This window comes from Halichoerus grypus, chromosome 15 (genome assembly GCF_964656455.1).
Source record: "Halichoerus grypus chromosome 15, mHalGry1.hap1.1, whole genome shotgun sequence".
In the NCBI taxonomy this organism is placed as follows: domain Eukaryota; kingdom Metazoa; phylum Chordata; class Mammalia; order Carnivora; family Phocidae; genus Halichoerus; species Halichoerus grypus.
Window position 1 is genome coordinate 10,001 of NC_135726.1, and position 117,334 is coordinate 127,334.

Below are 117,334 nucleotides of genomic sequence, written 5' to 3' on the forward strand. Positions count from 1 at the left end.
AAAACCAAGAGCAGCTACTGTGGGTCAGGCACAGTTGGGCACAGGGGAGACCCAGTAGCTAATGAAAATATACATATATTACTATATGCCACCGTTTTAACTCATTTGAACCTCATGATGTCCCAGAAGTGGGAATTTTTCCCATTTTACAGGTGAGGAAAATGAGGCACAAGGATGAAGTAGCTTGCCCAAAGATCTTCCAAGTGTGTGAGACCTAGGATTTAAGCTCAGGTTCTTAACCACCACTCTGGGCTTTCACTCTGAAACACATCTCGTTTTCCCCTTAGCAGAACCTTCTCTCCACCCTTGTTTCCCCCCAGGCATAGCACCTGTGTTTTCTTTTCTTTTGTTTTAAAGATTTTATTTATTTAGGAGAGACAGCATGCTTGGCAGAGGGAGAGGGAGAGGGAGAGGGAGAGGGAGAAGCAAGCTCCCTGCTCAGTAGGGAGCCCAGGTAGGGCTCCATCCCAGAACCCTGGGATCATGACCTGAGCCGAAGGCAGCCACTTAACTGGCTAAGCCACCCAGGCGCCCCTGTTTCCTTTTGTTTTAAATGCACTTTTCTCTTTTATTTCCAGCTGCCTCCCAGCCCCACCCACAGACTGACCTTCCAGGCCAGGCAGAAGGCAACGGTGAACCACAGGCCAGAAACAGCACAGCATGAAGAAGACAGCCAAGCCGAGGTGGTCAGGTGGTCATGGGGGTAGTGATGTGGGAAACAAAAGCAAAAGAAATGTAGCTTAAATTAAATCTCCTTACAGCTTGCGGCCCACAGATGGATACTTGAAACATGCGGAGCGTGACCTTCCTCAAGGAACTCACGGCCACTTTAGTGCCTTAATGTTTATGTTTTACTGAAGACTAGAAGTAACCTTGTCTTGCCAGCAGCTGGCCCCTGAAGGTCCTAAGAGCCTCGCTTCCAGATTCCTTGGAGACTTGTGCTATCCCTCACCCCTACTAATTAGAAAGTATGATCAGTCACTCCTCACAATCCCAGTACAGCTCTTTCTGCCCACAGGTCCTGTTCTGGGAGCAGGGAAGAGGTGACGGTGTACGCAGGGAGAGACAGGAGGCCCCTGACTCCCCTGACTAGGCTCTGAAACTATTCCTGGCAGGTGGAGATGCTGAGACAGAGCAGAACAAGTGATAGGGGGACAAACCAAGATGGCACAAGAGTCTCAAGGCCACAAGCTTCCTGGTCAGTTCTCAATAAAAGACTGCCACTAGAAGCCCTCATTAGCAACCCACTCAGGACCCCTCTCACTCTAGAGAGCTTTTTTCTTTCCTTTCTGTTCTCACCTTCACTTAATAAGCTTTCACTTTGCTTCACCCTTTTGTGTTAGGAAGATTCATTCTTGGACTCCGTGAGACAAGACCCCTGAAACCCTGTAACTGTAGGAGGGAGGAGAGAAGGCTGCCCCCATCCCAGTCTGAGTTGCTGTCACTGGATGGTGCATCCTCAAGGTCAGGGGGCCCTGGCTCCCCCAGGCCAGTGCTCACAGAGGGAAGAGATAGTGATAGGGACTGCCAAACCCTCAGACACTGTGAAAACACTGTCTCTCAAAAGGGAGGCCCCAACTCGGGCCCACCAGGCTTCTGGACGTGGGGCCCACAGGCCACACCCACCAGCAGAGGCTGTTGGAGCTCTGGAAGACTGGGGCTGTCCGTGGCTGAGGAGAGGATCCTGGAACGGTTTCTGTCCATGGCCATAGGTCGGGACCTCCTGGGCCCCTGTACTGACAACCACCCTCCCCCCGCGACAGACCCTGGAGCCCCGGAAGCCTGCAGGTGATGGAACTCCGTGAGCTCCGCGCTCCCCCGGACCCGGGCCTAGGGACTGGGGGTCGGAGCCCTCCACTGGGCTCCCCCTAGAAGACACATAAAATTAACCATCCCAGGGCCTACTTCTAGATTTTATATTAAATTATATTGATAAGACTATATACTTACTTGCCAAACCGAACAGCTTTAACATTAACTTTATAAGAAATGTTAATATCTGACAGGCTAGCCTACCCACAATTATTTTCAAGGTTCCTTGCTATTCAAGTTATTTTTACACTTTTTTTTTTTAATATTTTATTTATTTGACAGACAGAGACACAGCGAGAGAGGGAACATAAGCAGGAGGAGGGGGACAGGGAGAAGCGGGCTTCCCGCTGAGCGGGGAGCCCGATGCGGGGCTCGATCCCAGGACCCCGGGATCATGACCTGAGCCGAGGGCAGACGCTTAACGACTGAGCCACCCAGGCGCCCCTACACATAATCTTTTTAACCAGCTTGAAAAATTCCACAAGTTAAATTGTTATTTTTATTGGAATACATTAACATCTGGAGACCCGATGTATTTATAACACTGAGTATTTCTATTGGAGAGCACATTATGCCTTTCCATGTGCTTCTTTTCTTTCTGTCACTATCCTTTTGAATTTTTCTTATTTGTTGCCAAGTCTTAGTTTGGGAAGTTTTTTTTTGAAGGTGTCGTAGTTTTGTTTTAGTTTTGCTATTTAATGGGTCCTTTTACTCCACTGTATCTTATCCAACAGGAAGAGACCACCTTGCAAGTGCATCCTACTTTACCAACTTCTTTACTATCCCAGCAGGAGGAAGGATGGTTTCCTAGCAACAGCCTGGCCAATGAGAGACAGTCATAGCTCAGCCAATGAGAAGTCAGGACACTTCAACTTCCTTTACTCCGGTGAACATTTTGTTTTTAATGGCCTTCCCAAATCTCCCTTCTCCTCTCTAAAAGAGTAGCCCTCTCCTTTGTTCCGAGGACTAGCCTGTGTTTTTGCCGTGGTTTGCTAGTCCTGGATTGCAATTCTCTGCTATTCCAGGATAAAGCCATTTCTGCTGGTAAGATAACTAGCAGCTTTCTTTTTAAGGTTAACGGTGAGCACTTGAAGAGCGAGATGTTGTCTTTTTAAAATCTCATGTTCTTTGAGCAGTGAAGCCAACAACAGGGACCACATAGATGCTCCTGCACAAGATCGACCAGCAACTCTGCGCCGACCCAAACATCTGCCACTACACAAATGGTCTCACAATTTCTAGAAGCTCCCCACTCTCTTACTGTTCGCTCTACTCCCAAACTCCCACCCAGCACTATTCTCGTGGGAACTTGAGAGGTCTGTGGGCCCTTTAAAGGTCTGATCGGCCACTCCCTTCATGACGCCAGGGGGAGCAGTCCACTTAGCTGGGCAACTTTGCCTGGAATCTGGTGGTCCTTCCACGGTAAGAATTCTGGAGTTAGGAGGCCTACTTTAAGTACCAGGAAATCATGTTATGTTTTTGTGATCAAAACTTAGTAAGGGCCAGAAACACTATTCCCATTTTATCTGCTGAAAGCCAGTAGGTCTTAAACTGGCCCACTTCTGTGGACCCACTGTCCTTACATTTGGTGCATTTTTATGCAAAATACTTGTATTTTTTTTTCAGGTTTTTTTTTCTTCGATTTTATTTATGTCTTCTTACTTCTGATAACTTTTTTTTTTTTAATATGGAACACTTCACAAATTTGCATGTCATCCTTGAGCAGGAGCCATGGTAATCTTCTCTGTATCGTTCCACTTAAGTATATGTGCTGCCGAAGCCAGGGCTACTTCCGATGACTTTTAGACCTACATTATTTAAATATGCTTTTTACTCACAAATGCCACTTCTACTTTTAGTTTAAGAATTCTCTGAGTGGGAAAAAGGGGCGCCTGGGTGGCTCAGTCGTTAAGCGCCTGCCTTCGGCTCAGGTCATGATAACAGGGTCCTGGGATCGAGCCCCGCATCGGGCTTCCTGCTCAGTGGGAAGCCTACTTCTCCCTCTCCCACTCCCCCTGCTTGTGTTCCCTCTCTCGCTGTGTCTCTCTCTATCAAATAAATAAATAAAATCTTTAAAAAAAAAAAAAAAAGAATTCTCTGAGTGGGAGCACCTGAGTGCTCAATTAGTTAAGCATCTGTCTTTCGATTTCAGCTCAGGTCATGATCTGAGGGTCTTGAGATTGAGCCCTGCGTGGAGCCCCACATTGAGCCCTGATCCAGGCTCCTCACAGGGCATGGAGCCTGCTTAAGATTCTCTCTCTCTCTCCCTCACCACCGCCCCCCCCCCACCCCGCTTGTGCTCTCTCTCTCTCTCTCTCTCTCTCTCAAAAAAAAGAAAAAGAATTCTCCGAGTGCTTTTCTAATATACTTATTATTCCATTTGTTGGGTTTAAACCTTTGAGCCGTATAGACTTTATTTGGTGTCTATACATTGTCTCATCACACATTACTGAATTACATAGTTGTCCCCTGAATGTAATGCGATGTTCGTTGTGTACTAAATGCTCATATATAGCTATTGCTAAAGGTGGATTTTACAAGGAAGGGCACAGGTGGCCTAGGAGACCCTTCCAGAGCCTGAAAGTCTGTCAGGACACAGGACGGCCAGGTCCATCCTAAAGACCAGACCTGCCGTCAGCTCAATGCGCTGTGCTCAGCCTGGGATGCAGGACACTCTGCTCGGTCTCCTGCCGTGCGCAGCCTTCACCAACGTGTGGGTACGGAAAAGAATCAATGAAAACTGCCATACTACGCCTGCGTGCTGGGGCTTCTTGACAGACATGCACTGGACTCAGAGCAGCCAATCCCCGCGGGGTGGGGCGGGACCGCCCACGGGGGTGGAGTTCTGCCAATGACTGACACACACAGCTGGCCCTACGCTCCGCCCCATTAGACCCTTTCTGACCGCCAATTGGAGGGAACAGTTTCATTGCAGCGCTGATTGGTGGCTTCTGCCTGACAGGGCAGTACAAGCCGGTGTCTCGCGCGCTGAGGCGTCTCACTTCGCACCGGGCGGGAAGCGCGCAGGGGCTCCGCGAGGGCGCCAGACCAGGGTGGGCAGTGAGGGAGGCCGGGGAGACTGACGGGAACACGGAGGCCTTTGCCGTGCCCTGTGAAAACCTTCTAAACCCTGACTCTGAAACCTTCAAATCCCACCCGGGAGACCCTAGATCCCCTCACCCTGGCTGGCTCCAAATCCCCTCAGCCTCAAGGGACACCAAGTCTCGCCTCCTTAAGGGAACCCGATTCCGCTGCCTTGGTGGGACCTCACATCTCGGCGTGAGACCCCAGAGCACCTCAGCTGCAGAAACCTCAAATCCCTTCACCCAGAGAAACACTAAATCCCTTAATACTTAGACCCCAAAATATCCTGAGTAACACAAATTGCCCTCAGCCTGAGGCACCCCCAAAACCCTCAGCCTGAGACACCCAAAACGTAGCACCCGCAGAGAACAAATTTCCCCAGCCTCAGAGACCCTAAATACCCTCAGCCTGTGAACTCTCAAATCCCTTCAGCTTCACAGACCCCAGGTAACCTCCAAGTCAGAAAACCTAAAACCCATTAATGAGAGACTCCAAATCTTAGAATGAGAGACCTCAAATTCCCTCAGTCTCGAAGATCCCAAATCCTCTCAACCTAAGCATTCTAAATCTCTCCAGCCTGAAAGACCCCAAATCTTGTCCTGAGAGACTGCCAATACCATCAGCCTGAGGAACCCCAAATGTCCTCTGCCTGATGCCCCAAATACCCTTGACATGAGAAACCCCAACCCCCTCACCCTGAGTGAGACCAAATCCCCTCACCCTGAGATCTCTCTGTCCCTTAGAGATCGAGCCTGTTTATACCAGATTTTTCCAGAATCCCCAGGGGGACATCCCAAGAAACCCTTCTTTGAGAAATAATCACTTCCTGTCCCTGGAACAGAGCTGTGATAGTCTGTCCCCAGTCCCGGCATTCAGGGACCCCCAGGTCTCCTTGGTGCTCTTCTGGCCTTGCACCTCAGGACTCCCATCAAACACCCACAGCCACATCCTTCAAGGAGCCTGTGCGACCTTTTCCTCAGATGGGCCAAACTGCAGTGGAATAAAAGAAACAAAATCTAGCTGTTAGGATGGTCTGTCACTGCCAGTAGGGATTCTTCCATCCCACCAATACCCCCAAACCTTCCCTGCATCTTTTAATCCTCTCTGGGGTCCCCACATCTTCTTGTTCTGGACACCCCGCCCAAATGGAGAAGACAGACGTGGCTCTGGGCAGTGGTCTGGGCTGTCACCCTCTCTCAGCACCTTCTTCTTCCACAGGCCTTGGGGCAGAGAGACTCATGGGGCCATTGCCAGCCTCAGAGTCAGAGCAAGGCCTGCCGGGAGGTCCCAGCACCATGAGCCTCAACAGGTCCCCAGAGGAGACCCCTGAGAGAGACTCAGGGAGAACAGGATGGAAGCCCACGGTGAGAGGTGTGGGAGAAGCTGGGCTCCAAGCATGTCTGTAGGAAGGATGAGGAGGGGGCCTGGTGACAAGGCGCTGGTCCCTGGAGGACCACGGACTCCTGGCCTACATTCTCTGCGTATGGACACAGGAGGGGGGCACTTGCTCCTTTACAGGATGGGGCTTGGGGGGAGGGGCACAGGACAGTACCATCAGCAATTGCTCTCTGTCAGGAGAGAGCTAGTAAAACGCTCAGTGTTTGTTCAGTTAATCGGGACACCATCAGGAAGGAGAGAAGCTCTTTACCCTTGCTTCACAGAGAGCACTCTGAGGAATGGGGGAATGCACTACATTTAAGGTGGAGGAGAAGGCCCAGCTCGAAATCCCAACTTGTATTAGTAAGTCACTGATGGAATCTCTTATTTTCTCTAGGCCAGAGATGCTTTCAAAGACATTTCCATATACTTCTCCAAGGAAGAATGGACAGAGATGGGAGACTGGGAGAAAATCCGATATAGGAATGTGAAAAGGAACTATGAAGCGCTGATTACGATAGGTAACCAGAAGTGCTGGGTGCTGACAAGACTGGAAAACATGAAACAGGCCTTCAGTCCCTGTATTAGTTTGCCTCTTGGGTGGCTCTGTCTGCTCACAGTTCCCTTCTGTGTGAAGACAAATCTGGAGCAAAATTTTGTTCTTTCCTATCAGTGTAGGGCTCGTACTGGCAATGCAGAGCTCACCTCTCGCCTTGCTTTAGACTCTACCAGCTCATCCAATTGAGTCACACTGACTGGGTGGTGCTGTCCATTGCCACTGTGCTTTGTTCCTCCTTCTAGCTCTTCCCTTTTAGGACAAGAATTTTGCTTCTTTCCAGGTCTCAGAGCCCCTCGACCAGCTTTCATGTGTCACCGCAGGCAGGCCATCAAACCCCAAGTAGATGACACTGAGGATTCTGATGAAGAATGGACACCAAGGCAGCAAGGTGAGGGGCCAGGAAGATTTTGAGGTTTCCTCCTGAAACCCAAGGTTTAGGTCTCAGCTGCATCTCAGGAGTTAACAAAGGAAACTATTTCCTCAACAACATAAATGCAAGATACAAAACAGCATGGGGTGCCTGGGTGGCTCAGTCGTTAAGCGTCTGCCTTCGGCTCAGGTCATGATCCCAGGGTCCTGGGATCGAGCCCCGCATCGGGCTCCCTGCTCCGCGGGAAGCCTGCTTCTCCCTCCCCCACTCCCCCTGCTTGTGTTCCCTCTCTCACTGTGTCTCTCTCTGTCAAATAAATAAATAAAATCTTTAAAAATAAATAAATAAATAAAGGACACTCCTTTTAAAAAAAAAAAAAGATGCAAAACAGCATATCATATAGTAAGAGGCTATTCATATAAAGATTTTAAATGTGGACAATAATTATATTATTTATAAATACATTAATAGTGTATAATCGGTGGTAAATGTATAAAAACAAAAGAAATGCCAAATTCAGAATAGTTATCATAAGAGAAAAAGGAAAGGGTGGCAGGTGGCTTTGCTGTGTCTTGCCTAGTTTTCTCTAAGATTTCATTTATTTGAGAGAGAGAGCATGAGAGAGAGCCCGGGTTGGGGGGAGGGGCAGAGGGAGAGGGAGAAGCAGACTCCTCACTGAGCAGGGAACCCGAAACAGGCCAATCCCAGGACCCCGGGATCATGACCTGAGCTGAAAGCAGACGCTTAACCGATTGAGCCACCCAGGCGCCCTACTTTTCTGTTTGTTTGTATTTTTGTTTTTGAATTTTAAAATAGAAATTAAAAGATGTAAAGATAAAAAGAAAAAGATATAAAGATATATAGTAATGTTGAGATAAGGCTGAATGGTGGTGGATATATAGGTTTTCCGGTATGATTCTCCACACCTTTCTATATATTTAAAATTTATCATTTTTTGAAAAAGACTCTTTTCCCTAAACATTATTAGCTAATGAAAGGACGGTTAAAGAAACCTTAATTAGACTGTAAGTCCACCAAAGTGCTAATCTCAGTTATTCTTATTATTCAGTTATTGGATTAAATGTCTTAGAAGAGAATAGGATGAACATATTTAAAGATACATAATTGTTTATGTTTAACCACACACATCTTTTTACCCTAAAATGAACCAGATTCTTTGTCTTAATTCTGGAAGAGCGTTTGAGATAACTATTTTATCTCCCTGATCTTTCCCACATATAACTTACCAGAGCAGCATCAGGCAAATGACATCAGATGCAATCATTACAAAAGAGAACTGAGAAACATTTCCTCTTCTGCCATTCAGACAAGAGAATTTAGAGGAAGAGTCGATCTCCCTAAACTGGAGAAAGCAACTTGGATTAGGTCTATGATTCCATCTATGGATTTCTGATTCCTTAGGCTCTTTTTTTAAATATTTTTTAAATATTTATTTATTTATTTGAGAGAGAGCGAGCATGAGTGGGGGAATGGGCAGAGGGAGAGAAGCAGACTCCCCGCTGATCACGGAGCCCAACACAGGGCTCCACACGAGGCTCGAAATCATGATCTGAGCTGAAACCAAGAGTTGGCTGCTTAACTGACTGAGCCACCCAGGTACCCCAGATTCCTTAGGCTCTTAAAACTAGTGTAAGGGATCTGAAAACACAATGCCTGGTTGTTCACAAAGGTTTTGACATGAAAAGAAAGTCTTCATAGGGAACATATACCCCATGGTTTACCATATATCTACACAGCTTTATCTGGACTCAGCTAAAACCCCTACCCCACTCAATGTTTTCATTTTGGTTACAAAACATAATAACAACATAAATTTACTCTCTTAACGATATTTAAGTATATAACACAGTATTGTTAACTATGTGCACATTCTTGAACAACAGATTTTTAGATCTTTTTCATCTTGCATCACTGAAACTCTATACCCATTGAGCAACAATTCCCCATTTCCTCCCCTCCCCGCCACAGGCCCTGGAAACAACCTGTCTATTCTCCATATCCATGAAGTAGATACCTCATATAAGTGGAATCATGCACTCATGTGATGTTTATCTCAATTAGCATAATATCCTCAAAGTCCATCCATGTTGTAAAATATCACAAGATATCCTTCATTTTTAAGGCTGAATAATATTCCATTGTGTCCATATATGATATTTTCCTTATCCATTTATTTGTCAATAGACATTTAGGTTGCTTCTATCTCTTAGCTATTATGAATAATGCTGCAATGACCATGAGTGTTACCTTCTTGGGTAATTAATCCCATCATGAGGACCACATTCTCATGACCTTGTCTAATTCTGATTACCTTCCAAAGGCCCCATCTCCAAATACCATCACATTGGAAGTTAGGGTTTCACATAGGGATATTTTGGAGAGACATGATTCATTCCATAGCACCCAATTGTTAATAGGGTTACTTGATTTTTTACTATTGAGTTATAGCAGTTCTTTATATATTCTGGATATTAACCTCTTATCACAGATGTATGTTTTACAAGTATTTTTTTCCCTTGCCTAGGTTTGCCTTTTTACTCTGTTGATTGTGTCCTTTGCTGCACAGAAGTTTTTAATTTAGTATGGTTTCATTTGTCTATTTTCTGCTTTTGTTGCCTGTGCTTTTGGTCATAAACAAGAAATTGTTTATTCATACTATTCCAATGTCATGAGGCTTTTCCCCTTGTTTTCTTCTAAGTTTTATAGTTTCAGGTCATACATTTAGGTCTACGGTCCATTCTGAGTTGATTTTTGTATAAGATGTAATATAAAGGTCCATCTTCATTCTTTTTAAGTTTTCATTTTAATTACAGTTAGTTAACATACAGTGTTATTATATTAGTTCCAGGTGTACAATAGAGTAATTTAACACTTCCACACAACAACGTGCACTCATCACAACAAGTGCACTCCTTAATCCCCATCACCTATTTAGCTCATCCCCCCACCCACCTCCCCTCTGGTAACCATCAGTGTGTTCTCCTCTATAGTTAAGAATTTGTTTCTTGGAGGGCGCCTGGGTGGCTCAATTGGTTAAGCGACTGCCTTCGGCTCAGGTCATGATCCTGGAGTCCCTGGATCGAGTCCCGCATCGGGCTCCCTGCTCGGCAGGGAGTCTGCTTCTCCCTCTGACCCTCCCCCCTCTCATGTACTCGCTCTCTCTCATTCTCTCTCTCTCAAATAAATAAATAAAATCTTTAAAAAAAAAAAAAAAGAATTTGTTTCTTGGTTTGCTTCTCTCTTTTTTTCCCCTTTGCTCATTTGTTTTGTTTCTTTTTTTTTTTTTTTTTTTTACAGATTTTATTTATTTGACAGAGAGAGACACAGCAAGAGAGGGGACACAAGCAGGGGGAGTGGGAGAGGGAGAAGCAGGCTTCCCACGGAGCAGGGAGCCCGATGTGGGACTCGATCCCAGGGCCCTGGGACCGTGACCTGAGCCGAAGGCAGACGCTTAACGACTGAGCCACCCAGGCGCCCCATTTGTTTTGTTTCTTAAATTCCACGCATCAGTGAAATCATGTGGTATCTATCCTTCTCTGACTGACTTATGTCACGTAGCATAATACTCTCTAGCTCCATCCATGTTGTTATAAATGGTATGATTTCATTCTTTTTTATGGCTAATAGTCATGTATATATTATATAGAGATATAGGTATAGATATATTTATATATATATAACATCTTCTTTATCCATCCATCAGTTGATGGACACTTGGACTGTTTCCATAGTTTGGCTATTATAGATATTGCCTGTATAAACATTGGGGTGCATGTATCCCTTTGAATTAGTATTTTTGTATTCTTTGGGTAATATCTAGTAGTGCAATTGCTGGATCATAGGGTAGTTCTATTTTTAACTTTTCAAGGAAACTCCATACTGTTTTCTGGAATGGCTGCACCAGTTTGCATTTCCACCAACGGTGCAAGAGGGTTCCCCTTTCTCCACTTCCTCACCTTGCGTTATTGATTTTAGTCACTGTGACAGGTGTGAGGTGATATCTCATTGTAGTTTTTATTTGTATTTCCCTGATGATCAGTGATGTTGAGCATCTTTACATGTGTCTGTTGGCCATCTGTATGTCTTTTTTGGAAAAATGTCTATTCATGTCTTCTGCCCATTTTTTAATTGGATTATTCATTTTGGAGGTGTTGAGTTTTATGAATTCTTTATATATTTTGGATACTGGCCCTTTATCAGATATGTCATTTGCAACTATCTTTTCTGTAGGCTGCCTTTTAATTTTGTTGATTGCTTCCTTCACTGTGCAGAAGGTTTTCATTTCAATGAAGTGCCAACAGTTTATTTTTGCTTTTGTTTCCCTTGCCTCAGGAGACATATCTAGAAAGAAGTTGCTGTGGCCAATGTCAAAGAGGTTACTGCCTGTGCTCTCCTCCAGGATTTTTATGGTGTTAGGTCTCACATTTAGGTCTTTAATCCATTTTGAATTTATTTTTGTGTTTGGTGTAAGGAAGTGGTCCAGTTTCATTCTTTTGCGTGTTGCTGTCCAGTTTTCCCAACACCATTTGTTGAAGAGATTATCGTTTTCCCATTGGATATTCTTTCTGGCTTTGTTGAAGATTAATTGATCATATAGTTGTGGATTCATTTCTGGGTTTTCTGTCTGTTCCATTGATCTATGTGTCTGTGTTTATGCCATTACCATACTGTTTTAATCACTAGAGCTTTGTAATAGAACTTGAAGTCCAGAATTGTGATGCCTCCAGCTTTGCTTTTCTTTTTTAAGGCATCTTCATTCTTTTGCATGTGGCTATTCTATTTTCCCAGCACCATTTGTTGAAAGGATTGTCCTTTCCCCATTCTGTAGTCTTGGCATCCTTTATGAAGATTATTAAACCATATGGGCTTTCTAGTCTGTTCCACAGATTATATGTCTGTCTTTATGCCAATAATATGTTGTTTTGATTACTGTAGCCTTGTAATATGTTTTGAAATCAGAAAGTGTGAGGCCTCCAGCTTTGTTCTTCTTTCTCAAGATTGTTTTGGTTCTTTGGGGTCCTCTGAAATTTCATATTAACTTTAGGATGACTTTTTCTATTTTTGCAAAAAAAAAAATACCACTTGGGTTTTGATACGAATTGCATTGAATCTGTATATTGCTTTGTAGTGTAGACATTTTAACCATATTAAGACTCCTAATCCATGAACATGTGGTATGTTTCCATTTACTTGTGTCTTTTTTTTTTTTAAAGATTTTATTTATTTATTTGACAGAGAGAGAGAACACAAGTAGGCAGAGTGGCAGGCAGAGAGAGAGGGAGATGTAGGCTCCCCGCCGAGCAGAGAGCCCGACGTGGGGCTCAATCCCAGGACCCTGGGACCGTGACCCGAGCCAAAGGCAGACGCTTAACTGACTGAGCCACCCAGGCGCCCCTACTTGTGTCTTCTTTAAATTCTTTCAGCAATGTTTTGTAGTTTTCAGTCTATGAATGTTACACCTCCTTGGTAAAGTTTGCTCCTAATTATTTCGTTCCTTTTGGTGCTATTATAAATAGGACTGTTTTCTTAATTTCCTTTTTGGATATTCCAAAATAATTTCTTAATTTCCAATTTGGATTATTGTTAGTACAATACAAATGCAGCTAACTTTTTTATTAAGTTCAATTAGCCAACATCATTAGTTTTTGATGTAGTGTTCAATGATTCATTAGTTGTGTATAACACCCAGTGCTCCATGCAATACACGCCCTCCTTAATACCCATCATCTGGTTACCACATCCCCCCACCCCTTACTAATTTTTTTAAAGATTTTATTTATTTATTTATTTGAGAGAGAGAGCACACATGCACAAGTTGGGAGGGAGTGGCAGATGGAGATAGAAAGGCAGAGAATCTTAAGCAGACTCCATGCTGAGCACAGAGCCCAACGCAGGGCTTGATCTCATGACTCCAAGATCACAACAGGAGCCGAAACCAAGAGTCAGACACTCAACTGACTGAGCCACCCAGGCACCCTAAATGCAACTGATTTTTTAGTGTTAATTTTGTACCCTTCAACTTTGCTGAATTCATTTGTTAGTTCTCACAGGCTTTTTTGTGGAATCTTTAGGATTTTCCACATATGAGATCATGTCATCTGTGAACAAACATAATTTTACTTCTTTCTTTCCAAATTAGATACCCATTATTTTTTTTTCTAATGCCCTAGCTGGGACTTCCAGTACTATGTTGAATAGAAGTAGTGAGAGTGGGCATCCTTGCCTTGTTCTTGATCTTAGAGGAAAAGCTTTCAGTTTTTAACTGCAGAGTGTGATGTGGGAAATAGACTTTTTTATTATGGTGAGGTAATTTCTTTCTATTCTCAGTTTGTTGAGTATTTTTGCCATAGAAGTTCATGGCGTATGTTTTAATATGTGTAATGATAACTTATGAACATAGGATGAAGCATAAATGAGGTTTTGTCTATTTTTTTTTAACATTTTAGGTCAATTAGTTCATGCCACCAGTAGCAGCATAGGCTTTGATGATAACTTCAGAAACCATTTTCCAATCACCCTTTGATTATCCATGTACTTATCACTCCCTGGTTAAGAACTCTGTGTCTCTAGTGAGAGCCTCTGGAGTTTGGAAATATTTACCAACCAAAACACTGATTTCTTATCACTTTATAGTCAGACCTTCTTGGGTGGCATTCAGAATGGACCAGAATAAACACCAGAAGGTGAGTATTTCCCAAAACCTGTTGACAAGAAAATCTTTCTCATGGATTTAAACACAGGTAAGAGTAGGAGCTGATGCCTTCCTTTCCTGATCTCTTTAGCACAATATCCAATACCATCATCACTTTAATAGCTATTAAGAACAGCAACAGTATGGGCGCCTGGGTGGCTCAGTTGGTTAAGCAACTGCCTTCGGCTCAGGTCATGATCCTGGAGTCCCAGGATCGAGTCCCGCATCGGGCTCCCTGCTCGGCAGGGAGTCTGCTTCTCCCTCTGACCCTCCTCCCTCTCATGCTCTCTGTCTCTCATTCTCTCTCTCTCAAATAAATAAATAAAATCTTTAAAAAAAAAAAAAAAGAACAGCAACAATATTAGCTACCACTTGTTTTATTTTCACTGTACTTCAGACTTTATTTTAAGCATTTACATGAATAAACTTACTTAAACCTTACAACAACCCTATGAGGTGGGTAATATAAATATCACCATTTATAGCTGAGGAAATTGAGACAAAGACATGTTTGATTATATACCTGAGATCACAGTACCATTGGTAGTGCAATCTAATCCCAAGCTCCTTCTCCAAACCACTTACAAACTCATTAAAACTTTCAGAGTTTTATAAAATTTACATCATTCCTTTGATGATTCCAACCTCGGTTCTTTTCTATTATGCTCAAGTGAGAGATGAGCTAAGACCCTCTAAATAAGAGAAGCTTACAAATATACTAGCAATTTATACACTGGATGATCCCAGATGAAGGAGATAGGCTCCCCACCCTGAGAGTCTCCCATTCTAATAAGAGGAAGCATCTCCCAGCCCTGAGTAGTTTCAGGTTTGATGATTGAGAAACAACTAATAAAATGACTTTAAGATTTCATATAGGTTACATAATATTCATTAGAAACTCCAGATAGGTATCTGGAACTGATTTAAAATGTTCATACTTGTAGGAGGAAGCAACAACTCCTTCCTCTTGAGCTCTCATTAGGCAACTCTCATTTTGTTCAAAATCATTTGTGTAGACTGTCTCTGCACTGCAGGCTCTTTCTTCTCAGAAGTCCCAGGCCCAGCTTAAGGCACCAGAGGGCCCCTCAATGTTTTCTGCATGAGTAATTCCACATTTACAGATTAAATCAGAAGTAAGAAGGTCAAGGAATGCTAAAAATAATATCTGTGATTTAGATTTTGAACATGGGGACAATTGAGAGGGTAAATTGATAACGGGACTGTAATCTCATATTCATACTATATCAAATAGCTCACCAAACAATTTGATGATCATTATGATATTTTCTGTTCTCTATAACATTAAGAATTAGTACATAGACCAATTTATGGATCAGGAAACTGAAGAGAGCTAGTTGCGGTACAACCTAATTCAAACAAAATTGACAGGAACCAGCTAATCTAATTCCAAATATTCTTTCTTGGATATGGCAAATGGCAAATTTAGCATCCTTTTTGTGTGTGTGTGTGTGTGTGTGTTTAGATATATTTCTGCCAACCCTTTCTTTGCTTTCTTCCCCCTCTCTCCACTCTGTCACCTCATTTTCCAGATGTGTGCTGTCCCCTCCATTTGCCTACATTTCCTCCTCCATCAAATGTCCACTAGTTTATAGAAGATCCCCTCTTTTCCTCTACGAGCCCTCATCACCTTCTTTCACAGACCTTACTGATTCCCAAGTAATCGCCCTCCTTCACTCTCACTTTTATGGAGAAATTTGAGAAATTTAAAGCCATGGGTTCTAGTCTTGAATTCAATACCCACATATGCCCTTTCTTTTCCCTCTAGTATTCAGACTCCCCAGGTATTCCCAAGGGTTGTTGAAGTATTAACTAAAGTTATGCATGTGAAAACACATCATAAGCCTTAAAGGACTAAAGAAATGCATGTTGTCTTTTAATATATGACTCTCACATTGAAGGGAATACCCAGAGCGCCATTAAGTAATGAATCTAGTTTGAAGGAATTACCAGAAACAGCAAAGTTGCTGAACACAAGTGGCTCAGAGCAGGGCCAGAAACCAGTGTCCCCTCCTGGAGAAGCAAGTACCTCTGGACATCACTCCCTACAAAAATTGGGTAAGAAAAAATAATATGGGGACTTTTAGTCCCTCTAATTCCTCCAGAAAGGAGGAATGATGAATACAATGTAGGTATGTGGGACGGACTTTGGCTAGGCCTGGGTTTAAGCTAGACTAACCTGAGACCTGTAGTTAGCATTGAGGCCTTGGACAAATCTTAGAAATTCTCTGAGCTCCTAAATGCTAATCTGAAAAATGAAGATAAGGATGCATGGGTCATATATTGTTTGAAAGCATTAAATTAAACATAAAATAATTGACCCATGCAAGTTGTCCAATAAATCCCTCGGTGATAATAAAGACCATACTTTCTTGGTGTTGAATGCCCAGGCCCTTGATTGTTCAATGCCTGACATATCATGTGCCTTCAACAAATATTTTCTGAATGAAGAAATATATGAATGAACCATTTTCTAAGAGGAAAGATTGCAAAGATTAACCTGATAATGGGAAGAAACTAAAATTGAATTAGCCATCTATAGTCAGTATGGAGTCTTACTCTCTGAATAGTTTGGGGACGGCAGAGAACAGAGTATATAGAAGGACAGGTAATAATTTATCGGAGGAGATTTCACATTTTCTGACAAAACAGGGACTAACACTCCAGACCCGACCAACCTCACTCACATACTCTTTTCCAACTCAGAACTCAGGAGAAAGGACGTTGAAGTAAAGATGTATAGTCTACGAGAAAGAAAGAGCCTTGCATACCAAGAGGTCAACGAGCCCCAGGATGATGACTACCTCTGTAAGTGACCATCTTGGCCCACTCTCAAAGGAACTTGTTCTCTCCTGGTACAGTAACTTTGTCTTGTCTTTGGGTCCCCAAATCATCCCCTTCCTCTAGTGACTGGGAGTACAGGGTAGAGGCTAAATGATGTGAGTGTTGGGCTCTTTCTGAAACTACTTAAGTCCAGGAACATGCACTAACCCTTTCCTAATCCCTGTTGCTCTCACCTCCAGACTGTGAGAAGTGTCAGAACTTCTTCATCGACAGCTGTGCTGTTCATGGGCCCCCTACTTTTGTAAAGGACAGTGCAGTGGATAGGGGGCAACCCAACCGCTCAGCCCTCACTCTGCCCCCTGGTCTGAGAATCAGACCATCAAGCATCCCTCAGGCTGGGCTTGGAGTATGGAACGAAGCATCTGATCTGCCATTGGGTCTACACTTTGGCCCGTATGAGGGCCAAATCACAGAAGATGAAGAGGCAGCCAACAGCGGATACTCCTGGTTGGTGAGAATCATCTACTTCTTCCCCCATCTTCTGGCTTCCCACATCCCTCCTGTGGATTGGTAGGACATCACCTTCTACGTGGATGGGGATAACATGGTTAGCTGTGTGTACTGAGTGGACTTTGCATGAACCTGCAGCTCCTACTTAAAGATCAGAGGGTAAGAGGGAGCACAGTGATACAGAAACAAACAGGAGGCTCCCCCCTTGCGGGACCCCTGCTCTGCGTTGACGAAGTGACTCAGATGTATAGATGATGACTAAGGAGCACATCATGTGGTCACATTGGGGATTGATTCCATGCATGCTGAAAGAGCATTGACTGCAAGAGAGTAAAATAATCCCTCTATTACCTCCCCACCAAAACAAAACAAAACAAAAAGTCTTTAATTTCTCTTTCTCAAACTCAGATCACCAAAGGGAGAAACTGCTATGAGTATGTGGATGGAAAGGATAACTCTTGGGCCAACTGGATGAGGTAAGGCCAACAGGGTTCTGGGTTCTGAAGAGGACATTCATCTCTCACAAACCCATGCTCCTTTCCTTCTTGTCATGCCTCCCTCAATGGTCTCCCTCAATCCTCGGTTCCTCTTTTTTCTCCTTACAATGCTCTTTCATTTCAAGAGATGGTTTTGGAAAAAAGGAGCTGAGAACATAGTATATGTCCTCAAAATATGCTAGATAAAATTTGGACACTGAAAAAAACCCTGAGGAGCCTAGACTCATGAGGAACACTGGATTCACACTTTAATTTATCTAATCAATATTCATAAGCACTTACTATGTTCCATAGTGGAGTTCATTACTTAAACATATTATACAACCCATGTCCTATTGAAGACATATTGCAGGTAGACAGTAGACAATTGATTATAGGAACATTTAACTATAATTTCCCTATTTTTCAAGAGGTATACAGTGTAGGGGTAACCTAAAACAAGGGATCTTTAATCCATGAGGGCAGCAGCTCTTCCTAGCCTCAGTTCTAGTAGAACTGGTTCGGAAGCCTGTGTAGAAATGGGCTGCAGTATGGCCACCGGCCTCTGTGCTTCATGATCCAGCCCCTTTCCTTGAGGGGCTCACATGTTCCCAGGGGATGAATTATGTGAGTAAAATATTGTTTTTCTGTGTTATTGTGCAAAGACAGAGCTCCGAGGTTCTGTGGGAACTTTGGGGAGGCATGCTTCAGATACAGTGTGGGGAGACTGGAGAAAGACCTCTCAAAGGAAGATAGATTTGGGCTGAGTATGGAATGATGTGTAGTGATCTAGAAGCAGAGTCCATGATCAAACACCAAGTTCTATGGTATCAAGCACCAAGTTCTATGGTATAAACTTAATTTAAAGTTTAGAGAAACTAGATGTCACTGGGTTTTGTGACCAATCAAGGTGGCGGTGAGTCTGGAATTAGGATTTGGAAAATGGTTAAGCAGGCAAGGGAGAAAGCCTTCTAGGCAGGCTAAGGGCAGTAAGCAGAACTTGGAGATGGGAATTCATATGATATCGTGATGGAGGCTTGAGTATGAACTGAGCGTTCCTGAGGAGGAGTGGGTGAGTGGGCAGCATCACAGCATGGAGGCCTTCAGCATCAGGGGTGGATCTGACAGGTAGTGGGAACTTATCTCCTGTGGTTCTCTTTCCCAGGTACGTGAACTGTGCCAGGGATGACGAGGAGCAGAACCTGGTGGCCTTTCAATATCATAGGCAGATCTTCTACCGAACCTGCCGGGTCATCAGGCCAGGCTGCGAATTGCTGGTCTGGTATGGGGACGAGTACGGCCAGGAGCTGGGCATCAAGTGGGGAAGCAAGTGGAAGAGCGAGCTCACGGCAGGGAAAGGTGGGCACCACTGCTCTTCAAAACAGAAAGGAAAGGAAGAATTCTCCTTGGCAGTTTCCACAGTCCAGCTCTTTTTTTTTTTTTTTTTTTTGTTAAGATTTTATTTATTTATTTGACAGAGAGAGACACAGCGAGAGAGGGAACACAAGCAGGGGGAGCGGGAGAGGGAGAAGCAGGCTTCCCGCTGAGCAGGGAGCCCGATGCGGGGCTCAATCCCAGGACCCTGGGATCATGACTTGAGCCAAAGGCAGATGCTTAACGACTGAGCCACCCAGGCGCCCCTCACAGTCCAGCTCTTAAGTAGAGTAAAATCCTGTCTAAAGTCAGTACAATTGCAATTCAGAAGTTTCAGAAATAAGGATTCATTTCAAATGCATTGGACTCTTGGGAACAATTTTTAAATTTTTAATTTTTGTTCTGATTTCTTAAATACTTCATGCACAAAATATATAATAGAATATACTGATAAAAAAATTAGAGGCAAAAAACAAGTTTTCAATCACCTACCAGCCTCTCACCAAGGCAGTTTCTTCTGCCCTTTTAGCTCTTTCTTCTTAATTTGCTCAATATTTCTAGGTGATATGTGTATGTTGGTGTGTATTCACTCATAATTCAGTTAGCTGTCATGTGAGTTCCTACTCTGTGCCAGACAGGCTTCCAGGAACTAGAGGTACAGACTGAACAAGATTTTCAGAATCACTGCTCTTCAGCAGCTGATGACTGAATGAATGAGGGAAACACACACATACATATGAATGCGTGTGCGTAACATCACACAGCAATTAGTGCTTTGAAAGTAAAACTAGTCCTCAGAAAGTGTCTGGGGACCAATGTGAGGGAAGGGTGGGGTGCAACAGAGCTTGGACAAGGAAGGACTCTCTCAGGAGATAAGATTTGAGATGAGCAAACACCTGTGAGCAAAGGATTCCAGGCAGAGGGGACCCGCGAGGACAGTTGCCCCGAGGCACAAGAGAGGTGGGGTGTGAGTGGTGTGTGGCTGAGAACCCACTCGGATGGAGGAAGCATAGAGTGTAAGAATGGAAGTCAGACAGATATGTAGACGCCCTAGGGCCTGTGGTCCACGCTGACACCCTGGGGGTTTTCCTGACCGAGATGGAACAACTGGGCAGTTTTCAACTGGAGAGTGACATGTTCTCTGTTTTAAGATGATGCTTTGGTTAATTTTGGAGAAAGACTGCAGTGGGGAATCCCCTCCAAGATTACATCATCTCTAAGTGAAAGAAGGCAGCAGATTGGCAGAAGATGGATGGCAACTGGGGGTGTGATATGTATCCTCATAATTGGTTGGGAAAATATTTTGCAACAGGACTTCCTATTGTATTGGAAATGGGCTAAGACTGAATGATATAAATACAGTATGAAGGGCATATGTTTATGTTATGATTTGTGGAAAACTAAAAGAGAAGCAATTTATAACCTAGTTAGGGCAGCAGGAACCAGAGCTCTTTAGTCCAGGAGACCTGCGCCCCTGTGTCGTCCAATCTAGGTCCCACTTTCTAATAGAGATCCAGACACATATTGGTCCTCAGTTAAATATGTCTTTTTAAACGGGGAGACTCAGGCTCATGTTTACTCACATATTCCATCTAAGTCATCAAGAGAGTTGTAGCCTCTCAAAGGAAGGAAATCACTAAAGACACTGTCACAGAGTCATACGACTTAGAAGGCACTTGTATGTGGGGAAAGGTCACTGTCCTTCCATCCGTATAAGGAGGGGAGCTGCCTCAGATGCCACTTGAAGTTACCTAGTCTGGGCGATACATAGAAAAGGCCCTTGATACGGGCTTTCTGGATTTATGAGGGAGACGTAGTGAGTAAAAATGGAATGGAAAAGTGAAGGAACACTCGGCGGGAGACAGAGTTTGCACTGTCAAAACAATAAAAATGAGTACTGGGGCGGCCTCACCAGGAGACAATGCATACAACACAGGCAGTTGTGTCAACAACTACCTGACCAAAAATTTCCTCTTTCAGCAGAACCAAAGCCAGAGATACATCCATGTCCTTCCTGCTCTCTGGCCTTCTCCAGTCAGAAATTCCTCAGCCAACATTTGGAACGCAATCATCCTTCTCAGATCTTCCCACAAATATCTGCAAGAGAATATTTCCAACCAGAGGATCCCTGCCCAGGCGATCAGAATCAGCAGCGGCAGCAATATTCGGATCCGCAGAGCTGGAGTGACAAAGCTAAAGGCCAAGAGGTCAAAGAAAGTTTCAAACCTTTGCTTAAAAGTGTAAGGCAGAGAAGAATTTCAAGGGCCTTTTCCACCCCATCCAAAGGACAAACGGGGAGTTCTGCAGTGTGTGAGGGAATGGTGGAGGAAGAGCCCAGCACAGGCCAGAAATTGAATCCAGAGGAGACAGGAAAATTATTCATGGGGGTAGGAATGTCAAGAATTATAAGAGTCAAATATAGAGGCTGTGGGCAAGGCTTCAATGATAGGTCACATCTCAGCAGACACCAGAGAACACACAAAGAGGAGAAGCCCTCTGTTTGCAAGGACTTGAGGAGAGAGTTCGGTCATAAGTCAGTCCTTATTACACACCAGAGGACACACACAGGGGAGAAGCCCTATGTTTGCAGGGAGTGTGGGCGAGGCTTTACACAGAGGTCAGATCTCATCACACACCAGAGGACACACACAGGGGAGAAGCCCTACGTTTGCAGGGAGTGTGGGCGAGGCTTTACACAGAGATCATATCTCATCACACACCAGAGGACACACACAGGGGAGAAGCCCTACGTTTGCAGGGAGTGTGGGCGAGGCTTTACACAGAGATCATGTCTCATCAGACACCAGAGGACACACACAGGGGAGAAGCCCTACGTTTGCAGGGAGTGTGGGCGAGGCTTTACACAGAGGTCAGATCTCATCACACACCAGAGGACACACACAGGGGAGAAGCCCTACGTTTGCAGGGAGTGTGGGCGAGGCTTTACACAGAGATCATGTCTCATCAGACACCAGAGGACACACACAGGGGAGAAGCCCTACGTTTGCAGGGAGTGTGGGCGAGGCTTTACACAGAGATCATGTCTCATCACACACCAGAGGACACACACAGGGGAGAAGCCCTACGTTTGCAGGGAGTGTGGGCGAGGCTTTACACGGAGATCATATCTCATCAGACACCAGAGGACACACACAGGGGAGAAGCCCTACGTTTGCAGGGAGTGTGGGCGAGGCTTTACATGGAGATCATGTCTCATCAGACACCAGAGGACACACACAGAGGCTTTACCAATAAATTGCATCTCCACTACCAGAGAACAAATGTAGCCACCACACACTCCAGACCCCAGCTCTGAGGGAGGTTCAGAGGTAGCCTACTGAGCCCTTACACTCCCCAAGAATATAATGAGAGCACATATAACTGGTTAAAGAAATTCTCTACTTTCAGGACAAGAGATGAAGTATATAAACAGGGGAAGGTTCCTTAAGTGCTCTGGGGATGTCAAGAGCAATCTCCTCCATGGTTTTTTGGCCTCCTGTTCTAATAAATTTTGTGTTCATATGAATCTGAAGTCCATATCATGCACCTCATTCCCCCCCTTATCACTGAAAGCAGAAGGGTCCGGGAGGGCCAGAGAACTCCTACTCTTGGTCCAGGTCTCCACAGGAAAACTGAACCCCTGGAAAGGTGTAAGTCAGGAGTGAATCTAGTTAGAGCACTGAAGAATCAATTTCTGGGCCAGGGAGAGAAATCTAGGATTTGACACAGACTCATCCGGGAAGGGAATTCTTTGGTCTCTTGGGAAGTGTGGTGTTTTCCCCTAATAGACCCCTACCCTCTCCTGCCACCCTCCTCCTCTAGCTTCTGCTGGCTCCTCTCCAGTTTCCCTCCCACATCTGCAGCCCCAGAGGTGAACACCAGGGGCGGACATGTGCGTGTGCCCATCTGTGTGCCTGGCTCTGTCTGGGGCAGATCCTCTCTCTCTCTCTCTCTCCTTGCTTTCCCATCAGGGTTGGCATCTCATGGTGCACAGCATATGGAATCCATATCAGACTGCAGTGGGTTCGATTCTCAGCTCTCCTCTCACCAGTTGTGTGACACAGGGCAAGATCCTCAACCTCTGTGTGCCCGTTTTATCATCCGGAGAATGGGAATGATAACTCCAGCCTTTGGTTGGATGTTCGAAGTTGAATAAGCACAAGCATAACCTGGCACAAAGATGCTGAGAACATCTTTGTTGTTCTCGCACAACTTTCAATGGCCATGTCTTCAAGGGCCTTAGTGCTGCACAAGGGAGGACAGACAGAGGGTAGGGGCCAGGGAGCCAGATTCAGAGACTGGTCAGGCACCACGGCTTTCTCTGCACAGACTCAGCTACCCTGGGAAGGAGGTGTGAGGTCTGGGGTGCAAAGTGGGGGGTCCATCTCCCTTCCCACTGAGCCTGGGCAGCTCAGAACCTCTCAACACAGGCAGGCAGTACTGACAATAACCTGTGAAACAAGACCCTCATCCGTCCCTTGCTGAGAACAGACTCTGGGCTCAGCATCTGTAGGAAATGGATGCACCATAAGGGAGTCTCTGAGCCCCCTCACTGCCCCATCCACACACGGTGTTCACGAAGCCCAAGCTCAGCAGTTTCTGCAGCACACTTTCCTCATGCCTGGGCCTCTGGCGGTTTAATGCATTCGTGCATAAATGCAAACCCTATGGTTTAATGCACAGCTGCGGCAATCTTGAAATTCATAATTATTTTATCTTTAAACTTATGGATGGTAAGTGAAGTCTGAAGGGACAATGGAGCAGAGTGGATATGCACAGCATCAGCCATTGCTGGCTATACCCATTCACATATAAGGTCTACAGTGCCCCAGGGGCACAGAATTCCCACGGACACAGCAGGTAGGAGGTAGCAGGACTGGAAGTGAACACAAAGTAAGTATGTTGCATCCACTACTGGGCAAGTGAGGGTGCTGACAGCTTTTCTTACAACCAGAACTCACTTCCAATGCAGAGAGGAGGCAATGGTGGTTCTAGGAAGCACAACAAACGAGGGCCACTATCACTTCGCTCCTGCAGGAGTTACCTCCCTGCTTCTGAGGGAAGCAGATCTCATTCTAGTTCCTGCTAGAATGGCTTCGTGGAGGCTGAATTCCAAACCCCAACCCCTCCAGGAGATACCAAAAGGAGTGTGGGCCATGTGGGGGGGCACCAAACCCCATGACCTGGAACAGTGACCCTTCTGTCCCTCCCCCCGTGCCAGGCTTGTGAAGAGTCTCTACATAAACTATGTGGATTTCAATTAATTAATATTCATTACTATTGTCTCTAGTCCTGTATGCTTTTGTAAAGGAAGGGGCATATTGGGGTCTTTCTTTCCTTGTGGGAAGAGAAGAGGGGATGATTCTCTTCCCTATACAGCATAATGCTGAAAAATCCCCCGAACCCTCAAGGTTCTGGGACTTCAGCATGAGCTGTTGCAGAAGGGGCAGAGTGGGGGTAATGCTGCCAAGGAAATCACACGGAAATACAGTGGGAGGAGAGCCCACACACTGCCAGGTGATGCCCTCCTCCACGTCCCCCCAGACTGACCCGGAACTCCCCCTGGGAGGCTGACCAATTCAAGATGAGGAGAGGTCTGTCTGTTCCTTCTTCCTCCCCTTCGGTAACAAGCCCCACTCCCAGGGTGGCCACCAGCCTCCAAGAGTACCCTGCCCCCAAATCCACCTCCTATTACCCACCCCCTGCTGCAGTCCCACCTTCACAGAACAGGGCCGACCTGCGCTGCGAAAATGGCAGTGTAGGGTGCCCACCGTGACTTCAGCCTTGCCCTCACTCTCTCACATGGTCTCAGGTCACCGCGTGCAAGGGAGCAGGTGCCGATACCCCTTCTCAAGCATCAGCTGCTAGCAGCCATTATCCTCATTTTGAAGAGGAGGCTCAGAGGAATGCCTGACGCTGGCTGGATTCCGAGTCTCTGTGCCCTGGTAGACAGCTGAGAAGCCCTTGCCTGAGGCCACTGTCCTATTCCTGGGACACCTGGCTGGCCTCTGCACCTGCTGGCTTCCCAGCACCTCCCCCGACACCATGATAGCCATGGGCGGGCAGGTCGAAGTCCTTGGGCCACAGGACATCAGCCGCTGGGACAACAGGGCAGGGTGGCCCGTGGCCCCACCACACACCCTCTGCAACTGCAGCAACCAGCCCAGCTATGGCCAGCCCCACCTGCTTTCTGCTCTGCTGGTCTGCCACCCAGGTAAGGACACCGCCGGCTTGCTCGGGGACCTAGCTGGGCAGGTAAGGCTGTCACTCACCAGGACGGTCAACAGAGAACCCAGAACAGAAGAGCACCCTCCACAGCCAGGGTGGGGATAAGCCGAACCAGGGCCCGAGTGGCACATGAAGCTCAACTTGTCTGAAACGTAGTAAATGTGTCTTTGACCCCCGGACTCTGCCTTGCCTGGCCGCAGGTCTGGCCCCGGTCCTAGGAGCCCAGCCAGAATCTGAACCAGCCTCTGAGAACTATCCTTAGGACAGAGTGTCACGCACAGATGCTGTCTTTAAAAACTAAACTGCTTGGGGTACCTGGTGGCTCAGTCAGTTAAGCGTCCAACTCTTGATCTCAGCTCAGGTCTTGATCTCAGGGTTGGGAGTTTAAGCCCCACATTGGGCTCTGTACTGGGTGTGAAGCCCACTTTAAAAATATATATATATAGGGACTCCTGGGTGGCTCAGTCGGTTAACGATCCCAGGGTCCTGGGATCGAGCCCCGCATTGGGCTCCCTGCTCAGCAGAGAACCTGCTTGCTTCTCCCTTTCCCTCTGCCTGCCACTCTGCCTACTTGTGCTATCTCTCTGTCAAATAAAGAAATTTAAAAAAAATCTTTAAAATAAATAAATAAATAAATAAAATATATATATATATCTCAAACTGCTCAAAATTTACTAACGACAGATTTTTAAAATACTTTTTTTAATTTAAGTGGCTGCTAATCTCATAACCCAGAGAAAAATCCTATAACATTCTGATACATGCACTTTAATATCTTACTTCAGAACCTCTCATACTTAACAGCAACAACTTTATTGGGGTTTTTTTCTGATAATATGCAGTTGTTATGTTTCTAAAAATTAGGAAAATACAGAAAATAAAAAGCACCCAGTACCATAACTCCGTTATTCAGAGGGAACGTCAATTAACACAGCATGTTAGAGCTTTCTGTTCATCACACACAAACAAGTGTGCACATTTGGGCACCTGCACATTTCCCTTTTACATACACTACAGAGCCCCTTACTCCCTCACCTGTCTCTTTCCCTTTACAAAGTATCTTGAACACCTTTCTTGCAGTTTTCACTGTTACATCATGACCAGGATTGGACTGTGCTTGAACCAACCCCCTGATACTGGACATGAAAGGTGGTTCCAGAAAGAGTTTGTAGACCAGATTTGGGCCTAGTTTTGGTATAGATTAAAACATGCAGTGCATTCAGCGCTCAAGAAAGTTCTCCGATCTCCAGGATTTAGGGAGAAGAGGTTCATTCCACCTCACCCCTCCCTTGATGTCACAGAGCATCCCCTCTCAGCCTTCCCCTGCAGAGGAAGGTGATGGGAAACCCTGGAGGCCATGGTGGAAGCGGAGGCCTTTGTTTTCTGGGGGGCAGAGGAGAACAGGACAGTGCTGACACCCAGGCTGGATCACAGGCATTGTCCCAAAGCCTGTCCCCTGTGCTCTTAACCTACTTCCCATTGATTTTGCAGCTCTTTGCTCAGGCAATGCCTTTCAGTAATGAGGCTCCCAAGACACCTCAGAAGCTGGGGTTGGTGTTGGGAGATCCGCATGGCAACAAGACCCTCCAGCAGGTCAGTGTGGCGCTTACAAGAGCTGGCTTCATTGAACAGTTAGGCCTGTGCTATGGTCCCTCACCTCCTGTCCTTTTAGGGTACTCCCTCTGGATACCAGATGGAGGTGCTGACGTTCCCTCATGCCCACTTCGGTCCCAGGAGGCAAAAGAGAGACTGGGTTATCCCTCCCATCTCCATCCCAGAGAATGAAAGAGGCCCATATCCAAAAATGGTGGCTCAGGTATTGCAAAGGGAGGATTCTGGTTTCGTTCTAGGGTTCCCTACGGAGAGGGACTGATACTCGACTGGGGTCCTTCTTGGCTGTTCTGCTTCTGTGTTGTCTTCAGGTCAAATCTAACAAGGACAAGGAAATCCGGGTTTTCTATAGCATCACCGGCAAGGGCGCTGACGAACCTCCTCGTGGTGTGTTTATCATGGACAGAGAAACTGGATGGCTAAAGGTGACAGTGCCCCTGGACAGAGAGCAGGAGTCCCGCTATGTTGTGAGTGTCTCCTACGAGGCTTCAGGGTTGGGGAGCTGGCGGCAAGCCAGCCATCTCATTTTCTAAATATTTCAGACAGCCAGTGGATTTCTGCAGTTACTCATGAAACCATTTGTGAGCACCTGTTATGTTCCAGGTGCCGCGCGCGCACATGAGAGTGAGGAGGGTGGAGGCAGGCAGAGCTGAAGAATGAGCTCTGCAGTTGTGGACAAGTTCCACGACTCACTGACGCGAGGATCCGTGAGAGGCAAGCTTCTGAGCTCAGGGCCAGAGCAGTACTGGAGGGAGGCCCAGGCTGTTGTTACAGTTTCTACCACCCCTGTTAGCTCCAGAGACACACAATGGAGAGTCCAGCTCTGGAGGGGAGAAACCCAGGGCCCGCGCAGCAAACACCAAGGTGCAGCAGGGGGACAGAAAGCGGCAAGAGAGGGCTGAGCAGAGGGAAGCAGCGGGTTGTGTGACTCTAGGTTGGAACATTCTAGACAGTCTCCAAATGTTCAGAGTGTAGGATCCAGAGCCACACAAGCTATGGTGAGACCCCAGCTCTGACACTTTACTTTGTAGCCCTGGGTGTGGTAGTGACCCCCTCGGCCTCCCTTTGCTTTTGGGTTACTGTATGTGAAGCACTTTGAACAAGTTCTCAATGCATGTTAGCTGAGCACCCTTTAAACACAGCTCTCTGGGCTGTTTTGTCCAGAACACTCTCCACCACACCCCGTGGAGGGAAACAGAGGCCCAAATAAAGCCTCAGTCTGCTCTCTTCCCGAGGACATGTGCCCGCTTTCAGAGTCAAAGCGAGTTCCCAGGCAGGCCCACCTTCCACCCCTGGGAAGGGAGAACGGGCACACGCTGCAGAAATCAAACCCTGAGTCCCCGTGGTTCCACCCGGCTGCACGGGAAGCCCAGCTGAGGCACTTCCCTTGGAAAAGGGAGAGGATGGGTCGGATGACGGCTAGCACTCTGCCCTGAGCATCACATGAGGAAAACCTGAGCAGACACAGTGCAACCCTTAGTGACATCCCCAAGGTTGGAGTGAGTGCTGCTTTCTCCGACTCCCAAGCACTGAAATGTTAAGATGAAGGTGCAGGGGGGGCTCTCACTGCAACGGGCCTTTTGTGGGACAGGTGCCCACGGGCTCGGTGGCCCCACATGCCTATGCTGCACCTGCATTGCTTTTCAGCTTCTCCTTCATGCTGTGTCTTCAAATGGGAACGCTGTGGAGGACCCGATGGAGACAGTGATCACAGTGACAGACAGAAATGACAACAGGCCCGAATTCACCCAGGCGGTCTTTGAGGGGTCTGTGATGGAAAGAGCCCACCCAGGTTAATTAGAACAATGGAGGGTTTTAGTGACACATGGCAGTAATATCAGGGAAAATATAAAGAATCTGGGAAACTGAAGTATAAACAGCAGAGATCTTATTATGAATCCACACCCTGGGTTCCAGTGCACAAAAGGGTTCCACTTCGAGATTAGAAGGGACAGATCAAGGACTGCAAAGATTTTGGGGGGGTGGGTTCAAGCAACAGAGACTCTCTCAGGCTTGCTCAAGAGAGTTGGGACTGGGGAGGGCTACACATGGAGAGGATCCTACAAAGAGGGGCCAACAAGGGCCATAAAGCAAGGAGGTCCTTCGGGCCCAAGCAAGTGCAGGGGTCACCGGGTCTGCCACTGTCCAGGTGACGCCCGCTGGCTGCCTCACTTCTGTCTCTAGGTCCTGTCTGCATTTGCTGGTGTCTGCTTCCCTCTAATTGGTGCCTGGACAGATCCTCCTCCACCATGTGGCCATTCTCATTTTATAGCTTCCTCTACACCCCTTTTCTGTGTCAGCTTGCGTTTCTCCCCAATGAATGCCCTACATATTTCCCAATTCGTGGTCCGGCAAACAAGAACCTGACTGATTATTCTTGATCCAAGGGACACTCTGGTTTCAACTGGCTCTTACTTACTGATTGAGGAGTTATCAGACCTCCGGACATGACTGTACAATGATCGTAGGCAGCGCCGACAGGCCCACGTGCCCACGGCTTCCAACCCGACATTTTGGGAATGGATGTTGAGGTCCTCATTCTCTGGGACTGAAGATAAATGAAACCAAAAGTCACAGAGTATTTCATGTGAAAGGACCTTGTGATGGATGCTTTCTTCTCCCTCCTGGCCCACCACTAGCAGCCACTAATGCTTTCTTCCTCTTTTTCTCTTTCTTTTCTATCTTCGTGCTGCCTTTGGCCCTACGACAAACCACGGCTCACCAACCAGCACCAGCCGTCCCCTGATCACCCACGTGAGCTACACATGTGTTTCGGGTTATCTCAGTAGACCAAATTCCAGAGGCTTGGTTCAAGCAACCAGGGAGCACGGCCCCCACCCACCTCTGCCCACCCCCTCACACGTCTCTCCATCTGGCTTGTGGGCTTGGCTCCAGCTCCGGATGTGAGGCCAGTGTCCAGACAGGAAGTACTCCCCTGACAATGGCAGGGGAGGGAGAAGGACAGAGAGGCCTGAGAACAGGAGAACACCTGGAAAGATGAGATATGAAACAGGCACCTCACCTTCCCCTTGAGCACCTGATAGAATCTCAGCACGCTGAAGCCCCATGTTAATGAGGGACAAGGATCCCACAGTGACAGCCATGTCAGAAGATGCCCGAAAGAGAAAAAAAGGGAGAGAGAGAGGCAAACCAAGAAACAGATTCTTCACTCCAGAGAACACCCTGATGGTCACCAGAGGGGAGGGAGGTGGGGGGTGGAGGAAACAGGTGAGGGGGATGAAGCAGAGCACCTGTCCTGATGAGCACCAGCTGAGGTATGGAAGTGATGAATCACTATACTGTACACCTGAAACTAGTACTACACTGTATGTTAACCAACTGGAATTTAAATAAAGACTTAAAAAATGAAATAAAAAATGTTCAAAAGATGCCCTGGGGTACCTGGCTGGCTCAGTTGGTGGAGAAAAGCGACTCTCAACCTCGGGGTCGTAAGGCTGAGCCCCACATTGGGTGTAGAGATTACTTAAATAAATAAATCATTAAAAACAAAAATAAATGCAAAAAATTTTAACGATTAAAGATTTAAAGAAAAAGTAAACAAATCACCTGGAATTTATTATAATAATTTGGTGAATTATTTGAACTAGAACTTATATCCCTTGATAAGAAGTTTTATTACCTGTATAGTGAAGAAACTAAAAAAGGAACACATTTAGTTTTGGATTTCTATCTTAATTTGTATTGCCCTGCCGGTTCTTAGCTGCTGAGATTATCAACTCTTCTCCCCTGTATCCTTGCAGGAACATCCGTGATGCAAATCACAGCAACGGACGCGGATGACCATGAGAACACCTACCATGCAGACATTGCTTACACCATCCTCAGCCAGGACCCCTCAGTACCTCACTCCAACATGTTCACCATCAACGGGAACACGGGAGTCATCTCTGTGCTCGCTTCTGGGCTGGACCCACAGGTCAGGGGGCAGCAGGGGCCTCCCGGTGGTGCAGTTAAATGGACATTCGTCCCAGCTGGTAGGGCATGGGCAGCAGGTAGTCGGAACAAACACCAGCCCATCAATCAGAACAGGTTCCCAACCAGTCAGAACCGAGTCCTGACCAATTAGAACATGAACCAAGCAATCAGAAGAGGCATTTATCAGGGACACCTGGGTGGCTGAGTCAGTTGAGCGTCTGCCTTCAGCTCAGATCGTGATCTCAGGGTCCTGGGATGGAGTCCCACATCGGACTCCTTGCTCAGCGGGGAGCCTGCTTCTCCCTCTCCCCCTGCTCATGCTCTCTCTCTCTCTATCTCTCTGTCTTAAATGAATAAATAAAATCTTTGGGGGAAAAAAGGAAAAGAAAAGGCATTTGCCCGCTGGTGCAGGCTGGCTGACTTTGAGCCCTGGGCGTAGTAAGCCCTAAGGTATCACTGGGGTAAATTGCAAGACTCCTCCCGTAACTAGCAAAATGAAATGACTCTGTTTCCCACAAATTAGACCACATTCTCTGGTGAAAATAGAAAATACTAGCTTCACGCCCCCCATAAGCATTGTACCCATAAATGAAGGGGTCCCCCCAGTCCAGGAAACTTTCCCCCTCAGTCAGCTTTGGGAGGGGATGGTCTCATTTATGCATAGTTTGCCTCTTTGAGTGGTGAGCCAAGGTGAAAGCGGAGGTATCAGTCTCTCCTTGAGTGCTCCTGGAAGCTGGTCCTTTCCTGGAGGGGAGGGCCCTCCGGGTCTGCTGCCCCTGGCATCCCATATTTACTCTCTGGGTGCCATTGGGTAGACCCAACCCTGCGTCTCGCATCCCCAGTGCTGACTGCCACATGCCTGTCTGCAGAGCGCTCCTGCGTACACCCTGACAGTCCAGGCTGCCGACCTCCAAGGTGAAGGCTTACGGTCCACAGCAAGAGCCGTGATCACAGTCGCCCAGAGCAACCCCAACCCTCCCGTCTTCAGCCCCACTGGGGTGAGTCCTGGCAAAGCCGGTGGATGTCTCGTGACCCGTGTGAGCAGCAGTGTCATGATGCAGACCGCAGCCTGGCGGCGATTTAGAACCCTCTGGACATCTTTGGGTCACACCGTCCCCGGGGCAGGGGCAGCCCTCTCGGCCGGCGGTGACTTGGATGGGCAGATGAACGTGGAAGGCAGAGCCCATGATACAGGCAAGATGTGGTTGTCCTGAGGCCAGGAAAAGGGCTCCCTCTCTGGCCGGGAGCCCTCTGGATCCCACTGGGTGGGAATGAAGAGCCCCTGGGCCCAGATGGCAGGAACCGACTCGGGGATTCTTCAGGGACATGGGGTACAGCGCACTTGGATGAGTAAAGGACAGAGGGAAGTGATCGTAAAGAAACACGTAGGGGTTTAGGGTGCAGCTGAGCCTTGCGAGGGCTGGGAAGCAGGATCTGGAAACCCCTAGGAACCCAGGCCACCTTGTCTGTCTGTCCCTCTCCCTCACTCTCTCTGCCCCACCTTTCTGCCTGTGCTCAGTGCTCCCTCTGCACTCTGCAGCCAGACTCCATCTCCCCCTGCATATTTGCATACTCAGTACGTCCCTTCCCCCACGGGACATTTACTTAGCACCACCTTGTGGCCAAGCCCTGTTCCAGGCAGGGAACGGCAGAGGGTCACAGGGCCGTATCCCCTACGACTGAAACGGAGAGGCGGTCATGGACATTCCCCCACCATCCAAACAGTTCTGAGCAGTAAAGCCAGCATCGCTCCCGTGGCCACAGGGGCTGGAGTCAGGGTGTCCCCTGAGCCTGGCAGGTGCTTCAGCAGGAGCTCCCCTAACAGTCACACGGGCCAGGCTTTCGACAGAGACACTTGCTGCCTGTAGAGACTGAGTGGGAAGGGACCTGACAGGGAGGGGCAGGGGACAGGCTGGAGAAGCCACTCCAGGCCCGACTTCTTGCTCGGCTCCTGGGCCTGCAGGGGTGACGGCCACGGACCCTGGCTGCAACCCAGGAACAGAGCCCGGGGCGGCTACACTGGGCCCCAGGGACACACCCTCCCCAGCTGGTACCCACCTGGGACCCGAGCTGCTGGAGTCTGGGCGACGTGGTGTCAACTTTCCAGCCCCTCTGCTACAGGGTGAAAACAGACACCGAGCTGTTGGAGTCCCCATCGCCTACACGCACGTCCAGAGCACTGAGCAGGGCCTTTGCAGGTGCCCGGCTCGGCCGACAGACACTGCCTTAAGAGGAGACCCTCCACTGTGGCCCCTCTTGCTTAAGAACAGTGGGTTTTGAGGCTGGCCCAGGCTGTGTGTTTCCTGAGTCCCCACAGAGGATACCAGGAACGAGGGCCTCTGTCTTTCTCTTGCAGTATGTGGGCCAGGTGTTTGAGAACAAGGTGGATGCCGAGATAGTGAGGCTGAAGGTGCAGGATGCAGACCCCCCCGGCTCCCCTGCATGGAAGGCAGTGTTCTCCATCCTAAATGACAGAGCAGGCCTCTTCACTGTCACCACAGACCCTGAGGCCAATGACGGCCTTTTGAAAACAGCCAAGGTGGGTGTGAGCTCTGAGGAGACGGCCGCCGTGACCCGCTAGTTCTGGGGCCAGGCGGGAGCAGACAGCACACTCTTCGCCGGGAGCACAGCTGCCCAGTGAGGGCTGCCGGCTGGATGGTGGTCCTCTCTGGTCCTCGTGTCACAATGGCCACATCATCACCCTGGACCTCAGAAGTGCTGCCTCATTAGCTGTTTTCTCCCAGAAAAAAGACTAACCTGGGAGGTTTCCATAGAGCTAAACTGGGACCTGTGTCTTCATTTGGGTTCCCCCCAAAGTGGGAGGGACGCTGGGGGTGCTGAGGAGGGATGGGTGGGACAGGAAGCAGGAGAGAAAAGGGGTCCCAAGAAGAGAGGGGCTCGGGCCCCTGGGTCCGTCGGAGCAATGCCTTGGCATCGTCTTGTCTGAGCCACGCGTCTGCCTTCACTTGTGCCTGAAGCTGCCGCTTTACAACCCTGGAGGCAGGAAGCCCAGTCCCCAGAGCCACAGCGGTCTCAGGGCAGGCCGAGGGGCCTGGAGACATCTGCTCCCCCTTTCCCCGGACAAACCGAAGATGAACTATCAGAGAGAGAGGAACGAGAACACAGGGAGGAAAGGAGCCATGGGGGAAGAGGAACCTTAGGGACCTTAGGGACCTCTGCTGGGCTGAGGATTTTTTCTCAGGAGGCTGGGGAGGGCGTAGGCACTTACTGCTGTTTATTCCAAAAGTGGTCTTTTGGCCCCAGAATACTGGGACACTTAGAATAAACATGGAGAAGGCCAAAGGCCTCATCTAGACAAGCCTGGGGGACAGAAGGGCTAAAATTCAAGAATTCCGCCAAGGGCATATCCCAGGACGTTTACCTACCAACCTGCATCTAACCTGAGAAGGTGCCGGGGGGCGAGTTGACCCCTGCGAGTAACCACACACCTTGCTGGGGCCAAGGCCTACATCAGAGGGGTCCAGTTCCAGCTGACCCCTGTCCCAGCCATCTGGGGACACTTTCAGATAATTCTGCTCAGGGCCCACCACTGCCTCACAAGTCTGAGGATAATAAAACAGCGAACACACCATCTCAGTAAGTGCCACAGGCGGTTTATGTCCCAACACTCAGTTTTCACACCAACTCCAGCAGGGAAGTGCTGCAATTATGGACATTCGATGGTGGGTAAACTGAGGCACAGAGAAGCGAGGTCACCTGCTTGGGCTGCACTGCAAATGGCAGAGCCAGGATCTTAACCAGAGTCCACCTCCTCACTGCTAGGCTCAGTGTGAGGTATCTGAGAGCTAGCGCAGCGTGGAGCACTCTCAACCACGGCCACTCCTGCCCTGCCGTCCCAAGCCGTGACCTTCCCTCGGGACAGGCAGACAGCCACAGGCTAGGGCCTGCACCCTCTTGCAGGCCAGCCAAAGTGGCCTACTGCGCCAAGTCCCCTGACCGCCTTCTGTGTTCCTCAGGGTTTGGATTTTGAGACCACACAGCGATACACCCTCTACGTGACAGTGGTGAAGGCAGTGCCCTTGGCGTCTCTCCCCACATCCACGGCCACCGTCACCGTGGATGTGCTGGACGTGAATGAGGCCCCTGTCTTTGTACCCCCGATGAAGATGGTGGAAGTGGCCAAGGATGTTGGTGTGGGCCAGGAAATCACATCATACAGGGCCCAGGACCCAGACAGCCTCCAGTGTCAGAAAATCAGGTGGGACTGGAGGCGTGCCTTGGTCTCAAGGCACCCAGGGCTGAAATTCAGCCACATATCTGGAGAACTAGCCGGAGGAGAGACTTAAATTTGTCAGCACCTGGTTGCTCACTATGCCCTAGGAGGGCGGTTGGGGGACACATGGTCCCAGCCGTCTAAGAATGAGGGTTTATCCCTTTCAGGTACCAGATATGGCGTGATCCAAGCCATCGGCTGGACATCAACTCAGAAACAGGAGTCATTTCCACTCGAGCCAGTCTGCACGGGGACGACATGAAGGACCACACATTTTCAGCTGTTGTCATAGCTACGGACGATGGTAAGGGTTTGAAAGTTTCATCACTGGGCCACGTCCCTCCACTGATGCAAAGCTCTGAAACATGTTATGCTCCATGTTGTGGCTAAGCTGCGTGTACGTGATCTCAACGTATCTTCACCAGAAACTGATGAGGAGGAACTGTATTATCTTACCCATTTTATCCATGAAAACGCAGGCTTGCAGAGACGAAACGATCTAAGCTGCATCCTGGGGGTGAGTAAAGGCTTGAGTGAGGCTGTCCAGGCTTCCAAGCAGAACCTCTCAGGGAGTCCAGCAAGGCGACTGGGGCCACACACCATCAGCACTGGGAGGAGAGTAGCGGGACTGCCCCCAGACACCCTAAGGGACGAAGTACACACATACAGTGCCGTGCCACATGCCCACACCTTGTACAAATACCCACGTGCATGCCCGCAGGTGATGCTCACATTCACACAGAGCACACAAGCTGACATATGCACACACACTCGGTCATACACATTCACGTGCATTGTCACACTCACACACATACTCTCAGAACACCCTGCTCAGGTGACTTTACCCGGGACCACCAGCACCTGGCAGACCGTACCCATAAATCATGATGCTGGACCCAGGCCTGAGGACCCAGTGAGTACTCAGGGCTCTGTGGAGAAGCTGTGTTTGGAGTTAGATTGGAGATAAACAGTAAGATGAAGCAGACTCTTTTCAGGCTGGCTCAGTGAGCCAATGAGAGATAGGACCGTGGGGAGGGGTGCCGGAGGGACAGCTGACCACAGGAGACGGCATTTAAGTTGGAGGAAATGTGGCAGCTCACCAGTTTGTAGGGTCTTATCTCTTCCGTCTCATTCTTTCCTTAGGGCAACCTCCTGCCACGGGCACCGGGACCCTTCTCCTCACTTTCTCCGACACAGACTGCCCAGCAGTAGGCTCACAGTGCCTTTCCACCTGCCAGAGGGGACCAGAGCCCCCAGCTGTAAGTATGGGTCACCGGGATCTTTCACCAAAAGACTGTGCACGGACTTGATATGTTACAGCTCACACTGTTAATGTTTTTATCATTTTTAAGTGTTTTCGTATTTTATTATAACTTTGACTCCAAAGATGGGCCATTTAAATATTTATTGTGATAGCGTTCTGGTAGATATAAGGGTCTTGAAGAAGAAGCACCTTATTCTAATTTGCCTATAGGTGCCAAAAGAAACCTGCTCATTAGCGAAGTTTCCAGAGTATGCAATGTCCCAGTGATAATCCTGGTTTCCAGAGTGGGCTGAGTGCCCGGAGACCAGGCATGGGCTGAGGGTCTCAAGCCTCCTGGGAAAGGGGCAGGGACCCTAAGCACAGCAGTTCTGTCTGGGTGGATGCAGGATGGGGAAGTAGGCCCCAGAGAGGCCCTGGAAGGAACTGTGACAACTCCCTGCTCTCCCACCCTCTCTCCCGACCACTAAGTTCTCTCCTGGGCTAAAGAGTGTCCAGTCTCTAGAAAGGGACTTACAGGGCAAGAGCTAACCCCATCCACAAGTGCTCATCCCAGAGATGGTCACTGGTGTAAGTTTTCTGTGTCTCATACTAGAAAATATCCTAATACAGAGCCTCTCTGTGCCTCCTCTATAAAATGGGGATAATACCACCGACATCATGAAGCTGTCGTGAGGATTAAATGAACGAATCTTTTTAATGTAGTGGAGGCTGTATACACACTCGAGCCAACGACAGATGCTTCCACCTTGCCACACCCTTTTATGCCTCGCCACCAGTCACCACCCCGGAGACTGTTCATTTTGCACACAAATGGGCCTCATTCTTTTTAAGGGACTGCAGAACATGCTGGTCCGTAACAGGGCTTGTTTATTTAATTGTCCCCAGTGGAGACAGTCTGGTTGTTTCTTGACTATTGTACCCATGGGTGTTTGCAAAAACAGGTGTGAGCATCTGTTTGGGGTTATCTCCTATAGACATAATCTCGCCCAAACGTCATGTGTGTTTAAATCTCCAATAGGTGTAACCAGCACTCTCCCACCCTTTGCTAGGAGGGTCTCCTTCCCTGCCTCGGAGGGGTCCGATGCCTACCCTACACAGTCGGCGCTCACTCTCCAGTAATTAGAAAATGCACTTTGACAGGAAGAAAACAGCTCCCATATCCAGAGCAACACAGCAGTCGACCAACTGGTCGTGTAGACCTTTCCAGATTTTAAATATAATAGGGTGCCCTTATCTTTACTTACCTTGCATAAAATGTTATATATATAATTTTAATACTCAGCTGTCCCTTTTCTCCCTACCGCGCAGCCCAGGCCCGAACCCGTCAGTGTACAGAGCCTGCTTAGGGGTGGGGGCCGGGGAGGGGGGCAGCGCCACCAGAGCGACAGCTCAGAGAGCTTCTCAACCTCGGGAGTCCTTACTGCCCTGATTTTACAGAAGAGGAAACTGAGGCACCACCACGTGGTCTCTCGGGGCAGTCAGTAGCCCCCTCTGAGGGGCTTCCATCAAAATCCTTACTGCCCCGGCGACGGGGAAAAACAAACAAAAAACAAAACGTAGTTCTGGGACTCCTGGAGCGGTGTCCGGCTCACGCGCGTCCCCGACCTCCCGGCCCTGCGCCCGCGGCCCCGACCCGCCTGGACCCCAGCCCGTCCAGCCCCGCCCGGAGCCCGACCGACCCCCGGAACGGACCCAGCCCCGCCCCGGACCCGCCCCCGCCCCACACCCCACCTCCCGCAGGTGCCCTCAACTCCACTTCCGGTCCTGGGCGGAGCCTCCGCGGCCCCCGCAGGTCTGTGCGCCCCTGTCGCCCCCCACCCCCAGCCCTGCAGCGAAGCCCCTGGGACACCCCAGGTGGACCCTGAGTGGAGCCGCCCTCCCCGCCAGAGGGACGCGCCCCCCAACCTGGGTCTGGTCGGACACATGGCTCTTGGGCCCTGGGAGGGGCCAGGGTCCGGGCAAGGGCGGGCTCGGGGAGGTGCCTGCACCCCGGGACCAGCTCCCGTTCTGGGGGAGACTGATGCGGGCCGCTCCGAGACTGCGGGCGCTCCAGCGACACCTGGGCTCCTCGGAGGTAGGGGGCAGGCCCCGAGCTGGTTCCGGCTCGTCAGCAGGGCCAGGGCTAAGGTCCCAGGTGACCCCTGAGCCAGGGGACAGAGGGCTGGACTCCGGGAGAACGAGCACCCCGGGTCTGGCCACCCGCAGCCGGCACGGAGTGGCTGGAGGGGGGGGCCTCTGCGCGGAGATGCCCTTCAGTGTCCGGACGGAGGGGAGGGGGCCCGGTAGGAGTTGGTGTGGCGGAGTGGGGGGCTGGCCGGCATTGTTTATCAACCGTCTCTCAGTGTGTTAACCCCACAGCCTCCGCGGCTGACTCAGCAGCTCCTAGCCACCCCGCCCCCCAGGGTCCAGCTCTAGGGCCAATGTGGACACGAGGCTGGGCCCCACGTGCTCATTCTGTCCCTCTCTTGGGGCGCAGGGCAGAGGCATGGAGCCGACCAGCAGCCCGCTGACCACACACGTGCTGGACACTGCCTCGGGGCTTCCGGCCCAGGGCCTCTGCCTCTGTCTGTCTAGGCTTGAGGACCATGGCCGGCAGTGGACGGAGCTGAGGAAAAGGTAGGCTTGAGGTCTGGGCGGGAGGTGAGTCCAGACCACCTCTCCCCAGACAGGGGGCAAGGAGAAGAACGCAGCCAGCCAGTGAGTGCTGACGGCTGTGGTGTGGTCCCCTCAGCCTCACACCCCCAGTGCCTCTCCCTGAGGGCAGGGCTGGCTAAGGCTAAGGTGTAACCCAAGGGCCTCAGGGTCACCGTGATTAACAGGTAACCTTGTGCCAGGCAGCTGAGCACATTACTTCTCTTCTTATTCTCACTACAGCCTGTGGGCAGGCCCCATAATTTCCCCTTTTATAGATGGGGAGACTGAGACAGCAAGAGGTAAGTAAAAGCTGGGATCCCAAGCCTCGCCTGGCGGCTGGGCCCCTCAGCAGGACCGGGGCCCTGGCCCCAGGTTCAGGCGCCGCCTGGTAGCTGCCCTGTGAGCCTCTCCAAGGAGGCAGGCTCCCTCTGGTGGTGGGAGTGGGCGGCTGGGCCCCAAAGGTTCAGGGCCCGAGGGCATGGAGCTCATCCCCCGCCCTTCACCGAGGCTGGGGGTCCAGGTCCCATCTGAGTGGCCTGCTCTGGTCCTAAAAGAATCCATGGAGTCCCCTGGAGGGTCACATAGACCCATTCCCAACCCCCCATAAACTGTGGGTACAGGACAGAAACTTGAATCACAGCTGGTGGGAACGATGCCAGGGCTCTCCAGGGGTGACGGGGGGGGCGCATAAATCGGTGAGCAGAGCGACAGGCCCTCCATTTGGACACTCCGTGCAGGGCCAACTGGCCACCATGCAGATGGGGGTGTGGGTTCAGTTACTGGCTAGAAAGCCACACACAATGTAGTAAATGAAAAGTACAAGTTATCAAACAGTATGTACAGTCTAATCCATTTTAGGGTATTTTCCTAAGTTTACAAATAAGCAGTTATGTGTAGAGAAAATCTGGAAAAATATATGCCAATATAAAGGGATTGTTGCTCATAAAATAGGTTTGGTTTTTTTGTTTACTTTTCTGCTTCTCTGTATTGGGAGTTCTGTCTACAAAGACAGTGCAGTGGTGTCCCTGAGCTCCTCTGGGACCCCAGGCCCTAGACCTGCTGTGGGGGAGTCTGAGGCCCCTGGCCATGCAGACCCTGGAGGGCCAGGCAGGGGCGAGTCCTCACCAACCCCTCCCTCCACTCTCCGCAGCTACACCGACTCGGACGGCCGCTGCCCAGGGCTCCTGCCGCCAGGCCCGATGAAGGCAGGCACCTACAAGCTGTCCTTTGACACCGAGGGCTACTGGAAGAAGAGGGGGCAGGAGAGCTTCTACCCATACGTGGAGGTGAGGGCCCAGGGTGGAGGCCCGTGACTCATCCAGGTCCCTGCAGTGGGCAGGCTGGTCCTACCCCTCCCACCTCTCCCAGGGCGGTAGCAGTGAGTCCACGGCTTTGAGCTCCCAGAAAAAAGGTGTCCAGGGACTTTACCACAACACACCCGTCTCTGCCCTGTCCCTGGGTGAGGCTGTGGGGGGCAGGGCCCAAAGTGACTCAGCCCCTGTGGACAAAGGCGCTCACCTGACCCTGTTCAAGGTGGATCTTTTGGGTTCCTCAAGTCGATGACTCTCTCCAGAGAGGATTCAGCCGCATCGCAGCCCTGGCCAGGTTTCCAGCTTTCCACAAGCCCCAGCTGGCCCCGCTTAACTCTGCCCCTGGCCCACAGTCTGGGCTGCTTGCGTGCTGCATAGGAGCCCCTCACTCTCTTCCGGTGCCTTCTCTGCTTCTCAGGTTGTTTTCACCATCACCGACGAGACCCACCGGTTCCACGTGCCCCTGCTGCTGAGCCCATGGTCCTACACCACGTATCGAGGGAGCTAGTGGCCGGGCCATCACCTCTGGCCAGCTGCGGGCCTGTGAGCACTGATCCCATCCCCACGGCTCCCTGAGGCACCCCAAGAGAGGGCAGCAGGTCATCTCCCTGTGGGAGATTCTGGCCCTCCACCTCCAGTAGCCGTTGAGTCTCAGGCCTCAGTAAAGTCGGTGTCGGTATCTGTAAGGCTGCTGCAGTCCCTGGGCTCAGCTGGTGCTGCCCTGGCCCCGAGGTGGGAGGGAGGGCAGGGGTATGCACAGACCGGACGGGCAGCAGGGAAGGAAGTGGCCAGGGCACCGTAGGCCCGGGAGGTGCCTCTCCTCCACACAGCAAGGCAATAGGACACATAGCAAATGTAGAAAACCTTCATTTGCAGATGATACAAATCTAAAAAAAAAACAGTTCCTGTCCTTGGTGAAAGGGAAGGTCATCCAGGGAGCAGTCCTGGGCGAGCACTATGTCGGGGTGCCCACGAGTCCCGCGGGGCCCTGGCCCAGCGTCTGCCCAATCACAGCCGTCTCCAGAGGCTTGAAGCCCACGTTGTCCAGAGGGATCCCAAAGGCCAGGAGCTTCGCCTCATAGGTGCGCAGCAGGTCATTGTGGGCCTGTAGGGTCAGAGCGGCATCAGGGGAGGGGGCGAGGCCGCACCGAGGCTGACTCTAGCCCAGGCCCCCTCAGCTCTGGAGGACGCGGGAGGGTGGTGGTGGAAAACCGTAAAGCTGACCTTAACCAGCGGCTCACAGTACACCACACCTGGTCATAAACACTTCTATGTACATGAACTCAAGTAATTCACAATGGGAGATGCTGCCGTTGTTCCTATTTCAAAGATGGGGAAACTGAGGCAGAAGATACAGACTCAGCAGAACTGTGGTCTGAGCACGCTCCTGGTTCCTTGTCAGGCATTCGTCAATCAAACTGGTCATCCTTGACTTCCTGGACATGACCTTGCACGTGTACGTGCTCGGCCTCACTGAGCCTCCCTGCTTTGTTTGATGGTTATCTCCTGCCCCCCACCCCAGGAAGGCTAAGGTCTGGGCAACAGTGCTGCTGGGGCCAACGGGAGGCATGGTTCCTATTCCCCACTCTGGGAAACGGCTATTTTTTAAAGAGTGAATTGCATCAGATGGTTGTAAGGGTTTGAAGAGCTGATGCATGTGAAAAGCTTGGAGCCTGGCCTGACTCAGATCCAAAGCCCAAAAGGGCTCATTATCCTCACCATCATCAAGAAAAGGGTTGCTGGAGCTTGGAACTGAGATTTCAAGGGGGAACTATGGCCAAGCTCCAGAGAGAACTTGGGGCCTGGGGCCTGGCTCTCACCCTTCTCTGGGGGACGGACCTCCTGACAATCAGGTACAAGTAATGGATATTCCCCCAGAAGTGCACGCAGTAAATGGCCCTAATGTTGTGCGTGTAAATATCAGGGGATGCACAGCATCTAAGGGAAGGGTCCGGGGGGGCAGGGCCAAGGAGAGGCCCAGCGAGATCTGGTCACCATGGAACCCAGCGCCAATGACAGGCACTCCCTCCCTCCTGGGGTTCCACACCCAGGGCGCACAGAACCACAAAGCAACCTCCACCCTGCATATTTACAGGCTTATCTGAGTCATACTCGTGGGGTGGCTGCTCGAGGTAAATGTATCTGGAGGCAGCACTATGTCTGTATTCCCCACAGGCAAAGCCCAGATAGCTGTGGGCTCAGCCACGGAAGCGGGACCACTGGGGAGAGGGCCCAGGCCTCTTGGGTACACGGGGCAGACAACAGCAGGCTCAAGGCACCCACTGCCCCTCCCTGGCTGCAGGAGGCTTCCATGCTGATGCGTGGTTTTGGTGTGGATAGGCTGTGCAGCTTTCATCAGACTTACAAAGGAGGGAGAGAAAGTTAGACTCGTAACTGTCCCCTGCGTGGAGGAAGCAAAGGAAGCCCATCCAATCACCCCAGAGGCCAGGTCACCGAGAGCAAGGGTCAGATGGGAGACAGGAACAGAGTGTGCTGGACAGACAAATTGCCCTCATTTACCAGATGTCCCCTGGGCAGTCCCTGTAAGAGACACCAGGACAGTGGCCAGCGTTGTGGGGATGTGGCCCAGGCCACACACAGTGACCTGAGACGGCACAGACAGCCTCAGGCTGTGTCTACCTCCAAGGTGTAGATAAGGTGGGGCCCTGAGAGAGGGGCAGGGGGGCTCCTGGTACCTTGCAGACCCGGGCCAGCTCATACTGCAAGTCCTTGATAGTGTTGTTCTTTGATTCTAGAACATCCTAAGGAGAGAAAGGTGGATGTGAGTTTGAGCCTGTCTTTGGGCTGAAGGAGACAGGGGTTGGTGGGGGTCTGGAAGCTCCAGCAGGAGACCTCAGACATCCAGGGAATAGCAGCCGGGCTCCATCAGTGTAGACGTCCACACAGGGAGCAGCCAGCTAGCACGGAAAGGTCTTCAAAGGAGAAAGGGAAAATAGGATAAGCCTCTCTGTAAGGAAACTGTCTAGATGGTGGGAAGTGAGGACAAGAGTTTAGAGAAGCCAGGCCACCAACGGTCCAGGGAAGGGCCCTTGAGCCGCCACCTGCCTCCTAGGAGGGTTCCTCCAGGCAAGCCAGGGAATTGACCAGGAAAGGCCCTGGCCCATGGACACAGCTGCAGCGACCACTATGGATGGGACTGATTTTACCCCTCATCATGACTGCTGGCAACAGCCTCACCCAGCTCCGAGACCAGGCGCCCTTCCCAACAGCAGAGGCGGGAAAGCTCTCCCGTTTCCAAGAGCGCCCTCACTCCCTGCCTGGCAGCGTTCACAAGTAGGTACAAGGATACAAGGATAGAGACGGGCCCCCAGACCCCGGTCCACAGTGCTGCCAGCCCACAGGAGGCCCTGAGAGCCTGTCCCAGGTGACTCTGGCCCCACAGGCCCTGCCGCCCGCCGAGCCGGGATTCGCGGCTGCCCAGGAGCAACATCTGGTCTCAGCCGGAAATGGGCACATGTCTCCTTGGACTCCTCAGCCCTCTTCCATCAGCAACAAGTCCTTCATCCCACATCGGGGCCAGCTCACCTCCTGCCTTCCCAGGGGGGCTCTGTCTGATCCAGTCCACCCCACCCAGAACCTTCCATGGTTCCTCACCAGCCTCAAACTCAGGCACACCCAGCACGCTTCGGAACCACTCCCATCCAGCCGGCTCTGCCCTCCCCACCTCAGCCTGGCATTCCCCCCAACACCCAAGCAGCAAGGCGCTCACACGTGTCCAGCAGCACTGCTGGGAGCTGCAAGCCTCAGGTCAAGGCCAGGCGGGCAGCAAGCCAGCCTACGGTGTTTGGGGTTTTTTTTTAAGATTTATTTATTTGAAAGAGAGAGAGACAACGTGTGCCTGAGAGCGGGGGAGGGGAAGAGGGCGAGGGAAAGACAGAATCTCAAGCAGACTCCCCACTGAGCGCAGAGCCCGACACAGGGCTCAATCTCACGGGTCGTGAGATCGAGACCTGGGCCGAAACCAAGAGTCAGACAGGCATGTAATCAACTGAGCCACTCAGGCACCCCGAAAGGGCTTTAAGAAAAGATTAGGTGACCCGACACAGTTACTCCTCTGAGCCTGGGTGCCATGTGAGCAGACGGGGTTACTGCATGTTGACAAATCACCCGAAAAATGCTACCTGTGTATTTGTCAGGATAAAACACACCTGCACGGGGCGCCTGGGTGGCTCAGTCATCACGCGTCTGTCTGCCTTCAGCTCAGGTCATGATCTCAGGGTCCTGGGGTCGAGCCCCTCATCAGGCTCCCTGCTCAGTGGGGAGTCTGCTTCTCCCTCTCCCTCTGCCTGCAGCTCCCCCTGCTTGTGCTCTCTTTCTCACTATCTCTATCTCTGTCAAATAAATAAATAAAATCTTAAAACACACACACACACATACCTGCACAGTGAAGCCTCCTTAAGCCCCTGACTCAGAAGATCTGTTTCTCCGTGAAGGAAGAGCAGAGAAGGCACCCTCCAGCCTGGAAGGATCTGGCTCTGGGACAAGCTGGCCGCCCCTCCGTGGGCCTCCCTATGGAGATGTGCAGACCCCCAAGGGCCCCGCACCTGGAGCCGCCTCGGGCCTGAAGCCTGCAGGTCACCCAGGTGGCCAGGATCCCAGCACAACCACTTCCCAGCAGCAACAAAGACCCCTTGTCCGTTCTTTCTGTGACACGTCCTAGCGAGGCCCAGGGAACAGACACAAGGCCCAGCTCCGGGCAGCAGATGACCTGCCAGGTGCTGGCAGGCTTCTGCCTGGTGATCGCTGTTCTGATTCCTGTCCGTGGGCACCCAGGCCTCATCTGTCTTGTTTAATGCTCTCCCCTGTGCCCAAGACAGCCCCCCCAGAGAGGACCACCACACAGAACCGTGAACTCATGACTGGACAAATGCTCTAGCCTCTGCTCAGACCTTGACTCCCTCTGGGAAGCCTGCCCCGGCGCCCGCCACACAGCCCTGTGTGTCCCCGTCCTGACTGCCCACAGCCTACATCAAGAAGGACATCCTCGCATCCCGGGCGGACTGTGGCCGTGGCCTTGGCTACGAGCTCATGGGCTCGGCTGTCCCCCAGGTCTATCTCTAGGTTTGTCACCAGACGTCTGAGGAGTGCAGGCCCTGAGTTTTGAGAGCAGCTTGAGAGACCCGGGGCCTGACAGGCTAAGCTAAACCCAGCCTGAGCACTGGATGGGCAGTGGGCTCAGGGCCAGAAGGTGCCAAGAGGTTAAGGAGGGGACTGGGGAAACACCGAGCAACAGAGAGCCTGGGGAGGCTGTGAGCAGATGTCTGCAAGCCCCATCTGTGCCCCGGCCACAGGAAACCCATGACGGCCCCTCCCCAGCGTTACCAGAAGGTCTCCACTGGAGTGACGGAGGCTGGACACACACGCATCAAACACGCGGCCCCAACCCAAGCCCCGGACACCTGCTAGGGGACAAGAACGGGAGGCTGCAGCCTGGGACCCACCTCCAGTTTGCGGGACACAAGGGTGAGCGCCGCGGGGTCCAGGTTGGAGGCCGCGAGCACCTCACTGAACTGCACCTCCTTCTTCTCCACAGAAGCACTCAGCGCCTGCAGCTTCCGCTCCAGAACCAGGTTCTTGAAACCCACCTTCTGCTGCACTTCCAGGATGGCCGCAGTGAACTTCCTGTACAGCTCATCCCGCTCCTGCTGCACCTGCAAGGGACAGGCCGTGGGGGGTAAAGAGGCCACCTGCCCTGGGGCATCTCGCTGGGGAGAAGCCGCCTCCCACCTCTGCCCCTGGACCAGAACACACCTCTTCTGCAGAGTGAACCCCTTGCACCTGGGTCCCCCCACGGGTGGGTGGGTCTGTGTGCTGTCTACACTGCCTGCACGCCCACTCTCTGTGATGGAATTAAAGGCATGCAGCCGTCTACACTGTGGAAGGCAGGAGGAAACACTAGCTGGACCCACCTCTACTAAGCTGTTTCAGGAAGCAACAGGGTACCCCGCTTAGAGCTGGAGAGGCACCACAGAGGGACTGGGGCCCGGGGTTTGGGCAGGAGGATCAGGAAAGACACCTCCCTGATCACCCCTACGTGGGATCAAAGGCATCAAACTCCAGCGAGCAGTGTTTGGGGGAGGGAGGCTCCTAGGGATCCACGCCCTCGGCCAGCCCCAGATCCCAGAACCCCACAGGTCAGCGTGCCCCACAAATAGCAGATCTAGAAAACAACTCTGCAGGCAACTGCCTGTTATAAATAAAGGTGTTCTTTTTCAGCTTCCAATTCCTTTACTTTTCACTGTGCATCGTAAAAAAGCAAGACCTTGTGGAAGTATAAAAAGTAAACACTCGGGGCGCCTGCGTGGGCGCCTGGTGGCTCAGTCGGTTAAGCGTCTGCCTTCGGCTCAGGTCATGATTCCAGGTCCTGGGATCGAGCCGCACATCGGGCTCCCTGCTCTGCGGGAAGCCTGCTTCTCCCTCCCCCACTCCCCCTGCTTGTGTTCCCGCTCTCGCTGTGTCTCTCTGTCAAATAAATAAATAAATAGATAAATAAAATCTTTAAAAAAAAAAGATAAACTTGAAAGGATGACCGTGGCTGCATGTTTGCAACAGCAGTGGACTACAGCAGCGCCATCCGTCCAGGGGAGCTGGCTGCATGAACAGCCTTCAGGCCACACGGTCACAAGGACACACAGGAAGCAGTCTGCAAGAACTCAGGGAGCTGCCACCAGCTACCACTGGTGAGGACCCCGCTGAGCAGGAGGAGGGCCCTCGCACGTTCACTACAGACAGCACCCCATGACTTCCTTCCAAGGCGCGCCTAACCCCCCAGGACTGAGAGACGTGTACACAGAAGAAAAGGAGCCCAGACACAAGGGGCCAGGTGCCCTGCATGTATCTCACAGGTAAGCCTATGGGAAAGAGGACTGGGAGCGACTGTCTCCACCAGGGCACCTGCTCTCGGTGAGACCCTGGGCCTTCCACAGAATGTGCTGCAGCTTTCTCCCCATTGCCTCATCAAGCCTTGTAGGATGAGGAGCGGGCAGCAGGACTCCAGCCACAGCTTCGACAACTCCCGGAACTGGTCGCAGAGCCAGGGCAACAAGAAGAGGCCCTCCCTGCTCTCGGCAGGACCAGCCTGGCATCTGCTCACCTTGAGGAACCGCTGCTCGAGCACCTCGTGTTCCCACTGCAGGCCCTTCAGCTCCTTCTCGGTGACCTTCAAACGTGCTTTTGTGCACTGTAGAGAAAACAAGGGTAGGACACAAAAAGTATTCAGGATCAGGCATCCACAGAACACAGGCAAGCCCAAAAATAATCATCACAAGGAGCTGGCTCAAGGGCGCCTGGTGACTCTTAATGTCAGGGTCATGAGTTCGAGCCCTACACTGGGTATAGATTCCTAAAGGAGGGAAGAATGGGAGGGAGGGAGGAAAAGAAATAGGGAGGGAGGGAGGGAGGGAGGGGGGGGGAAAGAAGGAAGGAAGGAAGGAAAGAAGGAAGGAAGGAAGGAAGGAAGGAAGGAAGGAAGGAAGGAAGGAAAGAAGGAGGGAGGGAGGGAGGGAAAGAAAGAAGGACGGACGGAGGGAGGGAGGGAAGAGGAGGGAGGAGGAGGGGGGAGGAGGGAGGAAGAACTGGCTCAAAGACACAGGCAGCTGTGCCCCGACAACAGCAGGCTGGGGGTGGGGAATGTCTCCCAGAACAGGCACCAACTTCACATCCCATCCATGGAGGACACCAGTCAAAGAAAGGAGAGACCCCGTTCCTGCCCAGAAGGCCAAACCCTGCTCTGGGTCTCAGGAGACATCCTGCTGATGTTCTCCTGTCCGGAGCCCAGGAGAAAGTGCGAGGGAGGGGAACTGAGGAGGAAACTCACAAGCAGGATCTGCTTGTCCCTCTCGTAGTTGCTGAGCTTCTTCTGCATCTCGTTCATGTCGTCGCGAGCCTTCTGGAGGGGGTCTGCCAAGCGCTTGTTCTGCACGGACACCTCCATCATCTCCTTCTCCAGGTGGTCCTCCTTCTTGCGCATGTCCTCCATCTGCTCCTGTCAGTACCAGGACAGGTGTGCACGGGGTTCAGCGGGCAGAGCTGAGGGGGCTGTGGTCTTCAGGGGTGAGGGCCGCGAGCCCTCCCGCCCACAAAGGACAGTCCTGAAGTCCCAGACCCGTTTTATGTATCCACACAGGGGAGTTCTGCACTATCTGAACTTATTCTGAATTTTCTAGGAATGCCGCCTCCACACCAATAGAGATCACACTGTGCTCAGGACCGGGGGGCGCTCCCCGCGGCGGGGACAGTCACTCCCAGCCCCTGCCTGATGACACCGCCGCCCGTGGGGCCACCCTGCGGCTCCCACCGCAGCTCTGCACAAGCTTCTGCCGGGCAGGTGCCCCTGTTCCATTAGCCCCCCTGCACTGTGTACTATGTGCTGTTTCCAGCTGTAAGGGTGCAGAGGTCATGTGACCGATGAAGTCCCATCAAGGACAACAGGTATTTGTCTAAGTAGGGGTGTGGGGCCCAACGGGCTGGGGGCTAGCGTCTGGATGCCTGGTCTGGCCAGCCCTTGAGCGGCACCTTGAGGGAGTTGATGAGGGCCAGGTTGTTGAGGGTGATGTCATTGTAGTAGTTCTTGATGTCCGTAAAGGCTTCCTCGTGCCGCTGCATCAGCATGTTGATCTGGCTGTTCTTCCTCTCCTCCACCTCATGGATCTCGGTCTTTCTCCGCAGGTCAAGCTCCTCCCTAAGCATCTTCATCTTTTTATCATACTTGGCCTCAATTTCTGAAAGGCACACGGAGGAACAGGGGGCCCAATGGCTACAGGAAGAGACGGAACTTACAGACATGGCCCAAGAACAGCCACCAGCACGAGGGCTGTGCACACAAGCTCACAGCTGACACATTCAGCACACACACACCACGGTCGGCTTTCCTTTGCCTGGAGCAGGCATGGCTAATCAATCCCGGCATTAGGGTTCCCACCAACTGAGCGTCAGCTGATCCTGTGGTCAGCCTGCCGGACGACGAGCTGCATCAGTAAACCAGACAGACTCCTCAAACGGGAGGCCCCTCAGGCCAGCAGCCGTGGAAAAGACTATTCTAGGAATACTGCCCACGAGACTCAAAACTGCCACTGCTTCTATCTGCCGATTTGTACCAGGAGTGGGGAAGGAGGTGGTAATCACAGCCTCCCAGCTTGTGTAGAAATAAGATGTTCTGGGATTCTGAGCCGTCCGTCAGCCTTGGAAACTATCACATCTTCTCCTTGCGTGTCTGGGCCGCTTCAACCTGGTTTCTGTGCCCTGGGGTAACAAGCCCTGAAGGTAAATGACCTTCCGACGGGAGGGGCCCTGTCACCATCTCACACAGTGTGCACGTGAGAAACTGACCTCGCACCTGCTTCTCGAAGTCGTTCCGCATCTTCGTGATCTCCTCCGTGTGCTTCTGCAAAGGCAGAGAAGCCGGCCGTTACCAGGTGACAGACACACACAGAAGCCTCTCCCTGGGGCTGGCCTGGCTCCTCAGTCGTATGGAAAATCCAGCTCAGTAAACCCTGCGCTGTTTCTGATGGGTGCTGGGTTCCCCTCATGGCCAAGCTCATGCACCATGCTCAGAGTAACGTGGTTTTGGTAACTTCCATGTTTCATGAATCAATTCCCTCAACCAAAGTCACCTCGCAGCTCGAGAGAAAGTGAACACATGTTCCAAACACTAACCGTGCTTGGCCCTTAGCTCAATCTGCCCACATGCTGGAGACCGCTGGCCATGTCTACAAAGAGCTGTGGGTTCTCTCCAGATGCCTGCTAACCTGCTCCAGTGGTGGCTTAGAGCAGTATTAAAAATTATTCTGACAGTTATAAACATTTTGAATAAAAAATTGAGATTATTTTTTAGAGGAATATTTTTGCACAAAGGGGAACTGACCAGGTAACTATTCCAAATCCAGGCCTCAGGTAAGCAGACAGCCTCACGTCACTAAATTCACTGGAAACCAGCCCAGGCTGTACTTGGGTCAGCAAAGACCAGACAATTCTTGTGGACCAAGGCTGCAAAGCCTGCACCGTTACTGAATTTTTTCCAGATTCAGTGGAGGCTGGCTTGCCTCCAGGCATGAGGCAAATGTGCTGACAAAGTCTTCTCAACCCGCAGCCAGGAAAGAGCCTTAGAAAACCAGAGTTGGACACATCTTCCCTCTGCCCACATCCTCCAGAGGCCCCCCAGCTCAGCCCGGGGCAAAGGCTAAGCCTCACGGTGGCTTTTGATGCCAACGAGCTCTGACCCATCTCCCCGGCCTCCTGGCCCCCTTTTCCTCGGGGCCTTCACACTGGCCCATCCCCTCTCCCTTCTTCAGACCTGGTCTCCCCAAGCCTGGCTCAGCAACCCCTCCTTCTAACCTTTGCCCAAGTGTCACCTTCTCAGTGAGGCATTCTCAGAACTCCTTGTGGAAAAATGCAAGCCCCGCCCCGATCCCCAGCACCGTCTCCCCTGCTTTGCCCTTCCCGCAGCATTCCTGCCTGTGGGTATGCTAGATGTATTCAACACTCTCTTCTGTCTTCTGGCTCCTTCCTGGACCATCAAACACACATGGGCAGTCATTCCGTCAGTTCTGTTCCCCGTATGTCCCCAGAGATCAGAACAGGGCCTGGCACCTTATGGGCACTCAGCACATGAATTTCAACCTCCACCTGGAACCTCCCCCAGCCTCCCCCAGAAAGGACCAAAAAGTCAGCCAGGTGCTCATGAGCCCAGCTTGCATGAGAACTGCCATGGCCACACAGGGGCTAGCATGCTGGACACTTTAATGGTTGTGTGTATTTCTAAACGCCCGACAGACTCCTTGGGAGAACAGCCAGGTGTCAGGTGTCAGCAGCACGTGGAGACGGACCCTGAGCTGGCTTTCCTCTTGGGAAGTCAATTTGTTGTTCAAGTCTAAGACACGATTCTGTACTTGGCTCCCAAATGGGATTTGTCTGGCTGCCTGCTTTTTTTTTTTTTATATTTTAATTAATTGCCAAAATGCAGGGAACTTCTAACAAAAATATGAATCCCCGGTTGTGTTGAATAATCAGGAGTTCACAGTTCCCAGCGGCCAGTCAGGCACCGGGAACCCTCACACCTACCAGCCGCAGGTTCTTCACCACCACCTCGTTGGTCAGCTCCTGCTCCTTGAGCTCCACCTTCAGCGCTCGCATGTCCTTGCGCAGTGCGCCCTCCTGTGTGCGGTGTTCCTTCTGCGCCAGCTTCATGACCACGGTGCCCTCGGCCTTCACCTCCGTCAAGTTGTTCTGATGCTCATACAGCAGGTGTTTCACCTTCTGCTTGTAGACCTGTGCGCAGTGGAAGCACCGCCTGCTCCCCTGCACACTCTCACACACCCCTGCACGTGCGGGCTCCCCTGCACACTCACACCTGCACACTCTCACACACACCCCTGCACGTGCGGGCTCCCCTGCACACTCACACACATACACCTGCACACTCTCACACACATACACCTGGACGTGCGGGCTCCCCTGCACACTCACACCTGCACACTCACACACACACCTGTACATGCTAGCTCCCCTGCACACTCACACCTGCACACTCTCACACGCACCTGCACGTGCGGGCTCCCCTGCACACTCACACACACCTGCACGCTCTCACACACACCCCTGCACGTGCGGGCTCCCCTGCACTCACACACCTGCACATGTGGGCTCCCCTGCACACTCACACTCCCCTGCACACTCACACACACGCACATGTGGGCTCCCCTGCACACTCACACACACCTGCACGCTCACACACACCCCTGCACGTGCAGGCTCCCCTGCACACTCCACACACACCTGCACACTCACACACACACCTGCACGTGCAGGCTCCCCTGCACACTCTCACACACACCTGCACACTCACACACACACCTGCACGTGCAGGCTCCCCTGCACACACACACCTGCACACTCACACACACACCTGCACATGCAGGCTCCCCTGCACACTCTCACACACACCTGCACGTGCAGGCTCCCCTGCACACTCACACACACCTGCACACTCTCACACACACCTGCACGTGCGGGCTCCCCTGCACACTCTCACACACACCTGCACACACTCACACACACATGCACGTGTGGGCTCCCCTGCACACTCACACACATACACCTGCACACTCTCACACACACCCCTGCACGTGCGGGCTCCCCTGCACACTCACACACATACACCTGCACGCTCTCACACACACCCCTGCACGTGCGGGCTCCCCTGCACAGTCACACACACCTGCACACTCTCACACACACCCCTGCACGTGCGGGCTCCCCTGCACACTCACACACACCTGCACACTCTCACACACACACCTGGACGTGCGGGCTCCCCTACACACTCCACACACACCTGCACACTCACACACACACCTGCACGTGCAGGCTCCCCTGCACACACACACCTGCACACTCTCACACACACCTGCACGTGCAGGCTCCCCTGCACACACACACCTGCACACTCACACACACACCTGCACATGCAGGCTCCCCTGCACACTCACACACACCTGCACACTCTCACACACACCCCTGCACGTGCGGGCTCCCCTGCACACTCACACACATACACCTGCACACTCTCACACACATACACCTGGACGTGCGGGCTCCCCTGCACACTCACACACACCTGCACACACACACATGCCTGCACATACGGGCTACCCTGCACACTCACCTGCACATGCAGGCTCCCCTGCACTCACACACCTGCACATGTGGGCTCCCCTGCACACTCACACTCCCCTGCACACTCACACACACGCACATGTGGGCTCCCCTGCACACTCCACACACACCTGCACGCTCACACACACCCCTGCACGTGCAGGCTCCCCTGCACACTCCACACACACCTGCACACTCACACACACACCTGCACGTGCAGGCTCCCCTGCACACACACACCTGCACACTCACACACACACCTGCACATGCGGGCTCCCCTGCACACTCTCACACACACCTGCACGTGCAGGCTCCCCTGCACACTCTCACACACACCTGCACGTGCAGGCTCCCCTGCACACTCTCACACACACCTGCACACTCACACACACACCTGCACGTGCAGGCTCCCCTGCACACACACACCTGCACACTCACACACACACCTGCACGTGCAGGCTCCCCTGCACACTCTCACACACACCTGCACGTGCAGGCTCCCCTGCACACTCTCACACACACCTGCACACTCACACACACACCTGCACGTGCAGGCTCCCCTGCACACACACACCTGCACACTCACACACACACCTGCACATGCAGGCTCCCCTGCACACTCTCACACACACCTGCACGTGCAGGCTCCCCTGCACACTCTCACACACACCTGCACACTCACACACACACCTGCACGTGCAGGCTCCCCTGCACACACACACCTGCACACTCACACACACACCTGCACATGCAGGCTCCCCTGCACACTCACACTCCCCTGCACACTCACACACACGCACATGTGGGCTCCCCTGCACACTCCACACACACCTGCACACTCACACACACACCTGCACGTGCAGGCTCCCCTGCACACTCTCACACACACACCTGCACACACACACCTGCACATGCGGGCTCCCCTGCACACTCACACACACACCTGCACATGCGGGCTCCCCTGCACACTCACACACACACACACCTGCACACTCACACACACACCTGCACATGCGGGCTCCCCTGCACACTCACACACACACACCTGCACACTCACACACACACCTGCACATGCGGGCTCCCCTGCACACTCACACACACACACACCTGCACACTCACACACACACCTGCACATGCGGGCTCCCCTGCACACACATACCCTTCTACAAAAAATACCTTTGTTTCCCACTGTAAAGGATACAAAGCCCTGCAACCCCCAGAGGAAGGAGAGAAAATGCCCCCCACCCCTTGTGCAGCTCCTCTGTTCCATGTGGTAAGTCCAGCAGGGATGGGCAGGTCAGCCCCACTTACCTTAATCTCAACCTGGTGCCTCTCCTCAGCCTCCTCCATCTCCCGGTCTTTGTTCCGCAGCTCGGCCTTCTTCTCCTCCAGCTGCCTCCGCGTGATCTCCCAGAAGGTGTGGATCTTGTCCCGCTCCAGCTGGAAGTAGTTGCGCTCCTCACGTTCACGGTCCAGCTCCTCGCGCATGCGGCTGACATGTTCCTCCACCTGCCGAGCAGGGCAGAGCCGTGAGGACCCAGCAGGGGCCCACCCAATGCAAAGAAGAAAGGAGGGCCACTCTCACCTAAAAACAAGTAAAAGCCAAAAGTGAGAAATTAAAATATGATGCTAGGAAGGTTCTAAGGACAGGACACACTCAGAAAATAGCAGAAATATCTTGAATGTGCCTACTAATCATAAAATGATTATATCCTTTATTCCATTCCTGGGAATTTAGACTAAAGAAATTTCTCAAAAGAACACAAGAGCTTTCTGCTCAAAGATATTAGCCACACCATTATTACGACATCAAAAAATTTTAAAAGGAAGGGGCACGTGGGTGGCCTGAGAGTCCAACTCTTGAATTGGGCTCAGGTCATGATCTTATGGGGTGGTGGGATCGAGCCGCTGCCAGTCTCCACACTCAGCAGGGAGTCTGCTTGAAGGCTCTCTCCCTCTGTCCCTCCCCCAGCTCACGCACATGCTCTCTCTCTCTCTCTCTCTCAAATAAATAAATAAATCTTAAAAAAAAAAAAACTTGGGGCACCTGGGTGGCTCAGTCGTTAAGCGTCTGCCTTCGGCTCAGGTCATGATCCCAGGGTCCTGAGATCGAGCCCCGCATCGGGCTCCCTGCTTAGCGGGAGTTTGCTTCTCCCTCTCCTGCTCCCCCCTCGTGCTCTCTCTGTCTCTCTCACTCTCTCTCTCAAATAAATAAATAAAATCTTTAAAAAAAAAAGAAAAGAAAAAGAAATGATACACAGAAAATTAAAAATACAGATGCCTGGGTGACTCAGTCGTTAAGCGTCTGCCTTCAGCTCAGGTCATGATCCCAGGGTCCTGGGATTGAAGCCCGCGTCGTCGGGCTCCTTGCTCAGCGGGGAGCCTGCTTCTCCCTCTCCCTCCGCTGCTCCCCCTGCTTGTGCTCTCTCTCTCACTATCTCTCTCTCTCTGTCAAATAAATAAAATCTTTTAAAAAAAAATTAAAAATAGTTTTTATATCAGAAAATCATTTCCTTCCAAATTCCTATCACCCTATTAAAAAATTTCCAATGTAGGGTACCTGGGTGGCTCAGTCGTTAAGCGTCTGCCTTCGGCTCAGGTCATGATCCCAGGGTCCTGGGATCGAGTCCCACATCGGGCTCCCTGCTCGGCGGGAAGCCTGCTTCTCCCTCTCCCTCTCCCCCTGCTTGTGTTCCTGCTCTTGCTGTCTCTCTCTCTGTCAAATAAATAAATAAAATCTTTAAAAAAATAAAAAAATAAAATAAATAAATAAATAAATAAATAAAAATAAAAAATTTCCAATGTAGCTATATTGCTTTTTTTCTTAACACGTACTGCATTTTTTTTTTATTATGTTATATTAATCACCATACATTACATCATTAGTTTTTGAATATGTACTGCATTTGATAGCTTTGGAGCTGATGAGAATTATGGAAATGGAAGAAGGCATATCCTGCTTTGGACAGAAGTGCAGGAGCAGACTGACGGGAGATGGATGAGGAGACAGTGGGCGGCGAAAGAGGTTCATAAAGGCAAACACCCAGACACAACTTGGAACAACACCCACCAGTCCCATCCCGACCCAGGACTAGGCCAAGGCCTTGCTCACCTGCTCCTTGCTCATGTCCTCCGGAGCAAGCCCATCAACAATCGGGGTACCTTTGGTTTTTCCTTTCTTCCCTTTCTTCTTGGGCGCCTTTGATTAAAGAAGAGATGATTGGGTAAGGAAGGAAGGCTCTGTCTAAAGACATCACCATCTGGCTGGCTCTGATTAACCCCCGGGGCACACTGGGACAGGAGAACCTATTCTGGTTCCTGTCTCCTATTGCTCACTGTGTCATGCCCCACCTGGAGCACATCACCGTGCCCTAAGTCTTCCCACCCATAACCACGCACAAAGAAAAGCAAGGACAAATCTTCCTCTTCAGAAGAGAACATTTTCTCCCTCAGAAAGGAAGGGGGAGAACTCGTTCCAAATCCACTCCTTGGCATGTGGCAGAGACCTCCTGGATATGAATGCAAAATTTACTTGGCCAGGAAGAACCCCAACAGCACACTGTCAAATGTTACCGTGTTCACAATAATGCTTGTAACCACCATAGCAAAACCTGTAAGAAACTATTGGGTATGTGTAAGGAGAAATGGACCTACAGCAATGATCACGGGGGTAACATGAGGCTTCTTTTCTTCCAAATATAAAACTCCTTCCAAGAACCCTGGTCAAGAGCTGAAGCAGACAGCACTCACCATGGGTGCTCTGTAAATGGTTCACCACACAGGAATGGCTCCTAGTGTCACACCTGCTTCTAACAACTTTGACAAGATGAAAGAACCTCCCACCCCCGCTCACTTCCCAAGGGCCACTCAAGCAGGTACTGAATTTCCAAATCCCCACCTTCTGCCTTCACTTCTCCCAACTCTGTGACCCATGCTTCTGTGTGTGCATGCAACCCCATGTTTCTGTAACGTTTCTGTGTATGCATCTAAATGTCTCTTATTAATGTTTCTATATGGGTATGTCTATGTCTACGTGTCTGTTAACATTTTTATGATTACAAAAAAATTTTTACATGGATATCTTAGAGAACATAGAAAAGCAAAAAGAAAACAGGAAAATCCCCCATATTCGGACAAGCTAGTGATAAACTTTATTTTGGTGGCCTTTTCCAGTTGATTCTAAAAGACCCATGCACTGAAATCTTCACTCCTAACGTACTGTCATCTTTCTAATCCCTCTACTCCAAGAAGTCCACCCCAAGAGAAGGTCCCACGGGTTCATAACTACTTGGCAACTCACAGCCAAATGCAGGGGCTTGGCATAGCTCCTGGAGAGGGGTCCTCCCCACTAGCTCATACCCCTCCTGCTGCATCTGCCTGGAAAATGAGCTACTGAAAACTCCTCTATCAGAGTGGTGGGGCAGCTGAGGGCCCTGATAGTGAGACAGGGAGGAAGAACTGGCGAGGCAGAGAGCTCCCACCCTGCTCATCTCGATACAGGCCTGACTCCTCCAAGGCTCTCCAAGGAAAGAGCAGCTCCTGTACCCTGAGGCTCTGTCCAGGACGCCTCGGGGTAGACGGACCTCTAGCCACTCTGGTACGCCCCAGGCTCTTCATCCCAGAGACTGGAGGTCCTAGGGTATCGCCTGCCCCCGACTGTGCTCCAGGCCCCTAACCCTAGGTCCCAAGGATCTGGAGGACTGAGACTTCCTTCCAGATAGGAAATCCTTCTGACCCAGGTTGTCTTCTGGAAAGCGTGCACACCAGACCCTGGATTTTTTTTGGGGGGGGGGGGCGCGTTTATGCGCACCCCTGTGAGCACCGGATCCTGGAGAGCCCAGATCGCTCAGCTCCAAGAGGGTGCGGGATCCGTAGCACCCAGTGCTCTCCCCACGAAGACGCCACGAGAGCACCAAGGCCTTAATGCCAGGAACCCAGAACTCCAGGCCTCCCCATTCTGGGGTCTCAGCGTGCACAGGTCCCGGGGACCCAGGCCTCCCCGTCCAGTCGTCTCTCTGCGCGCAGGGCCGGCTAACCAAGGAGCCCCAGGTCCCCGCGCCTCCTCACCATGGCTCTGGTGGTCGAGACCAGCCGCGGCCTGCAGACAGCTGGCTCCCGCCCCGCCGAGGCTGCGCCGTCTCCCGGCAACCGATGGGCGGTCCCGCGCGAAGTCTCGGAGATCCTCGCGAGACTCAGCCGGCCGCGACAGCCCCTCGCAACAGCCCAGGCGAGCTCCTAGCAACGCGCACTGGGCGGAACCCGGGGTTGCAGAGTCGGGTAGATTTTTCCGGCAGCCCCGTATCAACCACGCGCTTCATCTCCCCGAAATTCCTAAACGCATTTCGTTGCGGGATTTTGCGTGTGTCCGCGACTAGAACTTAAGCTCCATGAAGGGGGGAGGAACTGTTTTCTCTTACGTCCCGCGCCTACAACAGTACATAGCAGGTGCTCGGTAAAGATGCTTTCGGTGAAGGACGGAGACAGGGAGCAAAGAAGGATCGGCCACCCAAGGCTCCCAGAAGGTATCCAAACGAGATTCAAGTCTGGGCTGAGATTATGCCCACGGGCCACACCCCACCCTGCCCGCCTTTGAAGATTGCTCCCACCTGCTGTCCGAGTGGGGTTGGAAGATGGCTGGGTTTCTGCAAACCGTCAGAACAAAACGAAAATAGGAGAGAAAAATATTTTCCAGCTAGCTCTGAAGTGTCTCCTTCTCAAACATAGACTGCTCTTCCTGAGGAGGCCTCCTCTGTGGCCCCTGTCCTTACGGACAAGGACATTGAGGACAAACGAGAAGCGTCTGTCAGAAGTTTCCAGACAGGCACTGCAGAAAAAAAGAGAGTTTTGAGGTTCCCTTCCTAACCTTTTGCTCTGAAAACCGCTAGTCATTATATGATTTCGAAAGTGAATTTCACCCTATTACCTATGTGCATCACTCTGTCACCCAGAAAGCTGAGAGTGCCTATCTTTACACAGTATTTGTCCTCTTTTTTTCTACACCCTCTACATTGGCATCTTCCTAACTAGTGGTTTTGCAGCAGGTCATGTTTTCCCATCTGCTTGCGGATGGAGAAGATTCCAGAATCTTCTCCCCCTGGAGAGTTGCACTGAGGACAGAGTGTGAGTACAGAAGAAGGGCTTAGGTGAGCTTGGATCGGCCAGTCCCACCCAAGGAGGAAGATGCCTCGCTCGTTGGGCTTGCTTAGGCCCCAGCTCACACACAGAGGTAGGGATCTGAGAGCCACAGTGATGACCCTAAGGGGCTTCTGATTGCCCACCCAAGCCCCGGCTGCTTTGGAGTGGGGCTTGCACAGAGCCATGATTTACTTATAGCCGGCCCGGAGGCCTTTGTGAAGTCTGGTCATGTCACTGTGCCTGGACAGCCAAGAGCCTGCGCCTCTGAGCCAGACACCACTGGCCTGATCGGGGCCTCCTCCCGCAATGCCAGGGCCTCCCAGAGGAGGGTTGGCAGGCAAGACACTGCAGCTGGGTGACACAGAGGGGTAATTATTGTTATTTAACACTGCCCAATATGCTAGGTGCCTCATGCTGATTGGCTTTTTTGCTTTAGAAGTCTGGGATCTCTGAATTAAATAAATGCATTAACATTAATTCCTTTCAGCAAAAAGGGCAAAAGAATAAGAGGGTTAGCTAAGGATAACCGGACAGGGAATTCATTTGTCAAAACCAACAGAGTCGCCTAGTTTATCGGTACGGATTGCAGAGATGAACAGTTCAAGGGAGCCCTGGCCAGCAACTCCCTGGGCTCCTGACAGGGCCCACGGTGACCTGTGCTTTTCATATTGTATTTGAGTTCAGATTCTTAGAAAAGAGCCTTTTCTTCACATGTGTGGCTCAAGATACTTTTATTCAGCATCAAGCTGTGCAGCTCTGAAGCCCAGATAAATGGCATCTGAGTTTCCAGCAAAATCACAGAGGAAATGCTGATACATACAGACCCACTGATGTTGTCTCATGTCTGGCTCTTCCTAATGCCTGCTTCCTCGGTGGTCAGGTAAACCGCCCCAGGCCACAAAATCAACTCGATAGATGCCTGGATGTTAGGATAATAGAGTCCTTAAGAAGACTGAACTCTCTTTATTTACTTATTTTTGGGCTCTCTTTTAGAGATCGATAGTTAAGTATTTACAAATGAAATTATATAGCGCGTAGGATTTGTTTCAAAACAATCTAGCAGGGGTGCCTGGGTGGCTCAGTTGGTTAGGTGTCCGACTCGATCTCAGCTCAGGTCTTGATCTCAGGGTCATGAGTTCAAGCCCCCTGTTAGACTCCACACTGGGCATGGAGCCTACTCAAAACAAAACAAAAACAATCCAGCAGAGGAGGGAGGTGATTGATAGTAGGGAGGAAACAAGATCAGCCATGAGTTGGTAACTGTTGAATCTCGGTGATGGGATAATGGGTACATGCAGGTTAATCATGCTATTCTCTCTCCTTTTATTTGAAAATGTTCTTTTTTTTTTTTTTTTAAAGATTTTATTTATTTATTTGAGAGAGAGAGAGAACGAGAGACAGAGAGCATGAGAGGGAGGAGGGTCAGAGGGAGAAGCAGACTCCCCGCCAAGCAGGGAGCCCGATGCGGGACTCGATCCCGGGACTCCAGGATCATGACCTGAGCCGAAGGCAGTCGCCTAACCAACTGAGCCACCCAGGCGCCCTTGAAAATGTCCTTAATGAAAAGTTAAAAATAAATAAACACTGGCCTCTGGAATCAGATCACTTGCTGCTTACCAGCTGGGATGCCTTTGACAAGACCCCCTCTGTATCCACCTGTTCATCTCTCAAATGGGGATAATTATTAAACAATTGCTCTTACAGTTACTATGACTACATAACAGGTCACCCCCAAAAAGTAGTGGTTTAATACAGTGGCAATATCTCTCTTGCTCATGAATTTACAACTCAGCCAGGACTCGGTGGGACAGGACACCTCAGCTCCACAGACCACCCCCAGAGGGGTGGCTCAAAGGTGGAGTCTCATGTCTGCCCATTGGCCGAGAGACTTGAGTCTGGCCTAATGGCTATTGCCGGCCAGAACACACACAGGTGGCCTCTCAAGTGGCTTGGGCTTCCTCACGCAAGGTGGCCAGATTCCAGGGGGGCCTCCTGAGCTGAATCCCCTTATGACCCAACTTCAGAAGTCACATGGCATCATTTCTGCCACACTCTATTGGCCAGAGCCATCACAAGCCTCGCCCAGGTTCAACAGAAGGAGTATCGGTGGGGGAGTGTCTTGATGGGAGTGGAAGGTTCTGGAAGTGGAATCAGAAATACTGATCTGACCATTTTGAGAACTACAATCTGCCACCCCAGCTGACTCTGAACAGCCAGTGCCCATCCACTGCCCCAGCTTCCTAGGGCAGACTGGCTTGCTTATGTCCCCACCACCCACCCTATAATTCAGTTTCTTCCTTGAGAGAACATTCTCTCCCCCTTTTGGGGTCGCAAGGAGGCCATGGCTCACAACAAGGGCCAGTTCTAGTGGGTCATGAAATCATTTTAGAAGGTTGCAGACTGCAGTTTTTGTTTTCATTTGTTTTGTAAACTAAAGAAAAATGGGAACTATTAGCGAGCCTCGCTGACTGACAATCTTGAAGGCTGTGGGTTCTGTATGACTGGAGTTGGACGGGGTAATGAGTGCCTTGGTTGGCTGAAGCTATGTGGACCACCTGCCTTTGAGATGGTGCCTTTCCTGCAAACACCAAGTTCATACCCACCTCCCTCCTCTGTGGGCCTTTTCCACTCCCAGCCAGGAACAAACTCTTTCTCCCTGATGCTTTTCTTTGGTTTAGTTTGTTTTTATAAAAGTGCAGCCTTTGGTCTTGGATTCAGACCCTTTGGCTTCCAGTGCCTGGCTGTGTAACCTTGGTCAGCTTACCTACCCTCTCTGTACTCAGTTTCTTCACCTGGAAAACCAGGACACCGTCTTCTTAGGATCTCTGGGGGAATGACTGAGATACTGTGCACAAAGAGCTTGGCACAGGGTCGCGTTCCAGGGACTTACGTGTCGTTCTCAGCGCGCCCAGACCCCTGCCTTCCCTCCCGGGGCCCTCTCTCTGCCCGCTCGCATCTCCCTACCTCCCATCTCCCACCCACGCCCCCATCCGGCCTCGCCATTAAACTCTCGCCCAGCCCCACCCGCAGTGTTCTTCACAGTATTCATCACAATCTGCAATTCTTTGCTTTGGGGCCAAGGGTTTGGGCGCCGCCTTTGCTTCTCCTCTGTGCCTCCTCTCCATTGGCCCGCGAGGCGCCGGCACGTAGCCGGCACCCCATAAATATCTGGGGGTGAACAAATGGACGAAAGTTGGCACGGCTGCAGGAGAAGTGAGCGCGCTGGGGGCGCAGAGGGCGCAAGGGCCGGGCCGCGGATGGGAGGCCGCCGCCGGTTGCGGGTGGGTCCGCAGCCCCGGAGGTCGGTGGGAGAGGTGGTCCGCAGAGCCTGGGCCGGCAGGGGGCGCGCGCGGGGCGGGGCGGGGCCGCACCTGTGCTGCGGGGCTCCGGGGGGAGGATGCTAGGGGGAACCCGGGCCCCGGAGCAGCTGCGCGCCCCGCCCCGCGGGCTCCTCCCTGCCGCCGCGGCCCCCCGGCTGCTGCCCCGATGCGCTGCGCCGCGAGCTGGGGCCGAGTCGCCGCCGCAGCTGCAGGGGCGCCCGGGCTGGGTGACGCCGCCGCCGCCCGCGCCCCTCCCAGACCCCGCCGGCCGCATGGAGCCCCCGGAGGGCGCCGGCCCGGGAGGTGAGTGCGGCCCCAAGTCCCCAGGAGTCCCCGAGCTGCGCCTTCCCCCGCAGCCAGCCGCAGCCCCTTCCCCCCTGGCCCACTCATCGGCCGCTCCCGGGGGCCGCACAAGACCCACCGGTAGCTCCGAGTTGAGCCTGGCCGGAGCCGGAGGAAGCCTGGCCTGCCGCCGGGGGAGCTAGGCCGGGGGCTCCTCCCGGGAACGGCCCCCGCTTTAGGCGGGGGGCGCACACATCGCGTCCCCGCCCCCTTGTCCTCTGCGCTTTCAGTCGCCTGGCGCGCTCCTGGGTGGTTGGCCCAGAGTTTCGTGCTGAACCCCAAACCAGCAGAGCCGGGGTCCGGGGGGTCTGGGCATGGGGCGTGTCTGGGCCGCAGTTCGGGGTACAGCTCCGCGAGGCGTGGGGGTCGGCGCTGCCCTTCTGGGCCGCGTATCTGCTTTGTTCGCCGGGGGCTAGGGCAGGGAGGCCGGCGCTGGGATCCTGCAGGGCACCGCGCAGGGATAGGGCCGGGGGGGGGGGGGGGGAGGGGGGGGGAAGGGGGGCGTTGCACCCGGCATGGCCTGCCGGGGTGGGGGGGGGGCCTGCCCCACGCTTGCAGGGCTTTTCGGCCAGGGCGAGGCCCAGGGGCGCTCACATCTGGGAGGGCAGGTATGCACGGAAGGAGGCCTCCTCGAAGCCCCTGTCTGCTCTCGGCGACTCTGACGTCTGAGATTCTACCTAGGTCTCCCCTCTTTGGAGTCTGGCTCGGTCAGGGCGGCAGCTGGTGACGGGAGGCAAACTCTAGGAACCCCCACCTCAAGAGTCCTTTTCAGGAAAAGTGTTCGGCGCCATGAGCGCCTCCACCGGCCTGGCTAGGCCCCAGACGCATCATGGGTTTCCTGGAGGTCCCATCCCAGGGAGCCACTCTTGACCACACAGGGACTTGAGGAGGGACCCCAGCCACATCAGCAACCTCATCTGGAGCCCAAAGGGATGGCCCCCAGGGGGGTGTCCTGAAGCCACGGGCCCACCCACTGCTGTGTCTGCAGTCTGAGTTGGGCAGGTGCAGCCCAGACAGCTGTCTGAGGGCCTTTGTCACCCACCCGGCAAACACCACCGGACACACCCAGAGCTGGTGGGTGTGGGTTTTCTTTGTTTTGTCCCTTGTTTAAGGGATCCAGCTTTTTCTTGCCACTAACAGTCCCAGGACCCCAGGACTTCCCAGAGGCAGCTATGTGGGGACGTGATGGGAAAGGTTTGGAGGGCAAGGGCTGGAGAGCACAGAGCTGTGAGAGATGTGGGCAAAGCAGCTTGGCCCTCAGTTTCCATGTCCACTTCTGTCAGTGGGGACAGACTCACTTCCCTCGCAGGGCTGTGGGAGCCCTGAGTGAGACAGGGAAGGAAGGCGCTGGGGAGAGGGGCTTCATGATCCTCCAGTTTATGAATCTCACGTACTCATTCCATGCACAGAGATGTATTTATCAGGTGCCTACTCTGCAGGAGTCGGGGTGGGAGCAGAGGGGGCCACACTGGGAGGGCTCACACTCTGTGGAGCCATTTCCTGCCTACACAGTGGCCTGGTGATCCCCTTGCCGTGGGATCTCTCAAGATCATGGGTGGAGGGCTGTGACCATCGTTCTCTCAGTTCACGGACTTTTGAAAACTTGATTCTGGAGCATGTGGAACACACAAAAAAGTAGAACAATGTGGTAAAGCTCCGTGTGTCACCTCCCAGCCTGCTCAACCAGACCACCACCAGCCACCCTTCAGTAGTAATTTGTAGCCAATCTCGACATATTATTTCATCTGTAAGTATTCCTCAAAGTGTCTCTAAAAGATAAGGTTTTCATAGAGCATAATGAAAATCCCATTTTTGCACCTAAACGAATTAGCAGTAATTTCTTAATAACAAAGTGTGCAGACATGGAGATGAGAAGGAAGTGCGCTTCTTGAAGGGCCCCAACTGGGGCCTTTGGTAAACCAAGGTTCTGGACCCACCCAACTCCAAGTCTGTCCGAACGGCCACAGGGAGAGAGGCCACGGCCCTGCACTCAGGAGGCTGCGCCTTGGCACGGCCCACCCGGCATCCTCGACGTCCAAGGACAAGGGGCTAGGGAAATAGCGTACAGGTGCCCATCTCTGCCTCCCCACTGCCATTTTGTTGTATATGATATTCATTTATTCACTTCATTAATTTGTTCATCTGTTCATACAGAGCACCTGCTCGACGCTTAGGGCAAGGCCCAGGGCACACAGCAGGGAACTTAAGATTTGGGCCAAGTTCTCACACAAATGTGCTGGAAAATAGGTCAGCAGCCTAGTGCAAGGTAACCCTATCATATCCACTCACATCAGCCGTCGGTGCTGGGGGCGGAACTGTGGTGACTGTGGTAACTGCAGTCCCCATGGGGCACTGCTTTGCTGCCTGCACAGGTCAGGGCAGCAGTGCCCCTGCAGGGGCTTGATGGGGGCTACGCTGAGAATCACGGTGTTGCCACCCCACAGCCTGGCCCCGGGTGCCCCTGCTCAGCCTGGCACCAAGCAGCCCCACCCCTTGCCTGCTTCTGCGATCACTCCTGTTTCCTACCCCAGGAAGAGATGTGGGCCTCAGCCATGGACAGGTGATTCCTCGCACAGCCGCTTAGAAACTATGGGGTGGGGTCTTGGGCTTGTTCATTCATTGGACAAACATTTATGGTGCACCTACTGTGTGCCAGGACCAAGCCTAGGTCCTAGAGGTCACACTTCTCTTACCTACTCCCAGCCTCTGAGCCTGGTGCCTGGCGCACAGTAGGTGCACAGCAAATGTTAGTTGATGTCTTAGGTCCTCCTGGATTTGCCCTTCAATTCCATCCAAAATCAACCTTTGTTTCCACTGAGGATTTCTTTTATCATAAAATTCACTCTTTTAAAGCGTAAGGTTCAGTGCCTTTAGTATATTTACAAAATTGTGCAACCACCACCACCACCTAATTTTAGGATATTTTCATCAACCTGAAAAGCAACCCCATACCCACTAGTAGTCACCCCCCATTCCAGACACACCCCAGCTCCTGGTACTGTCTATGTCTTTTCTAATCTACTTTTCTACTCTCTGTGGTTTTGCCTGTTCTGGACATTTCATATAAATGTTATAATGCATGGCCTTTTGTGACCGGCTGCCTGCACTTACTGTAATGTTTTCAAGACTCATCTATGTTGTAGCCTGTGTCAGTGCTTTCTTTTTTATGGCTGAGTAACATCCCCTTGTGTGGATGGACCACATTTTGTTTATCCATCATCCATGATGCCATTGACCGTAGATGCTTGGCTCTTTCAGGGATGTTGACATTTTTCAGAATGTGCTTAACAGTTAGTGCAACAGTCTAGGCCGTCTGAGACCCCTGAACCCCAGCATCTATAGTGGTGCTTGCCCCTCACCCTGTACTGTCTCAACACCTGTGGACTTTATCCTTCCCACCTAGCCTGCATCTCCTAAAAATGGAGGTAGATGTTGTCCTACTCAGCTCAAAACCCTTCGGCGGCTTCTCCCAGAGTAGCAAAGTCCTGATGACATCTGTGTGATGTGTATCCCCTACCATGTCCCCCTGCCTCACCTATCACCATGGGCCATGTGCATGGAAGCATCTCACAATTATGAGAGCACAGGCCAGCGTGATGTGAGCCCGTCCTACACCCTGAGAGAGAGGGACCAGGTGCTGTACTTCCCCACTCAAGGAAACAAAGCAGGTTCCCGAGTCCGACAGAGTAAAGGCTCCTCAAGGACTCTCGACAGGGATGGATGGAGAGGTTCAAGGGAGGGGCCCCTGCTCACCCCAGCTCAGAGCAGGGTCTGAATTACATCTCTCGTGCCCTCTGGGTGGGAAGGTGTCCTTGCTGGGCTGGGCGGGCCGGGACAGTGGTGGGTGTAACTCTACCCTCCGAGGATACTCAGAAGTCACGTTCCAAATGCAGCAGAGAAGTGGAAACCAGATCCCCTGAGCCCCGTCCAGCCTGGCCAGCCCCAAACCCCATGTGATGACATGAATAGCATGGGCAGGTCCCCAGGCCCATCTTCCCTCAGCCACACTTCCCAGGGAGGGTGGTGCCCTCCCAGAGGAGGCCAGGTGTTGCCCAGCCAGCTCTACAGCTGTGAATGGATGGCCTATCTTCCCACTTTGCTGGAGACCCTTTAGACATGGGACCTGCTGGGCAGCATCCTGGCTGCTGACTGCACTGTTGAGGAAAGGCCCACCCGTGGCAGGCAGCTCCCGGTGCTAGGGGCCCAATTGGGCTCTCCTAGACAAGACCCTGGTGCATCACAGAGCACTGCTGAGGGGAGCCAGAGGGCATCTGTTCACTCTATGGGGCCACAATGGGGGCATGGGGGAGCCAAGGGATCCAGCTGCCTCAGGGGACATGCCTAACAGGTTCTTTGGCTGAGTTCGGGGAGTGACAAGGTGAGGCAGCAGGAGGGGGAGATGTGGATGGGCTCTGGAACATTCTGGAGGAACTGGTAGGAAATTTGGATGGAGGGATGTGAGCTAAGAGGTCAAGGTGTTGGCCCAAACAACGGAAGGGTAGGGTTGGTGCTTCTATGGGGCAGGGGTCCATCTCTGAGCGGCAGTCTCTACCAAGCAGATTGCTCCCAGGGCCTACTGCTCTCAACTGAAAAAAATAATAATAATTGTCCTATGTAAAAAATGAGCAATTAAATCTTTCAAAAAAAATTACATAGAAGAAACCTAGAGGAATATCCCCCAGTCTCTTTTACTATGAAAATAAATCATTATGCATTCAAACAGAACAATGTGCATTTTTGTAAGTGCATCCACAGAGGACAGACAGGCAAGCAGGGCCCATTCTGGATCAAAGAGACCCAAAAGGCAAGGAAATGCAAAAGTGACATGGGGCGGTTGGTTGGACCTGAAAGTAGAGACAGGTAACCGTGTTGCACACTCCCCTCCTCCTGGACCCAGTGGCCCTTGTCTGGGACCCCAGCCCAAGACCACCCCAGGCAACCCTGGTCGCCGCCCGGAGCCTCAGAGGAGGGCTCAGTGAGCCACGGACTCCAGTCTTCCCCACCGGCATCTCTCCTCCCAGGTAACACCTTCCGTCTTTGTTGCAGAAACCGTTCAGGAGGTGGAGGGACCACAGGCAGCCCTGGGCACCCTGGCCCACGGGGCAGGGGAGAGCTACCCCTCACCCACGGCCGAGGAGGAGGTGGGCATCCCAATACCAGCCCCGGGGCTCCTGCAGGTCACAGAGAGGAGGCGTAAGTACAGCTGACCTGCCCAGCATGTACTCTGGAGGGACCGTGAGCCCCTGGGGGATGGAGGGTCAGGTCCACATCCTGTCCAAACACTCCCCCAGGTGTGTGTGGGGGAGGGGTGCTCGGCTGGGCTCTTACAGCTCGGGCTCTGTGGCCTTGGCTATACCATCTGCAAAATGGGGGCCCAGAAGGCATTCAGTCTCCAGTGTGGAGAGCCGATGGGGGGATGGGGGTTCTGCCCCATCTTACCCTGACCCCGCAGGGCTCTACCCAGAGCTCTGGTTCTTCCCCGGGGCTTCGGCGGCGGCAGGGGGAGGGAAGGTGGTCCCTGGGTGGACAGACTGTGCCCATTATGAGCAGCCCCCTCCGCCTGCCCTGCAGAGCCCCTGAGCAGCGTCTCCTCCCTGGAGGTGCACTTTGACCTCTTGGACCTCACCGAGCTGACCGACATGTCCGACCAGGAGCTGGCCGAGGTCTTTGCTGACTCAGACGACGAGAGCCTGGCCGGTGAATCGCCAGCAGGTGGGCTGGTGTTGGGGCGCGGTGAGTGGTGGGCGGTTCTGGGGCCCCAGCCCATGGAACACGGCTCTCCACAACCCCTATTTTTGAAAATAATTTTCTCACACGTGTGTCAAAATTGGTGCTTGTCACTGCACCATCTCATTCAGTATTTTTGCATTTTACATGTCTACTTGCCCAACATCAAGGAATTTTTGTTTTCCTCAATTTTCCTTTCCAAATGCCAACAAAAGGCCAAAGTCATAGTCCCCATCAAAAGCAAAATTTACTACATGTGAATTTAATCACAAGTTAGGCCAAGCAAAGTGGGGTGGCCTTCATCAGCCCTGGCTCCACAGCTCAGGCCTTAGTTTCCCCTTCGGTTCCTGAGGAAGTGTTGCCCTTGGCCCAAGACGTCAAGGGCCCCAGAAATGGCAAGACCGCCAGTGGGGGTACGGGGACCCAGGGACCTTCTTCTCTCCCTTCTCACACCTTGTGCAGGTGGAGGTGGGAAGGGGGTGCTCAGATCCCAGCCCGGTAGAGCCTGCACCCTGGGAGGGTAAGGGGCCAGCTGGCTGCTGGGGCCAGGCTCACACCTAGGGTGTGGTCTCGGCTGCACAGGGACCCTCCTTGGGCATCAAAAAAGCCTTTGCCCGGGCTGCACCCGGACCCACAAGTCCAATTACTGGTGGCCTGGCATCTGTGTTTTCTAAGCATCCAGGGGACCCCAGTGTGTGGCCAGACACACACAGACCCAGCCCAGTAGCTGCAGGAGTGACCTGACCCCCGTGTTCCCGTCAGGCCTGCACCCACTGCCCCGGGCTGGCTGTCTGCGCTCCCCCTCCTGGACACGAACCAGGGCCGAGCAGAACCGAGAGAAGCAACCGCTTGGTGACCCGGAGCGCCAGCCAGCAATTGTGGACACATTTCTCACCGTGGAGAGGCCCAAGGAGGACTAGGCCAGCTGGCCTTGGGGCCAAGGCAGTGCAAATCTGGACAGTTCTGACCCCACGGACACTCTGCCCACCCCATGTGGCTCTGGGCCAGGTTCTCGGGGTGCCCCAGCACAAGCACAGCCCAGTGGCCTTACGTCCCCGCTCCTTTCCAGTCCCTGATCAGGGACCACAGCACCTGAGGATGAGGTGGGAGTGGCCTAGGCCTCTTGGAAACTTCTGTCTGCAGGACTGGTGCTCTCATCTGCCACAAGATTCCCAAGTGGGTGCGGGGTAAGGGTGACTGAAGCCGGAGAGAGCTTCTCTGCAAAACCCCCGAGGATCTCAGGGTTCCGGTCTGGGAATGGCTACACCACGCTGCGGCCTATGGGATGCTCTGCTATCCAGCCAAGAATGTGGGTAGGGGAGTCCCTCCTGAACAACGCCACCTTCCTTTCAATCCCATCCTCTTCTTGGCACCAGGACCTCCTCCCCAGGCCCTGAGACCCAGCTTGTCTTAGTTCCTGCGTGACAGCCGGGCCCACTGTCCTCGGCTCAGAACACCAAATATGGCACGACTGCCTCAGACCGTGGGGGGGGGGGGGGGGGAGTGGGCAGGGGGACACACCCCTACAGCCTGTCACGCAAATGCACACAGAGGCATGCAGTCCTAGGTCTGTGCCCCTGGATGGCGTCCTGGCCTGGGGTAGCGCAGCCCGAGGGGGACTGGGAACATGAGGGGACCCCGGCACGGCCCCCCAGCCCCCGACTTAAGGGCACCAGGCTCAGCTGCTCCCATTGCTGCTTTCTATGACCTAAGGGACTGAAGAGGCTCTGCTCTGACAGCAAGTCCAAGAACAGTTTTAAAATAAATGCGGAAGTTTGCTTCTGGTCCCCAGGCCAACCTGCCCTGACCCACTCCCCTCAAACATTTCTAGGGAAGGAACACCTGCCCTCCTGTAGCCCTGGGCGTGCCGTAGGCCCACCGTGCGCAGCTAGAGGCAAGCTCCCCGCCGAGAAAACCGGCCTCAGAAATGCTGAGGGACGGTGCCTGCTCCCTCTATACGATGAGCCCCAACTCAAGGGATGTTTACCAGGCATCATCCCGAAGTTCACTTAAAATCAAATCCCCTAAGGGCAGCTGCATGCCCCACCCACCCCACCCACCAGGATCATGCTCCCCATCTCCAGCCTTCCTGCTATGGCTTCCTTCCGCAGAGCTTAATATTTACACAAGATCGGATTAAAATCTCATCTCTTCCTAAGGCCCAAGCACGGTCTCTTCCGTTCCAGGTGACACAGGCGCTCAGGAGTGCGTATTGGGGGGTGGGGGTGGGGTTGGCTGCTCTAGTCTTCCTCCAGCTGAAGCCACCAGGGGCTCCTCTGGGCTGCTCACGTGGGCCATGTCTCAGGGACAAGTGCCCTGGATTTCTAGGCCTTAGGAAGTGAAGATCCTGTCCCCCACCCCCCACCCCGAGCCCAGGCCCGGAAAAGCACAAGGTGCACTCTGGCAAGTCTTCCCAGCCCAGGCAGGTTCCCGGGAGGCTGCAGGCCCAGAGCAGCAGCTTGTCACAAGAAGGGAGCCAGTAGGTAAGGCCTGTGAGGAGAAGGCCAAGGGTGAGGCCAAAACCCCAATCCTCTGGATTACCCATGAAACAAGGGGCCCAGAAGACAGGCCCTGGGCCCCATGCCAGGGAGTTATTCCCACTGGGCTCTCTGGAGGGAAGCCTGAGCCTCCCTCATGGAAGATTCCAGGCCAGGTCTCCTCTGTCCCTGGGCCTGTGTAGTGTGTGCCCGGATGGCCCAAACAGGTGAAGGGAAGAGCTGAGGAGACTCAGGGGAGGCGAGCACGAGGGCATCCAAGGCCGGAAACAGCAGGGGTTAGGGTTGGGGAGCACCCAGGTGTGCTGAGAGCATGCCCCGGACTCGAGAGGGGCTGTGCCAGGCCTCAAAATGAACAGGTCCCAGGCTCTGGACACCACAGAGCACCCTCCCCTCCGTCAGAGGGAGCCCCGAGACAGGACCCTGGCAGGTCCCCACACAGCTCAGCTAATGAAGGCTAGGTTTAGTGGGGACTTCATTACAGGATGGGCTCTGGAGATGTAAAAAATTCAGTAATGGCACGTTTTACAAACAACAAAAGTCGAAAGTGCTTGTCCCAAGTTGGAAATGCTATTTTTGAATCCAACAGAATTTTTAAACAAGTCCCAGTGTCTGGGAGAGAGCAGAGCAGAGAGCCAAGCAGAGAGCAGAGGTCCTATGAGGCAGCAAGCAGAACCACCCCCTCCCCAGGATGCGCCGAGCACCAGGGGTCCCGGACACTCACCGACCCACCCAAGGGCTGACAGCCCTCTACTGCCGTGATTCTGATACCTCTGGGAGGCAGCCTGCGTGGAGAACAAGCAGGACACTGCCCCTGAGCCCCAGGCCAGTTCTGACCCCAGCTCGCCGGGCCGGGCCCTGGCCATGCTCCAGGACCAACCAGACAACCTACGGCATCAGAGGCCTAGAGCTCACAACCCAGAACTGGCCTTCTTCCGTTTGGCAGCTCCCCAACACGAGGAAGAGCGTTACCAGGGGCAGCGACAACAGGGCTCTCCACATACAACCCAGGGGATCCCAAATCGGTCCAGAGCCCCCTCTGTGATTCTAACAAAAGGGGGTGGCAGGGAACATGGCTTGCTGGAGAAGGGAACTGAATCCAGACATACCCTCATCTGCAAAGCCGCCTACCCAGGGAACTAGTGCTGCTTTGGCTGAGAAACTGCTTCCCTCATGCTCAGAGTAGTGCCCGGGTGCTGGGGAGGCAGTGGGAGCGGTTCGGGGCCCCCATGGCTCCATTACCCTCCCCCAACCACACACCTGTGGGAAGTGCTGAGTTTCCTCCAGAACCACTGACAGGCCTTCCACCAACCCAAACAGCTGTTGTAAAAACCTAACACTTTCCCTTGATAACTAGCTTAGGTTTCCCTTTTCTTAATTCTGCCACTTAACTAAACCTTCAGAATTTCTGAACTGAGCCAAAGCCTCCTCTCCTTGGGGAAACTGAAGAGACCAGCACTCCCACTTGCCCGTGAGGCGGCTGTACCCACCAAATCCACCCACCACCCACCTCCCTTTGTGGGAGGCCCCTGGAGGTCCAAACTCAAAACCCCACCAGGAAGACACTCGCCCACTGCTCTCCCCGGGGGACTACTGCCCGCCCCTCTGACTGGGGACCCCGTCCTCTAGGGCTGGGGTCTGACTGCCCAGATCTAAAACACCTGTTTGCTGTTATCATGTTTTAATTTGTTTTCCAGTGATTTTGGAAGCAGCTCTCCTAGCTGGGCTCTCCTGCAGGTGGCGCTTTGCAGGCCCCTCCTCCCGCCCCTCAGGAAGGGACACGTTCTCCTGCAGGCTGCCCGTGCCTTCCACAAACTCCTCATGGGTGGCCTTCTCCGCAAAGGGCCAGGGCCCAGCAGCCCCACCACGTCGGCCTCCTCCAGCACCTCCGTCTCCAGCAGCGGCCTGCCCACCTAGAAATCACAGCTGCCTGTCACTCAGCTGCTCCCAGAACAGCAGGCCAAGGCAAACCCCAAACCCAACATCCCGTGAGGATGGGAGTGCCCCGAGCCGGGACCCGCCCCACTCACCTTGTCCACCTGCTCTCGGCACCAGGTCAGCACCTCCTCATCTATGGGCTGGGCAGTGGCCTCACTGTGCGGCTTCTCCACCAGCATCTCGCCTTGTCGCAGGGGAAGTCAAAGGACACCTGTCCCAGCTTTTCATTCAGCCCAAACTACACAATCTGGAAGTAAGGAGCTGGGGGTAAGCCTGGAGGGACTCAGCCATGCAGAGCCCCCCACTAGGGTGGCTGCCCTTCACCTGGGCAGAGGTGCTCTGGGTGACCTTCCTCAAGGTCACAGGCACTGATCAGCCCCGGTGGTGATCTGCCCAAAAAACAGCTGCTCAGCCACCCTGCCCCCCACCATCGTGCACATGCGGTCAAAGAGCTGCTCCTGTGTGGACAGATACTGCTCCCTGGGCAAACACGGGGCATAGCCGAGCCCTCTGCCCCAAGGGATGATGGACACCTAGAAGACACAGGCAGGCAGTACTCTGCTCACGCCCCACGCAGAGCTCTTGGCCCCTTCCAGGTCCCACCTATGGAGTATCCCAGACCAGTATGCCCTACTAGGACCACTGGTCACGAGGGCGTGGGAGGAGAGGAGACCCCTGGGCCCCACCCAGGAGTAGGTGGGTCCGGGTGGGGTCACCCCAAAGATTAACATGGAAACCACCTCCATCCTATCAGTCCCAAGGAAGTTCTTGAGGAGCCGTCCCATTGGGTCCAAAGCTTAGGAGTGAGGCAGGTTTGACGTCAAACCTCTGGGGTGTCAGGTGGCCGGCATCCAGATCCCACCTGGAACCAACAGCCCTCCTCCGCTACACACCCCTGAACAATCTTTGGAACCCGACTCCTAACCATTACATTCCCTGGGAAGGAGAAGGGCTGCCACTGTGAATGTACTGTGCCCACACGACCAGAGACCACACACAGTCACCCAGGTAAGGTGAACACTCAGACCGACCTTCAACACAGGGTCGGCATGCTCCAGGACCCAGCGCACTGCGTGTCCAGCCTCACGGCAGGCCACGGTCGCCTTCTCACTGGGCTGCAGGACCTGCGTCTTTTCCTCAAGGCTTACACATCAAATTCCCAGGCCAGTGAGAGGCAGAGGAGAAACGGACAGCCGGGAAGTGGGTGCCAAATCCGCCCCCCTCCACTTGGGGAATGCTGAGGGCTGGTCAGAGCCTCTGCTCAGCGAGTACGGACTCACAGCCCGTGCTGCACGCACACGGCTCAGGCCGTTTGGTGCCTGTCCCTCCACACCAGGCACTATGCTGCCTTCCGCTCTGCAGACACCTCACCTCCCCAACGGAAAGAACATGTCCCACCTCATGCCCTTGGCACGCAGCAGACGGCTTTAGGACGCCTGTTTTCAGCCAATGTGGTTAGCTATCTTCTCTGGCCTGCTCAGTGACCCCAGAAGCATGGAGACCAATGCCTCCTACACCCTAGCTGACAGGTAGTCATCAGCGCACAGAAAAGGCACCAACTCCCACTGGGCCCAGCTTTACAGCTGGTCAGCTCAGCAGAATGGCCAGGACAACCCTCCAGAAGCTGGAGAGACGTCTTGGGCTGCCCGACACTCCACACTTGTCTATGCACGTTGTGCTTCACTAACAAATCAAGACAAAGCAGCACTGTGAACCTGCCACTGGTTCACAGCCGTGAGGATGACCACGAAGGGCAGCCACTGGCCACCGGGACACCGCCCTGATGTCCATCCCCGGGAAGGCACTCACTCTGGAGAGACCCTAAGCCGCTGACCACAGTTCCCTGAGCTGCTGAACTGGAGCCAGGAGGCCAAGCAGGCATCACTGTGCTAAACCATGCACACCAGCACCCACCCACCTTCAGAGGCTGTCTTGGCAGCTTCCACAAGGAAGAGCCCACGGAAGCCCCTCCTCCCGTCTGCAATCAGCATCCAAACCAGGGCCTGATCTACTGCCCTGAAGGCCCCATCTCTCTGAGACTCTAAATGTAGCTCCAGACAGAGCATGAAAGCTATTGGCAGATTCCCAAGTCCCAAATTCTGGTTTGGAAAACTGACTATAGTTCCTGTGCACTGAAGTAAAGCTGGGCCCAAGAGCAGCGCTAGCAGGCCCCCCAGCTCAGCTCCAGTGACCGTCACAGCGGCCGGCTCAAGGTGCTTCTCCACAACACAAGGACTCAGGTGGCGGCGGCAATCAGCGCCGCTTCCCTGCAGACACTAGAAATGTCAGCACCTGACCCGGGGAAGGAAAACCTGTGGACATCAGTGCCCGGGACTGCACACTACGGGAAGAGCTCGCGACTACAGAGACCAGAGCCAAACTAGGGAGCGGCTTCGTCAGTCACTACTATTTTGGGCCAGTTTTTTGATTAAGCAACTTACTGAGATAGCGTAATTTAACATAAAACCCATCATAAGTGTATACTTCAGAAACTTCCAGTAAATTTATCAAGTCATGTGCCTAGTGCCGTAGTTTCAGACACTTCCATCCTCTATATAAGATAACCTGTGCCTGGGGCGCCCGGGTGGCTCAGTCGTTAAGCGTCTGCCTTCAGCTCAGGTCATGACCCCGGGGTCCCTGGATCGAGCCCCACGTCGGGCTCCCTGCTCAGCGGGGAACCTGCTTCTCCCGCTCCTCCCTGCTTGCGTGCGCACACGCTCCTTCTCTCAAATAAATAAATAAATCCTTAAAAAAAAAAAAAGATACTCTGTGCCTTCCACTGCCCACCCCAACCAACCACTCTTGTATTTTGTCTCCTTGCAGCTGCTTGTTAGGGACATTTCGTATACATGGAATCATACATGGAATCACATGGCCTTTTGTGTCTGGCTTCTTTCACTTGGCATATTTGGAGGTTCATCCATATTGTATCATGTATCAGTACTTCATTTCTTTTCGTGGCTGAATAATATTCCGTTATACGTACACACCTTTTGTTTATCCATTCCTGCACTGATGGGACATTTGGCCGTGAACATTCACGTACAAGTCTTTGTGTAGCCACATTTTCAATTCTCTTGGGTAGACACCAATGAGTGGAACTGCTGAGTCATATGGTAACTCTGTATTTTACTTTCTGAAGGACAGCCAAACCGATGTCCACAGCCTGTCTCACACGCCCACCAGCAACGTATTAGGGGTCCTGTGTCTCTGTGTCCCTGCCAACTCCTAACTTTTATAGCCATCCTGGTAGGTGTGAAGTGCTATCTCATTGTGGTTCTGATTTGCATTTTCCTAATGAGTAACACGCAGCATTTTTTCACATGCCTTTTGGCCATCTGCATATCTTCTCTGGAAAAATGAATATTGTAACCCTTCGCCCATTTTTAAATTGGGTTCTATGTTCTGGATTCTAGACCCTGATTTATCAGACGCAGGATTTCCAAATACTTTCTTTCATTGTGTACAGTGTGTTTTTATTCGCTCAACAGTGTCCTTTGATACACGAAAGATTTTAATTTGGTAAGTCCAATTAATTTTTTCACCTGTTGCTTGTGCTTCTGGTGTCATATTTAAGGAACCACTGCCAAGACCAAAATCATGAAGATTTGGTCTCCCATGGTTCTTGTAAGCGCTTTACAGTTCTAGCTCTTACATTCAGGTCTTTTATCCATTTTGAGTTAACTCAAAAAGTGCAAGGGTCCAATTTCATTCTTTTGTATGTGGATATCTCACTGTCCCAATACTTTTTGTTGAAGGAACTGTCCTTCCCCCATTGAATGGTCTTTACACCCTTGACAAAAATCAACTCAGCAAAGATGTACGGGCTTGCATCTGCAATCTGCGTTCTTGAATTTTGTTCTACTGGTCTATGTTTATCCTTGTGTCAGTGGCCATGTTCTGTTTATTGGCCTGGGTGGCAAGTTCTGAAATAGGAACACGTGAGTCCTCCAACTCGTTCTCCGTTTATGAGACTCTTGGCTATTCAGGCCCCTTGCAGTTCCATGTGAATTTTAAGATCAGCTTTTCCATTTCTGGCTTTAGTAACTATACAAATGCTCTGCTCCTGTGTATCTCCTTCCCTCCACACCTTTATGTCGTTACTATCAAAGACTACAGCTTTCTACCTTACATACCCATTAACAGAAATCGTAATTATTGTTTTATACACTTGCCTTTAAAAATCGCATAGGGAGGGGTGCCTAGGTGGCTCAGTCATTAAGCATCTGCCTTCGGCCCAGGTCATGATCCCGGGGGTCCTGGGATCGAGCCCCACATCAGGCTCCCTGCTCCGCGGGAAGCCTGCTTCCCCCCTCTCCCACTTCCCCTGCTTGTGTTTCCCTGAACAGTTACTTGTACCAATGTTAACTTCTTCCTATGGCTTCAAGTTCTGGGCTGGCATCCTTCCATTTCAGTCTGGAAGACTCCCTTTAGCGTTCCTTGTAGGGCAGGTCTAAACATATCGAACTACCTTACCTTTTCAGTATCTGGGGATGTCCCCATTTCCCCTTCATTCTTGAAGGGCAGTTTTGCCAGATGCAGAATTCTTTGTTAACAGATTTTTCTTTCGGGACCTCAAACTCGTCACCCCATTGCTTTCTGGCCTTCGGAGTTTCTAATGAGCAATCGGTTGTTAGTCTCACTGAAGATCCTTTGTACACTGTGTCCTTTCTCTCTTGCTGGTTTCAAGAGTCTCTCTTTCTTTGGCTTTAGCAATTAGATTATAATGAGGGTCTGGGTGGATCTTAGAGTTTATCCCTACCTGAAATTCACTGAACTTGGAAATGTAGATTCATGTCTTTTATCCAATTTGGGAAGTTCTGAACCATTACCTCTTCATATCTTCTCTCAGCCCCTTGCCCTGTCTTTTCTCCCTCTGGGCCTGCCATACTATGTATGTGGACGGTGCCCCAAGTGGCCCTACATTCTGCTCATTTTCCACTCTTTCTTCTTTCTGCTCCGCAGACTGGGTAATGTCATTAGGCCTATCTCCAAGTTCGCTGATTTTTCCTCTTCTGCTCACATCTGCTACTGGGCCACTCTAGTGAACTTTTCATTTCAGTTACAGTACTTTTCTGCTCTAGAACTTCTGTTGGGTTACTTTTGATACTTTCTATTTCCTGACTAACACTCTCTTTGTTGAGACAAACAGTTACTCTGGTCCCCTTTGGCTCTTTGGGGATGCACATTTAGGACAGCTGACATTAAGTCTTTGTTCTAGTAAGCCTGATGTCTGTGCTACCTTGGGGATGGTTTCTGTCCATTTTCTCCTGTAAATGAACCATACTTACTGTTTCTTTGTATACTCTGTAATTTTTTGTTGACTCATTAGCCAAGTTTTAAAATGACCTTTTCTCTTTCACTTTTATTACTACATTCTAGTGCAAAGAATGAGCAAAAATGCTAAAAGGGGACTTCACACGTCAGGTTTCCAAGGAACACCAGGTTTAAAATGTCTGGATTGCCTGCACACACGGAGGGGAGGACTGGACAGTAAAAGTGCCACAGTCAGCGCTTGGTTCTGTGGCTCCTGAGAAGGTGTCAGAAGTTCTTTTACTCCAAGAATCCCGCACGCCCCCTTCTGTGTGAGGACAGACAGACCATTCTCTATCCCTGTGACACTGACCTTCACAAAGCCTGTGTCTGCCTCTCCGGGACAGCGGGATCCAGGTGATCAGCCTGAGACAGGAGGGCAGCTCCATGAGGCGGCCTCCTAGGGACCCTGGGAGGCTGAGGCTGGGGAGTTCCGGGTGATCCCGCAGAGTCATCCCAGCGTCTGATGGGCAGCCTCTAATGCTAATCTGGGAAGAACAGAGCCTGGGAGGCCTACTCTAGTTTCTTATCTTTGGTGTGTAAGTGGACATGGGAGACAGAGAGAGAGAGAGCAGAAAGCACGTTCTTCGCAGGAAACAGACCAGGCCCTTCATGTGTCAGGCGGATGGGGTGAGAATGCCTCTCATCACCCTGTCGCCGACAAATGTACATTCCCACGTGTGACCTGACCTCGGCCCTGGCCCAGCAGTGGGCAGGACACCGGGGAGACAAGGCTCCACAGCACAATGTCCCAGGGATGGCAGGAGCTCCTCACAGTCATCATGACACTTCCAAAGGGCTGCTGAGTAGGGGATAACCTGGGAGGGAAGCCCCCTGGAAAAGCCCTAAACTCCCAGTGTCTAAACCACCCTGGTAGGGAAATGAGTTTCCTAGTACAGGACCTTGGGTTTTAATTACAAAGAAAAGAGAAAAGCATAGGAAGCTCCCGTGTTGGGAGCTCAAGCCCAAGACTATAAAATGCAGCACAGCTCAGTTCAGTGGGCCTGTCCTCAGACATCAGTTAGGTCTCTGCAGCGAAAACTTACCAAGTCTAAACAGAATCAAACTAAAAATTCAAATGGGTACAAATCAGCTTTGGGGCTCATCATCTCTGAGGCCTTTAATTTGTCTCAACAGATTCAAAGTTCTAAAGAAAAAGGTGGACACTTGCCAGGACTGAAGAGCACAACAGAAACCACCCGCCAATCACACGTGCCGCCCCCCCACCCCCGCCCCACAGGCAAGAGGCCCGGCCTGGCCAACACTCACCCGTGAAGCCCAAAGTAAGCACCGTGAGCTTTCTTGCCAGGGCATCCTTATAGAGGCTCCTGTCCAGCTTCAGTGGGCGCAGGTGGACCCTGAAGACGGAGGACCTGCCTGTGACGTCAGGGGCGCCTAACGGAGAGAGAGACACGAAGACATAGCAGGGTCACCTGCAACCACTTTGCAAGGACAGCCTGGGGCTCCGGGCAGCATCCCTGCTGTGTCCATGCTTCACACTGTTATTCGACCAGGCGGCAATGACACAAATATCCCAAAGCTCACGTACACCCAGCTCCTGAATGCAGTAAAACACCTTCCTGACTGTGCCGCCTTTGACCAATATCAAACCCGTTCCCAGTGCCGGGACCCGACAGTGAGCACGACAAGGACCGCCCTGGGCAGCAGGGGAAGTCCACACAGGATGGACACTTTCTCACAAATGGAAAGGGCCAACTGCGTCAGTGCCCCAGCCACCTGCCGAGGTCTCCATCTCTGCTGGACTCAGAGGGCCCAGGGAGCCGGACTGGTCCAGGGCGGACCGGGCTGTGGAGAACAGGGATGCCCAACAGAGGAAATGCTGGTGCTCCCACCCACTTTCCCCCTGAATGTTTTCTCCCATCAGTCCTCTGAGACATCAAAACGATTCATAATCTAATGAGAATGACTGCTGGACGCTAAGTATGATGGAAGATTCTGGAAATGCTTTGGTCTGTGCAGAAAGAAAGTAACACAGCAGGTCTAACTGTTCATCCTCTCAAGATCTGCTTACAAGGCAGCCCTCAGCTGACTCTGGGACCTGAGGTTGGGGAGGGGCTCCCCCTATGCCTAAACTGTTTGTGCAAACAGTGGTTTATGCTGAGCACCTGCCTTCCTCCTGGGAGGCTGGGATGTTGGTACATACCGGGCACAGATGCCATGTGACCAGCCCCTGCTGAAAATCCTGGTCAGCCACAATGCCACGTGTCGTCACAGCTCCAGGCCAGGGAAATCAGCACCTCCTGCCCCTCCTCAGGGAGGCTGCAGCCGGCTTCCCTGCACTGTGCCCTTCCCTGCGCGGATCTTGTCCTTTGTCTGTCATCAGCACAGTCGTAGGTACGACCACACATGAGGTCCTGGGAGTCCTCCTAGTAAATCACCAAACCCAGGGTACTCTTGGCAATCCCAAAATGAAGGTCAAAACTTGCCACAGGCCCAATGAAAGCTTCTCCAAATCTGAAGAGTGGCATCAACACCCAGACGCTTCCAGTGACGCCTCAGCAGGCCTGACAAGCTACCAGACACACTCGGTGGAATCACTTGGGAGGAAAGATATTTCTGTCCATGAGGCGGGCCTGTGCACCTGTGAGATTCTGGGTCAGCGAAGGCGGCAGGAGAGAGGCTCAGAGGAAGCAGCACAGGCTCCATCCACACCATCCTTGGGCGCCAAGGCCCATGCGAGGAGGGGCAGGGGAGTCCCCATCTAGCCCGTTCACCTCCCCAGGGGCCTTCACCCCGCATCCCTGCTAACCCCTCCTGCTGGTGGGGCACTGGCCCCTCATCCTATCGGTGACTCCTGGGGGCCGATGTTGATCTAACATAGCTTTCTCCATTAAGTCTGCTGGAAAGCAGCCTTCCTAAAAACCTAATCATCAGGGATTCTCGCCGAGGAGTTTCCAGAAACAAAAGCTGAAGGAGGGTCATGTGGTGTCTAGTGGTGCTGACTGGACAGGCCTGCTTGCAGCAGCTGTCACTGGTGAGCATCCGCTCACCACCCATCTCCAAAAGCATCTGGTTCAGTGTGTTCTCCTGCTCGCTCTGGCCTCCAAAGTGCCCTGGGCCTTGCTTCCTGCAACTGCATCAATCTCATCAATAAATAAGATACAAGGAGAGTTTTTTCGAGCCACTGCAAACATGTCATGAACCTACCATTATGCCTGAAAACTGAAACGAGAGTTGGTTTTGCTACCGGTATGAAAACAAAAATGAGTGTGTGTTAACCCAAGTCTCTCCTCTGGAACCCCACCCTGATCCGGTATGTGTGGCAAGCTCTATGCTCACTGCCAGGGGCCCACACAAAACCTGGGGCTGCGACTCAAGGACAAGCATCCACCTACCCTTGCTGGCCCAACGCCCACAAACATTTCCAGAAACTCTGACCCATTCACGGTGATGAAGGCACACTGGCCTCCCCTGCAGTCACTTTGGCAAGAAGCGTTTTGCCAGTACCAGGAAGACCAGTGAGCACGGCTCCCTGAAACAGAACGGTGATGCCTGGTTCTTCAAGGGGACAGATGGAACCCAAAGAGAGTCCCATTTTCTATTTAAACAGGTGACTTCTAGGCATCACTACCAAGATGATGCACCACTCATAGTCTGAGATTTTCCTTTTAATATTTTCTGCTTAGAAAATTAATGCATGCTCACCATAAAAAGTTCAAACACTACAGATATATGAAAGCTCATCCAGCTAAGCAGGTTATTTCTTCACAAAAGCTCCCAGGGGCAGGGCTTGCTGGATCAAAGGGTCTGAATGTTTATTTTAAGTTACTGTCAAACTGCTCTACAAAAGAGTGACACCGTTTCCCACTCCCACCAGGAAGAACAAGAGCCCAACCCCTCAGATCTGAGGCCACAGCGAGTCTCTCCAGCTTCACAGCTAGCTGGTCTCAACAACAGAAACTGACTCATGCACTTCAGCCACTGCCCGGCCCATCTGTGGACCAGCACTGTTTCCCTCTCTGTGACCTGCCTTTTCCTATGCTGACTTAAGGTGTTGTTTTTTTTTTTTTAAGACTTTATTTATTTGACAGAGGGAGACACAGCGAGAGAAGGAACACAAGCAGGGCGAGTGAGAGAGGGAGAAGCACGCTTCCCGCTGAGCAGGGAGCCCGATGCGGGGCTCGATCCCAGGACCCTGAGACCATGACCTGAGCGGAGACGCTTAACAACTGAGCCACCCAGGCGCCGCTGACTTAAGATTTAAAATCACCAACTCACACTCTGGTAACACACCTTGGTGTTCATTTTATGGATTACCATTATGCCTGAAAACTGAAACGAGATTTAAAGCAGGGAGCTTCTATTGCTCCATCTCTAGTCAAGGGCGCAGGTTAGCATCTGATTACCTCAAAGGGGACCATAAGGATTTTTTTAAGTCTTTAAGAACAAAAACAAAATACTCACAAAAAGGTAGGGGAGAGGGAGTCACAGAACTCAAACCCACAACAAGGTGTTGGACCCCATGTCCCCATGAACGTGGATTAGGGATTCACAGTCCACTGTGGATCCATCTCCACCCGTCGTGGAACCACACGCACAGCCGATTCTTCTAGAAGAGGAAGCACATGTGTTCCTATCTACTGTAGGTCGTTTTAGGAAGTCACTGAACTTCACACCCAGGAGGAGCTGAAAAGCCATGTGGGCCCTGACATCCTCAGCACCACACAGAATGACAGACCCCCCCCACCGCCCGCCCAGCCGGGGGGGTCGCATCCAGGTGACCTGCCCGCCCTGCCCACTCTCCTCGGTACACACAAGCAGCTGGACATCCTGCAAGGGAAAGCCAAGTCATCCAACTGCGAAGCCAGGGGAACAGCAGCAGGGCTGGGTGCTGGACCCGTACCTCTGTCGCACACACGCTTGCTAACACTCACCAGACTACAGACCAGAAACGGCACCGCCCAACCTCCAGTCCCCAAGCTCACAGTGCTCCATAGTTTGTTCCTGGTGTTCAGAACAAACTGTCCAGTGGCGACCACCCTATGGGGAGGAGCTGAAGAAAGCAAGAGCTCCTGCAAGGGTCACAGTCTACACTAGGAGCTCTTCGCCTGGTCCACAGTCCAGGGACGACCAACGGATTTGTGAGTCGATTTCCAATAAGATGCAAATCCTTCTGGGAAAAGGACTCCCAGTTTGTCAGGCCTCCAAAGGGTCCATGACACAAAAAGGCACCAGGAGGCAGACCCAGCCGCCAGAATCACCGGGCTCTGCTTCCGCTGGACCACACCGACCCCCCCCCACACCACCCCGCCATCCACAGCGCGGTCAAGGGCTTCCCACGGGGCAGCTGTATCTGACCCCAAACCTTTTTACGCAAGTTGTACTTGCTGTTTTAATTATGTAATTTAACGTTATGTAAACTAATAAAACAAGAATTAAAAAAAAAAAAAGGTTGCTTCTTCAAAAACTAAAGTGAAGGCTTTGGATAATAAAGCAATAAAGGCAAATTGCTAAAAAAAAAACCCAAAACTGTCAAACTGAGTGAGAAAACTCTAAGAGTAAGAAAAACTCATAAAAACATAGAAGGTTCTACATTCAGTTTGCTTTGCTTCTGAGTTCTCACTTCATTTAGAGGAACAAAACTGTACACAACATGTTTATGCAGGACATTTAACAAACAGAAGATCCCCATCACTGGAACCAACTGGAAGGAAGGACCAGCCTCTAAATGAAAGACCAATAAAGAGCATAAGCTTGTGCTTTCAATGAACACGAACATACCTCTCAACATGGGTCCATACTGTTCCCAGGACTCTACCGTCTCACGGTTCAAAAAAGTAAACTCACTGTGGTTTCAACCAGGTAAGAGGATCGTCACCATTCTGCCCTGGCAAATGCTACTTCCCGTGATTACACACAATCTCTACAGAAAGCTAAGTGGTCCCGTGTCTGTCCACACTGGACCACGGTGAGGTCTGGCTCTGACCGGAAGCTCAGGGCACTATCACGTTCTCTGGAATCAACACCTTTGGAATTTTGGCTCCTAAGCCCTGACACTGCTTGGGAGTCTTCAGGAAATTCACAAACTCCATAATCTCCAACTTGGCCTCTTCACACCCAGCTACATCCAAAAATCACACGTCCACACCATTCTTCAAGATCCTGGCAGTTGTCTCCCCAGCCCCGCGTTGGGCTTCCTGCTCAGCAGGGAGTCTGTTTCTCCCTCTCCCCACCTCCCCCGCTCATGCTCTTTCTCCCTCCCTTCCTCTCTTGATCTCTCTCTCAAATAAATAAAATCTTTTTTTAAAAAAATCCAAAGGCATGCAAACAACAGTCTTACACTAACTACAGTGCAGTCTTAGATCCAGAGCTGATTCAGGAAGCTTCTGTCCACCCAGCTGCAGGCACCACAAGAAAACAGTACCAGGGAGAATGAAAATGTAGTCCCAAAGGCCCACAAGCTATACCCAGCCATCTGCAAGTGGACATGCCCCTCTGGGAAGCTCTTCAAAGACACAGTTCAGGGGTGTCCCCGTTTCATTTTGCTATTCACTTGCTCTCAAAAGCATCTCAAACCACTACAACACAGCTCCTTCTGGAAAGTAAATAAAGACTCCGGGTTGTGTGATGAGGACGTGTTCCCAACTGTGGCATCTCATGACTGCCCCACAAAGCTCACCAGTCCCGTAAGACAGCCTAATACTCGTTAAAGAAAGTCCTCAAAGAGGGCGCCTGGGTGGCTCAGTTGGTTAAGCGACTGCCTTTGGCTCAGGTCATGATCCTGGAGTCCCGGGATCGAGTCCCGCATCAGGCTCCCTGCTCGGCAGGGAGTCTGCTTCTCCCTCTGACCCTCCCCCCTCTCATGCTCTCTCTATCTCATTCTCTCTCAAATGAATAAATAAAATCTTACAAAAAAAAAGAAAGTCCTCAAAGAAACTGAACACCCCAGCTTCTCTTCTGCAACACAGTGCCCAGACGGCAAGACCCCAACAACTCTCACATTAATGAGACAAGAGCTGGGGGCAACCTCACAGCCCCCATCATGCTCTCGTCTCTTGTTGTCTGGATCACTGCCCAGGTGACCTGTCTTACTTTCTCCAACACAGTACACTATCACCTGGGTGCACAGTTCAACATGGAGAAGCCAGAGATGTAGGGTATAAAACAGGCAGGGAGGGTCAGAATAAATGCTCAACCTTGCTTAGTGCAGGATGGTGAGTTCCTTCTTTATACTTTCATTTATTTCCCAAGCATTTCTTGCCTTAGGCATGAAATACACTATAATAAGGAAAAACAGCAAAGCTATTTTAAATCAAAGACTGCTGCTTAAGTTTCAGGATATTGTAGTTTTTTATTCCCAAATAAGCCCTTAACAAAAGGCTATCTGTTCCAGATCATGGGCTTCGAAATGCCTCAAAGGCTCATGGGTGCCTGCACTGAAGTTTACTTATTTCTGGGACATGCTAAGATGTCATCAGGTGATCTCACAACAACTCAGGAGGGGCGGGGAGACAGTGCAGCACTCCCATGCTGGACTTCTCCAGCCCACACGCAAGTTCGTCTAAGTGCATAGGATCAGGTGCTTGGTGTGAGCCCGGTAAGAGGCTGCCACCACTGTGTAGCAGAGGGACTGAGCACAGGGCTGCGCGAGGTGAGCCGGGGAGGGAACACTCCACCCTTCAGTACTCCAGGCTGTCCTTAGAACAAGCATTTCACTGTCAGCCGTGCCAGACCTTGAGGGAACTCTGGAATCTGTCCAGAATGCAGACACAGGAAGACCCGTCTCACCCCTCCTCTCCTGCAGGAGGCAGGCCCTTGGGAGACAGGGGTGACGGCTGCCATTCCCCTCCCCCGTAGGGAGCAAGGGCCTCTCTGAGGACAGACATGTGGGCAGATAACAAAGGCCTCAGCCATAGAGCCTGGTGGGAGACCACGGTTTCCTACAAACATCATCACACAGAAGTCGTCCAGATCGTAACAGTGTGCTGTTTAGGGTAACAGGCAAAGGGGGAGCAAGTCCTCCGCTCCTCTCTAAGTTTACACTCAAGCCTGAGGAGCACTTCACCCAAGCTCGGCACTCCGGAGGACAAGCACAGAGCCTGGAGTTGACAGTCGGGCCCACCCTGCTCAGGGTCAGCCGGCAGGGCAGAACTCCCCTTGAAAGCTAAGGAACGATGAAGTCAGGCCACAGTGTGAAAGGGACATCCTCCCAGGAAGAAAGTGGGCGTGAGAGTGTTCAGTGAGGTAGTTCCTGGAGAAAGTCAAAGTGTGTCTTGTCCGAACCCCAAGGCCGGGACTGCTCAGGGTCAGGGCCCGCAGAGCACATGCATGAGCACCCGGGTAAACAGATTACAAATTCCCCTCACCAGACCGCTCGCCAGGGAACACTGCACGAAGTGCTTCCAGGTGATTTCCTTCCCAGAATCCAGACGTAGAAAAATCCCATGGCAACACCTGCCCCCAAAACAGCCAGACTGCAACAATCCTCGTCATCCCAAGGGAACTCCCGCTGTGGGAGAAGAGAACACATTTTACGGTTAAATGAGGGTGGTTCCTTCATCAAACAGTGACTTCCTCCTTCAGACATCATGAAGGACATCATCCAGACACTCCCTCCTCACACTCACCATGCCCCCTCTGCGCGCAGTGAAGCCAGAGCCGGTCCTCAGGAGGAAAGGCATCTGCGTGGAACGCATGAACACCACGAAAGCAGCAGTTCACCAGACCACCCAGGAGAAGCAGAACACCCAGAAAGAGCCAGCATTTCTGCGGTTATCTCTTCTCTGGGGCTTTTATTTATTTGTTTGTTTTATGTTCAGTTAGCCAGCCTATAGTACATCATTAGTTTTTGATGTAGTGTTCAACAATTCCTTATCTGCATATAACACGCAGTGCTCATCACCACACGTACCCTCCTTAATGCCCATCACCCGGCTACCCAGTCCCCCCACCCCCCTCCCCTCTGTAACTCTCCGTTTGTTTCTCTGAGTCCAGTCTCTCCTGGTTTGTGCCCCTCTCTGATTCTTCCCATTCAGGTTTCCCTCCCTTCTCCTGTGGTCCTCCGCACTATTCCTTATGTTCCACATATGAGTGAAACTGTATGGTAATATCTGGGTCTTTTAAAATTCAGATGGAGGGGCACCTGGGGTCTCAATCAGTTAAGCGTCTGCCTTCGGCTCAGGTCATAATCCCGGGGTCCTGGGATCGGGCCCTGCGTCGGGCTCTCTGCTCAGCGGGGAGCCTCCTTCTCCCTCTCGAGACCCCTGCCTGCCGCTCTGCCTACTTGTGCTCTCTCTCTGTCAAATAAATAAATTAATTTAATTAAATTAAATCTTAAAAAAAAAAAAGAATCTCTGTGTCAGCTTGCTCCAGAACAAGCGGGAGGACACAAAGCCTGAGCATGACAGTGCTTCCTTGGAGAAGGGACAGGCTGTCTGGGTGTAGTCCTCAGATGCCCACAAACCTTCTGCATCCGTCTCCACCAGGCAAAGTCACTCTGCTTTCCTCCTCTCTTGCCTCTATCTGCTCCAGGCCCAGCATCCTTCGGCTCACTGGTTCCTAAGAGAAAACAAAGTCTGACCTCAGAAAACAATAATTACAACCTCCCAGAGAAAGAGGATTCAGAGAAGAGAAAAATGCCTCCCAACATACACTTTTTCTAATACTGGTGCCTTCTGGAGGGAAACAGGGAGCAGGAAAGGAAGAGGCTGGGCAGAGCTGAAACATAACAGCAGCTCGTCCTGAAAGGTAGGAGAAAAGCCTGCTGTGCCCGTCTCAGGTCAGGGTGCAGGTTAGAGTAGTAGAAGCTGCCAGACCAGACCAACCCCAGACATTCCTTAAAACAATTTCTTAAAATCACCACAAAATCACCAGCGATTGGTACATACATGCCAGGCAGGACCCAGGGGGCATTACTTCTACAAAACTGGCCCTTTGTACACTCTTGCTTCTGATGCCCCCAAATGCTCTGCCCTGCATAACTCACCTTCCTAGGGAAAACAACAGATACCACTGAGAAGTAGCTTCAGATACATGTAAAATTCTTCAAATTTCACCTTGCTGGCTCCAAACCTGAGCCCACTAGCAAATCCTTCTTTCCTCTCAGGTAATAATCACCTTTTCATGCCAGTAAATGGGGCAAAGGAAGGAAGAAAGCAATGAGACAGGCTGACATAGGTGGACCACCTACAGAGGTCCACTTCTCAAGAAAACCAGAATGCATGTCACCTGCTCTTGGACACAATCCCCCCCATTCTCCTCAGAACGCTGTGACCCAGAGTCTGGATAACTGAATCCAGCCCTGTAAGCCTCCTGCTGCCACACACACAGTCCAGAGGACACACGTCCACCACTGTAAGCACTCCTGAAGGCCCCCACCCCACCCTTCTGTCGGGTGCAAAGTATGTTTTGGGGGAGATGGGTCTGATTCAGGACATGCCCACTTAGGGTCGAATGCCCCCATTTTCTCCAAGTACAATCTAAGGATCAGGAGGCTTGAACAGTCCTAGAAAGCTGCACACATCCAAAGAAAAACTCTCCCCTCCCCATGTAACTATATCAGTACATTTCCGGTTAAAATTTCCAAGAGGTGCTTTTACACACATGGTTTGACCTATGTGAAATTCAATTGATAAGAAGTATACATTTGGCCCTCCTGGTCCAGAGCTCCAACAACACTTGGAATTTCCTAGGTGGTAAAGGGATCTTTCGTTACTCATATCAAGCCTCTTTCAACCACACTTGAGTCTGTGTTAATGACGTGACTTTTGGAAAACCCCTAAGGATGGAAGCTGGTTGCCAAGAGAACCAACCATGTGATTAGAGGGTTAGAATTTTCATCCCCACCCCTAACCTCCAGGGAGGGGAAGGGGCTGGAGCCGAAATTAATCACCAATGGTCAATGATTTAATAAATCATGCCTGTGCAATGAAGTCTCCATATAAACCCAAAAGATCAGAGTTTGGAGAGCTTCTAGGCTGGTGGACAAGAACGCACCCATGTTCTATGCCAAACTTCAAGGGGACAGACGGTCCTATACTGGGGACCCTTCCAGACCTCACCCTTCACATTTCTTCATCCAGCTGTTCATTCATATCCTTTAACATCCTTTATAATAAACTGGTAATCTAGTAAGTACACTGGTTTCCTGAGTTCTGTGAGCCGCTCTAGCAAATTAATGGAACCCAAGGAGAGGGGGTCGTGGGAACCTCTGATTCACAGCCAGTCGGTCAGAAACACAGGTGACAACCTGGACGTGGAACCAGCATCTGATGGGGGGGGCAGTCTCTCAGGACGGAACCCTTAACCTGTGGAATCTGATGCTAACTGCAGGTATAGAGTGTCAGAACTGGGTTAAACCGGAGGACACCCAGCTGGTGTCCCAGAATTGCATGGTGGGGAAACACCCCCCCAACCCACAACACATACACATGTTTGTGACCAGACTCAGTGCAGAGGCACACAAAATTCATTTTTCCATAAGAACCTGGGAAAGTAACCCAAACTTAGGGAAAAAATCGTTCCCCTGGGGCGCCCGGGTGGCTCAGTCGTTAAGCGTCTGCCTTCAGCTCAGGTCATGGTCCCAGGGTCCTGGGATCGAGCCCCGCATCAGGCTCCCTGCTCAGCAGGGAAGCCTGCTTCTCCCTCTCCCACTCCCCCTGCTTGTGTTCCCTCTCTCGCTGTATCTCTGTCAAACAAATAAATAAAATCTTTAAAAAAAATAAAAAAATAAAGTATGAGTTAGAAATAATATTAAAAAAAAAAATCGTTCCCCTAAGGAAAAGGTGGTCTCACAGAGCTTCTGAGGCCGATCCATCCATGGTCATGTTTCTCCACAGACAGTACACAAGAGCAAATGTAAGGGAAGAAGCCCAACAAGCCCCAGGACAAACAGGCCATAGTCGTGCCCCGTCCCGTTCACACCACTCCAACAACCCAAACCAAAGCCATGGAAACCCAAAGGCCTAGGTGACCCAGGAATGGACAAACATATTACAGGATAGAGTAAAAATCTGTATATTGTAGCAAAGCATGTAAACACACCTCCTTGGGCCTCTTCCTATTCCGCAAGCAGGAGACATTTCACAGAAGAAACACACCTGATAAATACTCACTTCACCAATCCACATCACCAAACTCTGAGGCTTGGGATCTGAATGAAGAAGGGGGTGAGTCAGGAGAGATGGCCACGACACGCAAGGGAAAGAGGATGCCAACACAACACACGCACGGGCCCGCCTGCTTGTCACCTCCCAAGGAGATTAACCCCTAAGGTAGTGAATGCCTTACAAATATAAAACTCTCAAAGTCTGATTTGTCAAACTGACCCTTGTACCTCTTCTTAGAGTTACTGGTTTTTCTAAGTCTCCATTTCTTCTACTCTTAAAGAACTTCTCAAACCCTTAAGGACAAAATGATGAGGTTCTCGAACTTCAAAAGCACACATCACACTCAGGTAAGCAACCATACCGTCAGACCAAGAAAGAGAATAAGAGAAATCAGTTTTCTCTCCTGACTTCTTACTTGGTGCAATCAACATGCACCTACAAGCCTCACACACAGGGTCTCCAAGGGGACACAGAGCACTGAGCACAGTCCTACCCTCGGCTAGGAGAGCAGACGTGCTCCAAGCTAACTGCGGTCTGTACATCATCTCTGTTCTGCTTTCCAAACATGAGGCTCAGCTTGGGTGCACTCAGACGTGTAGAAACAAAGGTTTGTTCTCACGTATCCCAAAAGATTCACCTAGAAACTTCCTTCTGAAAGAGTTTCTCTTCCACTGTCCCATCAAAACCATAAAGACTGGAGAAGGTGCTAGAGTGACCCAGAAATGGCTCAATACAGAAGCTAGACAAGGGAGAGGCATAGGGTATCCTGAGTCAACACACACCCTGTCCCCTGGTTCCCCCGCTATGGGGGAAACACTGCGGAAGTCTCACTCAGTTCCTGTGAACATTATGCTAATGATCGTAAAGAAAAATAGGTACCTTCGGGTGGTTTTGAACACAACCACTGAGAAAATGATTAAGTCTGGCCCGTAGAGCCAGTGGCTGAACGTAGATCCCCTGGAGGCACTGAAAGGGGAGAGAGGATTAGCTTCTTCTGCAATTTGATGGGATATTTTCTCATCGATGAATTACAGGTGGGAAGGGACAGGATGTGGGCTGAAGTATAAGGTTGCTGCCTTTACTTACCCGCTTAAATGTCCCATTAAAATATGATTCAAACAGGATAAATGGGAACTAAATTCACCGCAGAAACGCATAAAGAATTTGTACAGCTATTGCTGTCAACCCCCCCCTCAATTCTACAACCATTTCTTGCCTGAGGCAATTTTGGTCCCCGAAACCATTATAGTCTCAAAACATGATTCTAAGATTAAGTCATGCAGATTTAAAAACCAAAGGATGCTATAACTTATCTTTGATCAGCCAAAGGTTAATGTTTTGTCAGGCTAAGGAAGACAAGCACTTTTCCAGATCCTGTATTTTCTTCAATCCTCGAAGAGGAAAATGCCTATTTTTACCATAAACTAACAATATTTAACATCAGTTAAGGGCAGAACAACTTAAGTTTTTCACTATTATAGGTCAAAAGCCCTTAGGACAAAAACAAGCACAAGAAAGGGGCACCTGCGTGGCTCAGTTGGTTAAGTGTCTGACTCTTGGCTCAGGTCATGATCTTAGGGTCACACGATTGAGCCCAACATCCGCACTCAGCATGGAGTCTGCTTGGGATTCTCTCTCCCTCTGCCTCTGTCCCTCCTCCCACTCACTCTCTAAATAAATAAACAAATAAATAAAATCTGGAAAAAAAAAAAACCCAAACCACAAAAAAACAAAAACCCGGGAGAAATCCAAACAGGGAAGATTAGAAAGGAGATGCAGCAAGTAAGGGTGATGAGGCCACTGGAACTTCTGCACCATGAACAAAACTGCCTGCAGCAGCAAGTCACTGCGCACAAGAGGACCAGAGCCTGATGCAGAAGGAATCATGAAACCATGAAGGCGTCATGAAGGCGTGTTACTGTAACGGGAAATCGAGACAAAGAAAAGAGGTGGTGACCGGCTGGGTGGGTGCTCCTCTGTCACCTCCTCCAGTCCTCGCCATCTGTCCTACGAAGGCAGGTGCTACTAGGCCCACTGCAGAAGTGGAAAAGTTTAGAGAGGTGAGTGCCTGAAGCAAGACAAGCCGGAGCTGGAGGTGTATGAGGAGAAACCAAACCTCCCAGGGTTTCTACAGTCCTGGAGGTGCTAAGTACTGCCGTTCAGGCCTCCAAAACTTGATAAAATACCAACTCCTTTATTTCAATTCATGACTTAATGCTTTTCTGATTTGGGTTAGGGGACATTAGGTCAGATGCAGCTCTTGGGGACACAGTCTACCATCTGTTCTTGCTGTTCTGTTCAGATGACCTTTTTAAATTGGTCTTTGCATGGGGCGCCTGGGTGGCTCAGTTGTTAAGCATCTGCCTTCAGCTCAGGTCATGGTCCCAGGGTCCTGGGATCGAGCCCCGCATCGGGCTCCCTGCTCGGCGGGAAGGCTGCTTCTCCCTCTCCCACTCCCCCTGCTTGTGTTCCCTCTCTCGCTGTGTCTCTCTCTGTCAAATAAATAAATAAATCTTTAAAAATAAATAAATAAATTGGTCTTTGCATAGGCAAAGCCAAGATGTCAGGTTGGGCACAGCAAGCCTCCCTTCAACAGGCAAAGCGCCACTGTCCTTCTCTTCCAGTTAGATCATCAGTCAGGTTACCGTGGTGTCTCAGACTCACACAAATGCAAACCCAGCAGGCACTGGCTATTCAATCTGCTAGCAAGCTTCTGCTCCATGGCTCACCTCCCTCACCACTCACCTATCCCACCTAAAATAACATAGCATTTACCCCTCTCCATTCCCTTCTCTTCGTTTTCTACTTCCCTGTTCTGCTTCCTTTTCCTTCATACCTCATTTAACCACCTAACATGCCATGACTTGCTTGTTGTCTGGTTCTCCTCTTGCATGGCAGGGACAGTGCAGCAAGATCACCGAATGAGAAAATAACTGCATGGAAACCTCTGGAACATAAGCTTCCCTTGAGGGTACATCTTTTACCTGTAAAGCAGATTGTGACTACTTCTCCAGTTCTTGCATGCCCTCCCTCTTCAGTCTGCAAATAAAGCAGAGCAGCCCATGAGGCATCCTGTTCACCATGGTATCTCCAGCTTGTTGATCCTCACCAAAGAATGGCCCAGTCTGGGGAAAGAAACTCAAAGATCATCCAAGTTCCTTCATAACTAAAACCACCGTGGTCCACGGAAGTTCAGTGGCTCGTGACACACTCGCACTGTACATCAGTTACTGACTTCCACTGTGTATTAATAACCAGAACAGCCCTCTGCAATGCTGAGATGCCACAGGCAAAAGGCTCTGTTTTCACTGGCATTTCTAGAAACAAACTGACTCGCAACATCTCCAAAATGAAGAGGGATGAAAGAGAAAAGCTCATTACTAAAGACAGGACAGAAGATGAATCCATGAAATCCTTCTTCCTCTTTCACTACTGTCTGAAAACCACGAAACTTTTCTTGGCTCAAAATTCAGAAACTCCACATTTGTGCATTAGAAAAAAATTAAGTCAATGGGCTCACTGCCTCCTGCGATGTATCAATCAATTCAGAAGTAGAACAGGGGCGCCTGTGGCTCAGTGGCAGAGCAATCAACTCTCGGTTTCGGCTCAGGTCATAATCTCATGGGTCCTGAGATGGGAGCCCTGCCTCAACCTCCTCACTCAGCGGGGCATCTCCTTGAAGAGTCTCTCCCTCTACCTCTCCCCCTGTTCTTGCTCTCTCTAAAATAAATAATTTTTTTTTAAGATTTTATCTATTTATTTGAGATAGAGAGAACAGGGAGACAGGGGAGCAGAGGGAGAGCGAGAAGCAGACTCCCGGCGGAGCAGGGAGCCGGATGGGGGGCTCGATCCCAGAACGCTGGGATCATGACCTGAGCTGAAGGCAGACGCTTAACCGACTGAGCCACCCAGGCGCCCCTAAAATAAATAAATCTTTAAAAAAAAAAGAAATAGAACAACGTTAAAATATGGAATTCTATTTCATACTATCTAGCCCCAAGGAAGGCATACAGCACATAAGTATTTAAAAGTGAAGGCCCTGGAGCAGGACGGACGTTAACTGCAAGGTGAGGGAAGCCTCTGGCCAGTTCTGGTCTTACATCAGCTCTTCTATAAAACAGCGCTTTCCGGGGCGCCTGGGTGGCTCAGTTGGTTGGGCCACTGCCTTCGGCTCGGGTCATGGTCCTGGAGTCCCGGGATCGAGTCCCGCATCGGGCTTCCTGCTCGGCGGGGGGTCTGCTTCGTCCTCTGACCTTCCCCCCTCTCATGCTCTCTGTCTCTCATTCTCTCTCTAAAATAAATAAATAAAATCTTTTTTAAAAAAAAACAAAACAAACAAACAAAAAAAACCCAGCGCTTTCCTGCAGGACCGGCTTAAGACTTACAAGGCGGCCGCCGCCAAGCCCCGTTCCTCCGTTCCCCCCGCCCCTACCCCGTGACATCCGGCGCAGCCGGAGGGCGTCACCGCGGCGTCGAGCGCAGCCCCCGCCCCCGCCCCGGAACGCCGGCGGGCAGAACCTCCCCGCTCACCTGCCGGGCTGTTCCGGCGGGGGCTCTTACGCCTGTCCTGGCCATCCTGCCGCCTCTTGGGCCACCGCCGCATCTCCACAGCACGGCGAGCGGCCCGGCCGCCGGCAGCCGCTACCCGCCGGTGAGACAGTCCCGATCCCCGACTTCGCGCCGCTCCAGCGCGCGCAGGCGCAGAACAGCGCCACACCCCCGAGCCGGTCCCCGCGCGCTCGGAGACCTCGCGCGTGCGCACTAAGGACACGGAGCCGGCTCGGGGCCTCTCCGTGGGTGTCGACCCTATCACCTGACTTTTTAAGGATCGGAACGTGCGCACTGTCTTCTCTTACCCAGGCGGTGGAGCACAGAAACCCCAGCGACCGGCTCGGGGCCCAGATGCTCTGTCGACTGATTTTAAGTCGGGCACCTCCAAGGACACATACTTCCCGGGTCGTCCATAGGAAGCGGCTCGCGGGAGCGCTCGCCGGTCCCCGCCCCGTCCCCCTCCGCGGCCGCTGTCGCCGGCGCCCCTCGGGAGCGGCCTTCCCGGCTGGACGGCTGCTTCCGTGTCCGTCGCGAACGAAGGCACTGACTCGGGGTGTGCCGGGCAGCATTATTCCCTTTCACGGCCTTGTTTTCTGGGTCACAGAAACCCGCGCCGGCTGTAATGTTCCTGCAGAGGTGCTGTCCGGGGGTCGGACGCTCTGACACCAGGGGCCCACGCTGCCTACCTTCCAGTCGAGCAGGAACCAGCCGGTTTCTGCGACAGCGGGGCCGGCCGGCCTTTGCTGACCTTTTCACGCCTCCGGCCTGCACCTCCTGGCAGCCACATTTTCTCTCCTATGTTTTGCAAGGGAGCATAGAGTAGCCGTGGGCCATCTTGCACGTGAGACTGCTGTGATTTTACTACATTTTGGAGGCAAAGATGCCTGGGAAGAGGTCCCTGAATGCAGCAGTCTTCCCAAGTGCCAAAAGGGAACGGAAAGCAATTACCCTCGACATAAAATTGGAAGTGTTAAGACGATTTGAAGTGGGTGAAAAGCTCAGCCAGATCGCAAAAGCCTTAGGCCTCGCTGTTTCTACAGTGGCTACAATCCGAGATAATAAAGAAAAAATCAAAGCAAATTCACAAATAGCTACTCCCTTGAGAGCCTCCCGGTTGACTCGCCATCGGAGTGCAGTCATGGAGACCATGGAGCGCCTGCTGCATGTGTGGCTTGAAGACCAGAGCCAGCGAAACGTGCCCCTGAGTGTCACCATTATTCAGGAGAAGGCTAAGAGTTTGTTTGATGACCTACAGCGTGAAAGAGGCGGAAGCTCTCAAACAGAAAAGTTTAGTGCAAGTAAAGGGTGGTTTGTGAGATTCAAGGAGCGCCATCGTTTGCCCCACTTCAAGATGAACAGCACAGCTCCTGGAAACAAGGATGTATATCCAGAAGTGCTGAGAGGCATCATTGAAGAAGGTGAGTACACCCCTCAGCAAGTTTTTAATGTAGATGAGACAGGGCTTTATTGGAAGAGAATGCCTGAAGGAATGTTTATTTCTGTGGAAGAGCAAGCTGAGCCAGGCTTTAAATCTTCCAAAGATCGCTTGATGCTGCTTCTTGGTGGTAATGCAGCTGGGGACTTTAAGTTGAAGCCCTTACTGGTGTACCACTTGGAAAATCCCAAGGCTCTGCAAGGGTACTCCAAGCCCAATTTGCCTGTGATTTGGCGCTCAAACAAAAAGGCATGGGCAACCAGGAGCATCTTTCAGGAATGGTTCACGTACTTCTTTTGCCCTGCCGTTGAAAAATACTGTGCCCAAAATCATCTCACCAACAAAGCGTTGCTCATCCTAGACGGTGCACCATGCCACCCAGTAAATCTGAGTGATCTGTCTGATAATGTCAGAGTGGAATATCTTCACGATGGTACAGCTGACTCAGTCCAGCCCATGGGTCAAGGCATAACCTCTACCTTCAAAGCTCATTACGTGAGAAGAACTTTTGAGCACATCCTAGAAGCAACAGATGGAGAGGATACAGCCATGATCAGGGAGTTTTGGAGAAACTACAGCATCATGGATGCTGTAGACAACATTGCGGTAGCTTGGGAGGAGCTCAGACCAGAAACAATGAACAGTGTGTGGAAGAAGATTTGGCCAGAGTGTGTTCAGTTCCAGAGTGTTTCCCAAACAGATAACATTGCACAGCTTCAACAAAATATTGTGACCCTTGCCAAGAATGTGGCTTTTGAAGAGGTTGTAGAAGCTGATGTGGACCAGTTGCTGAGGTCCCACGAGGAAGATCTCTCAAATGAGGAGCTGATGCAGCTGGAACAGGAGCCTGCAGGAGAGCAGGAGAGTGAAGATGCTCCACCTGCCCTGCGCCAGTTAACCACAGGAGAGCTGTCAGCAGCCTTCTCACACTTCGAGGCAGGCTTGCAAGTCCTTACCAGTAACAGCCCTGATGACGAGTGGAAACTGCAAGTTTCAAGAGCAATCAATGATGCAATAAACTGCTACAGGGAACTGTACAAGGAGAAAAAGCGACGCTCAGAGCAACTCTCTTAGATCAATTTTCAGTGGGTGTAACCAAACGTTCATCAAAGTACAGCCAGATGCAACAAGATGACCTCAAGGGATGAGGCCCAGCCAAGCCTCTCTACTTCCAAGATGCTTTACATCTCTGGAAACTCTGCTTCTGGTATTTTCATTTTGACACTTGAGAGTATCAAATTTTGTCATTAAAATGTCATTTAAATATGTGCTTTAGAATAATTGCATGCAAGAATACCCAGGAAAATATTTCTTTAAAAAGAGAAAACTGCAAAGAGGAGACTATAAAGCTTCTGTGATTAAATCAGTGCAGTAGTTAGACCTGTGGAATAAGATAGAAAGCCCAGAGTTTTGTTTTGTTTTTTTTTAATGGTGCAAGACAACTGGTTAATCATTTGGAAAAAGATAAAATTAGATCCATGCCTCACAGCATACATAAGAATGAACAAACAGATCAGGGATCCAAAAAGTAAAAAATGAAACCATACGAATACTACAGAAACACATAGATGAATGCCTCTTTGACCTGGTGGCTGGGAAATTTTCTGACTTAAAATCCGGATGAGGGGCGCCTGGGTGGCTCAGTCGTTAAGCGTCTGCCTTCAGCTCAGGTCATGATCCCAGGGTCCTGGGATCGAGCCCCGCATCGGGCTACCTGCTCCGCGGGAGGCCTGCTTCTCCCTCTCCCACTCCCCCTGCTTGTGTTCCCTCTCTCGCTGTCTCTCTCTCTGTCAAATAAATAAATAAAATCTTTAAAAAAAAAAATCCGGATGAAATAAGAAAAGTTAATCAATTTGACTATATAAAAATGTAACAGGGGCGCCTGGGTGGCTCAGTCATTAAGTGTCTGCCTTCGGCTCAGGTCATGATCCCAGGGTCCTGGATTGAGCCCCGCATCGGGCTCCCTGCTCCGCAGGAAGCCTGCTTCTCCCTCTCCCACTCCCCCTGCTTGTGTTCCCTTTCTCTCTGTGTCTCTCTCTGTCAAATAAATAAAATCTTAAAAAAAAAAAGTAACAAAAGAACTTTTCCAATGGGGGAACATCACTACAAACAAGGTCAAAAGCAGTTGACAAACTGAAAGAAAATACTTGCAACATAATATCCCTGATATGTGAAGAACTCTTAGGATTAAGAAGAAAAAAATACCAAAAATCCAACAGGAAAGTGGACAAAGGATATAATTCACAAATAAATAAATTAGATCTTGAAGCATAGGAAAAGAAGTTCAGCCTCATTCATAATTAGAGAAGTGCAAATTAAAGCTACACAGAAAACACATCTCACTAGATAGGCAAATAATCAGAAAGTATGACTATATATTCTGTTGGTGAGGCTCTGGGGTAACAGGCACCTCATGCATTGCTGATGGTACAAAGCAAATTGGTACAACCCTTATGGAGGGACACTAGATATTCACAAAAAAACAGATTTCTTTTGATTTAACAATCCCACTATTAGGATTGTACCCTGAAGATATACCTCCAACAAAAGAAAATGCATGTGCATAGATTATTTGTTGCATCCTTGTTTGTAACTGCAAAAGTGAGGAGACAGCCTGAATATTCATCTATAGAAGAGTGTTCAAATATGAAATGGCTATTATATGCAATGGACTATAATCTAGATGTAAGTGATGAAACACTAATGAAAGAGGAAGAACAGATGGGGAGTGGTTTCCAGGGTATACTCTTAATTGAAAAAAGCAACATGCAAGAGACTAGTATGCTGCCGTCTTTGTGGAAGAAAGAACGGGGGAAGGAAATAAAATACATATGTATTTTACTCATTTTCGCAAAAAGAAACACAGGAAGAAGAAACCAGACTAAAGGGATTGGTTACCTGGTAGGGGGAAGGAGTGGAAAGGAGCAAAGGAATGAGAGGGGAGGGGGATATCTGACAGGCCTTTTATAAAGTTTTCTTTCTTTTAAGGGGCACCTGAGTGGGTCAGTCAGTTAAGCGTCTGCCTTCAGCTCGGGTCATGGTCCCGGGATCAGGCACCACATCGGGCTTCCTGCTCAGTGGGGAGTCTGCGTCTCCCTCTGCCCGCCGCGCCCTGTTCGTGCCCTCTCTCTCTCAGTCAAATAAAATCTTAGGCAAAAAATAACAATTAGCTTGTGTTTTTTAAAGGTATCCATGTCATGCACCCTTCCAAAATAAAAACGGCTAAATATACGTAGCAGCTGAATGGCAAAATCTGAATAAATTTTGTTGTAGATTCTATGATACCATGTTGGTGTTAATTTCTGGGGATAATTGAACTGTGGCCATGTGATATCCTTGTTTGGGAGGAACAGACACAGGTATTTAGAGGCAAAGGGGCATCACCTCTGCAACTTACTGCCAAATGGCTCAGAAAAAGAAATGTGCATATGGGAAGAAAGAATATAGCAAATGGGGCAAATGTTAATATTTAGGGAGTCCAGGAGGTGAGTATATGGGAATGTTTTTGCAGTGTTTCTGTAAACCTAAATTTGTCACAATATAAATGGTAAAAATACTATTGCATCTCCTGAAAGAGAGGGAAAACATACTTCATCTTTCATCGACTATCCGAAGGGTAGCTTTACAGTTCTTTGTAGTTGGAGGTGTGTGCTCACACATGCCGGCATCAGGCCCACAGACGGCCCTTCCACACCGTCCCTCCAGCTCTCCGGTTTCTTTAGGCATAGAGTTGCAGTCTATCAGCCTATCTGAATTGCAACTGGGTGTGGATGATGTATAAAGACCCCTTCAAAAGCAGAAGATTGCATATGTCCTCTGGGTCATGGCCCCTTTGAGATCCTGGTCACAACTGCAGATCATATCTCTGAAAAGAATGTACGTATTCAGAGGCTTGGATGTAATTTGGGAAGGGGGCAGTTATGGTTCTCCCAAAGCCCACGGGAATGGTCTGGAGTTGCAGTGAGGGCCCTTTTTGGGTCTAGCTTGTGAAAGAGGCTGCCAGGAGCCGGACACGTGACTTGCATGACCAGCCAGTTTCTCGATGACTGCATTGGGTGAACGAGATAATCCTTCCACAATGAGGACTCTAGAAGACACAGTTTCTATTTACTGAGCATTCTCTGCATGCCAGGCTCAGTGCTCAATGCTTCCTAGAACCTAAACACCCCACAAGGTATGTGTTTTCATCATTCACAGAAACTGAGCTGAGGGGAATCCACACATTTAGCCCTCTGTCTGACACCCATCAAGAACTCCTCCCCAGAACAGATCACATTGGACCCCACTAGATGGGGAAGACTGTGGGCTTTCCCTAAGCCTGCACTTGGTCTGCATGTCAAAAAACCCTGCCTTGTCCCCAATTCACCACACGCACCAGAGTCTAGAGAACACAGATTTAATGAGACAGCAGCTGCGGCATTATTACAGCTAGATATCCCTACTGCTCTTCTGTGAAGGGCTGGCCATGCAAACTGGTTCTTCAGTGGGTCCTTGTACCGTACTGTGGACTCCCAAGACCCACACATGATTTTGTTTAAAGACTCTGCCATTCAGAAAGGGTAGGTGGAGATACTGGGGAGGAGGAAATGGGGGCAGTTAAAAAGAAAAGGGAGCCAACTCTTCGTCCAGCAGATGCCAGCATATTAACGCTTCCTATGGACACAGTGATTATAACTGGAATAATGTGACGTTCATTACACAGTATATTCGGGAATGGCCAATATCCTTATGACAGAAATGTAATGCAGTGGTGAGAAATGTGCAGATCTGGGGGTGTAGGAAAAGGGCGTTTGGCCCTTAAGTCCTTCTTCAGCCCTAGAGAGGAAGGGGAAGCAGGACGGGGACCTGCCGTTGACCCAACCTCACCAGTGTTTGCTTCGCACGGTTTCCCCGAGGCAGATCAGAACACACCGCAAGAGGACTGCCTAAAGCCACCATGTGAGGCTTTTCTGATGGTGCAGAGAAGCGAGGAGGAGGGGACACTGTCTTTATCCACCCCTCTTATCGGCCAGCAAGCTAAGCTGACCTTTCCGCTGCAGGTCGCAGGTGACGGATATCCAAGTGGCTCTGTTCCACCACCACCCGTGCGTGTCAACCGTGCACATCAGCAGCCAAGCACAATCCGGGCAAGAGGGCACAAAAGACTGGAGAGCCACATCCAGAAACGTCCTGCTCCCACAGGTCACCCCCTCTATAGCAGGGTCTCTAAAGCACAAAGCATCCCTGCAAACACCGAGGCCAACGCTCCCCCGGTGAAGTGCTGTGGGCTCTCATGCTCTGTCCAGGGGTTCCATTTGTCAGCTGGTATACAGGACCTTCCACATCCCATGCCCCAGTCTTCCTGCACACGCTCTGGGATTCCTGCCCAAAGCTCCCTTGAGCAAATATTCCCAGTGCCTGACCTCAGGCCCCCAGACAAAAGGCCACAGGCTGGTGGTGGTCTGTGAGCTGTCCGGAGCCCTCCACTGGCACATGGAGCTCCTCAGGCAAACAGGCCGATGGCAGCCAACCCTGCTGCCTAACCTAGAACCTCCCCCAGGGTCACAGTCCCTGCTCCAAACTGGGAAGCAGGACAGCCTCTTCCAACTGGACCCCCGACCACCCAGCCTAGAGCACCACCGTAAGCTGGGAGAGCAAAGGCCAGAGCAGGGGCTGGTCCACCGGGGGAAGAGCTTCACGGCCCCCTTCCCTCCATATTGTACGGAAGTGGGAACCCCCAGGACTGGCCCTGTTGGAGGAGAACCCAGAGGGAGAGAACTTTGAGAGGCAGGAGCAGGGCCCTCAGGAGACAGTCATGAACAACTACAAGTCCCCACACAAGGGGCCAAGGGGATGGGGGCCTCCAGGTAGATCCAAACCATCCATTGCAGAGAAAACTCAGGCCCAGCCTGGGTGTCTGCAGCCAGCATTCCCAAGGCTCGTCGGCCACTCCCCCAAAGCCCTCTGGGGGTTCTCAGGGTGGCCAAAGCCCAGCGGCCTTGGCCCCAAGTGCCTCCCCAAGGCTCTTTGCCACAGGGGTGGGGAGAAGCCTTTCCCCACTTCCCTGCTTATGAAGCCCTGCAGCCTCCACAGCAACACACCCAGGAAAGAGCCAGGCGAGACTGCCCCAAGTCCCAGCAAGTGCCTGGGAGAGAGGGACGGTGGTCCTCATGGTGCTGCTTACACCCCTCTGGCCCAGCACAGGTGAGAGGTCCAGGGACTGCACCCTAGGAGTCTCCAGAACACAAGAAACACCTTGACTTTGGCAATGACCAGCAGTTTGGATGCCAGAGAGGCCTGGGAGGGGTTCCTGTTGCTCTAGGCATCCACGTCTGGACCAGGCTCCTGGAAGAGTGACTGCTTCCGCAAGGTGAGCCGAGCACATTTGGGACACGTGGTGGAGTTGTCATAGTAGCAGTCCCTGGGGACAGGGAGGGTGGGGTCAGCCCCAGCAAGGGTCTGGGCTCTCTGCATGTGAAATTCTACCGCTGAGCCTTCCCAGACTTCCTAAGTCAGGCCCTTCTACCCCCTCTACGGATGGGGAAACAGACGCAGTTTCTCCCAGAGGGCAGAAAGCAGGTCTGCACCAGGTGCACCCAGGCCTGGGGTCCAGTGCTCAGTGCAGGCCCCTCCTACAGGGTCCACACCTGCTAGCTGGTTACCATCCGACTTCTGCTTGGAGCTCTCAGTGTCTCGGCTTCCATACCTGTTCTTACCACCACTGCACAGAGCCTCCACTGGGGCACTGGGGGTGCAGAGGGTCCTGGGGACTGCTGGTCCACAGAATCCACGGCTGGAGCATCGCTTCCGCTACAGTCCTTTCTGTGACAGCCGTCCCAGGCTGCAGCGTCAGTGCTTGCTAGGACGGACAGCAAGTGCCCAACAAAAATCCACGTGGGCAGAAATGGGAGGTGCCCATCTGAATCCAGTGTGAGGCATCATGCAGGGCCCAGCAGGTGCACATCTACAATTAGTAACTGTACTATTTTTCCAAACATCCACTAGGTCTTTCTGTCATAAATGCTTACATTATTTGAACCTAAGTACTTAATAAAAAATGTTAGGTATTTCTTTTGGCCTAGGGATGTTTGAAAAAATCACTGAGACACTGTGGGTGCCAGGAGCTAGAAAGCTGAGGGACCTCTGGCCTCCACTACACCTCAGGTCTGGTGGGGAAGGGGCGCCAGTCAGACACCATGTGCAACCTGGGGTCTGGGCCGCACCCCTCTTCAGCCCCACAGGGGCTTGTCCCCAGTGGAACCTCGACTTTAGTCACACAGATCAGGGTCTCACCCCGTATCTAGGATCAAGGCAAAGGGCTTTGAAAATCAGGCAGCAAAGACAGACAACCAAAAGCCTGTCTTCCCCTCCCTCCCTCCCTCCCTCCCTCCCTGCGCGCGGGGAGCCAGCACGCCTGGCTGAGGGTGGGTCCGGCCACACTGACCTGTGGAAGACAGCACAGCAGTCGGTGCACACGGACGTGTGGCTGTCGAAGGGGAAGAGTACGTCACCCTCTCTGCAGAGCTCACACACGAAGCCCTTGGCCTGACACCGCTGGGGGCGACAGGGCGGAAGGCGGGTCAGTGCCTGCTCCAAAGGGCACCTGAGCCAAGGACACACTGGGCCAAGCGGCCTGCCCGCCCGCCCTGCCCTGGGGAGTGGGAGCAGAGAGAGAGATGCCCCCTGGTCTGCGGCAGGGAGCCCACCTCACAGTCCAGCTTGATGTGCTTGGCGAAGAGCGTGTGGGTCTCCGTGAGTGAGCAGCCGAGGCGGCCTGTGTGCGCGTCCAGCAGGTCCTGCACGGAGTACATCTCATCGTTCTCCACAAAATGCTGCCGGTCCTGGAGCTGTGGGTCCCAGCAACCGTGACCCCAAACACCGGGTGAGGGCCCCTTCCGCTGCCCACCCACTGACACTCTTATCCTCCAGGCCCTTGGGGGCTCACGGAAGCAAGAGAGGGTGTCGGTCTCTGGGCCGAGCACCGCGCTCCCCCAGCCACACTGGCCACCTTCTTGCTCCAGGCACCCTCCCCCCACCCTCTGCCCAGCATACCATACCTCCTCCCGGGCCTCACCCTGTTTACAACCTCCTTTCCCTGCTTTATCTTGTCCACAGACCTCACCTCCCCGTGACTGTTTGTTTTTCTCCCCACCTGAAGTGAGGACATGGATTCCTGCTGGTTTTGTTCCCTGCTCCCTACGCTCTAGAACAGTGAATACCCATGAATGTTTGTGGAACAAACAGGTGAGCCGTGAAGTGTGTTTGTGGTCACCCCTGCCTGCGCAGAACTGTGCCTGGTCCACTACATGGAGACCCAGGTGAGGGCTGCAGGGCGATAGCCGCTTCCCTTGGTGATGGAACCAGAGAACACTTTTGTGGATGGAATGCCTGTGTGCTCACTGAAGACCTAGTGCTCCTTGGAACACAGCAGGGGAGACCCTCTGCTAAAGCACAGCACACGCAAGCTACGACGTCATCGGAAAAAGACTTGGGCACAGCGTGTCCTCACTGCCCTGGCTCTCCGCTTCCCCTTTGCCCACCCCCCCCCCCGGATTCCCAGTTCCCACTCCGGGCCAGGGGCCTGACCTGCAGGAGGAGACGAGCTTCCATGGCCTCCTTGCAAGTAATGAAGTACGGCTTCATGAGGAGGATGTCCTGGCGCAGCTTCTGTGGACAACAGGGGCAGGTCGGTATTCTCAGCCAGGGCAGGGCTGCGCCGTGGCACATCTGGGGGCCGAGGGGGCTGGCACTCCAGGTCAGGAGGGGACAGACGGTGCTTTCACGTCCCCCAGGATGGTCTCAGATCTGAGAGCTCCAGCCAAGCTCAAGTTCGAACCCCAGTTTCCTGGCCAATGCCCCCAGAGGAGCACTCATCCTCAAACACGTTGTACAAAAAAGAGAAAGAATAATGTTGCATGTTGATTATCTTGAAATAATCTTTTGGATACACTGGGTCATATAAAATATACTATTAAAATTAACTTTACTTGCTTTTTACTTTTTTAATGTGGCTACTAGAAAATTTCAAATTGCCTCTGGGCCTAGTTATCATATTGTGACCAGACACTGCTCTAGGGTCTTTAACCCTAAGGACAGCTGAGGGGCCCCCTGAACCTTAGCAGGTGGCAGCTCTCCTCTGCTCCCAGGGCACACGGGGAGAGCAAGGTCCACCCTCACCCCTGCCCCCTCCAGCCTTACCCGGATCTCCACCAGCCCCTCCACATAGTTGAACAGCAGAGGGTTGATCTCCCGCAGCCTGAGAACCGGCCGAGACACCATCAGCGCCAGGTAACGCATGCTGCAGCGGGACACCTGGGGGGCATGGTGGAGGGGCACCTCCAGCATTACACACGCCACCCCCAGAACCATGCTCCCCCCAACCTAAGCCAGGGCCGAGCACCGGCTCTCCCTCCTTGGGGCTCCATCTCCTCCCCTCCCAGCCCCTTCCCTGCCCCCCAGCCTCTATACCAGCCCTTGGGCCCTGCTCCCCTGCCCTTGCCTTGCGTGGCTCGAAGTCCCAGTTGTGCACCACTCGCGCGGGGATGATGGCCAGGTCATTCCAGTGGCAATGGCTGCAGTAGTACTGGCCCGTGTAGTCACACTGCCGGGCCTCGCTGGGCACGCCCCCTGCAGACGGGACGGGTCATTACAAAGTCGGGGCTGCCTCCAGGGTCCCTGACAGCTTAGGAACCACAGAAAGCACGGAAAGCATATGGGGGAAAGAGGCAGCTGACCTGGGAGGTGCCACCCTGCAGACCTGACACAACCTCTTCTCAGCCACAGGACCTGAGGCAGATCAGGGCACCCTGCTACCCTCAGTTTTGTCATCAGTAAAATGACACCACAGGACTGCTGAGAGGACCCCATGAATTAACATTAGTAAATCTATGACACGTGGCACATGAATGGTATTGTGCGATTTTTCCCATCTAGGTGGGCTTTCTGTGTCAATGGGGCCACATGGGAGGCTGAGTGCAGGCCAGCCCTGTGGAAACCCCTAGGTGACCTGGGCTGGAACCTCAGTGTGCTTGAATGGCAAGTGAAAGGGTGCAGGTCGCAGCCCCTTGTCATGTCCCAAGGAAGGAGAGCAGGACACCACCCACAGGAACCCAGCTGTCCCTAGCTGTCTGATGTATCCAATTTCCTTACACCTGCCCAAAGCAGCCTCCCTCACCCTGCGCCCCGCTCCTTCCTGGGGCACTCACTCAGAGAGATGGGCGCCCGGCACTCGGCGCAACGGTAATCTTGGCTGTCCAGCCCTGTCTCAGGGCAGATGTTCAGCTCATATTCGGCTTGGTGGCTGACTTTGGAGCGTACGCAGGGCTTGGAGATGAGGTTCAAGCACTTGCTGTGACATCGGTAATAGCAGCCTGGGGTGGGGAGGCCAACATTGTGCCTTTCAGAAGTGGGGGGCATCCTGCAGCCCAGACTGGCCTTCAGCTCTACCCCAATTCCCACATCAATCTGAGAGCTTCTCGAGGCCCCACTGTAGGTCCCAGAACTTCAAAGACCTTGTCAGTCCCCATCCCAAGCCTTGCCCTGGGGGTGCATGCAGACCTCCCTCCTCAACTCCAAAACCTGCCATTCCCACCTGGATGCCTCAAGGGCATCAAACTCACTCCGTCTAAATGAAATTCTCGCTCTTCCTTAACAAACCCACCTCCCAAGCACAGTTTTCGCGCCTCAGATTTCAGTAACTCCATCTTCCCACCAGCTGAGGCTAAAATTTGTAACGTCATCTCAACCCCTCTTTTATGCCTGTTTCCAGCCCTTCGGCTAGTGCCGCACCTGGACACTTCTCACCCAAAAGACTCCATCCTGATCAGAGGGCCATCATCCTCCCCCTCCCCCTCTGCACTCCTTCCTTCAGTCCATGCTCAGCTCAGCGGCCAGAGTGGTCTTTTTAAAACCTAGGCATGTCCAGCACCGACGCATGGCCCCCAGTGCACTTAAAGAAAAGCACATGGCCACCTCTGAGCCCACTCAACCAACCTCCTCTCGGGTACAATGCCCCAGCCACACTTCTCTCTGCTCCACACTGAAGACACTGGACACACACTAGCCACAGGGCCTTTGCACAGAACTCCCTCACAGGAACATTCTTACCCACATATACTCCTGGCTTACTCCCTGACTTCCAAGTTTTGCTTGAATGTCACATGATGCCTTTTCATTCCACCCTAAAGTCATACCCATAACACTCCCTGACCCACGCTGTTCCCTTTCCTTATTTTTTTTGTCAATGTACTCTATTGTCTAACACACCATATGCTCATTCGGAACAGAACCATCCACAGGAATTCTCTGCAAAAATGGAAATGTCCAATATGGTGCCCACCAGCCTCATATGGCTATTGGGATAGCACAACTAAGGAACGAAGTAGTTATTTATCTTAACTAATTTAAATTTAAATTTCAATAGCCACCTATGGCATACTAGAAAGTCAAATGTGGATGTGAGCCTGGGAAAGGCAGGAGTTTGGGTCTTTTGTCCCTTGTTTTATCCCAGGTAGTCCACAAGGCTCAGTAAATACTGAGTATTGCAGAGAATTCACCCGAACACAACCCAGAGCTGCCAGGTCTCTGCCCTGCCCTGGGGACCAGGACTGCCCACCCAGACAAAGCAGGTCTGGGTGTTGGCCCACCTGTGCAGGTGTACCAGGTCTGAATGAGCCCCCAGATAATGGTGTTACACTTGTCACAAGTTTGCTTGACACTCTTGCTCTTCTCCTTGTAGAAACGGTGCTCCAGGAGGACTCGGATGTTGGGCTCATCCTCATTGGGGTCCTGAAGAGAGGCCCGGGAGGGGTCACATGTGAGCCTGCTGCAGCTGCTTTCCCTTCCCTGAACCCCTTTACTTACTTCTTCCAAGTACCATTTACAGCAGATATTGTGAGTTTCCCTCAATGTCACACCCCCTTTTCCCTTTAGAAATACAACTCCCCAGTAATCAGTCAGGCCTGGACCGCCCAGACAATAGACTGACTTTCCCTGCACCCAAGTGCTGTTCTGGGACGATGTTAGGGTCAAGGGTGTGTGAGCAGGAGTTATAAGGCTTTCTCTCCCCTCCCACCATTTTTTCCTGCTAAGTACAGACCCAGAGGGGACATGTGGCCATATTGGATTCTCCACACGGACTGGCAAAGCAACAAAAACAGAGGGCCTCCAACACCATTAGCTGCCACATGGGCCTAGATCACCTATAGGATCTCCAAATGAGTGAAATTTCACATGTCATTCCTTTAAGCCACTGTATTTTGGGGTGTCTTTGTTACCACAGCCTTACTTACACCCTAATGAATACTCTGCTTTCTAAATTCCCAGGGACGCATGAGCCGTGCAGGGACATGGCGGCAGCAAGTTAAAGGGCACACACAGTCAATGTGCACCTGTAGGTTTTGGCCTCTAGGATCCATTACCCTTACTGCTGTCCCCTTCGTGAAACACTCAGGAGGCCACCATCGCCCCCCACCCACTCTAGGTCATAAGGTTCAAGGAGGGACTGACCTCACTTACTTGAGCCAGTGGGTGGGCGTGTGCCCAAGACTGGCCAATCCAGATTAGACTAATAGAGAAATAGTCTGCACATGGGGTGAAGGCCCACCTCTGTCCCCACCTTTCTGGGTGGCTTTCTATCTCAGTCCCTCAGCTCCCCAGCCTCTAGAACTTCATTCTCACATTGCTCCAGTAGCCTCCATGGTGGGGTACGTCAGCACCCACCTTCAGCTCCTGGAGCTTCAGCCGGAGGTGGATGAGCCTCACAACGGCGTCCTTCTGCTTCTCCGACTGCTCGGGAAGCTCCAGAATCACCTGCTTGCACTCCTCGATAGCCTGCCGCAGCTGCTGAATGTCAGAAGCCAGGAACAGACCCTGCCCAGGTTGGGGGGGGGGGCGGTGCGGCAGGTGACAGCATCAGATGCCTACCCTGCATGCTCTCCACGTGGAGGTCAAGCCCAGAGCAGACCTCCCTGCTCCTCGCTTGCCTCAGTGAAGAAACTGAAGCCTGGAGGGAGGGGCCGAGGATTTGCTCAAGGCCCAGGAAAGTTACCAGCACAGGTAGGAACCACCCCATGCCACCTGCCTGCCAGCTGGACCTGTCCACTCACAGGCCTCTGAAAACCTAATTCAGGATGTTTTTCAAAACACAACTTCCTTCTTGTAGAAACCTAATCACTTTTCTGGCTATGCTATTTTGCTTACTTCTACAGAGCTTCCTCTTGGATGAAAGCTGGGGAAATGACAATTTGCCTGTCATGAAGGAGAGGAAGTGGCCTCCAGCTTAATCACCAAGCCCAGAGATGCCCCGGACACCCACCCACCCCTAGCACCAGCACCGCACAAGGACTCAGAGCCAGGGCCCAACAAAGGCCCTGGGCTTGGGACCCTGCTGTCAATAGGGAAGGAAGCCAGGCTCAAGTCTGAGCAGGGGAGCTGAGGCTGATCTCGCCCCAGGCAAAGGATAGAACTGCCCTCAGGAGCCACCCTCCACCTCCAGGAGACCAGGCAAAGAGGAGGTGACAACCCTACTCTGGAAGCTCAGTGTGTGGCCCCTAGGAGGGGCTCAAACATTTCTTTAATGAAGATACAAAATACAAAGACAAAATGACAAGTAAATGAGAACTGGGGCTTCTGGGTGAATCTTTTTTGATTTCAGTTACATTAGAATATTTCTATGTTTCTCTTAAATAGAAGTTGAAGATGCTTTGCATAAAACTGAAAGATGTTCAAACTTTTTAAAATAGATTATTAGAGCCCTTTAATTAAAAAAAGAAAAAGCTTCCATAGAACAAAAAGGTTGAACAGAGGAGAGTGGCCCTGTGGTCCTTCCCTCACCCTGCTGCACAGCCACAGGATCCCCCAGGACCCAGATGGAGCCAACCCTCATGTCTGCCTCCCAGGAACCGGGAACATGGGGAGACGGATGGCCCCACACAAGAAGAGCAGCTTCAGGTCCCAAACCCCAGTTCGGCTGATCTTCCCTGGCTCCCAAACAGGTTTTAGAGATGAGAGGCAGCTGTCATGTGGGTCTCAGATTCAAGGCCCAGGAGCCCCAGCCAAGGTGGACTGGCCCTGCTGCCTGAGGACGGGGTGACAAGGAAATGGCTGGCTCCTCCTCCTCGGGGGCTCACCCAGTCCCCCTCCCCACCCCAGGCCCAAACCTTACCACAGGGCGGGAAAAGTGGTCCTCAGATAAGCCGAGATCCATCACTCGCTCAGTGCAGCAGAACTCTGGCTCTCCAGGGGGCAGCTCAGGCAGGGCCTCTGCAGGGGTACAGGTGTGGAGGGCAGCAGAGAGAGAAAGAAAAATCAACCTGCCGGGCGCCTGGGTGGCTCAGATGGTTGAGCGTCTGCCTTCAGCTAAGGTCATGATCCCGGGGTCCTGGGATTGAGCCCCGCATCGGGCTCCCTGCTTGGCGAGGAGCCTGCTTCTCCCTCTCCCTCTACTGTTCCCCCTACTTGTGCTCTCTCGCTCTCTCTGTCAAGTAAAGAAATAAAATCTTTAAAAAAAAAGAAAAATCAACCTGCCTTTCCCCCAGAAGTAGGTTGGGGACGGGAGAAGCCCACAGGAGGTGCTGAGGGGAGCCAGGCCCGCCTTGGTATCTGCCCTGTTTGCATGTGCAAAGGAACCCATATCCTAAATAAATAAGAGAGAGCCATCCAAAAAGATGAGGTGGGGGGAAAAAATCTAAAAATAAAATTAAAAAAAAAAAGAAAGAAACCAAGATGAGGCGGATACCCATGGTGCTAAGAGAGGTCCACAAAACAGTATTAGAGAAACATCCTAATTTCTCTCTCTCTCTTTTTTAATATTTTATTTATTTGAGACAGAGAGAGCACGAGCAGGGGAAGGGGCAGAGGGAGAGGAAGAGGCATAAGCAGACTCCCCACACGGGGCTCGATCCTAGGACTCTGGGATCACGACCTGAGCCCAAGTCAGACGCCCAATGGACTGAGCCACCCAACGCCCCAGAAACATCCCAATTTCTAAGGCATACCTTACGTATGCGTATATGGATTCAAGGCTGCTGGACGGTTGCACAATAGAATTTCCGGACCCCCGTGTGGACTCTAGGAGGTTTCTGCGTGCGCACACACACCCTGAATACCCTTATTGACTGCATCTGCAGCTCTTAGAGCCCCACTCTCCTGACCCCCAGAAGAGCTGGGCCTCTGTCCAGGCCATTCCATCCTCTCCCTGACCAGATCTCAGCTCTGAGTTCCCTCCCCAAGTATTCCCTGAGTATCTGCCCTGGGACGCAGCAGTGACAAGACAGTCACAAATCCCTGCCCTTGGGAGTGTGTGTCCTAGTGGGGCCACAGAACAGGCAGAATGTGGTTTGTGCTGAGGAGAAAGGGGAAGTGGCCAGCAAGGGACCCAGCTACATGGGAAAGCCAGCATGCTCCATGGGCGGAACTAGGAAGAGAGGATGGAGGTCCCAAGCGAGGGGTCAGATTGCCCACTCAGGCCTCCCCCAAGCACCTACCTTCAGAAGCGACTTCTGGGGCCTCCTCACTGGCCCTCTGCTCATGCTGCCTTGGCCCAGGCTCCTTGTTGAAGGGGTTGAGGTGGGCCTGCCGGAACCGGGCCAGCTTCTCATCATATTCCATAGCATCCCACCTGCAGGGCAGGGTAGGGCAGAGATGAGCATCCAGCTCCTAGACTCACTGCATTCCCATCCCCTTCCTGAGTTCCTGGGGTTCCAGAGGGGATGTCTGGCCTCCTTCAGTCTGCCAGGAGGGTCCAGGTGGAACATCCCCACACCACGGCCGCCCATCCTCTGTCCCTCCTCAAACCAGCTCAGCCCCCTCACCTAGGTCCCCACTGGTAGCATCCCCTCAGTAACAGCAACCCACCCGGGGCACGCAGATGGAACAGAGGTAGGAGACGGACACGACCTACCCAAGAGTACCCAGCCAGGCTGGAACCTAGGCCCCCTACATCCCAGTACAGGGTCCGCATTCAGCCCCAGTCCAGCTGTGCCCTCACTGCTCCGAAGGAAAGGGTTGGCGCCTCCCATGAGCCAATACCTCCCAGGACTCAGTTTTCTACTTCTGGCCCCGAGCAGGGGTGCTCCTTTTCTGTCAGAGCACCCCAAAGCCATAGCCCCTGAGCAGAACCATAAGTGGTGACTGTCAGAGGTCACAGTGCTGGACACTCTGGAGCCAATGCCAGGGTCCAGGCCTGCTCTGCCACCTGCAGTGTGGCCCATCTTCCTGGTGCCCCAAGGAGCTCTCCATCTCTGCCGGCTCGTTAGTCATCATGGAGGCCAGCATGGATTCCCACTGATGCTCTATGTGGCCTGAGTCAGTGGCCCCACACCTCGGGATCCCAGGAACTAGGAAATGCCTAGTTCACCACCTGGCACTGCTCTCCCCTCCCAAGAGCTCAGCGAGCGGCAGAACACACAGGGCTGATGGCTCCTGAGAGGGAGTAGGGGCTTCGACTGGGGGCAGTGGTTTGCATCCCAGGTCCTCCCACTTCCTTAGCCTCTCTGCTTCCAGGGTGACATGAGTTCATAGGAAATCAGATTTTTTTTTAAAACACTTTGCAGCACTTTAAGTGCCAGGTATTAGTTATGCTTTCTCTGTACCTGTTTAGTCTAAAATAATTTGTGATTATCAAACATAAGCCTATGACTCCTATCTGCACCCCCTCCAAAAGAAAGAGAACTGATCCCAGACAGGACAGCCATGACAAGGGTCACCCCCAGCCCTGCCCAGTGCTGGCTGCCCTGCATCTGGGTCAGAAACGCCCACACTAACTGTGGGACCTGTCCTACCTGTTTGGCCTCTGTGGTGGGGATGTGGGTTAGAGGAGTTCCAGTCTGGCAGAACCCAGCACCTGGGTCAACACAGGAGAGGACACAGATGCCATGGGCTATGGGCTTAAGCCTCCTCTCTCTCATTACCTGACAGCTTTGCGCAGCTCACTCAGGGTGGTTGGGCCCTGATGACCAGTGCCTCTCCAAATGACAGGTGTCACAGTGTCCCGGGAAGCACCCAGAGTGCAGGGCAGACCCAGCTGTGCCAGGACTCACTCACCCCATCTTCCCTAGTGGTCACAAAGATTCTTTGCCTGACCAGACTGTAATCAGGCTCCCGAACCTTCTCCTAGGCCATCTGGGCTCCTGTAAAATCCAGTTCTAGCAAGAACCTTGCTACATCAGTTTAGCAAGAGTCCCCCACCCTGATACCCGGTCACCCTCAAATCTGCTATCACCCCCAGGTGACATCTGATCACCCCAGCCTGCCCTCAGCGGAGATCTTGTCAGATCAATTTAGCCAGACTCCCCACTCAGCCCTGATGTGTCCCCTCAGCAAGTGTCCACCCACTGATATTACCCTGCTCCTTGGCTGTAAACTCTCACTTGCCTGTGCTATATTCTGAGTTGAACTCAGTTCCATACCGAGGTCTCTTTTCCCCTACTGCAAGAGTCTTCAATAAAGTCTGCACTTACTATTTTAACAACAGTCCAGGTCTGTTTTTTCTTCTTTGACTGGGCGAGGGGAGCTGGAGTTTTGGCTTGTCGCAATTTCCCAACCTCCCTATAGTTAGATGTGGTCATGCAACTACGTTATGACCAATGGATTTTAAACAGAAAGATCTCTTGGGAATTTTTCTTAAAAGGAGGCACTGTCCCTCTTCAGCCCTTCCTACCTCTTGCCGCCTGGGACGCAGATGTAATGCGTGGGGCTGGAGTAGTCACCTTGGGTTTGACACACAAGTCCTGAGCTCCTTCACCCCAGGCTTCATTCAAGTGAGACAGAAATAAACTTCTGTTTAAACCACTGTTACTGGGAGAAGGATTTCTATCTCCTACATCCGAAACAGATCCTGACTGATCACCCCAAGAGCCTTGTGGTGATAAAATGAATTGGTGCTATTCAAATCCCAGATCTGTCAGCTCCTAGCTGACATGTATGGTCTTGGGCAAATGCCTAGACCTTTCTTTGCTTTTGATTTCTCATGTTTCAAATGGGGGAAATAATAGTACCCACTGTGTAGGGTTATGATGAAGATTAAATTAGTTAATGCAAAGTTCCGAGTATCCTGGCCAGCACACAGTATGCACCTGATAAATACCAGCTACAGCTTACTATTATCATTGTTACGAATGTGATCAGATAGCCCTGGGGAGCCTGGGTAGCTCAGTCGGTTAAGCGTCTGCCTTCGGCTCAGGTCATGATCCCAGAGCAGGGAGTCCGCTTCTCCCTCTCCCTCCGCCTGCCACTCCCCCTGCTTGTGCTCTCACTCTGTCAGATAAATAAATAAAATCTTAAAAAAAAAAAAGAATCAGAGAGCCCTGATTTAAATTCTGGGTCTCCCAGTGATGAGCTATGTGATCCTATTTTCTTGCCCACAAATAAGGAAGAATACCTACCTCCTGGGGTGGGTAGAAGGACTAAGTATATACTTATATATGTCAGGAGAGCCCATAGCCCAGAGCTGTTGCTAAGCAAGCCGTATATGTCATCACATGATGACCAGCCCAACTCTAAGGAAACCTCCCCGCATTTTAAACTATGGCCAGAGGTGCTTAAAGGCAGGGACACCTCTGCTCCTCCCAACAGCTCTCCTCTGGGCTGGAAGCTCCCCTGGAAAAAGCATCTTTCAATTGCCTCCTTATGGGCAGTGCCAGCTCCAGGCCTGGCATAGAAGCCACGGATGAATGAATAAATGGTCATCTGACCTCTCTCAGCCTCAGTCTCTCTCCTGCCAAGTTGGAGAATCATACTTCCCTCTGGGCTTCTGAGGGCAGACAAGTGAGGTCCCAACACTTAAGCCCAGGGGCTGCAGTGCAGGGCAGCTAACTTGGCCCCGCCCCCCCACTGCCCCACCAGGTTCACCCCTCAGAGAGCCCCGCACTCAGATTCAGGCTGGGTGTCCCGGAGAACAGGCAGGAAGGTGAAGACTGAGAGGAATGAAGGAAACCCACGGTCCCACCTCTGCCCTCCTCTAGAGACTTCCCTTCTCTGGCAGGGGAAGAGAGGGGAGGACGACACAACTTAGCAATTCAAGAGAACTTCAGAATAAAGCCAGGGGCTCATGAGGCACTGAAAGGTCCTGGGCTGAAGCTCAGGTGCACTCCTGATGGGGCACAGCCACCAAAAAGGTTCTATTCTCACCCAGCCACAACCGGAGGTCCCTAGAATTCTCCCTGGAGGGGTCAGGGGAGAAGGTACATCCTATTTTCTCCTACCTGGAAGGAGGCCTGGCAGGACCCTGCGGGGAGCAGGGGCAGAGTTACTGCCCCTTTTAGGGTTATTTGCCACTGACTGAAGCCTGGCACAGTGGCCACAGCCGGCCTCAGGAGTGAGCCACCCCTAAGAGATACCTCCAGCAGCTTCCCTCACAACAACAACAAGCATACCCTCTGGGGACCCTCACCAACCCGCTCTGCGTAGGTGCGGGCCTCTTCCACCACGCCCATCCAAGCCCTAGGGGAGGAAACTGAGGCCCCGCATTCCCGGAGGGTGGCCCAGCCCTGGGAGCTGCCGCGGGCCTCACGGATCCTTCAGACAGCGCGTGTGGACGGCCGGAAGCGGTGACAGTGTCACCCGGGAAGCGGGGAGGGAGGAGCTCCCCTCTGGGCTGATAAACCTGCCCGAGCGGGGTGGGAGGCAGCGCAGGTCCCCTGTGCCCCCAGCGCCCCAGGGAGGACGGGCAGGTCAGAACCCTGGGCGGGTTCCTCAGCCCCCGCGCCCTCGGGAGAGGGGGCTCCCCGCGCCCCGGGACGCGGCGGCCCGGACGGCCCCCGAGGGTCGAGCGTCCCGGTTCTCTGCACCCCCAGCACCCCCGCCCCTCACCTGGCCCGCCCAGACTCCCCCCTCCGCCGCTCACCTGACCGCCGCCGCCCTCGCTACATTGTAACCCGCCCCGCCGCCCTCGCTACATTGTATCGAGCCCCGCCGCCCGCTGCTGCCACCTGCGGCCCGGAGGCTCATGGCAAGCCGGGGCCCCAGCGTCTGCGCGCCCCGGCCCTCGCGCCCTGGCGGCCTCCGCGTCCCCCTCCGGGAAATGGGTGACGCTTCATCCCAGCTGTTCAAGACGGCCTGGCGGACCACTGCATTTTCTATATTTTCTGTAAGCATAGAAGCCATGGTTTAAATAAAAACCACAACACTTAAGAGGAAAAATGGCTGGGACGCCTGGGCGGCTCAGTCGGTTGAGTGTCCGCCTTCAGCTTCAGTCGTGATCCTAGGATCCTGGAATCGAGGCCCGCGTCAGCTCCCCGCTTAGTGGGGAGCCTGCTTCTCCCTCTGCTTGTGTTCTCTCTCTGCCTCTCTCTCTCTCTCTCATAAAATAAATAAAATCTTTAAAGAAAAGAAAAAATTGTGGTATTTAATTTCTTTTTTATTGTGGGTGCCTGGGTGGCTCAGTCGTTAAGCGTCTGCCTTCGGCTCAGGTCATGATCCCAGGATCCTGGGAATCGAGCCCCACATCGGGCTCCCTGCTCGGCGGGAAGCCTGCTTCTCCCTCTCCCACTGCCCCTGCTTGTGTTCCCTCTCTCTCTGTGTCTCTCTCTGTCAAATAAATAAATAAAATCTTTTTAAAAATTAAAAAAAATAAAAAGCCCAGTGGTTGAGGGGAAAAAAGGGGAAGAGGGAATCGCTGTGCAGACAGCAGCTGCTGGTGCTCATCCACACGACCCTATGTGGTCTTCACCGCCAGTGAGCAAGGGACGTGCTGTCATTCTATCCCATTTTACAGAGGAGAAAACAGGCACAGTCCGCTTAGGGGAAGGATCAGGAGAGGATGGGTTAGGGGGACGTTGGAGAAGCCTGTGTCTGAAGCAGCTGGTATTATTACTGCTTTATAGGTGTGCTCTGCCCCTGCTTTGTTTCTCTCCATATTCCTCACCACCGCCTGATGTCCTCTGCCTCATACAATTTTACTTGTTGCCTGTCTCCATCATCGCCCCTCCCCCCACCAGAAACCAAGGGCTGTAGGTAGGAGTTTTGTTTCCTTTCTTCACCGCTTCTTGCCTAGACCAGTGCCTACACAAAGTAGGTGCTTAGTTACAAGGACTGAGGAAGGAGAAGTCCCTGAGAGGGCCAGCCTTG

At 51.9% G+C, this 117,334-nt stretch overlaps 6 protein-coding genes, 1 non-coding gene and 1 pseudogene across 42 annotated transcripts; 4 read left to right on the plus strand and 4 right to left on the minus strand.

Annotated features, from left to right (window-relative positions):
- Positions 1-595: 595 nt before the first annotated feature.
- Positions 596-1,704, minus strand: LOC118530515 (transmembrane protein 91 pseudogene; annotated as a pseudogene).
- Positions 1,705-3,493: 1,789 nt separating this feature from the next.
- LOC118530520 (U6 spliceosomal RNA) lies at positions 3,494-3,599 on the minus strand. Its single transcript, XR_004914692.1, has one exon. It is a non-coding gene; the product is annotated as a U6 spliceosomal RNA (small nuclear RNA).
- Positions 3,600-6,125: 2,526 nt separating this feature from the next.
- On the plus strand, positions 6,126-21,320 carry PRDM7 (PR/SET domain 7). Its single transcript, XM_078063498.1, has 10 exons — positions 6,126-6,267; positions 6,678-6,794; positions 7,113-7,220; positions 13,857-13,906; positions 15,834-15,990; positions 16,639-16,740; positions 16,956-17,227; positions 17,635-17,702; positions 18,868-19,165; positions 20,922-21,320. The coding sequence occupies exons 1-10, from the start codon at positions 6,135-6,137 to the stop codon at positions 21,318-21,320; spliced, it is 1,704 nt and encodes a 567-aa protein (XP_077919624.1). The 5' UTR covers positions 6,126-6,134.
- Positions 21,321-25,121: 3,801 nt separating this feature from the next.
- On the plus strand, positions 25,122-40,972 carry LOC118530519 (cadherin-1-like). The gene is made up of 14 exons (XM_078063499.1): positions 25,122-25,331; positions 26,796-26,897; positions 26,977-27,120; positions 27,227-27,382; positions 28,563-28,707; positions 30,677-30,852; positions 31,721-31,849; positions 33,208-33,390; positions 34,829-35,070; positions 35,253-35,389; positions 36,229-36,344; positions 38,826-38,965; positions 40,134-40,269; positions 40,712-40,972. The coding sequence occupies exons 1-14, from the start codon at positions 25,122-25,124 to the stop codon at positions 40,799-40,801; spliced, it is 2,106 nt and encodes a 701-aa protein (XP_077919625.1). The 3' UTR covers positions 40,802-40,972.
- Positions 40,973-41,144: 172 nt separating this feature from the next.
- DRC4 (dynein regulatory complex subunit 4) lies at positions 41,145-94,986 on the minus strand. Of its 24 annotated transcripts, none has more exons than XM_078063223.1 (17): positions 94,834-94,980; positions 94,404-94,594; positions 87,660-87,754; positions 86,563-86,705; positions 79,505-79,630; positions 78,549-78,601; positions 73,015-73,169; positions 56,078-56,164; positions 54,277-54,474; positions 51,373-51,579; positions 49,642-49,696; positions 48,829-49,034; positions 48,131-48,298; positions 47,408-47,494; positions 45,756-45,965; positions 42,990-43,055; positions 41,145-41,398 (listed from the first exon to the last, which is right to left on the minus strand). In XM_078063223.1, exons 7-17 carry the CDS (start codon positions 73,099-73,101, stop codon positions 41,249-41,251), a joined length of 1,521 nt encoding a protein of 506 aa, XP_077919349.1. In that variant the 5' UTR covers positions 73,102-73,169; positions 78,549-78,601; positions 79,505-79,630; positions 86,563-86,705; positions 87,660-87,754; positions 94,404-94,594; positions 94,834-94,980; the 3' UTR covers positions 41,145-41,248. The 24 variants fall into 24 exon arrangements, with proteins under 24 accessions (XP_077919349.1, XP_077919341.1, XP_077919335.1 ...); XM_078063215.1 differs by lacking the exon at positions 78,549-78,601 and adding an exon at positions 80,400-80,793; XM_078063209.1 differs by lacking the exon at positions 78,549-78,601 and adding an exon at positions 86,824-86,877.
- DBNDD1 (dysbindin domain containing 1) lies at positions 62,570-69,976 on the plus strand. Its single transcript, XM_036119731.2, has 4 exons — positions 62,570-62,723; positions 67,809-67,955; positions 68,334-68,474; positions 69,252-69,976. Exons 1-4 carry the CDS (start codon positions 62,693-62,695, stop codon positions 69,407-69,409), a joined length of 477 nt encoding a protein of 158 aa, XP_035975624.1. The 5' UTR covers positions 62,570-62,692; the 3' UTR covers positions 69,410-69,976.
- Positions 94,987-95,030: 44 nt separating the features above from the next.
- Positions 95,031-99,455, plus strand: CENPBD1 (Putative CENPB DNA-binding domain-containing protein 1). The gene has a single exon (XM_036119709.2). The coding sequence runs from the start codon at positions 95,735-95,737 to the stop codon at positions 97,361-97,363; it is 1,629 nt and encodes a 542-aa protein (XP_035975602.1). The 5' UTR covers positions 95,031-95,734; the 3' UTR covers positions 97,364-99,455.
- On the minus strand, positions 98,589-116,186 carry DEF8 (differentially expressed in FDCP 8 homolog). 13 transcript variants are annotated; one of them, XR_013444291.1, is made up of 14 exons: positions 115,663-115,944; positions 113,050-113,111; positions 111,754-111,887; positions 110,433-110,530; positions 108,989-109,138; positions 107,914-108,055; positions 106,474-106,638; positions 105,768-105,895; positions 105,467-105,580; positions 104,855-104,935; positions 103,975-104,115; positions 103,713-103,822; positions 102,975-103,232; positions 100,672-102,689 (listed from the first exon to the last, which is right to left on the minus strand). XR_013444291.1 is itself a non-coding variant. In XM_036119715.2 (12 exons), exons 2-12 carry the CDS (start codon positions 111,875-111,877, stop codon positions 100,079-100,081), a joined length of 1,329 nt encoding a protein of 442 aa, XP_035975608.1. In that variant the 5' UTR covers positions 111,878-111,887; positions 116,112-116,186; the 3' UTR covers positions 98,589-100,078. The 13 variants fall into 13 exon arrangements, 4 of the variants coding, with proteins under 4 accessions (XP_035975608.1, XP_035975613.1, XP_035975609.1 ...); XR_013444293.1 differs by lacking the exon at positions 113,050-113,111 and adding an exon at positions 113,928-114,017; XR_013444288.1 differs by lacking the exons at positions 113,050-113,111; positions 115,663-115,944 and adding an exon at positions 116,112-116,186 and having other exon boundaries at positions 108,989-109,108.
- Between the last annotated feature and the right edge of the window lie 1,148 nt (positions 116,187-117,334).

Excerpts from the sequence above, each read along its gene's own strand:
- DEF8 (XM_036119712.2), bottom strand. The coding sequence starts at position 111,877 with ATGGAATATGATGAGAAGCTGGCCCGGTTCCGGCAGGCCCACCTCAAC. Across the intron at positions 108,056-108,988 it reads TGAAGCTCCAGGAGCTGAAG|GACCCCAATGAGGATGAGCC; the intron begins GTGGGTGCTGAC and ends GCCTCTCTTCAG. Across the intron at positions 105,581-105,767 it reads GGGACTTCGAGCCACGCAAG|GTGTCCCGCTGCAGCATGCG; the intron begins GCAAGGGCAGGG and ends CATGCCCCCCAG.
- DBNDD1 (XM_036119731.2), top strand. The coding sequence starts at position 62,693 with ATGGAGCCCCCGGAGGGCGCCGGCCCGGGAG. Across the intron at positions 62,724-67,808 it reads GGAGGGCGCCGGCCCGGGAG|AAACCGTTCAGGAGGTGGAG; the intron begins GTGAGTGCGGCC and ends TCTTTGTTGCAG. Across the intron at positions 67,956-68,333 it reads GCAGGTCACAGAGAGGAGGC|AGCCCCTGAGCAGCGTCTCC; the intron begins GTAAGTACAGCT and ends CCTGCCCTGCAG.
- PRDM7 (XM_078063498.1), top strand. The coding sequence starts at position 6,135 with ATGGGGCCATTGCCAGCCTCAGAGTCAGAGCAAGGCCTGCCGGGAGGT. Across the intron at positions 7,221-13,856 it reads ATGGACACCAAGGCAGCAAG|TCAGACCTTCTTGGGTGGCA; the intron begins GTGAGGGGCCAG and ends ATCACTTTATAG. Across the intron at positions 15,991-16,638 it reads TCACTCCCTACAAAAATTGG|AACTCAGGAGAAAGGACGTT; the intron begins GTAAGAAAAAAT and ends TTTCCAACTCAG.
- CENPBD1 (XM_036119709.2), top strand. The coding sequence starts at position 95,735 with ATGCCTGGGAAGAGGTCCCTGAATGCAGCAGTCTTCCCAAGTGCCAAA.
- LOC118530519 (XM_078063499.1), top strand. The coding sequence starts at position 25,122 with ATGATAGCCATGGGCGGGCAGGTCGAAGTCCTTGGGCCACAGGACATC. Across the intron at positions 27,121-27,226 it reads ATCCAAAAATGGTGGCTCAG|GTCAAATCTAACAAGGACAA; the intron begins GTATTGCAAAGG and ends TGTTGTCTTCAG. Across the intron at positions 38,966-40,133 it reads TGGACGGAGCTGAGGAAAAG|CTACACCGACTCGGACGGCC; the intron begins GTAGGCTTGAGG and ends CACTCTCCGCAG.
- DRC4 (XM_078063217.1), bottom strand. The coding sequence starts at position 73,101 with ATGCTGGTGGAGAAGCCGCACAGTGAGGCCACTGCCCAGCCCATAGAT. Across the intron at positions 49,697-51,372 it reads TGGTGAAGAACCTGCGGCTG|AAGCACACGGAGGAGATCAC; the intron begins GTAGGTGTGAGG and ends CTGCCTTTGCAG. Across the intron at positions 41,399-42,989 it reads AGCTGGCCCGGGTCTGCAAG|GCCCACAATGACCTGCTGCG; the intron begins GTACCAGGAGCC and ends CTGACCCTACAG.